Source organism: Emydura macquarii, unplaced genomic scaffold (assembly GCF_026122565.2).
Source record: "Emydura macquarii macquarii isolate MOO-44397 ecotype Brisbane River unplaced genomic scaffold, CSIRO-AGI_Emac_v2 contig_1790, whole genome shotgun sequence".
Taxonomy (NCBI): domain Eukaryota; kingdom Metazoa; phylum Chordata; order Testudines; family Chelidae; genus Emydura; species Emydura macquarii.
Genome location: NW_027131927.1, coordinates 20,441,913 through 20,586,091, shown reverse-complemented (window position 1 = coordinate 20,586,091; position 144,179 = coordinate 20,441,913). Strand labels below are relative to the sequence as shown.

Genomic DNA, 144,179 nt, shown 5'->3' with positions numbered 1-144,179 from the left:
GGATACTGAAATTGAGATATTCATTGCAGCAGGGAGAACACCTCCCACTATGTGTTGCATCCCGCTAAACATGCTGTGAGTGCTCAATAATTACTACTACTAATATATAATTTAGTGTATCTCTAAGAGGAAAAGTGAGGTCAAATTCAAATTGATCCAACTGCACGTCAACTGTATTAACTTATGCCAGCAGTGAATTTGGCCTACCCTGGGAAGCAGATATAGCGTGAGATTTCTACCCAAATTTAGCATGTCATGAAGCTCATGCACAAAACAGATTCCAAACAATCTCCCATTTTATATCAATCTGTCACATTCATGGAGCTGCTCTTTGCTTTAGAATCAAATCCTTGCTGGAGGGTGTAAAACACAGTCCTGGGCCTTGCTGGGCAGGTGCCATTCATCGGTGAGTGCACAAGCCCTTTATTTCAGAATTTAGCTTCAGGTCAAAATTTTTCTGCTGTGTTTCTCAATCCAACACCGCCTTTAACCTTTGGTTGTTTCTTCCTCACCCCCATTTTCTAGCTCTTTTCATTGTTCTCTAGACCTGTCGGGAATTTTACTCCCAAATTTGAAGGATTTAATTTGTTTTCACATTTAGTAGCTGAGGTCAGATGATACAGGCCTCATGTGCCAGTTCCAACTTCCTGAAAAATTGCTTTTCCACTTACCTAAAAGCTATGTCAACCACAGGCCTAGAGAGCTTTGTAGGAGATAGACTGTGAGGGGTAAAAAGGTAAATCAAAAAACAAAAAAAACACCCAGTTTTGCCCTTATTCCAAGTCCTTATTCGTTTCCCCACAGAAGTTTTTGAGTAACATAGTGTACCATAGAATAGGCAACGCCAGCAGCCACCTGAACTCCCTTCATCCTCAATGTGCTTAAAGTGCTCTAGCATCCATTTTTAGGCTTACAGGACTTAACATTCCCTCTGCAGGTCTCACATAGTACCTTTTACTTAATGGAGACTGGAAGTCAGAATTCCTGGCTTCTAACACCAGTTCTACCTTGGACTCCCTGTGTAATCTTGGGCGAGCCATCATGTTGCCAAGACCCAGCCAGAGGCTGACGGGAGATTTACAAGGTGTTGAAGGATGACTATGCCATTGAAGGCAGACTTAGATTTTGCCTCCCTCCTTGCTTCACCAAGTTTTTATCTCCTATTTTACTCTTCGCCTTTTTTTTTGTCTCTATCCCCGCTCACATCTTCCTTGCCTTGCCTCTGCCAGCAGGACAGTTACTTACTGCCAGTGCACCCTTCTCCCTCATTCACTCCAACCATCAGCTCTCCCCACTCTGCCAGAAAAGCATGGCCTGGATGAGAAGCCAACTTCTGATCAGAAGAGCACATATTGAGCAGAGAAGCGAGCTCTCCTTTGGCTATGTGTATCCGATCTAGGAGTGACTGAGGACTGACAGCCTTGGGGTCAGGGAATATGGTGTGCACCAGCATGCTAGGTCTGTTTTTCTAAAAGTACTTCCCCTTCTTTTCTGCTTTTTCTAACAGTTGGTAGCATGATTACTGTTCTGTTTGCTTTTCCCATTTCAGCATGTTCCAGGCTCCCTGGCCTGAGCCTTCTCACTTGCCCTTGTCACATCTTGCCTTCTTAACCTTGGTACCCTTTGCCCTTCTCTCTCTTCATCCTTCTTCATTGGCTCTTTTCCCCTTTTGTTGACACCAGGGGGCACATCAAGTGCAGCTATGGGAGGGGAAAGGAAAGTAGATAGTTGTGGAGAATGGAGCAGGTTCAGAAGAAAAGTCCTACTTCATTTCTTCTAAATAAGAATTTAATGAAAATAGTTTCTGCCTGAGACACTTGTTTTGCGATCCCAGAGAAAGGTTCCCAAGGACACGTCAGCCCTTTCATGATTATATTACAATGTAGTGGTAATAGGAGCTGGGAAAGCCACTTAAAGCATTCAGCGATCTGTACGGAAATATTTAATTTATCCTTACATTTTTTAACTTGACTATGCAATGCCATTGTTGATGTCAGGAAGATAGATAGATAAACCTAAACGCTAAGTCTTGAAAGATGGTGGTACAATCTAAAACAATTAATCTTTTTTAAGTGAATGTGCTCCAATTGCACACCATGGCACAGGCCATTCATCAAACCATATCTATCCATCATGCTGCACCAGACAAGGAGTTTGGCTGAGCTGCGACAATTGCTGGATGACAACGAGCCTCTGAATCTACATAAGGTAACTATCTAGGAAATCATTTATGTTTGTCCTAAAAGAGGGGAGCTAAAATGTTTCACAAATGCTAGTGATTTCTTAAGAAGACATCAAGGGGAGAATGTTTTTGTATTTGTCTTGTCTATTTTGATAAATAGGAGAGAAGCTTGTCTGCTGGTAGCTTGACTCCTCTTTTTAAACCCAAAGTGCTTGAAGAAGAGGTTAGACACACTGCAATGCTTTCAAAGAGCAAACATGTAGTGATCATTATGCCAACAACCTGGGGTCCTTTCCACCTCTGAAGGCAACAGTGGCTTCCATTGACTTCTTATGACTCATATGATTTTATTATTTGTTTGCGCCACCACCCTTTAGTGAAAGGTCTATGCTCTAAGAAGGTCATTTCCAAAAAGACAGATGAACAGACCTGTAAACATCGATGAATGGAAGAACAACAACAGATAGGAAGTGTTTGTGCAAGCCAACTAGATTAATTGCAGGCAGAAAAGCAGAAGTTGGCCTCTAAGAGTAATTTAAATAGGAGAGCTGGGCTCATTTTTCCAAAGAAAAAAAATCAGCCTTATGGTTATAGTTCAATAATACTTACTAGCAATGATATAATTTAATAATTGTATAGCATTTATTATCCATAGAGTTCTAAACTCAGTGAGTATTGTTGCATATTCTAATATTGCATATGAGAAAGATCAAGAACGTTCCAAGAAGTGAAGGGTGACTCAGAGCCCATTTGTAATGTGTGCACATGTTCTACAGATGCCAATGGGAGCTGCATGCACACAAGCAAAGGTAAAATTTGCCCCTTGGCATTGTATTCATCATTATTACTATTATTGTTGTAGTGGCAAGGCCCCCCTATGGCAGACGTGCAAATGCTTCAAGCAACTACCTCAGGGAGTTCTCATTCTAAGATGTATGACAAGACACAACAAGTGGAAAAAGAGGCAAGTGGTAAGGGCTCTGGTAACTGTAAAATACCTTGTGTTCTATATACTCCTGTAAAAGAAACTACATTAAATACATCATAAACTGTACAGAATTTTACTATTGGCTATATTACCCATCTACGCAGCATTTTGTGGAATAATTCCATTTTAATTGTAAATTGCTAGGAATCATTTTATTTCTTCAGAAGATGCCCTTGTAATCATGGCATTTGGTCTGTACATTTGGTCTACATATTTACGGACAATTTTCCAGCAGCGATTAAATTCATATTTTAAGAATGCATGTTAAAATTTTCATACATCAAACGATGCAAAGAACACCTTCAAAATGAGTAATTCATTCCACCATTACATTGTATTGGCTCTTTTAAGGGCCTATATTGAAATGATCAAAGACTTCTTTATTGTAAACTGTCAAAGGATGCAGTGCTGAAAATGTGTGTTCTTCCCATAAAGTACCACTGCATATAATACAAAAGAGCACAGAGTTGGAGCGTGCTGGTTACACTATTTTGTTATTAAAGGCACTACTTCAGAAGCAACCCTCTCCATGACAAATGGAAGTCAAACATCTTCTATCCTCTCCTATGAATTACCTTCAAAAGCTCTTTAATGTAATTTCTATACTGCATGTCCCATAAAACATTTTCTGTGCTTCAGCCACCCTCCCAAGGCATTTTACGCAACATGGGGTGATCCATCCCTTATTATGTTTATTACCTTTCTTCCTTGCTCCCTTCTTGTGGGCAAGACGGCAGAAGTGAATTTTCAGAAGGGATGTCAGTGAGGCAGCAAGTGGTTATCTCTAATGGTTGGGAAAGATGTGGGGCCAGACCCTCAACTAGTGTAAATCAGCATAGCGCCAATGAAATTAGTGGAGTTGTGCAGCTATGACAATTTATACCAGCCGAGAATCCGGCCCATAGTCTTATTCAAATAGCTTTAGAAAGACTTTGCTATGTTTCATGTCTTCTGGGCAGCATCAAAAAAATCCATTAGCCATATCTCATCCTTGGTTGGCATTTAACTGTTGAACCTTGGCCTAGAGAACCTCATGCATTTCTTCTGTTTGTTAAGAGAATGTGACCTTGGAAAAACTTTTCACCCTGTGGGGATAGAGGGTGTCTATTAAAGAAATCCCACTGTAGTTCCTAGGGCATGTCTATGAAACCATCTATCTATCATGGTACTTATTTTCCTTTAGAATATATACTATGGTATTTCTTTGTACACAGGAATATCACATAAATCGGAGTAAGTTTCCCTACATGTATCCCTACTGCCCAGTGGTTCCATTTTAAATGAACCATCAAAGATTGGGAGATGGAAGTTTAGGTCCTTTTCTACATAACAAGAATTTTCCGTAAATAAAAATGAAAGATGAGCTCAAACCATAACCGCAGTTCACATCACCCTCACATTTTTGAGAACCTGAGATCCAAATTCCAACTTTCCAGCTCAGACCTATGCCTATAAAAACCAAAACTATCTCACATCCAGAACTTTCTTCTTTTAAACTATGGTAAAAGACAGGGTAACAGTTCAAGTCCTCTCATTTCAAAGGGGGAGAGTTTAATTTTGGAACTCATTAAATTAATAAAAAGGAGTCTCTTTTGTGTTTTCCCTCATAAGTTTCCAATGGTTGGCATCCCGTCCATAGATATCCCAGAACCTTATATTCAGCTTTTAGATTTAATTTTTTTTAAATTGATTTCAAAACTTAGATAAGGGTCTTGAATCAGAGATAGAATTCTGTGTAGGTGAGCAGTTCTCACATACCTAGAGATAGTTCTACATGTTTTCCTCTGGCCAGAAAATAGAATACCCAGATGCTATGGTGATGATGATTTGGTTTTTTAGCAGTTTTGCAGCATCTGTCTGTTTGGCAGATTACACAGGAAGCTTTAGAAGTTGCCTAGACTACAGACCCTGCAAAGCAAGCTCCTGGAGTGTCTTCCTTTCTAGAGATTTTTAATTTTATTTTTTCCAACAACAAGGCAGATTATTTGCGGAATGTACAAATACACATTAACAGTCAGTTCCTAGCCTAACATTGCAATTGGTCTATTTGAATAAAAGTGAACTATAAGATAACCACCAAGCTAGGTAAACAAAATTTCATGAATGTGTTTAATTATATACAGAATAAACAAGAACAGGTGACAATAAAATTGTCATCTAAACTGAATTTGTAACTAAGATATAAAGGATATAATTAAACATGGACAATAAAAATAATGCTTTGCACTTACTGTTCCTCCATAGATCTCAAAAGGCTTTCCAAAAATAAGTATTATTAGCCCCATTTTATTCCCCGAGATCTCCCCCAGTTCACTAGACCTCATTTTAGACCAAATTCTCAGCTAATGAAACTTGCAGTAGTTCTACTGACTTTAACAGGGCTATACCAGTTTGCACCAATTGAGAATCTGGCCAGCTACCTTCCAGATACACAATGAACATCTAAATTGATCAAGTATGAAAACATGAGTTTGTAAAATGAGTGCTTCAAGGCAGATATCTTGACAATACTTAATACAAGAATTAAAGATTGAAAAATTAGATGACTTTTAGGTTCCTGCTAATTAATGTTACCTGTTTTCAAAAGGGTGTTTCCTTCTTTATATCTATTGGTCTGTTCTGGTAATCTGTGCTACTTTACACTTCTAGAATTCAGTTCTCTAACTAAAGCATATTTTTTAATTTGTCATTCTCTGTGTTTATGATGATCAGCATACACAGGAAAAAAGTAATACTGAAAAATATTAAATAATTCCATTATATAAATCAATGGCACATCCTTCTGTTCCTTGCAGAGGACTGAGGAGCGCGTTCCCCTCTGCCTCTTTATCTAAAATATGGCTGCTGTGTTGTCTGTCAGCACCTGCACCACCCTGCCTGTCAGGAATCGGAGGTACACCTTGCATGCTAGGCGAATGGCCCTCAGCTCCTTCACACTGATATGTAGGTGCCTCTCTTCCCTCGATCAGATCTCCTGTGTGCCTAGGTTGGCGCTGATGCGGGCCCCCCATCCTATGTCCAAAGTGTCGTAAATTAGGGTGACTGACAGGACTAGTTCCTCGAATGGAATGCCCTTCAGCAGTACCCAGGGAGTCCACCACCAGTCTAGGGAGGCTAGGACGGGCAGGGGAACTGTGACCACCCGGTCCAGTGGGTGTCTGCTTGGGACATATACTGAGGTTAGTCATGCCTGAAGCGGTCTGAGTCTCAGACAAGTGAGTCTCACCATGTTAAGTGTGGGCTGCCATGTGGCCTAACAGCTGAAGGCAATGCTGTTGTTGTGGGGCATCGGTGGACCTGGGAGATGATGGAGACCATCGCCTTGAAGCGTAACTGGGGCAGGAGGGCTCTGGCCTGGGAAGCGTCCAGGATAGCCCCAATGAGCTGTATGCGTTGCACTGGGGTTAATGTAGACTTCTGTTAGTTTATGACTAGCCCAGCCTGCGGTACATGGAGCAAGTGAGGGTCATGCTGTCCTGAACTTGGGATCCAGACCTGCCTCTGAGCAACCAATTGTCCAGGTAAGGAAAAATTTGCACACTCTTTCATCTCAGGTGGGCAGCCACTACCGTCATGCACTTGGTAAACACCCTTTGGGCCGAAGAGAGGCCAAAGAGCGAGGATGTGAACTGGTGGTGGGAGCCAGACACCATGAAGCGAAGAAAGCGCCTGTGGCTGGGGAGGATAGATATATGAAAGTATGTGCCCTCGAGGTCGAGGGCGGCATATCAGTCTCCTGGATCCAGGGAAGGGATTATGGAAGCTAGGGAGATCATGCGAAATTTGAGTCTTTTGAGATATTTGTTTAGACGATGCAGGTCTAATATGTGTCTCAGATCCCCCTTCGCTTTGGGGATAAGGAAGTACCTCGAATAGAACCTTTTCCCCCTTCTGCCTTGAGGGACCGTTTCCACCGCTCCCAGGCTGAGGAGGGTGTTCACCTCCGGTAAGAGGAGTTGCTCGTGAGAGGGGTCCCTCAAGAGAGATAGAAGGTGAAGGTTGTTGGGGGTGGGGGGGTAGATGTAAATTGCAGGGCATAGTCCCTCAAGACTACCCCCAGGACCTATCGGTCCAAAGTGATTTTGGCCCACTCGGGGTAGAAGCACCTTAGCCTGTTTAGGAAGGGGTGGGATGGACCATTTCCACCACCCCTATGTTGAGGAGGGTGTCCACCTCCTGCAAGAAGAGTTGCTCATGAGAGGGGTCCCTGAAGAGGGACGGAGGGGGAGTGTTGTTGGGGGGGGGTAGATGTAACCGTAGAGCATAGCCCCCTGAAACTATCCCAAGGACCCAACAGTCCTTGATCTTTACCCATTTTGGATAGAAGGGCCTTAACCTGTTCAGGAAGGGGCGGGGTGGATCCAGGAGAGCAGTCGGGGCACCACCCTCGAACACACCATCAAAAATGCCTCCTCTGGTTGCCCGACCTCCTGGGGGGCCCTTGTGGGGGGGCAGAGGACAAGTTAGGGGGCTGATTCCTTCTTCTAGACCCCCCATTTCTGTCCCTTTGCCTATAGGGCTGGAAAGGCCTGGGCTGAAACTTTGGCTGCTGCTGCGCCTGGGGACATGACTGACGCCTAGAATACTGAGGCATGTAAAGGCCCAGTGAGTGAAGCGTGGCCCTGGAGTCCTTCAGAGCATGCAACTTTGCATCAGTCTGGTCGAAAAACAAGGCCGACCCATCAAAGGGAAGGTCCTGAATGGACTGCTGAACCTTCTGGGACAGTCCGGAGGATTGGATCCACGAGCACCTTCGCATACAAATGGCGGAGGCTATAGCCCTGCCTGCCGAGTCAGCAGCATCCGAGGATGTCTGGAGCACTGCTCTAGCTACCACGGTACCCTCCTCCATGATAGTATTAAAATCCAAGGCCTGGTCCTGGGGTAGGGCCTCAGCAAAACGTCTAAGAGAGTCCCACAGGTTGAAATTATACTTGCCCAGGAGAGCCTGCTGGTTGGCAATCCTAAACTGAAGGCTTGCCATTGAATACATTTTTCTCCCAAACAAGTCCAGCTTCTTGTTATCTTTGCTCTTGGGAGTCGACCCCAGCTGCCCCGCCTATCCCGCTGGTTCGAAGTGTCTACTATCAGGATCCCAGGGGTGGGATGAGTAAACAAATACTCAAATCCCTTGACCAGGACATAATACTTCTTTTCAGCTGTCTTTGATGTCAGGGCAACCGAGGAAGAGGTTTGCCACAGGGCCTTCACAATTTTAAGGACCCCTTCGTGGACTGGGAGGGCCACTCGAGCTGGGGCAGCCACCGTCAGCACATTAAAGAGGCTATCTGCGGCCTCCTTTAGTTCCTCCACCTCCAGCAGCAAGTTGGAGGCAACCCTCTTGAGCAGCTCCTGGTGCGCCCTGAAGTCATCCGGTGATGCAGTGGTCCTGGGAGACTGCCTCGTCAGGTGAGAAGAAGGAAGATTGCAGGGGTGGCAGCCTGCGTGTGTGCCCTCTCCTGGCGAAATGCGGTACCCGCTGAGGTTCCCCCATGTGGGTCTGACTCCTCGTCCAAGGAGTGATGCCGGTGGGCCTTCTCTGGTACCAGAGGCACAGACTGCATCCCCGAAGATTTAATTTATTGGGGTCCCGGTCCCACCTGGAGACCCCATGGGGCCCAATAAGGTCATTGGGGTAGCCACTGTCCTTGGGGCCAGCCATGGACTAACTGCACTGGCGGCTCTGGCACCTTATGGGAACGTCACCTCGCCCAGCGACTAACCCCCTGGAACACCCTGAAGCAGCATCAGAGTCCGAGTCCCTGGTCCTGTGGTACTGTGTCAGGGGGGAGCAGTGTCCCAGGTCACGGGCTCTCCACCTTACCAGAGAAGGCCTCCGACCTGAAAGACGATAGGACTGCCTCCATCACCGCAAATGGTGCCAACGAGCAGGGTCGTGCTCCAAAGAATAGATGTACCACAGCATTGCCTCAGTACTGACAATTTCTGGCACCGCTTGCCCTGCAGCTCCGTAGCAACCTTCGGTGACCAAGGTCAGCACTGTCTCGAACTCCTCGGTACTGAGCCAGACTACGGCAACCGGGTTCTGTGCCGCCTCAACGTGGGTGATCTCCTCACTGCTGAGAAGTGGGAACGGAGGCTGCCTGAGCGTCATCAGGCAGACCTCGAACGGTGCCGCCTCCTGGTTTGAGCTGCCTCCAGTGCCGGGGATCGACGTCAGTGCCAAGAGGGAGACTCCACGTCCTGTGTTGGAGCAGGCTGGCTCAACGACACCAATCTGGAGCGACTGCTGGGGGAGTGGCTGTACTCTACCCTAGGTGACCATCTTGCGGGAGATCCTCCTTCCCGTACCAGGGATCTCCTCCGCTATTCAGGGGGACCCAACGCAGGTTTCCCCTGTGACACCAGCCCCTTCTCCCTCGGGGGGGGGGGGAGGAGAGAGGGGCGTAGGCAAGGCCAACAAGGCTCTTGCTTCCTGAAAAGCCTCTGGTGTCGACTGCGTCGGCAGGGGCACTCTCCCACTCCCAAGAGTTGGGGAAGGTTCCCTAACCAGAGATGCAGGCACCAGAGAAAAGGTCTCTACGGATTGAGCTCGGTGCATCTTGGTACTTGACCCCACCCGTACCGACGGTGTGGGGGAGTGTCTGCGTTCTGCGCGCTGCTGCTTCTTCGGCATCGGTGAAGCAGCGTGGTGCCGAGTCGCAGTCGGTGCCGAAGACACGCTCTGTAACGACCCCACACTCGCTACCGAGAGGGAGCAGGTCAGCTTGAAGGCCGGGCAAAGTGCTGCCTCCATAAGCAAGGCTTTCAGATGGATTTTTCTGTCCTTTTGAGTCCTTGGTTTGAAAGCTTTGAAGATCTTACACTTGTCCTCTACGGTGGGCTTCCCCCAAACACTGCAGGCAGCTATCATGGGGGTCACTGAGCAGGACGCACACAGGAAGCCCAGTGACCGGGGCATGCCCCGGCCACGCAAAGTCCCAGCAGGGACTGCCTTATCTCTAACTACTCTATTAACAACTACTTAACTAACTAAAACTAAACACAGAATAACAAGTCCAAACAAGGGGAATAGTACTTGCGATTGCAAACAAGGCTAGTTCCAGCAACTGTCACAGGCAGAAAGAAGGGACTGTGGGGGTGTAGGGCTGGCAGCGCCTCATATACCGCGGCATGTGCACGGGAGTCCAGGGGGCCCCGAAGCCAGTCCTACAGGGTCTGCTAAGGGGAAAAAGGTTCCAGGTAACCGTGGACGGAGGCGTGCACACACCTTTAGTGGAATGATTATGAGCAAGCACTCAAAGAAGAACACGTGGAGTTCACCTTGTATCTTATGGATGCTCAGGGAGGAAATGAAAAGTTTGCCGGATTTTACAGAATTTTTCAGTTTCCATTGCTAGAAAGAATGGGTTACATTTCAAGAATAGCCAATCTTGGCACACAATTTTCATTTTAATAGGTAGAAAGTTTAAAACCAACAAAAGGAAGCACTTCTTCACACAAAAAATAGTCAACCTGTGGAGCTCATTGCCAGGGGATATTGTGAAGGCCAAAACTATAACTGGATTCAAAAAAGAATTTGATAAGTTCATGGAGGATAGGTCCATTGACAGCTATTAGCCATGATGGACAGGGATGCAACCACATGCTCTGGGTGACCCTAAGCCTCTGACTGCCAGATGGTGGAACTGGACAACAGGAGATGGATCACTTTTTGATTGCCCTGTCCTGTTCATTCCCTTTGAAGCATGTAGTACCGGCCAGTGTCAGAATATGATATTGGGCTAGAGGGACCACTGATCTCACCCAGTATGGCTATGTTTCATGTGTTTCAGTCCTTAAATGCACTGGGACATGTCTTGTTTTTGGTTTGTACGCAGAGTTTCCTCAACAATGACTGGCGGTACACACATACATACACACACACACGGAAGGCTATGGATTTTATATAGTGTTATTTGCTGGAACAGGGCAATTTACACTCACTCTGTTTTGACTATAAGGTGTTTTTCTTGAACTATTTATGAAAAATAAAGTCAAACAATTGAGTATCATATAAAAGTTATGTCTGGGTTCAATTCAAATGGTGTATGAAGGTGTGTGTCTGTTCTTCCTTGATCACAATTAGCAACCTCATTCCTAACAGTTTCGTTATTTTCCCATGCTGAAACCAAATATATCACGTTTCCCCTGAGGACATTTTCTCCCAAAGTTCTAAGCAACTGAAAGTAGGGATTGCTAATGAAAGTACCATCTGAACCCTTAACTATGGCTCTGTGGTGATAACATATCACTACAATAAACATTGGCAGCTTTCCTGCATCCTTTCCATCCTGAACCTAATGGACAGTCAGTTTGCAAAATTTTCCAAGAGAACCTAAGTGAGCTGTTCCCTAGAGCATCCCTGAACAGAGCCTTGGATGAGTCAGCCCACATCCCAGTGACCAACCCTGCTGTGTTACGAAAATCCAGCCTAGCTAAGAGGAGCACTAGATGTAAAATGCCAGTGCATGTCTGTGATTTACAATATGTCTAATGAGCAAATCCGATGAAGAGGTTTGTTGTCTACCATAAAACCAGATGGATGTAAGCGGTGATTAGAAGCAATTAACTCCATGCAGCACTAAATAACTTTCTGTCATTAACGTGCATTTTTCTCCACCCCATTAGAGGTATGGAAGTGAGCATAAGGTAAGGAACACTATCTGAATTTCAGCTATGTATGTGATTTGGTGGGGTGAAGAAAAACCACAAATTTGCAGTAAAAACAAAATGCATATTAATACTGATATAGCAGTCCTAGCAGGTACTTTGAAGCCATCTTTGCAAATGTATTGTCTTCAGAAAATGAGAAAAATCACTCTTACTCATCCTAACACTACAATTCTTCAAAATGCCAACAATGCTTCCCCAACCCCAGACTGTGAATGAATCCAGCAGTGAGAAGTAGCTGATTATATTCTCCTTTGCACACTGACACTTGGGTAATCGACGGTGATGGGAAAGACAGTTAAGGAAGTGTTCAGAAGAGTGACAGTTCTTAATAAACTGACCGAGCCTGGGGAGGCAGGTGTTTGAGACAGTAGCTTCAAATGACTAAGATACACGAGCCACTCAAACAGGGACCTCAACTCTGTTTGTCGCTATGACACTTTTAGTCTTTTACCTTAACTGATTTAGGGTGTGCCTACACTGCAAATTAAGGTGTGACTGCAGCATGGGTCGGTACACCTGTGCTAGTTTTAATCTGGCTAGAGCAGATAACAGTAGAGAAGACTGAGCAGCACAGACCCCAGACGAACCCAAATCTGTCCCCAGAGTCCTTGTACTGGGGTAGTTACCCCATGCCACACTTGCACCTTCCCATCCTGAGTACCACTGTTACCCATGCCAGCTAGATTAAAGCTAGTACAGGTCTGCCTGCCCGTGCTGCAATCATATCCTAATCGGCCGTGTAGACATACCCTGTGTGTGACTGTGGCGTTACGTTAACAAATCCGGTCATCATAAAACATACTGCAATTGTCTGCAGTGTGAGAGAGTCCTGCATGATGTCACTAGTACCCTGAACTCTTGGAGTAACACTGACTGGCTGCTGTCCCGTAGGGCCCTCATGGATAGTAGATGCGGGTCTCAGAAACACGAGACCATCCCAAAGAACAACACTTTAAATGAATATAACACTGGATTTTTTTAAAGGCTTGGCTACAGCTCTTAAAACAAACTTCTTCCCAAAGTCACAAGGGACAACAGAAACCCAGAAAAAATATGGCTGGGATTTTATCTACATCTGGCAAATTTCTATACTTATCTTCTATTCAGCATTACATGGACTACTCCACTATGGGAATATAGGAATTGCCATACAATATAGTCCAGTGTCCCAGACAGTGGTCAGTACCAGATGATATGGAGGAAGCTGCAAGAAACCCCATAATGACCAGGTATAGAATATCCAGCCCATAGGAAAAGTTTCTTCCTAACCCCAAGCTGCTAGTATTTGATTTGTATCCATTCCTAAGCACTAATTTTTATGAGTGTGATTTTCAAAAGCACTCAGTGATGGCCTAACTCTGCTCTCTCTGAAGTTAGTACTAACAAACAATAATGCTTTGTATGTATATAGTGCTTTTTATTCATAATTCCCAACACACTTTGCAAAGGCTGACATGTATATTTTCCCCTTTTTCAAGAACTTTGGTGAAAAGACAAAAGGTTTCGTGCCTAATGTTAAGCTCCTTAATCCACATTTAGGCTCCTAAACCAGTTTGGCCTGATTTTTAAATGTTTAAGGTCATACCATTTTCCCTATTAAATCAGATCTTTTTGGTCCACTGAGTGTAGTGTCCTGCTGCTCGCAATGGCTGATAGTACAACGACCCCATGATACCCCTCACTAATTACGTAACGCTGCTCTAGGAGTGGTCAGAGGATTCCTTCAGGAATCAGAAGTCCTACAAGCAAGCAGTCCATTTGGTATCAGGAGAGATAGCAACACACACTGACCAAAAAGTAATGAAGTGTGTTATTTTTATAGACCTCAAACCCTGGTCTCATGCGGGGTGGGGGAGTCTGACAGAGTCTAACTTAATGAACAAGGAAAAGGGAAACTTCCTAAAGATCTCCCTGAGCTCATTTAAGCAATTGAATGCTGAAGCATAGAACGAAACACTGCAGCTTAAAATACTGTTGCCCCCGTATGTTAGAGCAGTAATGCAGTACTGCATTTATAAAAGGAAAAGAATCCACTGTCTGTCTGCAAAAGAGAAAGGCGTTTTAGTTCCTACACACAGCAATTGCCTACCCCAGCAAAGATAACTTCTTTGCTATCATGGAAGCTCACGAGCATGGGCAGTTTATATGGTTTCTTTTTAAAGAGAGCTTTGCTTGCTACGTGGATTTTTGCAAACTCCTACAATTCTCTGGATCTTCCTTCCCTGGCTTTTCTCCCTTTGAAAATAAGGACACTGAAGAGATGCGAGAGCGGTTTGAGGGGAGAGGGAGGAAGGTTGGCGTGTGGTGGTTTGAAACAAGCAAGATGTTAAGTAATTTTACTTTTAATCTTTCCTTTTACTGCGAAGTGAGCCATTCAGGCATCACATCTTCTGAATTTTCCTTGCCTCTTTCAGGAAAGCATATTGGAGCAGAGCTCGCCAGCTGTCTGCTTCCTTTGCCTTCTGCTACCATTATCCTAAGGCACCACCCAACCTTCTGGCCCTCCAGCTTGTGGTGGGGGGAGTGAGGGGAGGAGGAACTAGCTCATTCTTACATGCATATCACACAGGGGGAAAAATGGAGTGACTCCAGATAAATATCCATACAGATAGAACAAACACGTGACAGCAGTAGGCGGATAGATTAGTTTTGTCCATATACTGTATGTATTTGCATAGATCTATACATAAATATACAAGGAGAGACTGTAATATTACAGTGCAAGTGTAAACTCTAGCTTACCTTGCAAGCTTAATAAAATCTTTGCCATTAAACACTCCATTCAGAAATACAGACCTGCTCTCCCCAAGTCTCTGTAGGATTTTTGAAATGCAAAAGCTCAGCCAAATCAGTTGAGTCAGGTCTGGAATGACTGCAGTTTCACGGCTTTGTAAGCTCCAAGTACTTACAGTAACGCAGAAATCAAAGCCCTAATGCCTTGTACTGTATGGGGGTAGTTGTATGTGTTTGCAAAATATCCAGCATACAGAATGTGTGCATGTCAACAGCTATGCACGTGCAGATGGATTAAAGGGATGTGGAGCATGAATATTATATGCATTTCTCCTGTCTGCAAATTAAAAGGAGAAAGGACATTCAGTTAGAAGTTGAAAAGGAATGAACAATTAAAGGAACATTTCTATTTTATCGGATTTCTCCTCAAATATGCTTCTCCTATTTGGGGGTGGGAAGGTTAAATCTTTCCGCAGTGGCAGCTTTTTTTGGAATGAGATATATTCTGCTTTTTGTCTTAAGCTTCCCTCTCTGTAACCCCTTACTAGCCAGGAGGAGACACTGGCTAGTTTCTCACTGTTAACAACACTGGCACTATTAGCATATGTGCATTAAAAGGGCAGGGTTTGTTTTTTTTTATTTAATGAGCACCAGAAAAAGTCAATATCAAAGCACAAGTGAAAGATTAGGCTTCTTGCCAGAGCAGAACTCCAGGAGGCTATATGTACAATTTCCAGCTTTAGATATGTTACTTTTGTGGCTTCCCTAATTTCATTTGCTCATCTCCTTACTCTTGCCACTTCTAAATCATGGGCCTAATTCCTAGCTGGTGTAAAATGCATGCTACTCCATTGACTTTGCTCATTTATACCAGCAGAAAAATGGGCCTTTTTTCTTTAGCTGCTACTGGTATTCACACACCCTTCTAACTAGATTCTCTTTGGCCAACAGACCTGCCTTCCCCACATCCATCCTCATTGTTCCAGATGTCTTAGGTCTAAATCTTGCAAGGTGCTGAGCAGTCTGGCCCTGAATCAGGTCAGAGTTCTCAGCCCCTTGCAGGATTGAGCCCTGAGATGGTCACCAGATTTCCCATAACATACAGCCCAAATCTAATCCAAAATTCTTTGTGAAAAATATCAGCAACACAATCAGATGCGGGAAAGACATTCACTGGAAGTCAGAAACCGCAGCAATGAGTTATGGATGAGGAGGGGGTATAGATCAGCGGTTCCCAACCTTTTTGGCTCAAGGGCCACAGATATTATTTTTACAACCCTGAAGGGCCACCAGTCTTCACCAACAGCCCCCACCCCCTCCATCCCTCCGCCCTCCACTGCAGCGAGATGGAAGAAGTTCAGCAAGGAGGCTGCCTCCTCGCTGATCTCCCATCCCCCTGGCTGCAGCAGGGAAACCACTCATGTCCTGTAGCCCTGTGCGCGCCACCTGGGCCCCTAGGCAGTGGCTCTTTTCTGCAGCCAAGGGGACGGGAGATGAGTGCTCCCCTCCATCTGGCTCCAGCAGGGACCCCAGCACCTAGGGATCCAGGCAGAGCACTTTGCCCTGCTCCCTGCTACAGCCAGTGGGAGGGGAGAGCTGATCTCCTATCCCCTTGGCTGCAGCAAGGAGCCTGCACTGGTCTTGTAGTCCCACGGCAACATATGCTGCCTGGGTCCTTAGGCAGCAGCTCCCTTCTGCAGCCAGCGGGAGGGGAGCCGCAGGCCATTTTGAAAGACCTCACAGCCAAAAGTGGCCCACGAGCCATGGGTTGGGAACCACTGGAACAGACAGTGATATGAATTAAAACCTGAGGTTAAAATCAGAGAAGGCACCCCAAATGTAATATCCCAACTCTGAATCCCTTCCAATTTCAAACTAGAGGAGGGGGGAGAAGATCTGGGTTTGAGCCCCTAAAGGAGGTACAACAGAGACTATGTTTCCCAGCAAATGCTACATGAATAACCTGGGTGATGTTCTATTAAGTGTCTGGCTTATTCGGCACCACACTTGCCAGAGCACAGCCAAGTTTCCCAGCCCATATTCACAGTGACAGAATTAAGAAGGTCACTACTAAGTCTGCCTGTGATCATGGCTTTACAGCTTCCTGAAAGACATGACCTGCTACAAGGTCATGAAGAAAGACATGTTAGAAGATACTCAGAAGGTTTTTTCAGGCAAATCTACCAGCAATTTTGGATGTTGTGGGTAAGGTCTGAGCTGAGTACAGAAAGAAGTCTACTAATTCACTCTCATCACACCCTCAGCCTCTCCTCTGTGGGAACAGTTCCTAAGGAGTTAGACCAAATTCAGGAATTGGGAGTCAGTTATGGCATCGTGAGGCTGAATGCAGGATGGCGAATGAAACAAGCCAAATAGCAAAATCTGAACCTGGATGGATGCGATGCATTTAAACAAAGGGGTATCCATAGAATGCCACCCAGGCAAAGGTATTTCGCAAACTGTGTGCACAATAGTGTGTTTAGGAGGTCCTTCTATAGCAAGAGAGCCAGCATCCTTGGTAAAAACTCATCACACCCTTTGGCAGGTGTCACTGTCTCTCGGAGTGGTCAACCAAGGGGCCTCAGCTTCTCCAGACTGACCCTCCTTAGCCTGCTCTCAGGGTCTCAAACTGGCCTGACTCACCTTCAGTTAAACCTGTCAGGGCTTCACATCTTGGGCTTGCCATCTCTTTCAGCCTCCTCACCGTTTTCTCGGAGGCAGCCTGGTGCAGGTCTGTCACCACCTTGCTATCCCAGGCCTTTCTGCCTCCCTTTCCTTTTCTGCACTCTCCCCTTTACAGCAGGCCATTTCCTTTATTGGTTGCGGTGGGTGCCGGCCTCTATGACTGGCAGCTTTGGCAGCTGCGTAGGGTTCTGACAAAACTGATTGCTTGTAAACAGAAGAGACTTTCCTCCTCCCTCTGTCCATGTCCAGTATGGAGCTTGTAGGCCCCTTGACAGCAGTTTCTCTTTCTATTCTTGGCCTCTGAATACTTTAAATTAAAAAGTCCAAATTCCAGATGCCGGACAGGCTAGCTGCAATCATACCACTACAGGTAACTTCTTTGTCTCAACAGCAAATCACATTAACCATGGTGAAAGTTTGGGAGAAGTGTTACAGGTTCTAGGAAGCCGGACTAACCTCCAGTAAAGGAATTTTCCCTACCAAAAATCTCATTTTTGAGCCACAAGATAAGTGCAGCAAAGAGGCAAGAAAACTCAGACGAAGAAGTCAAGACAATCCAGGTGGGGATGTAAGCTGTGAAGCTGTGTACCAGGCCAGAAGGACCATCTGGACAGGATTGCATGAAGAAGGAACTTGGTTCCAAGGAAACTAAGGTGAGTCACTGAGGTTGGAAGTTATGAGAGTCAAACAATGAGCGAGAAGATCTATATTGCACAAAGCAACATAAAGACTTTAATAAAATGGCAAGCTCCTATGTATCACACAAAGCCAGAAAGAAAAGTGCCACCACAGCTAGAAATCAATGTAATCAACTGATATCAAAACGAAAAGAAGGGAGAGCTATATATATAAAATGAGGAGGGATATACAATACAGCATATCATCCTGACTAATCTACGCACTGCAGATAACTGATGCAATAACTATAGAAATCACTGACTCGCAGGGAGGTCTGAGCAAAATCTAGGTGGTTCCGCTCTGTAATGCAGGCGTCTGCTACTGAGCTGAAGAAAATCTCTCCTAGTGCGTAGTAGTAGTGTGTCCCTTCTCCTCTCTGTGGGCCAACCACTAGAGACATCACACACACTGAAAGTTGACATGTTACACTGTCCAGCTAGTCACTGGCTTTCAGTCTTCCTGGAATTAGAGAAAAGGGATGAAACACAAAGATACTGAAAATATCTGAAATAAATCATTGTGTACGTCAGTCCTGGGAACTATTCCAGAACTCTGTTTTCAATCATGTGAGCCCATGTATTGTAAGTGGATATTAATGAGAATGTTAATTGTTTCCATTTAGCTGTGATAGCTCTGCAAACTGCAGCCAGAAGTTCCAAATTTCTCACCTTATTTAAGACAACAAAGACGTAACATTTTCCCTTGTGGCTGATATTACATGGGTGGGAAGCCTCAGTCACAGCCTTGAGATTCATCCTGCTTTTTTGCATTTTTAACCTTTAGCCACCCAAAGATCTGTTTGATGGCTTCTGTTCTTCCAAATGAGGGAGGTAGTAGCTAGGATCCCATTCAGATTCCATTCATTTGATCTATCACTGGTAACAAAAACAAACCAACAAACAAACCCAAAGGCCCTGCTGATTATTGAACAACACGAGCAACTCCTTCCAGGGACTGAATGTTTGGCCTTTACAGTACTCCCAAATGCTTTCTTTTAACACATTTTAGGCTGATTTGTCCATTGGTAAGAACGACTCAGTGTGTTGGCCAAGATGGTCAATAGCCCTACCTTCACTTGGGAAACCAGAGATCAGCTCCCCAATGGGGAGCTCCCACTAATCTGACATCCACCATCTGGGCTGACACACCAGGGATTGAACCAGGGACCTCCACAACTAAAAGTATGAACTGCTACAGCTTGGAGACTGTAAACTCATATCCTCTGTGGATCAGCACAGAGGGGGATATGTAATACACACACACACACACACACACGCTCCTCCCCTGTGGGTGACATCAGCGTCTCCTGTTCATCCACTATAAAACTATCAGAGCAATGATATCCCTTCATTGTGATTTGTATGGTCTGTGGATCATTGGAAAAACATTCAAGGCAAACTGAATAGTGGGTTTGCAGGTTCTGGGTGTCCTTGAATAGGCAGAATAAATTATAAGAAATTTAAAATGTTATTTACATTGTTCAGGCTGTTCAAAGCAACTATAAATATACATTACCCGTCAACTTAAAATACAGTATCACAAATGAACTTTATGAACACTACCTAGTTGTTGCCTTAATGCATGATAACAGGAAAAATACCACAGCTAAGTATCTCCATATATTTACTGCTTCACCCCTTAATGTAGAATTATATTTGTTCCACAGCATTTCTTAAAATAACAGGCAGCAAAAAAGAGTCTTTAAAAAGAAGAATCACATTTTATGCATACATAAAACTAAAGTTCTGGAGTACAGCACAGATGCTCAGTGCCATAAATCCCAGGGTAGGGTAAATACCGACTGCATATAGCAAAGCATGTCTGAGAGATGAGCAATGAAAGGGAGGATAAGTGTGTATGCAGTGAGAAGGAGATCCTGTATGTAGCAACACCACTTGTTGGAAAAATGCAGGTCTGAATCATGGCATTCAAACCCATCCAAAATCTTCTCAAAAACATTGGGAACTATGAAAGGCTGTATATAATGAGGCTGTCCTGACGAGTGGCTGAGCTGTGCTTGGCAGAGCTAAACATAGAGGCATAAACCTTTTTGATACTGAACCCATCTGGGCAACAGGCTGGTCATGGGTATATGTCACAGCAACCTAAAGACTGCTCTAATATACACCAGTTGCAAAAAGCCCAATTAAAGCTGTTGGTTATCACTGGGACATAGACCAATACCCCGTGACCAAACAACTCAAATATCCCCCCACATCCTGAAGAAATCCTCCATTGTGGCTGGCTCCGTCAGCCTTAGGACTGTTTTGTGCCAGCACAGCAGCGCAAAGCAACCTCAACATACCACAGACATAGCGACCAGCAATGGGTCTAATATTTGTTTTTGAATTCTGTGCTTATAGGAACAAATCTGTGACTAATTAGATACAGACATTACCCTTGCCAGTTGAACAGAATACATGTGGCAGTGGAGATAGGATCTAGTATTTTCTGCTATAAGGACCTGACCGAAAGGCCATTGAAGTAAATGAAAAGGTTTCTATTAACTTCAATGAATGGGCTTTGCATCAGGTACTCAAATGTGCAGGTTTCTGTCACTTGAACTGAAGGAAAACCTCACAGCTACATGTAGTAGCATTAAGCTTTCTAGTAATGAGAGAGCAACATCATCACATGTGTGTGAGCATTCCACCCATGAGAGGACCCCTGTATATCCAGACATACAGCCATAGGTCAATAATTCAGAGCTGCATACACAAATATATGCATACATATGTGTAGGCATCCATTTTAGGTGTGTAAATACCTGTGCAAACCCAAAGATTTGCATCAAAGCATTTAGGCACCTATGTTGTGCTCTCAAAAATGTGTGCGCTCACCACTGACAATTTGGCCTTGTATTACGGAAGTGAGAGTCTAATTACCTAGGCAAGCAGAGGCTGATGCAGCACAAGTAAGTGTGTCAATAACTTTTTTGAGGCAACAACTAGATAAAGTTCTAGACTCTTCTAAAGATAGAGCTAGAACAAATGCGGTCACGGTGCACACTCAGAACACTTACTGTTAATAGGTATGACATGGTAAGTGACTGAAAGGGACAAGGTAAAAGAGATCATAATGCATTGGTGTTCATACACACACTCCTCCAAATTGCACAAACCTCCTGTTGGCAATTTAAAATCCTGTCATATGGCTCAGTATAGCTTTCCATACATCAGAAATAATCAACATCGGAGCTCATTGCCATCTGTAGCCCAGATTTTACCCCCTTTACTTATGTTAAGTAGTACCTTACTTTGTGGGCAGTACCGTGGAAAGGAATGGGACTATCTGCAGCATCAACTCATTGTAAATAAAGGCATCAGAATTGGACCCTATATGAGAAGAAAGCTGAAATAATGAAATTTTACATCATCATTTGTATTATGGTACACCTAGGAGCCGCAGTCATGGAACAAGACCCCATAATGCCAGGTGCTGCAGAAACACAGAATAAAAAGATAATCCTGGTTTTCAGAAATTCAATGCCTTGGTAACACTCTATTTAGCTATAGGGAAGGAGTACCAAGGAGGACAAAAACTCAGGGTAGAGAACATGAAGAATAAAAATAGAGAATAAAATCCTAATGTCTCTTGGAGAGCCAATGATATGTTAGGAAAATCTATCAGCATTGAGATTTACTGGTGCCATGGACTAAGACTGCACTGCCTGCTACATCTGCAGCTGATCATTTAGCAGAAAAAACACAGTAATAATAGATGCAAAAGACTACAGAACTGAAATGGAAATGCAGCAAACAAAGCATTCCCATATAGGCATCCTCATTAGAAATTGGATTATAATGATGTCTTTGGAATAATTGACAGTGATGACTGTCTGTAACTTTTAATTCATTGATATCAATCTGAAACTAAAAGACTTCAGGAAAAAGGTTTAAATGATTCCACTGCATGCATGTGTCGGGATGCTAATTATTCATCTACCTAACTGACAGACCACAAAGCACTGCACTCTTATTTGTGCATTGCTACTTGCTTTAGAAATCAGCTGTGAAAGAGATTCTGTAATTGCAAATAAGTTGTGCAGAATAAATAAGCCATTATTGTAATGAGGACATTTCTTACGGAGGATATTTTTAAGACACAAATTACAAACTGTTCCTTCATGCCAGCCCAACAACATGCGTCTGTCACCTGCTTTTAGATTTTGAGCTAGTTTGCATTCTGCATGACTTGTCTTATAAGCCATACTGTAAAAGTACAAGGCTCTTCCTGAAACTATAATGACATTAACTGATAACACACACATAATTGTGTGCAACTGAATACCAACATTTACTCTTAGTGCTCCAGGGCTGCCCCACTTCCTTTGGAGATTCAGGGTCAAATTATCTGCCGGCGTAAGTGGATGAAATTCCACTCAAGTCAATGGAATTGTACCCTTTTACATGAGCAGACAACTTGCACCTAACTGTGTACTACAGATTTTGAAAATTGCTGGCCTTGCTTTTACTATTTCATGTTTAAAATACTTCAGCTATAAACCATCCAGATTTTCTAGACTTAAAAATGAGTGCTGCGTATATAGCAGAATTTTCACTCATCACTTTCCTATTTCCATGCCTTTCTTCAGCTCTGTATCTTTTTAACCATCTGTTTCTTTCTGGCTACCTGTGAAAAGGAGGCAAGCAACTTTATCTGCATTAGTATGTATTTTGACATCTGGCATCTGAATTTGACCGCAGTATCTATTTCTGAGTTGTTCAAACACCAAATGATACGAGTTACACTCATGAGCCATATTCAGAACCACATCAGCAGTTTACCCTCAATTCTCATCCTATTCACACAGCCTAACCATCCGCATAAGTTTTTTCATTTTTATTCTTATCATGCCTCGAAGTCAAGGTCCCCATTGTGCTAGGCACTGTACAAACAAAACAAAAAGATGGTCCATGCTGCAAAGAGTTCACAGTATAAACATAAGACAAGAGACAACAGATGGCTTCACACAGACCAATGGGGAAGTGGAGAAAAAACAGTGAGATGATACTGGTGAGCATGATTAGCAGTGGTATCAGTGCACCAGAAATAATAACTGTTCTCAAGTTTTTTGTAACCATCACAGCAAAGGAGAGTTTTAAGCAGGAATTTGAAGGAGAATAATAAGGTGGCTTTGTGGATGTTATAGGGAGTTCCTCATGAAGACTGACATGGAAGAAAGCATGAAGGTGCTTGTTTGAAAATTTAAACAAGTGGACGATAGAGGCTGGCATCATAGGCCGATCCTAAACTAGTAAAACACTATTGCTATAACATCGGGCAAAGGAAGACTCATCTAGCTCCCAGGAAGACTAGGGTAAAAGCTGGAAAAGGACTGAAGTCTAGAAAGCAACAGCAATCCACAGCTTTGGGGGAAAAAACCCCAAATTCTGCAGATTTTCATTTTTCCCCTTGTGAGTATTACTGAATATTGTCATGTTTAAATTCCACAAGACAAATCTAGGAAGGGTCATAACACTGGAAGAACCTGGGAGGAGAGGGTGAGAGTAATACGGTCACATGGTTGCTCTATAAGGCCAAGACGTGTGCACAGGTTCCCCTTTATGCATGTGACTAGTCCCAATTCCACTCACATGCCTCATGCTAAGCACCTGCACAAGTCTTGGCAGGACAGAGGCCTTATTGAGTAACCATATGATCTTACCACATGAGCACATCTTGATGTTCTCTTCCCCCGTGGCCCCCCCCCCTTTTTTTTTTTAAACTCTTATGGTGCATTTTGTAGGGCAGTAAATCAACTGAAAGTTAGCAGTTAAACAGAGTGTATTAGAGAGAGAAAATACTTCCTCTTTCCTCATTATGCTCCGTAGGCTCCATTCCTACCCTCTTGCACTTCTCTCTTTTCCTTCATTTCTCCTCTTCTGCGCCCACTCCCATCCCTCCTTTTCTTCCATGTCCCCTTTTCACACATCTACCACCAACCTTTGTAAAACAGGAAACACCCTGCCGCTCTTCCCACTTGACCCGTGAGTGCTTTAATTTTTATTTGCCAAGAGAAGTAGTCTGGGAGAGGTTTCATCCACTTAACTGATGTTTGCAGATAAGAAATGATTGCTACAAAACGGCATGGTTATGAGTAAAGTGCTATGCAAAGCCTAAACCACGCTGATGCTAAAGGGTAATGAAAAGTATTGCCATTTATTTCCAGTCAAACTGATTACTCACTGTCTTATGGGACATTGCAAGATCTTTTCTGTACTGCTGCATAGTTAAGAAGAACTCTGTTGAGGTACAGCACCATCCTGAATTTTAGAATTCATATTTGGTGCAACTCCACTGAAATCAGTGGAGTCATACACAGAATAAATCTCTCCTGATACCTCTATTCACGAGTGAAAATTTGCCACACTGCCAAACTTCACCCATTTAAGATTTAAGATTGGAGACTGAGAGAAAAACGGTTGTTTAAACACCCTGTATGCACTGCAGCAAGGATCTTTACAGTGGCTCTGCTTAGACTAGTGCCAAAGGCCACAATTAGAGCTGGTCAAAAATGGATTTAGAAATGAATATTTTTTACTTTCATGTACATTTTGCCCCAATCTTTTATAGGTTTTTGAAAAATGAAAATAAAATTTACTGTAGATGAAAATTTGGAAAAAAGAAATTCTGAAATCAGAAATTTGAGAGAAAATATCCATGTTGCCAAAAAGCTATTTTTTGCCATATACACAAAAAAGGTTAAAATGAAAAATTATCAACCAGCTCTGACTACTATGGAGGCAAAACAGGGATGAGCTGGGGGAAGGATGGAGCAGCCCAACAACCTCCACTATTTGTGTGGAGGATCTGCCTATAGAGTAGAATAGCAATTGAGGGAGTGGGGGCCAGTCACAGCATCACCAGCTCCTCGCCTCAGGCTGATGGAAGCAGATTTCATCTCCCAAAACTCTCCTAACACCACACGCATAGAGCCCAAATAATCAGCCTTTGTGTAGGTGGGATGAATTTCATCCTGTTGTCCATAATAATCTCTCTTTAAAGCATTGCAACCAAAAACGTGCTTCTTTATCAATATTTCAGGAGTTGAGTATTTCAGATGGCTCCTGAAAACTGGTTGCTGGGCTGGTAGAATTAATTTAAAAAAAAAAAAAAAAAAACACTTTTTTTTTTTTTTTTTTTTTAAATAAAGGCCAAGAAATACAGCAGAACCTCAGAGTTACAAACACCTCGGGAATGGAGGTTGTTCGTAATTCTGAAGAAAACGTTTTGGTTGTTCTTCCAAAAGTTTACAGGTGAACATGGACTTAATGCAGCTTTGAAACTTTACGATGCAAAGAAAGATGCTGCTTTCCCTTTTTTTTTTTAGTAGTTTACGTTTAACACAATACTGTACTGTACTGCATTTGCTTTTTATTTGTCTCTGCTGCTGCCAAATTGTGTACTTCCAGTTCCAAATGAGGTCTGTGGTTGACCAGTCCATTCGTAACTCAGAGTTATGAACACCGGCGGTTCTACTGTACACCATTGTCAACTCATTCAAAAATAGGCACCCTAAATTGGGCTCCTGGTTGTCAAAACTGTTCAATGCCCCACAGCTCCCACTGAGGTCAAATGGGAGCTGTTCAGTGCTCAACACTTTCAAAAATCAAGCCACTTACTTATATGCCTATATAAGCATTCAGGACCTTCACTTTCAGCTTACATCTTCTAGTGCTTCAATCAGCCATATTTAAATACCTCCAGTGACCGGGCTTTCACCACTTCCGTTCATCAGCATAATAGATAGCCTCCCAAGGCCACATTTGAACATTTTATAAATGATTTCATTTAGTTTTAAAGGGATTCAACTGTACTGTTGTGCTAGCCTTCACTAGGAGTGCACACACAAATCATGTAATTGCATTCTGTTCCTAATTAGCATGTGCAATCACCTGACCCAAAAAACAATTCATGCAATTAAACCACAGAAATTACACACATATTTTTTCCACACTTACATTGGTAAAGATTTTCAAAAGTGGCTAGTGGTTTAGGTGCCCCATGTTTTGGGTAACCTACTTGACACATGTTAAAGGGGCCCAATTTTCAGAAGGCACGGGTGCTAAGCACTGTTCTAAAACTAGGTCTCTTGGAGATCTCTCTTTGGGAACTCAGAAACTGAGGCACCCAAAAATCACTAGTTGCTTCTGAAAATCTTCGCCATAAAGCCAAAACAATTCTTAATGTCCTTTATTGTGTTAGAAACACTCTGGAGAGAAGAACTAAGTATCAAATGTTTTAAGCCGTCTTAAAATGCTGGGTCATGTGCTTGAAATTGATATCTAACTGCAGTTTAATAACCAGTTCCAATACTAGACATCACAGAGGAATAAGCTGATCTTTTTAAAAGGCTGTCTCAGTAGTCAACACTGTCAGTAAACGTACTGTGACATGCAGTGCTCCATGAATTTCCCATTGCTAATACAAATGTTGTATGTTTTACACTTCAGGAATGATTGCTATGTTAAGCATTAAAAGAGGTAGGGCAAGGGGATAGAGGAAACCTACTATTCTAAAAGCCGCAGTCTTTTGATTTCTTATTTGTCTTGAGCAATATGAAATGTTGCACAGTTATCTTCTAATGTCTGTGAACTGAGTTATTAAATAAATGACTCCATGCAGGGCAGAAATGGGCCAAGACATGCCGCTATTTGCACTCACAATGCAAATTCAGCTGGATGGATGAAGCTGGCATAGTGCATCCTCATCAGGATATTTGTTAGCCTTGTGGGCTGCTCTCAGAGATCATCTTTGTTATTCAAGCCCAGCCTCATGCTAAACTCTGGAGCCACTGATGGAAAAAAAGACTAATGGGAAAATAGTGCAGAAAGTATACATTTCTAAACACAGTTTCATTTCTACAATGTGTGTGTTGCCATCAGGGAGAGAAGGGTAGAGATAATAAAACAGGGTTAGGTGATTGATTTGGTGCAATTAAAAACACTGACGTGTTTCACTGTTAACATTTGGAGCTCAAAATTGTCCTGTTATTGTTACAGTTTCACTGAGGCCCTGACCAAGACCAGTTTATATTGACAGGACAGACTATGGAGGCGGGAGAAAAGAAATATTGTTATCTCTACTGTACTGATGGGGAACTGAAGCACAAAGAAACTAAATGGCCTGCTCAAAGTCAGCCACAAAATTTGGGGCAGATCTGGGAACTGAAGACAGATCTCTTCAATCTTAGTCTAGTTCCCTAACCTCAAAACCATCCCAGAACAGCATAACAGGAGAAGCATGGGAACATGGTAAACCACTTCAGTCACCCTGGACAAGCTTGCACTTTAGGAATTCTTTCCAAGACTATGAGTGGTGGGAAGTTGGCTCTTCTCTTACGAGTCTGGTTCTTTGCATTCCCAAAAGAGTTCAGGTTTGCCTGATTTTGCCATGAGGAGACAAGCCCAGATTTCTTAGAGTTCACTCACCATTACTGCAATGTGCTGGAATTCTGCAGAGTGTGTTGGATTCTGAATACTTCAGCCTGGGCTTAAGCAGCTGTTGAATTACAAGTAAAAAGGGCTATATTTTCCACTACCTCTCTCTTGGTAATCCAGTCCTCACATGATAACTTCTTGTAATTTTACCAAGAATGTGCAGACCTAACACACACACACACACACACTTGTAGAAGACAAAAGAACTATGGCACAACACAGAAAGGTGGTTGTCAACAAAAGCAGATGGTCAAAGAATTGGACAAACACTACTAGTTTCATAAACAAAGTTTTTGCTTTCATTATAAATGCCACACTTAGTTAACCAGCTTCCAAACAAGATGATAGAAGTAGCCAGTTGAAAACAAGCTTTCTGCTAGGCTTCTGTGTTTTTATGACAAAACTAAAAGTCTACAGATGGAACAACTCAAAGCTCATTCTTAAACAGGTTGGTCCCCCCTTCTCCTCCAACAACATATTGCATTAAATAGAAGCAACAACTAGAAACAACAGGGGTGTAATTTTATTGCTATAGTTTCAATGTGAGTACATCTGGATTTTTTCCAAGGATGGCCTTCCCTTCCCTCCAGCATTCAACTTGTTCCTCAACATGCTTCATCTGAAGCCTTGCAGAGAGTTACACTCAGCCATTTCAATCATTCTTCTCATTCTTTTGTGAAATCCTGGCTCCATTGAAGTCAATAGCAAAACTTTGACTGAAATCAATAGGGACAAGATTTCAAGCAGTGTCTGCGGGCCCACTCTTCTCCCCTCAGTGGCTGGCGTGCCTCTTTACTCTCCAACAGACCTGATACGACAAAGATGAGGAGAAATGCTGTTTGTCAGAAAGATGCTTTGTCTGCAGCACATTAGGTTTGTTGCTGTTCTCCTGATGAGAGAGCTGCACATTCCTTTTAGGTGGCCAACTACACATTTGTGAAAACCAATATTATAGTATCAAAGGTGGAGAAGAGGGATGGCAAACAAGGCATTATGTAATAATAATTATGATCATTAAATCCTCATTTGAATTGTAGCTGCATCTTTATTGGAACCATAACGTGTAAGCAGCATGTGAAAATTTCTCCTGGTTTCCATTCAAAGGAAAATTTCTCCTGGTTTCCATTCAAAGGAAAATTTCTCCTGGTTTCCATTCAAAGGAGGCTGCGTATTGAGGTGACGCCTGTAAAGTAAACTAACAAAGCATTTAAACACCAAATAGTCTTCTGAAGTGTCATTGTTTCTGTTGCAAGTTTACAGCTCTGATATTAAACACACAACTCACTGGAGCTTGCAGGCCAAAATTTTCAAAAGTGACATGATTTTGGGTGTCCAACTTGAAACATTTGAAAAGGACCCGATTTTCAGAGAAAGCCGAGATCCACCACTTGCAAAATCAAACCCTTTAATGTGTCCCAAATGGGCACCCAAAAGTGCTAGTCACTTTAAAAAATGAGGGTTGCAGTCACCTTAAACAGTTAACATTTAACAATGGGACCCACACTGTGGCACCTTTTTTCAGAAAGGGGGGATGAAAAATAAAATGTTCATGATTTTCAAACATGGAAACAAAATTCTTTGTTTGAAATTGAACAAAAAATTTAATTTTGTTTCCTCAAAGGATAGACAAAAATGTAAAGGAAATTCACTTTCACGAAAGTTCCCATTTCCTACTAAAAACCTTCCTCTGGTTTAAAAAAGAAAACCTCATTGGCTATTAAAAACATATTGAAGTGTCACCAAGGGAGAGATCTGGTGTAAAATCAGCATAGCGCCATTGGAGCTGGTCCTTGATGTCTGGTTTCAAATACTATTAATATTACTATAATATTACAGTCAGCTTCCATTGTTAAAATAAATCCATTTAATGCAGAAGCATTTATTTTAACAAGAGAAAAACATCATTTATTTGCAGCTTAAAAGTGGCAGTACAAGCAACATTTACATCAACTGTGGAATGGATTTAGACCAAGACTTACTCCACTTCCCATAGCTCCCTATAAATAGAGCAATCCCTACTCAATATACACAGCAAGATGTGACATAAAATACTAGGTTTCTACTTGCCTTTTATAGGTCATTATTGTCAGGCTGCAATTAAAACCAGTGACTCTGAAGTGCTTCATACCTAGTGCTATAAGCGTGTTTAACAAACCTAATCAAATACCGTAAAGCCTGCAGAATTTTTCACCTGGGAATGTCAATTTCCAGGAAGGAAAAGAATTGCCTCATTATTGGCGATCTCCCCTTCTACTATTGATGGATTTTTTATTTTTTTTGACTGCTTTTACATTTTTGTCATAAAATATATTCTGGGACATTCAAAGCGACTTACCCAAACATAGCTGTAGCCAATTCAGGTGTAATCCTTCATACCTCACACACACAAAACTTCCACTGGAGTGAGTCTTATGAAATGCAGGATCAGTGATTGCGATGGAGAATTACTTGCCAGTGTACACTGGTTTTTTATTGGGTGATCTGTAGGGCAGGAGCTGTATATTCCTTTATGTGTGAACAACACCCATAAGGGGTGCTGGCATAATACACAGTTATATTATTATTTACCCACTGGATGAGTTTTGATATACAATACATTTTTATATAAGTATTAGAGCCAAATTATTACAAGCATTTAGGCACCTAACGTCCATTGAAATCAACAGCAGTAAGGCACACAAGTGCCTTTAAAACTATGACCCTTAGTGCCTATCAAACTTTTAGCACTGCATACATCAATTAACAAAAAGAGTATTACTCCTGATTACGCAAGTGTTACTGAGTCTAGTCCCATTAGTCAAGGCTTCCAATGAGATTGTGCACAGAGCATAATGTTAAGTATATATATAAATCTTTGCAGAACTGGGCAGAGGTGCTTGAACAATTTGTATAGTGGGGGTGTTGAGAGCCATTGAACCAAACTGTAAACCCTGGATATAATGGAAACCACTTCAAGCCAGGGGGCGCAGCAGCACCGCCCACACCAGTAGTTCCAGCACCGATAGAACTGGGCCTGAACAGACAAAGGGTAGAAAAAAGAAATTGTTGTCATTCTCTTTTTACAGATGGGAATAGAAAAACTTAATGACTTACCCAAAGTCACACAAGATGGCTATTGTAGGGCAAGGAAATGAACCCAGATTGCTTGAGTCCCAAGTCACTGCTTAACCACAAGGCCATCTTCCCACCAATAATAATCTCTCTCTCTGCTCCACCACCAGATCATCCACTTTTAAATCACTCCATTCCTGGGAGAGTTTTCATTGAGAATTGACAAGTTCGATTGGGTTGGAGCTTTATTTGGGTTTTTTAAGCTACAAAATGCAAATGTGTAGAGACAAAATTTATTTCACCACGGACAGTAACTGCAGAACAAATTCAGTTTGAGTAGCTTTTCTTTGCATAAAGCATCTATTACGATGCTGAGTAAAGTGCTCATTAGCCATCATGAATACTATAAATGGCGGAGGTTAGTTCACTGAAAGCCTGACCTTTCTGAATATCGTGCCTCTAAAAAAGCTTCTCCCCATGATCTGCAGTGTTTGAAATTCTGGTTAATTGGGAGCTAGTCTCTCTCTCTCTCTCTTTTCTCTTTTATAAACTTTGTCCAATGCAGAACTGTGCTGACAGTAAATGTCACTGTAAATTGTAACTGACATTAACTCAGTGGACATGTTGAATTTCCCATTGGTCTGCAACAAACTGAGCCATTGTCATCACACTATCCTTGTTAATGGGCATCTCCAAAGTTCAACAGTTGTTAATGGTAAATTGAGGAACACTCATTTAGACATGCGCTCTTACCCTTTGGCCCCAGCAGCAGGTTAATTATTTACCATGATACATAATGGAGATGCTAAACAAATTAGCCATGGAACACACAAAGCAAATAAGTTTACATTGTAGTTGTAATTTATGACCAATACCGTACTATAGCATTCTGATGAATTCAGATTAAAACTCGGGATGAGCCAGGTCAGCGTTCACAGTTTATACTTTCCTCTAGCCAAATGTGCTAAAGCTGAAACTGATCCACAAACCCTGAAATTTTGGAAAGGTCAGATTCATGATTGTTCAGATATAGGCAAACAAAGGCAATGCGTTTTGGGGGGAGGGGGTGGGGAGAGGGAGGAGATGCGGGGTCACATGCACCCCCAGATTTGCTATTTGGCTTGTACGGAGCATGCTCAATAACACTGTGGAAGCTGGCTGTCCTCACTCTGCTCCCTCACTATCTCTAGGCATGGGTTGTCTCCATGCCGAGAGCAGAAATTCAGATCTGGATCCATGGTTTGGATCTGGAATTTTGTTGCTGGGTCATCTCTGGTAAAAACACATGCCCGCAGTGAGCAGCTGGGACCCAAGGAAACCTTTTCCAGTTTAAAAAGCTTCATGTTCTGGGAACACTTGTTATTCTGCTCAATTATACCTTGGATGTTAGTTTTAGAATTAAATTCACCTCCTAGACACACAAACTTGGTATTTACTTATTGTTTATTCTTGTAACACAGGAATTTTAAAAGTAATTAAAAATAAATCCAAAATGAAATTGCAAGATGGCAATTCTTGCAAGATTGCAAGAAATTTCAAATATCTCATTCATTTATTATATCTGCTTTCTACTTATTCATTTCCACTCTGTTTCATTACTAGTTTTCTTCCATCCATTTGTGACATTTCCATATGATCTTGCACGATTCAACCTTTAAATTTCCTGTAATTTGAATATATATGCACACACACAACATAAGAAATTAATTTCTTCATTAGTAGATTATTAATTAGTATTAAGAACATATTTATATTGATGTAAACATGTGGTGCTTCATGAGAAGGGGCCTGATCCTCAGACATAGCTCTTCATCTTGAAAAGGACAGAAAGGAATCCCTAATTATCACCAAAAAAAAGGGGCACTTTAAAATTGAATTAAAACTGAATTTTTGTGATGTTAACTAAAAAGAAAATGAGAGTTTAACATATACTGAGTGAAGCGCTTCTGTAATATTTATCGCATCCTATTTGAGATCTTGTTTTGCTTCTTTTCTTTTGCATGCATGGCACAAATTACTATTGTTATTATACCTTCTTCTTCTTTTTTTAAACACAGCATCAGAGCTATGGTTAACACTTTACAGGCAAAAGATGTATCGAGGCCTCTCCTAAGGAGCATATACTCTCAAGTAGACATTACAGAGTGAGGGATGACATACTATGGGCAGAGGAAGTGCTTTATTATTACTGTGGCAGTGTCTAGAAGATCCAGTTCAGGGACTGGGACCGCACTAGACTAGTCACAGTCTGCACATAGCAAAAACACGGTCTTTCCCCTAAAAACCTTACAACCAAAGTATAAAGCCTGACAAAATGTGGATACAACAAACAGAGAAGGGAGCACAAAGTAACAATGAGACTATTCTGATAAGCATAATAAGCAGCACTCATGGCACACCACATGGCAGGAGCGAGAAGTTAAGAGGATGATGAGGGTTACAGTTCAGAATATAAGTGCAGATAGGTTTCTGGTTTTTCTATTTTATTTCTCACTTCACTATAACAATAAAATATAATTTTCAAAAAAAAAAGAACGGCAGCAGTCTTGAAAATGAGCTCATAGAAACCTCTATATCAGGGGTCCGCAAACTACGGCCCGCACGCCACATCCAGCCCGCGGACACATTTTGACCTGCCTGCTGAGTCCACTCCCACCTCCTGGCCCCGCCCACCCCTTCCCCCACCCCCCTCCCATGTGACATGGGCCCAGCGCCCTGGCGTGGAGGAGCTGCTCTGGCCCACCATAAGAGCAAGACTGAGTTATGTAGCCCTGGCAGCTGAAAGTTTGGGGACCCCTGCTCTGTGTATTAAAGGAACAAACCCTGGATTGTTTAAAGCTCCCACTGCTACCTGCTCTGGTTTGTGCCATATAGGCTCACATTAAAGATGCTTTAAGAGCAATACCACCCAAGAAGGAGCTTGGGGACGGACTGTGCAAGGGGAAATCTCCTTTCATTCTTTCCTCACACACTGCCACTACCCCAGTGCCTCATATGCACACATGCTAGGGCCAGACACAATCTGGCCTTGCATACATTTCCTGCCGTATGCACAATTGAAGTCAGTGGGCACTTATGTATAATTAGGCTTGGAAGAATTAGATTTGTATTGATAAATGTCAGTCAACATCAATTTCACCCTACAAACACAAACCAAGGAGAAATACTTCTATCCATGATAACAGAAATTTACAGCTAGGCAAAGTAAGAAAAATGCTGCTTGAGAACTAATCAGAGTTTGATTTAAGGATATTGACTTTGTAGATTTTGACATGTGATGTTGGTAATTTGTGTCTTAATGGTTTTAAAGCTCAAAAACAATAAAGTTTTTAATCTCATCTCCTACTCTTGTTAAAATAATTATTGTTTGATTCCTCTCTAGTCTAACCAGCCCTCATTTTCCTGCAACTGTGAAAATGTAAATACATACAAATATAAATGGATGCTTAAAATAAACACTGATATTATCAGCCAAATTATACAACAACAAAAACTGAATTCTGCCAAGCCTATGTATAATGAGCCATGGCCACCTACATACAGGCACTGTGATTGGCACTGAGGATCAAATGCAAGACTTTCAGCAGCAGTGACTGGGTCCTATTGACTTTAATGGTGCAGGATCAGGTGCCAAAAGCATAAATTTCTATTTGAGCGAAGGAATAAATCCAGGATTATGGTAAATATCAGCATCTTATCCTCCATAGAGTCAACCACTAGTGAAAGAATTCATTCCAAGCAACAAGGAAAAACTCCCATTGACTTCAATGGGCTTTTGATCAAGACCTAAAAGCGTGTTTCACACATACAGGTAGACAGAATAGATTACTGCAGTCCTTTTTATGCCCTGTGAATCTCTGACCACAAGTTTTGCTATATAGATTGTATTTGTTTCAGCCACCACTATGAAATGCAGCTGTTTCTGATGTGGAATGGGAAATCACAGCTCACAGTCACCCTACAAAAGAGCTGCAGGACAAAAAGAAATGCAATAGTCAGGGAAATCTGTAGGGAGGATTTGAGGGAACCAGACTGGGATTCATTTCATTCATCACTAACTTTCAGTCAAAAGCTCTTCATAATCTTCTAGGCCAAGGAAAAACCTGGAGTCAAATAGATCAGTGTGACACAGCTCAAGTGTCCTGTTCAGATTTGCTGCTGGCTTTGAAGATGTTAACCTGATTTACCAATACAATTGGCATGCCCATATGTGGTGGGAACAGCGATGTCCCACATGCCCACAGGAGAAAAAAAACTGTATTTGTTTTAAGGACACTAAGCAAAGCAGAAAGGAAATACACACAAATCAGAAAGAAAGCTTTTGGAGTTATCTATGAAGTGCACAAGTTTCATCAGTACAGGTCTGAATAAGGATTCATGCTTTCAACAGGCCTTCTTTGGACCTGTCACAGGTATTCTTTTCCTTAGCTTCCAGCAGAATGCACAAGCTGGCTCTTTTATTATTCACCCACATCCTTTGATGGACAATACAGAAAGTCAGCATTGCACGTCAATGCAGAGAGCTTGCCCAGAGTCCCTCTGCCTTCAAGCACTTGAAGATCTTTGCCAGAGGATTTTTTTCTATTTTTGGAGAAAAAGAACACACACCTACAACAGACTTAAAAGAAAGAATATATATTATATATATATATATATGGGTAGATCCAATTCTGCTCAGCATTTAGGACATGGTGTGGCAATGAATAAAACACTAGGAAAATGAACAGCGCTTCTGCCCTATCATTCCGGATGGAGGCAGCTACCAGTCAATTCTGGATGCGTACTGTAGAGTTCTGCCATTTTGATGCTGCCTCAGCTTCATGTTGCACAGACAGCCTGATCCAGCGTCCACTGGAGTCAATCTGATCAAGTCCTGAGTTTGGTGGTATGCCAGAGCTGCATTTGGTGAGATGGGTTCAATTGCATCATTGAAGAAAAGGCAAACATTTTTTCTTGTGTCAGAGACTGTGTTGCTGGCCTGCAGGTGGTGTGTTCTTTTATTTATTTGGTGATCTTTCTGTTTAAGGTCTTAATGTATGGAGCCCAAACTCGCTAACTGGCTGTAGAACACAACTCTGCAAGATAAAGAATTTCGCCGTAGCCAGGCAAGAAGAAGATTCCATATCCTGACCCCAGACACTCAGACTATGCCAAGGTAATAGATCTGGGCTTATCCCCCGAAACATTCCCTTTCCTCTCCACACGTCTTTCTTCATCTCTTGTCCTAGAACAAAGCTATTTCTTTTAGCGTGAACCGAATTTCTACAGGAGCTCTCCAGAGTCAAGCAACTTTATTAATCTCAGAGAAGATTAAAAGCAGAGAGCAAAGGAAGAGGAGAGGGGACAGTACTTTCAGATCAGCACCACAAGGTCAGAGTCTAATATACTATGAAACTGTTAACAAAGAAACTTAAAATTTAACATGCCCCTTGGGGGAAATAATGTACTTTCTCTTCCATCTTGTCTGTCTCCTTTCCCTGCGTCTCCCCTCTCATCTCCGTAGTGAATCCTGACAGGGACGCTGCAGACAATATAAATGGAGGCAAAACTTGGCCTCAAGTAAATATTTACACTTATTCAAGCTCTTTGGGTAGGAACTACGTATTCCTGTATGCATGGACAAAGTCTGGCACATTGTAGGTGCTCACAGTAAGTCTCAGAAGTCACAGAGGCCACAGGCAGGCTGATGGCTACCTGTGACTACTGAGACCACTGTGACTATTAATTTATCTACTAAGGCCCAATTCAGCAAAGCACCTAAACACATGCTTAAGTTCATCTTTGAATAAGGATCTATGGATAAAATTTTCAAAAGCACCTAAAGTGACATGAGCTTAAATCTCGTATTCAAAAGTGACACAGGCACTTGGGGTGGGGTGTGTTCCAAAAACTAAGTGTCTAAATACCATTGTCTTTCAGTGCGAATTAAGGGCTGAATCTCCTGAGACCCTTTAAAAATCTCACCATTAGACTTAGGCTCCTAAATACCTATATGACTTTTCAAAATAAGTCTTTGGCCCCTTAATCACTTAAGAGCCTTTGGAAAATGTTACCCTAAGTCTTTACTGATACCTTGTGTTCTCCTTCACCCCCACCTTCATCCCACTGCATGCTGTCTAAAATGCAAGTGGTTTCATGCAGAGGCCAATTTTGTGTTATTTCCTTCTACAGAGTTCAGTCCAATGGGGTCCTTCCCGATCCCTGACTGGAGCGCTAGACACCACAACTACACATTAGTTTTGCTTGTGCAACTTACATTCCATTCTTTGGAAACAAGACCCTTTACATCACACTACACTAGAGATTTGAAACAGATAAATACCTTTATGTGAATCAGTATCTGCTTTATGCATGATTAATCTTCTTACATCAGGAACACCCTGCAAAGAGACTATAAAGGGGAAGCACCCTATTCTTTATATTCAGATGACAGTGTCATAATAAAATGTCACCTTCTACCTAAGATTTTATAATTTGTTGACACAAAGGACTGAACAAACTTGATGCCTGCCCTGAAAAGTACCAAATGAACTCAGATAGGGTAAAACGAAAACGCTCAGGTCCATTAAGCAAGGCCATTTAAACGGTTCATAAGCCCATGTCTATGGAAGCATATTAGTTGATTATTTCAATCCTGTGACCATTTGGAAGAAAGTATACCTGAGCACAAATGGAGTATTCCATGTTCTAAATATGCTCTTGTTTCCCTCTAACACATCAGCATGTCAGCATTGCATTCTACACAGACTCCATATATTTGATTTGGATGTATTTTGATTAAGCAATAAGACATGATTGACAGATTTATCCTCATTAAAAAACAATATCACTCCAAAACCTGAAAATCACACGGGGCCAGACTGCGATTACTGTCAAAGGACAACTCATGTGAGTAACTGATCAGCAACGGGAGTAAAAGAGTCACACGTGAATCATTCCACTTACGTTACTTACACGAGTAACTGCCCACCACTGGCAGTAAGGGATTCACAATCTGATTATTCTCAGGTATTAAAGTGACATTTTCCCTGACTCTTTCCAAAGCAACAAGCACCATAATTCTGGCTATTATGACTTCTCTTAGAACGTACCTTTCTAAATAAAATCAGTTGCTCCTCTAGATCACATGGATGGCATATTATACAAGAAGGGCTTTCTCATGAGCGGAAAAGAGCTCTCCAGAGGTCAAAAAAATGGATCAGGTTAGCTTCCTTCAAAGGTCAATGTTTCTTGAAAGCAGACCTCTAAACAGAGCTTGCCAGCTAGTCTACATAGCTAAATCATCAGGCTGGGGTTTCCTTCCTTCCCTCCTTAGTACAGTAAAAACAAGATAAGCAGTAGCCTGATCCAGGCAGATGCTGAGTGCTCGCAGCTCCCACTGAAGTCAACGGAAATTGAGGGTGTTCAGCATCTCTAAGGTTTATGCCCCTGAATCAACTGTGTACAGCAGTGAGCATTTCTGCATGAAAAATAAATTCATGTTCACAATTACCTGCTGCTTGCATTTACACATTTGCAATTACCCATTATTTAGGCACAAATATGCATTTTGCCAGCATCTCTTATGAGCTAACTTTTGCAAATGTAGCCCAACTTGAGGATCTGTTCAAACGTCTCCTTTTCTTTTCAGGATCCATCCCCTTTTGTCCCATCAAAGGAGATTTAATCAGGACTTTGTCTCTGGGAAGGGAAGGGCCTTTCACCACATTGTGCATTAGCTGTTGTAACAAACTGTTAAAATGGCTGTCTTAACACACACACACACACACACACACACACAATGTGATTTAAGTTTAAATTATAAATTGGAGGTGGCATGATCTTGTGGATGAGCACCAGCCTGGAAGGCAGAATAACTAGGTTCAATTCCTGCGCCTCTGCCACTGCTCTGTTGTGTGACCTCAGATGGGTCATTTCACCTCTCTCTGTCTCTTTTCCCCCTTCCAACCCTTTATCGACATGTCTTCTCCATTTAGACTGTAGGCTTTTCACTGTAGGACTGCCTCTCATTATGTGTTAGTTGTATAAACACAATGGGGCGCTGAGCTTGGTTTGTGGGGTCTCTAAGCCCTATCTTAATATAAATAATGAGATTCGTTCCACATGGATTGAGTCTCCCATTTTCATCAAAAGGTTCATAATAATCTTTATCATCATCATCAGTACTAGAACTTTGCTGCTATATCATGCAAAGTCTTTAGTCTCAATGCTGCAGCCTTATAGAGAGAAGTCCTATGTTTGATGTTCATATCTACAAAGCATGTTTACAGAGACATTACTTGTTTATTTGATGTCTTGTTGGCTTTCAATTCATTTTGCCTGAGGCCAAGATCAGGTCAAGTGGACAAATCCTAGAGAGAAATGAGGCATCTTTTAGCTAAGTGCAGGCTTAAGGAAGGAAGGAAGGAAGGAAGGAAAGGAAAGGAAAGGAAAGGAAAAAGAAAAAAGCTCTCTAATGAGAACTTTTTCTTCCAGCTCTTTGATTAAATACAGCAGCCAGAATGGCAAAAAGGATAAAAATGTCCACCATGGATCTTAAATGCAGCCTGCATAGTAAGGCAAAACAATTTTGGCTGATTGAATATGTGAACATGCATTACATTTTATATGAATAAGGAAAAAGAGAGAAAGAGAATTCAGAACGGGCAGGAGTAATGCTGCCATGCTGTTGCTGATTTTTTACAGCAGTTACCGCTGAAAAAGCTGTATGCACAGTCTATTGAGCATTTTGGCCAGAACTCCCAGCTTCAAGGTCTCTATGTCACAGATGGTTTATCTGGAGAAAAATGATAATGGCGGCAAACTGCATGGGTTATCGCTGTTAATGGGAGCAAGGAAAGGAAGGAAAGGATACACTGAGAATAATGAAAACATCACTCTCGTTGTTCTAGTGCAAATTCCAAATAAAATGAAGTGCTTACTGAATACTGAGATCATTACCATATAATTAACTGTTATGAGTTTTAGGACCTGGTACAAATGGCTCCAACTGAAAAAAGTTGTTGTGCAGTCTCCGAGATCCCACAAAACGCATGTCTTTTTATATGAGAATTGCAGCTAATGTTCTCCAAAAAAAGAAAAGGATAGGTGTTGGTGGGTTCCCTGGCGCTCCTAGAACGACTTTTAATCCTCTTTTCAGTGCCACTGGAGACACAACACACTCTTTGAAAAATAGCACTCAGCATGGTATGTTGGATGGTCCAGATGCCACTTTGTAAAATAATGATGATCTTACTTTTTAAATGTCTATCACTAGAGTCTTACGTACACATGGAGATGCATCACATGCATTAGTGCACCTGGAAATGCATGTATTATGAATGTGACATTCTTCCTCCCCATCTACACACACAATTATAAGGAAAAGAGTTATGTATTTTCATTGATTCCTTTGAGAGATTTGAATTTTAGATTTAGTCTGAAAAGTGTTAATTTGTACCGAAGGCACTAAACATTTTATATCAGTCAATGAGCTAAACTCCTCACTGGGTTGGCTTAACTTGTGCAACACCACTGACTTTGGCAGGGTTATATAGTTTGGATTATGATCTGTAAGCCAGGAAAGAATTTAGCCCACTATTGGGTAGAAGAGTCAGCATGGTCCAGCAGATAGGGCAATAGACAGGGACTCAGGAAACCAATATTCCCTTCCCTGCTCTGCTACTGATCTGCTGTGTGACCTTCAGCAAGTCATTTCCCCTCTCTGTGCTTCTGTTTTCCCTCCCACTGTTTGTCAGTCCTATCTATTTAGACAGTGAACTCTTTGTGGGGGCAGGGAGTTACTCTCAATACATGTATGTACAGCACCTAGTACAATGGGGCACCACTTTCAGCTGAGGATAATAAAAGCATATTAATAATATACTCTATTACTAATGTATTAAACTAAGAGTGCATTTATAAATACTTCACTAATAATATGAGCCAAATCTGCTTTCAGATCCACAGACTGGACTTGTCAATGGTGGAAGTAACAACCTGCTATACCAAGTTCCATCAGCAGAAACCTGTTTGTTTTAAACAAACATAAAACAATTTTCAGTTTTTAGATTTCATGCAGTCTGTTGCTTCAACTGCCTGTGCTTTACTGTTGTGTATGTGTGTGTGTAATATATATATATAGGTGGAGTTAAATATTGGCAGTGATGCTAGAATGTAATTCAGAGATCAGGAATATGGAATGAGATTGTTTTGGAAGGGAAACGTGAACAGGAATGGAACAAATAAGAACCCACTGAGGCTTTGCTTAGTTTGGAAGGTACTGACATGTTGATATAACATTTCCCCATGTTGTTTTTCATTCTCACATCACAGGCCCCTGCACCTCTGCATTTAAGCGGAGTCTGGAATAGAGCTGGATGGAAAAATTGTGATGCAATGGGTTTTCATTGGAAAATGATGATTTGGCAAAACTGAAACATGTCAGAACGAAGCAGAATAAGGAACTTGGAGCTGGGTCTCCCACATCCCAGCTGAGTGCCTTAGCCACCAGAATATTGACTATTCTCCATCTTTGGTTTTTCCTGAAAAATTTTAAAAAATCTCAGCTTCATCCTGATGCAGAAGAGGAAAAAAATTTTGAAATCTCAAAAAGTTTCACAGGATGGCAAAACTATTTCCCGCCCAGCTCTAATCTGTAACTTGGAAGTGTCAAAACATTACTACAAAGGCTACAGCCACAGTATTTTGAAACAAAATGGAAGCAGAAAGTACCAGAAAACTCACAAGCAAGCCTGTTCATACAAGATTTCCAACCTATTTTTACATACTTGAGGAGTCTGGATCAAGTAAGCATCGAAATTCTGGGGTGCTTATTCTATGAAACCCAAACTCCAAACCTTCACCCAGCACAAAATTTAAGTGATATCGCATATTAAGAATATATCTAGCCTTATGATGTCCTTCCTTTGGGGCTGAGCTACTTTGCAATATGGAAATCACTGAAATCAGAGGAAAGACTTCCATTTGTTTCAGCAGGTGTTGGATTGGGCCATGCATCCATAATAGTGGCACCCAGAATGTCCTGTGAACATGCACCATTCTCTCTTGTAGCATTCAATTTTACCTCGTGACCCATTTTACTTTGTGACACCAGCAGCTTGTATGAGAACAGTAGTTAGAGATAGAAAAGACCTAAAAAGCTATTCAGCCACACGGACAATCAAAGGGTTAAGTTAGATCTTGTACCTTCAAAAAAAACTTGGCAATAAGATTTCAATGCCTGTGTGCTGTCAGCTAGGATAAATTTTTGAGTCACATACTGCTGTTTGCAATATATAATCGAAAAAATGATTTTGGATAGACATTAAAATGCTTCAGTGACATTTCTTTCACTTGACCAACATCTATAAGACATTACTTTTTAAAGACTTGTTGCCAAGGATTTCCTTCCCTGCCTCCCAAGTTCATTTCCTTGGTTGAACAGAATTTGAATTATGTTTGCTTTCTCCATAAAGAAAAAAAAGTTACTACTGAACAATTAAAGGCAAATCGACAGCAAACTTCTTTAATATTGCCCCGAATTGAGTGGATAAAGGGTATATTTCAGCTATTTCTTCTGCTGTCTGAGAGGAAGGCACGAGGTGGCCATTATGAAATTATCATACAGATTGCTTGCATAGTGACTAATGTGATTTCTCCTTATTTAGAAGTCGACAGATGTTTAATATTGTCTCTTCTGTTTCGCCTGATTTGTGTCATGCTTGAGGCATCAAAGCTGAGAAGGTAGCCACAGGAACAGCTGATGCTGCTCATCCCAACCCAGGCCAGTTGTATTTATTCTATAGGATACTAAGGTACTAGAGAGAAAGGAAGCTCTGGAATCCCAGCAATTCTGTGTATTGCTACATTTCAGCATGTGGGTTATTGGAGGAACAAAGCCACCAATCTGCCCATCTGATGCAGGGCCTGTGGGGAATAAAGGGCAGTTGCGGTGGGGAGGGGGGGAAGAGGAAACAAAATTCTGTATTAAACTACCACAAGATCATTGCTACTAGCTGTTGATTGGTTAATGTTTGTAAAGTACCCTGAAGAATCAACAAAATCAAAGCAAGACTAATTCAAATTAGAAATAAAGCACAATTTTTTAACAATGAGGGTGGTTAACCACGGAATCAAATTCCCAATGTCTTCAGGAAGATGTACTTTAACCAAATACAAGTCAATGGACTCAATTCAGGGGTAACTGAGTGAAACTCTCTGCCTGTGATATACAGGAGGTCAGACAAGGTGATCTAATGATCCCTTCTGGCCTTAAAACCTGAATCTAAGATTTAAAGTAACTATGCAATTGCTAAAAACTATTATTGGGTCAAATAATGAAGCCCTTTCTCAGACTGGATTCAGGCAAACCTCTCACGATGTGGCAAATTACTATTAATCAGCTGCATTAGTATCATCTTTATCACAACATCTCAAGGAGATTTAAACTAAAAGCTCCAGCAGCATAAACTCACTTTCCACACCTCCTGAAGAAAAGCTCTGTGTATTTTGAAAGCATGTCTCTTTCACAAACGGAGGCTGGTCTAATAAAAAAAATATTATCGCACCTCACTTGTCTCTCTCTCTCTCTTCATTCACTATGTCAGTCTGGAGTGAAAACCGGGAAAAACATGGTGTTTTGGGACAAATTTTGCTTTGAGTTCCCCAAAACTCAAAGCAAAACTCAAGTGGACAAATTCTTTTGTCATTACCTTGGCGTAACCCCACTGAGCTGAAATTCAGCACGAGTTACTTTCATTCAGCACTAGCCATGATTTTCATTTGGCTGTATTAGAGGTCATTTGTGAAGGTTACCTGATAATAAGGGGTAACAGCTAAGGGGTTCCTCTAATTAAATGTTACCTTTACCCAGTACAAACAGTTCTTTCACACACGCTGTGCCTGCATCTGTATTTGGAGAAATTGCACGCTGGCTGGTCATATTCCACCCCTGCACACTGGTCTTCCAAATCATTGCCTCTACACTTCCCAACCAATCTCATCATGGCCCAAGGGACAGAACCCAGTGGAGGCACAGGTGTAGCAGAAAGGTCACTCCTGAGGTCAGATCCTCCATTCTGGTAGAGGTCTGCACCTAGCTAGCATCAAGTGAGGAGCTCTGTTCTGGAAGGGATTATGGTTAGGGCAGCAAAGGGTTGTGATAATTCAGTGTTCCCCTAAGGCAGCCTTGAGCCCCTATGGAACATCTGCCAGAGATGGTAGCTGATCAACCTTTGCAGAAACCGCAAAGGAAAGCAAACTGCATCATTCTCCTTAGGAGAATCCTCCTCGGGATGCAGCCAGCAAATGAGGCAGCTGCAGGGAGGCCCAATTCATTCTCTCTTTTTTCCAGGTGGGAAGAGTTTGTCCCTTTATAGCAGAGCAGCAACCACGGGTGTGCTTGTTCTTCTATGAGCATGGCACTGTATAGATTTGATCTTTTCCAGCGTATGATTGGACCACAGCTCATGTCTCAAAGAAGGAGCTGGTGAAAGCAAGCAATGGAAGTGAGAAATGTTTTCTTACATTGTTTTCATTGCCTCATTTTTTACTCCAAGCCTCCGCGTGAGCAAGTTGTCCATGGCTCCTGAACAAAATAGCAGGTCCCAGCACTTAAGCAAACAAAAGCCAGTTTGCATCAGCAGGACAGACCCCATAATGTGGCCTCAATTCAGAATAGCATCCCCATTCAGGGAAGCACTTAAGCATGGCTTAATTTTACACATGCATTTATCTTTAATGGGACTTCAGCGAGAATTAATCACATGCTTAAAATTAAGCCCGAGCTTAAGTGCTTTCCTGAATCGTGGCCCATGTTTGCATGTCTCATCAAGGTGCCTTGTTCTCCAGTACAGCTGCTGACCGGATTTAAACTTCATAATGATCATGTATCGAGATGGGACTTGAGTGAGCTGCTGCAACCTTGTTGACTGAATTCTTGGCATAAAAAGAGTTTTTCTAGCATCAGCTAAGGCTCCTCTGTCTTTCGGTCTGCTACAGCTGAACAAAAGTTATTTATAGTCTCTTTGAGCTATTTGGTTTAAGCCTCTCCAACTCAAGTCTGACACTTTCTGGGATACTGTATGAGGTTTCTTATGGCACTCTGACTGGCAATCACATCTGTACCTGAGCCTCGAGGGAATCTCTTGGCTGAGCTGCCCACCTTGGTCTATAGCCGAGGGCTCTGAAATATCTCAATTGAAACATTTGAAAGTTAATGAACCCTTGTAATACAAGGCTCCCACCGCTCACACATTCTTTTTTATTAGTCCTGCAATGGCAGATGTAATAGGAAATGCAGAGGTGGAAATTCTTTACTTTCTTCTTTGAAAGCCTGACTTCCTTTGGGCCTGACTTTTCAAAATATTTTAAGACAATGGGCCTGATTCTTAGGTGGTGTAAATCAGCTTTGAATTCAACAGAGCTACGCCAAACTGACACCAGCTGAGAATCCGGCCCATTTCATTTATTTTAAGAAAAGACCTTCCCAAGAACCGGATTCATCACTATTCAGATTTAGATCACTTTTCATCAGCCGTGGATGTTTCCGAATTCCAATCTATTTGGGCTTTGATTCTAAAAAAAAAAAAAAAAAAAGCATGTTGGCTTTCTTGTCTTTGACCAGATGGATTAGAACTCAGAACCTTAATGCTGCAGGTTTTACTTCTCATCTTCAAAAGCAGACCTTTTGGTAACAAGGTAAAGTCTCAGCCAGGGGATTTAACATGTTACCATTATTATTTAACATTTAGATCATGGTAGCACCTAGACACCAGCCAGGCACTTTGGTGCAGATTCAGAGCTTGGCCTCTCCACTGAAAAGGCCAACATGCATGCCTTTTGTGATACAAACATCTGTTCACTACACGGGTGCCTCCATCTCCTTTCACATAGGCCACTGTTCGGCTGTCAGATGGTAATTCCTCTCAGCCACCATGAATATGGCAAGATTCAAACCTGTGACTTAGAGAAGAAAGGCTGTTTATGTCATTATCAACTTCCTCAGAGTAAAACAGTATGCATTTCGTGCAAGTTACATTTGTAAAAAATATCCCGTGTGCAGGCTGGATATTTTACATACAGGATAGCTCATTCATGGATGGATTTTCATTCTTTGGAGGGAAAGAGGAACCAGGCACCATCCTACTGATTGCTCATTGGAAAATGCAGAGTGGAACTAAAGTAATCTGTGAGAGAGATAGTGTAAGGGAAAATATCACGGTTGGGTTTAAAGCAACTCCATGATGCTGCTTCTTGTCAGATTTTTGACAGGCTCAAAAAGAAAATATATTCTTACATTAGAAACTGCAGACCCGACTGTGGCCCCCTACTCCAGCCTCTCTACGCTGCTTCAGTGGCATGATAGGAAGACATAGAGCTTGGTGCTACAGAGATTGTAAACTGTAGAGCCACCCGTTGAAGGATTCCGTAAATTACAGCAGTCCTGGGGGATGCTCTAACTTATGACAGGGGCCATTTCACTACGCAGCACCCAGAATCCTGGCTGCACAAAGAAAGCATAGAGCCATGTTTGCCTCCCCTTCTCCTGGGCTGTGTGTTTGAGTGGCACCTCTCAAGAGAGGCAACACAGACTCTACCCCAGTAGCAGGAGCCATACTCACATCTATTGCAAAAAGGGAGTGAATATGGGTCTCAGGTGCATACGGTGGGAGGTTTGCTCCATGTTTCTTACTCACCTTCTCTGCACAGCCAATTGACTCTGGTTTTATGTTTTCCCCACTGTTTTGTGTCACTTTATAACATCACCAGGCCTGGGTAATCCAGAGTGAATTTAGGTTGGGTGAATCAGCTGATAAAACTGCAGTCAGTGGCAGCTACTGCCACTGCTCTGTGGCTACATATTGAGGTCCCTGTTCTTTAACTGAAAGGGTTATTTTAAAAGTCATTCCAACTGTGTGTGTGTGTGAGTGTGAGAGTGAGCGTGAGCGTGTGTGTGTCTCTTGAACATCTGTGCTTTTCACCTACCCACCTGAATAAAAATTTATACAGCTAATAGTAAAAATATAGCCTAAATAAATAGCAGATGTGTGTACTGGGATTCATAAATTATTTGAACAAGAGAATAAAGGAGTGTATGAATTAGAATGTGTCAGGCAGTGGATATATGGGTGCATTAATGGGTGATATACAGGACCCGATCAGTAGCAATGACAAAACTTGTAGTTTCAGAGGCTAAGAGGAAAAACATGTGGGGAGAAAGATGGGGAGCATAGATATAGGAGCCTCATTACATTTAACATAGACAGAAAAAAAATCCAAAAACGGTCTCTATCTGGAAGGGGAAATGGATGGCATGTCTAGAGGAAAGTAATATAGCCAAAAAGTTACAAGTACTTCTAATGGAGTCATCCTTGCAATTAAAAATAAAGCATTAAAAGCTTCAAAAGTGGCTACGTGGACTTGTTTCTCAGAAAGAATTATTACCAAAGGGCAGCTGAAATTTGATTGTCCTGTGAGAATCTGCAACATCCTGGTGCCATGATCTAAGACGTCTTAAAATTGCAGCATTGTAGGTGCTGAGGGGGTCAACTATGTCAACGTGGAGAAAGTAGTTGCTTTAAGTACAAAGGAGTCTCATTCTCAGCTATACAAAAGGTTTCTCCACATAGCACAGCCCTCACTGGATTCACCCTGGTTAAGACACTGTTCTCAAGAGACAACTAGAGCAGAAAATGCAGAGGATTGCAGGGTGGGAGTGAAAGGTGTTATCAGAGCTGGGCGGTGGATCTTGGCCAGCTCCTGCCACAATATCCTTAGCTCAAGTCTACGCTACTCACAATCACACAGAACACTGTAAATTATTGTACTTATGCCCAGACACTTTATATTGGGGTGGGGAAGGGTATACATTGCAAATTAAATGAAAATAAGCAAGCATTGGAAAACAGACATACTTTCATGAAACAATCATGGTCTGGTAAGGAATGGATTAGATGCACTAACCAGTCTTTTTCTAGCTATGGTACTTATATGGCCCCTATACCCTCAGCATCTTTAATTTAATTGACCTCAAAACAGGAAGAACTATCGCTCTTTTCCAGATGGGGAATTGAGGCATAGAGTGAATAAGTGACTTGATGAAGGTCACACAAAACAGGGAATTGAAACCATGTCTCTTGGGTCATAAGCTAGCACCTGAATCACTGGACCATCCTTGCTGTTTGATTTGCTCCTCTTCCTTTCTACTCTGATTACCCAACATTAACAAAAGACAAAGAAAAAAAAAAAACGACAGAAGACTTAACAGTGACGAAATATAAAAGATAAGGAGGGCCTCAAGGTCGTGCATGGATTACTCCCACTTTCATTTGAAGAGAATCTGTCCCGCAGTAAAGCTGATTGTACAATCCATTATTTAAAATATCTGTTATGATTTTAGCTACGTTTATTGGTTAGGAAATTATTCAGTTTTAGGTACTTACATGGCCCTGATCACCATACCATCTGTACATCTCCCAACTAGTCTCACAATACCTCTCCGAGTTAAGGAAGTATTGTTATTCCCTCTTTGTAGATGGGAAACTGAGGCATGAAAATTAAATTACTTGTCCAAGGTTACATAGGTTGTCTATGGCGGAACAGGAATTGAACCAACGTTCCTTTGTAAAATAGGGATTTATGAAATGCTTGGAGATTTATAATTCAAAAGTATTTAGTATCTTTGTGGCTATTCTTTATCAGGCTGTGAGAACGAAAAAAGACTCCCATCAAGTTATCTTATTTCTCAGCATTATTAATACAACCCGCTTGCATGTCCCACTCATTTCAATTAATGATTGCTTATTCAACACTGCACAAAGTTTTTAAGTGAGTCCTCAGTCCTTGGAGGACAATATTCCATCATATTAGGGTACTAGAATATTTTCAATTTAGAAAACTGCCCTTCCTTCTCATACAGGGGCACATGAGAGCAAAGTACGCAGAGAAGCTCCTGCTGCAACAACCGCCACCATCTTTTCTTTAGTTTTTTGGAGAAATATTTTCTAAGCCTGCATGTGGGGTTGAGAGTGGGGAATGGGGGAGGGGAACAGAATCTGGTAAACAGCTGGGACCCATCACTTTTCATTGCAGGTCTTGGAGAGATGTGGTTGACAGAGTGATGCACAGAGGCTGTCCCAGTTAATGACTTCACCATTCTCCATCATTATCCCCATCATTAGGAAATTAGGAGGACAGAAGGTATTTACTGTAAACCTGCCACCTCCCAAGGAGAGATAAATAGAAACTGATAAATGGGATCTTCTGGCGCTGTTCGTCTATTAACCTTCTGCTTCCCAGTTTAGGCATATGCATGCTATCCTCCCATTAATATCCAGTAATTGGCATTGCAGTGGGCAATGCAATCATGCCTTTAATATGTGCTTCTTTCATGTCACATGCATGTGCAAGTGTACAAACTAGGTTTATAATGAAGCTTTGCCAAACAGTTCAATGGAAAGATATAAGGCAGGTGTTTACAGACCATAGGCTGATTCTCCCATAGTTAACCAGTCCTTAACCTTTGCAGAGTGATACAGGTCTACACATGTGCACACAGATACACACACGCTTCCTAGTAGCTGCAATTTTCACTCATGCCCAGATCAGTTTCCCTGAGAGAAATAAACATTTGCCCTTAGCCAAGATTCACCAACTGTATTTGATCAGGCAGGGAAAAATGAATGGAGGGTTCAGGGAGAAGGACCAAGTCTTTCTGAGCGTCCTGATGTGAAACCACACTGAGGCCATCAGACCAAGTCTGAGTCAGATTCTGTAGCAGCTTGGCTCCAACAGCCAAAGAGAGATGTTGCGTAGCATGCCCAGGTGAAAGAGTGAGACACACTTTGCATTGTCATTCACTTTCTCTGAGGAGCAAAACATTTTCCTAATTACTTAGAAGCACACTATGGAAAAGAGTGACAGGCAAATCTGAACTGTCTAAGAGGTTTGACTTCCAGAGTCTGGATCCAAGTAGTATCCAGCATTTTTAAATCTTATTTTATCTATTTACTTTTCTATGGTGCTCATCATCATATGAGCACATTGCATATGTTAAATGGCTTTAACCTCACAACACCCATGCAAGGTAGGGAAAGTGATCTTACAATGGGGAAACTGAGGCACGGCAGCACACAAGAAATAAGTCCATAACTCCTGAGTCCCTAATATAGTGCCTTAAACAAACAAGATTTCACCCCAGAATTTCCTTCCTTTCCTACACACATACAAAACTCCAGATCCTTTTCTCTACAGAAATCATCCCTTTACTATTAAAGATCTACCTGTTGCTCAGATAGCAGGGTCTTTGAAGTCTTCTCACCTGGCTTCCTTTGGCTTTCAATGGCACTTAGACCTTGAAAATGTTACCCGATAACTTCTTGTCTCTGGTATTGAAATTTCACTATTTTTTTCAGACCCTCCTCACCATCTACTTAAAGTTTCTTCTCAACCTGCATCCCATCCTTCACAAGGGTAATACAGGAGATGAGCCAGGTAACTGGAAATCAAATATAGCTGCACACACACATTCAGTACACGCATTTGTAGCTGCATTTCTGAGTATGAAAGTGCCAAGTAAAAGTTTCTGATACAAAGCACTAGTCAGTGGAAAGACACCCAGGTCAGGATGTTACTTTCTGGGAGTAAGATGGATTTTCTTGAAATTCAGAAAAAATGCAAGGCCTGTTCCTGAAGTGTTTGCTGGAGCAGGGCTTTACTTTGAATAGCTGTTCTTTACCAGAGTAAAATACTCTGAGTAAGATACTACTTAATCAGAGTAAGGGTGGCAGAGCTTATGTTTTTCTTACAGCTTGAACAATGCAAACAAAAGTATTAACTTTATTACAAAGAATATTTTTCTTTACAGCAAACTTTTTAAAACAGTAATAAAGTACGACCACTACTCAACTCCTATTTATGAAAACAACATGTTTAATGATAGAGAGGTATATATTATAATCTACCTGGTTAGCTATAATTAAAGTTGAATTTCAAGATCCATTTTAACCCCCTTTCCATTTGGATTCACCCAAGGACTGTTTGTTTCTTTATTGTGACTTCTGAGCAAAATCAATTGAACGGTTTTTGATTCATCCAAGCATGAAAAAACAATTTTTTTCTCTCAGTTGATCCCATCTCAAAATGTTTGCTGACCTAACCGAAAAAATGGATGATGACTACGTTTTCAGGGCTGGGTCATTCCAGAAGCACAGCAGGCAGTGCTGACAGCTCTCACTACCTTATCACTAGTTTCGTATTATTTGATGGTCTTCTTAAAGCCCCAGCTCTGGGAGTCATCAGAATATCAGCATTTATTTATTTATTTTTGAAGTCAGCTGCCAACCCTTGTGGTTGCACAGAAAAGTTGGAAAGCCCAACCCAACTATAATCTAAAGGCTCAAAACCCAGAAATATAACAGGCTCAAAGAACCCCCAAATTTTTTAAAATCCCATTATTTGTTAAACTAATCTCAGGTCTGAGTGACACATGAATTTTTAATGCTGGAGGCTAGCACTATTGCACTGGAGACAGTGTGGGCGAACAAGTACAGCCACTATCTTTGCTTTACCTGTTCAGTGGAGAGACAGAGAAATTCTAGTGCTAACAGTTGGCTACTTTCATAAGCAGGGTATTCACTGATACTAAAAAAAAAAAAAAAGAGAGACAGAGAGAGAGCGTGACCATCATCAGACTATACTTCAGGAGTAGGTGAGGACTGAAATCTAATACTAACCATCAGAAACTCCTCTCTGCACTTGTGGAGCAAGAATAGACATTTTGCTGTGAAAAAAAGTTAATTCTCCACTTCTCTTGTTTACACTACTGTAAATCTAGAGTGACTCCACTGACTCAACATAACCAAGACAAGTATTTGGCCCACTGCAATTAAGGACAAGAAAGTATAGGCATCACAGATATTAAAAAAGAATTATAGTTCCAATAAGCTGGTTTGTTGAAGTCACAGCTAAACACTCAGCAATCAGACTCCAAATTAACGAGGCTTTCCTAGCAATATTTTCTCTCTTTCATGCATGTATAAACCTTCAGTGCAAATTGTAACTACTTCTCTGTTATCCCATATTCATCCCCATTTATACAAAACCTAATGAAGTGTAGGCTGGGAGAGTGAAATTCACCCCACTTGCACAGCATTTGAGTCTCCAGGGTCCAGGCAGGTTGAACATAGAAGGATTGGGGAGACGAAAACCACCCTATCCCCACCTAGGGCAGGTGAATATGGATGTTGTGCAGTACCTCCTCCCCTTCCCATAAGCACACCCAAAGCTACTACCCCAGCCTAGGTGCTAGGACGACCGGATGCATGTAAATGTAGTTCTAGCAACCCCTTTCCGTGGCCCACAGCTTTTGTGGCAGCTTACTGAGGACTGGCATGGACAGTCTTTCTGTGTCAGGGAGGGCATGCGCATCCACTCTATCCTTAGTGTCCCCACCCAGCCCCATGCAGGCCGGAAGTGGGACTGGTTCTCTACACCAAAGGTAAATGCCATGTGTACTGTTTCTATATATGCTGATGTGAGTGTATAATTGATTTTTAGGATACAAATGAAAATGTGATGACTTCTAGCAACGGTAACGTAAGTATTAATTTCCATCTGTCTAAGCAACTGGTAGCGTCCATCAATAGCCGACTAACAGTTGCAGCTGCAAAAAAGCAGACTGAGTGTTTCAGCCCCTGTCATTCACCTGAAATTTTACAGTTGTAATTAGCAAGCTGAGGAAGCTGTCAACAGTCAACAGCAGCAGATCTGCCAACAACACAGGCAGTATTGTCTGCCAGAAATTCTGTTCTAATTGTCCCCAGATTTTTTGTTGGTTGGTTGATTTCCCCACCCCACATTATAATTCTAACTTCAAACCTTCCTAATGCGCTTGTCATCTTCACCAGCCATTGGTATGATTTTGTCAAGACAAAAAGAAAGACTGTTTCCTTCTTTTCTTCCTCATATTCCATTCAAAGAGTGGGTTTTTTCTTAGCTTTCCTGTGCCTATTTTCTCATCTGTAAAATGGGAATAATGATATACCTCTACCTCCTAGAGGTGATGTGAGCCCCATCTCAGCAATATTTGCATATCAATAAGCCCTCTGATGCACGTATGCAACCACAGGCACGGGAGACGGAAGGGCCAAATGGCAGTTTCCTGCTCACAACTTAAACATGAAGGCCCAGAACCCCACACACACACATTTTTGAGAACTTCACCAGAGCAAGGTGAGGTAACGGCATCCCCCTTCCCTGCTGGCATGACGGAGGGGCAGATGGGCCAAATTTGTGTGAGTGGTGTTGCAACCTGGCGCACAGCACTACTCAGATTTGGCCCATTTTGGTTGCTTGCTCTCCCACTACCACTTTTTTGCAGTCCTTACAGCACCCTCATGTTTATTCAGATGGCCATTTAATTCTCAAAGTTAATAGCTGAATAGATGGTACCAAGCTCTTCGAAATATGCACCTGTTGTGTTTATTTGGAGCAGGAAATCCTGTGAGGGCAAGCATCTCTCATGAGATTTCCTGCACTTCTGTTTCCTGTTGCAAAATTCCGTGAACCCTCTTTCTTGCAATATTTTGGTATTTCTGCTCACGGAAACCCAAAGCTCAGGAACATGCAAAAATTGAGTGCAATACTGGAAGGCACATTTTTCTGTGTCAGACGCTTAAAGAAGTGATTGTCAAAAAATTAAACTTCAATGGGAACAGAGTAAGGCAATTTTTGAAAATTTCACATGTACTTTTTAAGTGATGTATCCTTCTTTGAAAATAGCACCAGCGCATAAATGATTTCAGTTAATACACTGGTCATTCCCTTTAAGTGACAACTTGCGATAGCTCTAAAAGATACTGAATAAGTTCAGCACTGTTCACCTGTGCTCATTGCAGTTCATATATTCATTTATAATAGATTAAACTATGCAATTCATGCTATAACGGTACATGTCTGGCAGTAAGCGAAATGGTCTAACTTCCTTGCATGGAATCCCCAACTCAAGTAATTAAAAGTTAATTGAAATCATTTGACATGGATGATGAATTTTCCTTCATTTTTGGAGTGAGGCTCTGGGGTCATGTGTCAGATGCTATGGCCAAAGAGATCAGTGAAGCCAGCACAGTCACATGGCTCAGTGGATAAGATGTTAAATACAAATCACAGCTTTGAAATCCAGCTACAATAGTCCATTGCCACACACATACAGTGCTACCAATCTCTGTTTAATGATTCAACTATCAGTTCAAGGAGCAGAATAGAGGGGCTAGGATGGAGCAGGAGATGAGAGCTAACAAGCTCAACAGTCTTTAAATCCACCAACGTACGAGGAATAAACAAGTCCCAATTTCTTGCCTCCAGGGACTACTATAGCCAGGAACTCACATCCATCTTTTTACATACAGATTTATAAACCTGGTGGAGTTCATTTAGGATTTATGAATCACTATATGCCAAACTGGAGTCATAATACAACCCTGACATTGGAAAGGTATGTAGGACAGTGCTGCTATTCTCTCCTTAGAGTCTTAACACACACACACACACGATTTTTAAACTGGAAAACAATGGTAATAAGAGAAAATTCTTCTTATTAAAGTAGAATATTTGAAGAACAGGTCTGGAGAATAGTCGGTGGGCCAGCTTCTTTGTTGCCTTGGACCTTGTTATTTATACTGATGCAAAGTGAATGTGAAATGTAGAAAGCTACTCTATTAGAATGGTATTCCTTTAATGACACCTCATACTGGTGCGAGGGGCTACATAAGGTGCAGGGCAGCAGAGCATAGCAACTGAATTACCTGTAGTTTTACAACAGGTGTGCGGCTTAGCCAGGAATCGTGTCCAGATCCCTTGAATCCGAGTCCTGTGCTTTAACCACTCTGCAGTGTTTCCTCTCTTTTAAACATAGGTGCAGGCAGGACAATTATTTGTAATCAGGTATCACTAGTATACCATTCCCAGGCTCTTAAACACAGCAATGCCCTGAGCCTATGAGACTAGTATGGGACATAATTAACCCTTTAGTTACTGTACTAAACTATATCACTGTGCAGAACACACATCCAATACCCTTTACCCTTCATATTGGGTCACTGATCGTTCCCAGCACCTTTGCACTTTGCTGACATGGAGTTCCTTGCATCCATACCTGATAGCTCAAACATCAGGGTGGGGCATAATCCCCCTCACCCCACAGAAGGAATTTAACCCTTTGTTCCCAAACAATTGGATATATTCACCCCAGCACAGCATAGTTGAGCATGACGCTGCTTGGAAACTGATCCCTCCCCCGCCCCCAAATGTAGGAACAAAGTGCCAGGATGCCAACAAACGTATGAAAAAGGAAAAAGAGCGCCGCTGAGAAGATGCAGCTTTGATGTCTGTTAACCCTAAAGCCTGTGGATATGGGTTGGTTTGTTTTGCACAGGGTGTTAATAAGCCCAGTCTAGTTTGGATCCTCTGGACCCCTAGCAATTTACACTTCGAGACTTGCAATGGCAGCAACCATGTCCCTTCACTCCACAGTCCAAATGATGAATCCACATGACACCTTTTCACAAGCTAAAAGATGTTGCTTAACTTTTTCTCCGTATTTTCCTTGTCACACAGCTCTATGCCTCCAGGTGGCAGCCAGCATGGCACATGGATGTTCTGAAATAACACGTGAGGCTGTTTTCCTAGTTCTCTCAGCCTGGTCAGAGGCAGGAGGTATCAGAAACCTCACCAGAAAGCCTCTACCAGCTTGACTTACAAAGGTTCAGATACGCCTCTGAACTTCAGGCTGCTTACCCCAAGTGCAGCACTGCGAGCCTGATTTTCAGAGCTTCCATTGACTTCATTTCGAGTAGTGTATACGCATCACCTCTGAACATCAAGCCTGGAACATCTACAGGGTTAACCCTCACTAGCCTCTGCTTCTTTAATACCCACTCAGAGAATGATGACAAACATCACGGTCAAAAATCTGATGCATTTTCTGGAATGATTATGGTAGAAGCTTTAGATATGCACTGCAGACAAGACCTCAGCTGGTCATTGTCTTGAGCAAAGCATTAGGTATGTTATTCTCTAGCCTGCACTAAGTCTTCAGAGAGCTGTGAACTTGAATTTTCCCCCAAATGTTCATACACCCAAGTTCAAGGTCTGCAGTTCTTATACCAATAAGTCATTTTCTGCTTTTCTAGGGTGAACTTCATCATAACTCTTATGCACCACTTAAATCTCACTTTAGCCCTCAATATAGCACTTCAGGGAACTTAAATAGTGCAGACAATGGGTGCTAGATCTCTGCACATGGATGAATTTCACCCCAAGTGACAACAAACAACAGATGCCAAAGAACTCATGCTTATATTTTGCCAGTTTATAAATCATGGGCTGAGATTTTCAAGTCACCTAAGAGATTTGCATGCTGATTTGCCATTAAAATGAAAGGGAATCAGGCATCTACACCACACAGGTCGCTTTGCAAATCTCAGCCCATGATTTTCATCCAGCAATGTGGTCTCTTTGCTTATAAATCAGGATCCATCTAATCAAGATTTCTGTTTTCACAGACATACCTGTGAGCTGTCAATTTTAATTCCTTACTGGTCCCACGTACAGGTGCCAGGGAGAGCAAGGAGATGAGATGGCATAATACATACATACTTGGGTCACATGTGTATCATTTAATTACCACTGAGCCAGCTTGTTGTTAGGTCACACAGCTAATATGCTGCTGCAGCTCTCATTCTGGAAACATTAATAAAAAAATCCCCCACTCTCAGGGGGAAATAGGAAGGAGAGTTTAGACCCTGTAAAGGAAGAGGTGCCAGAGATTCCATGAAGCCCACAAGGGACTTTGCCACTGCTATTGGTTTCACATGGTAGGCGCTCAGACACTACAGTGATGGGCAGCAGCATAAAACTCTCCCCTGCATCAGAGGGCAGAACTGGAGGGCTGCCACGCTTACGTTACTCCTTCAAAGATGAGGCTCGTATAAGTGTGTTAAACCAAGCACTGACCTTGCTGAAGTTCAAAAATCCTGGTCCTCCAGGCAGATGTCGCCACGCACACCTTTCTGAGCCTCCCAGCAAACACAAACTGTTCTCAGGCGTCCCGCCCTCTTCTTAAAGGGGCAACTCATTTCTATGCTTACAAAACACACCTAGTAACAAAAATAGAAACCCAACAATAAACAAATATCTAAATAACATTCAGTATAATGTGTTACAATACAGTTACAATATACAATATACAGCCGGTTCCGTAACTGTGTTTGTTCTCTAAGTCCAAAGTGAGGGGGAAAAATCCCAAATAGACATTACCAATTTGGGAATATGTCTGACTATTCATAATTCAATCATCATCATAATACATCATGATCTGCTTTTATAAAGAAACTGCATATTTGAAACGCGATTTAGAAAGCAAAACATTTTTAAAGTGGTATCATTATATTTAGTATTAGAAAGAGAACTGTCCCATCTAGATCTGGAATCTAGTCACTACACAGCCACGGTGTGTGGGACGGGAGGGGTGGGAGAGTATAACACTTTTCATGTCCATATTTGTATTAAGATCCTATTAGCCCCATGCAATACATCATAAGAACAACGGGCATCATTATGGAACATCACGTCAAAGATCTGTGCTGCCGCGGATGCCCTGAGGTGTGTCAAGGATGGGTTGAAGATGAGCTGAGGTGCGCCAAGCTTCATTGCACTTCAGCGCACCTCCAACGATCAGGCCTGGATTGAAACAGAGAGGACTTGGGAGCCTTTTTCTAACTGTCTCATTGCCAGTTTTAGGCGACAGTTACAAAAACAACTGGGAATTAATGCAGCAAGCTAAGGGCTCGATCCTGCACCAATGAAGTGAATGGGCATTTCACATTCAGAGGATCAGGATCAGACTCTACATTAAATCATCCCTGAGCAAAGCTATTCAGACTGTGTCACCGACACACAGACAACCCCCTGTCCCTTCTGCCCAAGTGTCACAACGCATGTGATATGTAACATGGCACACAATAACTTGGCATGCTAAGAAGGGCGCAGGATAGAATTTCAGCTCTTACACGCAGCTCACTTGGCTTTCTTTGGTTTTAGGAAATGATGTTTATATTATGATAATAATGTGCAGGAGGGGAAATTGCATCAATGTTCCAGTTCAGCAAGATGGTTAGTCATGTACCTAATTTTTTAGGTATGTAAATAGTCCCATTGAAATCAATAGAAGATAAACATTAGGCACATGTTTAAGAACCTGGCTTAACTGGGGTCTATGAGAAAGAAATTACAAACAAAATTGAGATTTGGCCAGGAAAAAATGCATCTGGAGAAAATGGGGGGGGGGGGGGGAGTGTGGGCCAGGAGGCGGGGTAGTGTTGCTGAAAAGGGCAAACTAGGAGACAACCAATTAGAATAGGAGTTTACAGCAAAAAATCCCAGTGAAATTTGGTGCTGCACCAAGTCACAAAGCAAGTGGTTGATACAGGAGTCTCCTTCTATGAAAGTGTGGTTCAGACATCACGGGGAAATTCTGTCCATTTCGGGGTACCTCACCAGGGCCTGATCCTGGCTCACTGAAGTGAATGGGAGTGTCGCATTCCTAAAGATAGATGTTGATAAACTGATGGAATTCCCAGAAGAGTGACAACAGAATGATTGGGTGGTTGGGGGCTGACTGATGGGGAAAAATTAAAATGCCCCAATTTTCAGAAGTGGCCAGTGATTTTAGCTGCTTCCATTTTTGGGTGCCCAATTTGAGACAAAATGAAAGTATTTCTAGAGGGCTGGTGGTGCTCTGCACTATCTGAAAATCAGGACCCTTTACGTTACCTCAGGGTGAGCACCCTAAAACCGAAGCACCCAAAACGAGTGAATATTTGGACCTAGATGTCTCGGTAAAGCAATGACAGAGGGGACATGAGAACAGTCTACAAGTGTTTGAAGCCCAAGAGCTGGAGAGGAATTATTTAGAGTGGTATGAGGGAATTAACTAAAAGTAATGGTGTGAAATCAAGAAAAGTAAAATTCAGGATGAGGAATATCATGAAAAACTACTGGAAAGTGAATCTCTTGAAGTATGGAATAGTGTCCTATGGGGAAGTGGTACAAACCAATTGTTTTGTCATTTAAAATCAGTCTGGACAAAATACTAGAGAATATTCTTCTAGAGAACAGGCCTTCAGTGGCAGAGAGATGGATCTGGACTAGATGACCAACTAAGTCTTTTCTATCTCTAGTTCTATGAGGCTTCTGACCTAATGATCATCTTTAGGGTCACTGGTTCATATACAACTCAGCTTGCTATTTATTGGAAGCCATTACTATCTAATAGCTGTTTGGCGGCCTGTGTATAATGAGATGGTGGCCTTCATCCAATTCCTAGTGGACAAGCATCCATATCACAAAGCCACCAGCATAATGGCAATAACTGGCACCTTTGCCTGGAGACTCGGCCGTAAAACAGCTGAATGCACATAGCAAATGAACTACTCCCTCACCTCGAGACAATTCTTCTAGTTCAGAGTGCAGCCCCACTAGCAGGCCACTAGCATGGGGAAGTTTGTACTTCTGCTCCCCGCACTCTATGTTAGCTTGGAGAACGTCAGAGTTGTCAGGTCAACCTGTTGCTCCACAAATGATGGTCAATCTCTTCAGCGAGCAATGTGCATTATCTAGGGCTCTCTGCTCAGTGCCTTCCTCTAGCACCCTGTTCTTGAACCTTTGATTCCACTCCTGTACCTCTACTTCTATTTTTTTTTTCTGTGCCCTGTTCATTTTTCCCCAGTTCCTCTGTGACCCTCTCCACTGAGTGAAGGTGGAGGCTACTGGTGTCCCACAGGGTGGAACCTCCTCTTGGGATCCTTTCCTTCTCAACTGGAGGTTAAGCATGTGGCACCCCTCACCAGCACTAAACTCACCTTAACAATGTTTTTAATATTACTAATGATGATGTGTACCGTGTGTACAGTATCTGTAATAAAGGCATTTTCAGAAAGAGCTGGGATTGGTGGACCCTTCCAGAGGCATCGCTTGGTGACATGGGGTTAAAACATTTCCTCTGCATTATTTCTTCCTGGAATAACACACAGGCTCTGGTGCGCTGGAGCAGAATGCTATCAGAAGTTCACATGGATCCAAAAGTTTTCAGCTGAGCAGATGAAGGAGGTCAAAATGTGACTCAGCTGTCCAGGCTCTCTGGTGCAAGCCAAGCTGTCTCATTGGCTGCAGGGCTACAGAGCCATCTTGCCTTTCTGGCAGCCAGGAGGCACTTCCAGTTTTGATGTAAAATACAGAGACATAAGTGTGGGAAGGGAAAATAAAAGACAATACGAAGTATTGATATGTGAAACTGGGGGGAGATGCTGGATAATCAAATGCTGCACATTAGGCAGAATGTTTCCTTTTATCTGCCAACGCTTCCGGTGTGTATTTTGGAGCTTGACACACCGAGCTGAAACTGACTAGAGTTGTTCTTTTATTTTTTTAATTTATGGCTGATCTTTTCCAAAAATAAAATGTTTAAACTGAAGCCATCATCACCTCCATTTCTTTAGGATCTGCTCCACATTGGGTCACTGTTTTCCTTATTTAGCTGCCTTTGCCTCACATTTAAGTAAAAGGCTGTGAATTACGATGAGGGTATATTCCCACACCAAATGAATTTAGACTCTCTCGTGGAAATGACACTATTATGAACAAAAAGCCAAAGGGCCCACTTAGCCCCTGAACATCCACAGATGTGAGAGGAATGGAAACCTTCCTGAAAGCTACTAGGTGAGGGTTCACTGTTTATATTTGGGAAGTCAAGTTATGCATTTATTTGTTGCATGCTGTTAAGAAGCAGTCTGAAATTCAATGTATTGTATCATCTCTCTACTATCAAAAAAAGCTAACAGTTTTCCTTATGTCCAGTGGAATAGAGGAAAATTGGAAAAAAGGGATGCTTAAAAGGATGCATTTTATACTGTTCATGGGCCTCCCTGAATTTTGTTTTTCCTTACCTATTATAACATGAATGTTGTGCACTGCTGTAGCTTTCGCATTTCTCCGCAGCCAGTGGCACAGCCAGCGGGTCAGTAAGGACTCTGCAGTGTGTGCCATTTGTGGATAAATTAAACATTAAGGCACGCTCTACAGAGTAGCAAAATGCTTAAGCAAAAACATAACCTTATGAAAAAGGTCTTACAGAATTGAATAGAAAATGGGAAGCTTTGTTTAGTGTGTTTTGAAACCATCATGGAAAATGTAATTTAATAAAAATCATATTCCTGCTCTAGAAATCTATAGGATGGATCCAAAATCCTATAGAAGAGATTTCATTTTCTATTAAATTCTGTTCATGTTTAAGGTGTTTTCTACAGTAACCATTTAAATTACTATAAGACCCTATTGATTCCATCCATATAAGTTCTCTAGGATTTTTTTATTAGGGTAGAAGCACCTGAAGACTCTTCTCCTATTGAAGTCAATATCCATATCAGATGGCCTCCTCAGTGTAATAAGGACAAGTAGGGACAGTTAAGAGCCCAGTTGTGTAAGCCTCTAGAAATGTGAGAAAGGAAAGTTTCCAGTTTTACAAGGAGGAAATGGGGGAATAATGTTATATTGGAACAACAATTTGTCCTGTACTATTACTAATAGAAGCACACCAAAATAGTGTATGTGCAGCACTAAAATTTTGAAATTCTCTGATTCACTTGATTTATGTGGAAAAGAATGGAGTAAGGACTGCTCACTTGAGTAAGGATTTGTAGGACTAGGAATTTATTCTATGAAATTAGGGAATACCATATTCTCAACAGGGCAATTTTCAAAAACACCTAAGGGTTTAGGTGCATAAGTCCTCCTTGAAAGTCAGCAAAACTTGAGCTTCTATCTAGGAGTGGAATGCTATGTTTTAATACTCATTTAAAAGACATCCTGTTTCATTAATATGACCTCCTGCTCACAAACAGGGAAGTTTGGTAGGGGAAGTAGAAGTGGGTGACAACCTAGGGAGCAGTGACCATGAGATGGTCGAGTTCAGGATCGTGACAAAAGGAAGAAAGGAGAACAGCAGGATATAGACCATGGACTTCAGAAAACCAGAATAACTCTCACAGGGAGCTGATGGGCAGGATCCCCTGGGAGACTAATATGAGGGGGAAAGGAATCCAAGAGACCTGGCTGCATTTTAAAGAAACCTTATTGAGGGTGCAGGAACAAACCACCCCAATGTGCAGAAAGAATAGCAAATCTGGTAAGTGCCCAGCTTGGCTTAACAAAGAAGTCTTTGGTGAGCTTAAACACAAAAAAGAAGCTTACAAGAAGTGGAAGCTTGGTCAGATGACTAGGGAGGATTATAAAAATATACTGCTCGAAAATGCAGGAATGAAATCAGGAAGGCCAAAGCACAATTGAAGTTGCAGCTAGCAAGGGACGTGAAAGGGAACAAGAAGGGTTTCTACAGGTATGTTACCAACAAGAGGAAGATTAGGGAAAGTGTGGGCCCTTTACAGAATGGGGGAGGCAACCTAGTGACAGAGGATGTGGAGAAAGCCGAGGTACTCAATGCCTTTTTTGCTTGTCTTCACAGACAAGGTCAGCTCCCAGACTACTGCACTGGGCAGCACAGAATGGGGAGGAGGTGAACATCCCGCAGTGCTGAAGGAACAGTTGCTGAAAGTTCAGGACTGTTTAGAAAGATTGGACACACACAAGTCCATGGGGCCAGATGCAATGTATCCGAGGGTGCTGAGGGAGTTGGCTGATGTGATTTCAGAGCCATTGGCTATTATCTTTGAAAGCTGATGGCAATTGGGGAAGGTCCCTGATGATTGGAAAAAGGCAAATATAGTGCCTATCTTCAAGAAAGGGAAGAAAGAGAATCCAGGAAAGTACAGGCCAGTCAGCCTCACCTCAGTCCCTGGAAATACCATAGAGCAGGTCCTCAAGGAATCCATTTTAAGGCACTTGGAAGAGAGGAAGGTGATCAGGAACAGTCAACATGGATTCACCAAGGACAAGTCATGCCTGACCAACCTGATTGCCTTCTATGAAGGAGGTGACTGGCTCTGCGGATGGGGGGAAAGCGGTGGACATGATATACCTTGACTTTAGCAAAGCTTTTGTTACAGTCTCCCACAGTATTCTTATCAGCAAGTTAAGGTAGTATGGGTGGATGAATGGACTATAAAATGGATGGAGAGCTGGCTAGATCATCGGGCTCAACAGGTAGTGATCAATGGCTCCATGTCTAGCTGGCAGCCGGTCACAAACGGAGTGCCCCAGGGGTCAGTCCTGGGGCCGGTTTTGTTCAACAAGTTCATTAATGATCTGGAGGATGGAATAGATTGCACCCTCAGCAAGTTTGCAGATGACACTAAGCTGGGGGAGTGATAGATACCCTGGAAGGTAGGGATAGGATACAGAGGGACCTAGACAAATTGGAGGATTGGGCCACAGGAAATCTGATGAGGTTCAACAAGGACAAATGCAGACTCCTGTACTTAGGATGGAAGAATCCCATACACAGCTACAGGCTGGGGACTGATGAGCTAGGCAGCAATTCTACAGAAAAGGACTTGGGGATTACAATGGATAAGAAGCTGGATATGAGTCAGCAGTGTGCCCTGATTTCCAAGAAGGCTAATGGCATATTGAGCTACATTAGTAGGAGCATTGCCAGCAGATCACGGGAAGTGATTATTCCCCTCTATTTGGCACGGGTGAGGCCACATTTGGAGTATTGTGTCCTGTTTTGGGTCCCCCATTATGAAAAGGACGTGGAGAAGTTGGAGAGAGTCCAGCAGGAGGGCAACAAAAATGATTAGGGGGCTGGAGCACAAGACTTATGAGGAGAGGCTGAAGGAACTAGGCTTGTTCAGTCTACAGAAGAGAAGAATGAGGGGGAATTTGATAGCAGCCTTTAACTACCTGAAAGGGGGTTCCAGGGAGGATGGAGCTAGGCTGTTCTCAATGGTAGTAGATGACAGAACAAGGAGCAATGGTCTCAAGTTGCAATGGGGGAGGTCTTGGTTGGACATTAGGAAAAAGTTTTTCACTAGGAGGGTGGTGAAGCACTGGAATGGGTTACCTAGGGAGGTGATGGAATCTCCATCTTTAGAGGTTTTTAGCTGTGGCTTGACAAATCCCTGGCTGGGATGATTTAGCTGAGGTTAGTCCTGCTTTGAGCAGGGGGTTGGACTAGATGACCTCCTGAGGTCCCTTCCAACTCTAATCTTCTATGATTCTAATATACAGAGGAATGTAGGGGAGCACTTAGATTCTCTCCTCCTTGCTAATTAACAATGTGGCTAACAGGCTTATTTCAATTTTTATTCCAGAACTTTAATTAAAAATTTAAAAATTAAAAAAAAAACTAAAAAACCTCCATGCTATGAGCCAAATCTCTGGTCCCATTGAAGAGAATGACAGAACCCTGCTGACTTCATGAAGATCAGGATTTGGCCCTAAGCATACATAAAAAGCCTTTTCACCAATTAGACACTAATTGGGTCTGTCCATACTGAGAGAATTCTTAGCTGAGCTTCTTAATTCCCCAGCACCTCTTCCCCTATAGTCAGCCAAGACTCCAGATGAGACTTCAGCTTGGGTTCACTCACCCTCACACACACACAGAAAGTAAAAAAGACCTCTTCATAGCTGGACCAGACAATCACTTTAAGGCTTCTCTGACAACAAGTTTCCTTGTAAGGCAAAAAGCTGAGAAACAAGAATGCTGTCAAGATGCTACCAAGTGAGGTTTACCTCAGGAGAAGTGGCTGAATTTTCCACTCAAGTAGCAGTTCCACGAACAGATCCTTGGACAGAAATGCAGTGTTGTCTACACTTGGTGCATGGCTATTCCATGATAAATATAATGGTGTGCAAGGTGGGAGTCCTGTATGCTTTCAAGGTGGTGTTACAGGTAAGACTGTTAGTAAGGAGACTGGTCTCTCATGTCATGACAACTGAAACAAACACGCATGTTCCAGAAGGCCTGGATCTGGAAAACCAGCTTCAATTAGAGTCAAAGGGAATTACGCCCACATATGGAGGAGAGTTTACATCTCCCAGACCCCAGGTAGAGCACCCAGGTAGACAGAGATGATCATAGTGGCTTTGAAGGAATTATTACAGGTTACTGGGATATTAATACGCAGGCTGAAAAAATAGTTCTGAATTGAAATTTGTTGGAGTTTTCATTCCACAGGAAATTTCATTCCAATTCAGCATGAAAACAAATTTCCAAAAAAAATCAGAATTTCCCACAGAACAGAAATTCCATGTTCTGACCCCAGCTGTAGATATTAATCTGTAAGTAAAGGTGGAATTTTATCCAATAAATCACTGCAGGCCAGATCTTCAGCTGGTTTAAATCAGGCCTGCTTCACTGAAGTCAATGGAGCGAGGCTGATTTACACCAGTACAGGAGCTGGCCCAGAGGTTCCCTCACATTCATAGGTGGGAATAATAAGCAAACTCAGACTTAGACCTAGTTTTGTCATAATGAAACTCCACTTCCCATCTCTTATTAAAAAAATTTTAAAAAAATAAATCACACAATGAAATTTAACCCCTTGCAAACTTCATGCCTCTCCGCCACCCACCCCCTGCAATCAAGCTCTATTTGTGCCCTGAACCTTCACATCACAGACACCGATGGGATTTTTTGCTGTGCAGCATTCAGACAATAGCCCGTCCACAACTGCACTGGCTTACCTTCAGATTTGTCACACCCAGAACAAACAGGATTGAAGGCCCCAAACTCCTGTTTTTTATGGAGATGATAGAAAACAAAAACACCCGTCTCAGCATTGCCTCCTGGATATTAAGGGTTTGGAGAAAATGAAGCTGAGATTCCAGGGATGAAGTATGCTCCCATGGTCAGGGTACTAAGCTGGGACTCAGAGATGCAGTTTCAATTCTCTGCTCTACCCTACGCTCTCTGTGTGGCCTTGTCACTTCGTCTCTCTGCTTCCGTCATGACATGAGGATGTTAGTATTTCCCCCTCACAGGGGTGTGGTGAGGAGACAAATTCAATGTTATGAGGCATTTAGATGCAAAGGTAATGGGGGGCCATGTGGCTATTTTACATAAATAAATCCCCATCATCTCTGCCTTCATTTTTGGTTCTGAAGGACAAATAGTTCACTGAGGTTTTGCACAACCCCCACTGTCCACCTCTAGCATTCAGAGCAGGCCTGGAGAGCCCTTTCCCCTCACCCACAAGTGGGTTTTGAGAATGAGAATGCTCCTTTTGGAAGCAAATTCTAAACAGGTGGAGAAGGAAGCAGGAAGGCAACAGCAGGTGCAGAGAGCAGCAGGGGAGACTCACCACTTGCAATACCAAGTGACATTAATCACACACATTGGGATTTGTCACCATTTCATGGCAGTGTATGTTCAATTCAGGGCCATGTTTGCCCTCAGCTCTGGAATTGCAGTCAGACTATTTTATAAATAATATTGAAGTGGGGGGCGCACACACTTCATAATTTGTGTTGGCCAAGCTCTTTGCACGAGTCAGGGACTCCTTGTATCCCTTCATTCCCTACCCGCACATACCCCGTGTGCTACCCTCCCACCTCCTTCTGTTTCAGGGAATCTGCAACTCCCCTCTTCTTCACACCATGGCCTGTGTGTGCCCCCATCCCCTCCTCCCCTCATACCAGAGTCCCCCATTTTCCCCCCGCTCCAGGAGCTCTGTGCACCCCCATGGACCCTCTCTGACCCATATTCTCCTTTCCCTCTCTGTCATCTCTTCCCCTGATTTTCCCATTCCATCCCATATTGAGAAACAGATATGAGTAGTAAAGTGATTTGATCACTAACAGGCAAAAATGTATGGCAAACACAGACAGGGAAGGATAAGGTCTCCATTGCTTTCAGTAAAAAACAAGGTTACGTACCAGTAACTGATGTTCTTCGAGATGTGTTGCTTGTGTCCATTCCACTATAGGTGTGTGCACACCTCCGTGCACGGTTACCCGGAACTTTTTTCCCCTTAGCAGATCCCGTAGGGCCGTCTCCGGCACCCCCTGGAGCCACGCGCATGTCGTGGTATATGAGACGCTGCCGGCCCTATGCCCCCTCAGTCCCTTCTTTCTGCCAACTCCGGCAGCAGGGACAGGGGGTGGGTTATGGAATGGACATGAGCAACACATCTCGAAGAACAGCAGTTACTGGTAAGTAACTTTGTTTTCTTCTTCGAGTGCTTGCTCATATCCATTCCACTATAGATGACTAACAAGCAATACCTTGGAGGTGGATCGGAGTTAGCGGAGAGCTGCCCTCAGCACCACTCTGCCAAATCCCACGTCCTCTCTCGCCTGCTAGACGATGGTGTAGTGGGACGTGAAGGTATACACTGACGACCAGGTGGCGGCTTTGCAGATGTCCTGCGGGGGCACTCTCTCCAGGAAGGCTGTAGACGAGGCTTGAGCTCTGGTTGAGTGTGTTGTGATTGTTCCTGGAAGCGGCACCATCGCCTGCTCGTAGCAGAGCTTGCTGCATGATGTAATCCACGAGGAGATGCGCTGGGTGGAAACAGGTGAACCTTTCATCTAGTCGGCCACTGCGACGAAGAGCTGCATTGATTTCCGGAACAGCTTTGTACGCTCGATGTAGAAGGCCAGGGCTCATCTCATGTCCAGTGAATGCCATCTCCTCTCCTCTGAACCGTGAGGTTCGGGGGAAAAACACAGGCAGAAAAATATCTTGATTACAATGAAATTGGGAAACCACCTTGGGCAGAAAGGCCGGATGCAGCCTCAACTGAACCTTGTCCTTATAGAACATTGTATAAGGGGGCTCCGAGATCAGTGTCCTAATCTCAAAGACCCTCCTAGCTGAGGTAATGGCCACCAGGAAGGCTACCTTCCATGAAAGCAAGAGCAGAGGGCATGAAGCCATGGGTTCGAAGGGGGGCCCCGTGAGTCTCAAGAGGACCCAGATGAGATCCCAGGGAGGCAACAGGTCATGGACCTGTGGATAAAGTCTCTCCACCCCCTTGAGGAACCTGACCAACATGGGATGGGAGAACAGTGATCTCCCCTCTAGCGGCTGATGGAAGGCCGAAAAGGCCGCCAGGTGAACCTTCAATGAGGCCAGCGCCAGACCCTGGAGTTTTAGCTGGAACAGGTACTCCAGGATCACCTGTATAGGCAAGAGGCTGGGCGGGATACCCCGGGACTCCACCCAACAGGTAAACCGTCGCTACTTAGCCCAATACACGACCTCTGTAGAAGGCTTCCTGCTGCCAAGCAGGACTTGTTGGACCTGCACCGAGCAGGCTCTCTCTCCCTCCGTCAGCCACAGAGCCTCCACACCAAGAGATGCAGGGAGTCCAGGTCTGGGTGCAACAGGCGCCCATGGTCCTGGGATGGAAGGTCGTGCTGCCTCGGGAACTCCAGGGGTGGGGCGATCGAAAGGTCCAGCAGCATGCTGAACCAGTGCTGCCTCGGCCAGGCTGAAGCAATCAGTATAACATCTCCTCTGTCCCTCTATTTTCAGCAGGACCCTGAGTGGGAGCGGAATGGGCGGGAACATGTACATGAGGTTCTCCGTCCAGTCAATGAGGAACGCGTCGGAAATCGACCCGGTCTCTCAACCCAGGGGAGAGCAGAACCTTGGACACTTCTTGTTCCAGGCCATCTTGAACAGGTCCACTTGGGGAACACCCCACTTCCAGAAGATCATAGATGCTACCTCTGGGTGTAGCGACCAGTCATGGTGGGGTAGAAACAACCTGCTGACGTGACCTACCTCGTCGTTCCTCACTCCTGGAAGGTGAGAGGCCATCAATTGGAAATCGTGCCTCACGGCAAAGTCCCACAGACAGATAGCTCTCTGCAAGGAAGCTGAGGAGCATGCTCCCCCCTGCCTGTTTATGTAAAACATGGCTGCGGGTCTGTCAGCACCTGCACCACCCTGCCTGTCAGGAACCAGAAGAACACCTTGCATGCTAGGCGAATGGCTCTCTGCTCCTTCACACTGATGTGTAGGTGCCTCTCCTCCCTCGACCAGATCTCCTGAGTGCCTAGGTTGGCGCTGATGTGGGCCCCCCAACCTACATCTGAAGCGTTGGAAATTAGGGTGACCGACGGGACCAATTTCTTTAATGGAACGCCCTTCTGCACTGCCCGGGGAGTCTGCCACCAGTTTAGGGATGCTAAGATGGGTGGGGGAACTGTGACCACCCAGTCCAATTGGTGTCTGCTCGGAACATATACCAAGGCTAACCATGCCTGAAGCGGACTGAGTCTCACTACGTACGTGCAGGCTGCCATTCGGGGTAGAAGGGCCTTAGTCTGTTGAGGAAGGGGCGGCATGGATCCAGGAGAGCAGTCAGGGCGCCACCCTTGGGCACACCATCAAAATTGTCTCCTTTGGTTGCCCGACCTCCTGGGGGGCCCTTGCTGGGGAGCTGAGGACAAGCTAGGGGGCTGATTCCTTCTTCTAAACCTCCCATTTCTGTCCCGTTGTCTTTAGGACTGGAAAGGTCTGGGCTGAAGTCTTGGCTGCTGCTGCGCCTTGGGGCATGACTGACGCCTAGAAAACTGGGGCGTGTAAAGGCCCAGGGCACGAAGTGTGACCCTGGAGTCCTTCAGAGCATGCAACTTCACATCAGTCTGGTCCAAAAACAAGGCCAACCTATCAAAGGGGAGATCCTGGATGGACTGATGCACCTCCTGGGACAGCCCCGAGGATTGGAGCCACGAGCATCTTCGCATAGAAATGGCAGAGGTTATAACACTGCCCGCTGAGTCAGCAGCATCCGAGGATGTCTGGAGTGCTGCTCTAGCTACCGCGGTTCCATCCTCCATGATAGCGTTAAAGTCTGTGGCCTAGTCCTGGGGCAAGGCCTCAGCAAACCATCTGAGAGAGTCCCACAGGTTGACATTATACCTGCCCAGGAGAGCCTGCTGGCTGGCAATTCTAAACTGAAGGCTTGCCACTGAATAAATCTTTCTCCCAAACAAGTCTAGCTTCTCATTGTCCTTGTTCTTGGAGTCTACCCTGGCTGACCCTCCCTGTCCTGCTGGTTCGCAGCGTCTACTATAAGGGTTCCCGGAGCAGGGTGCGTGAACAAATACCCAAACCCCTTGGCCAGGACGTAATATTTCTTCTCAGCCAACTTTGATGTCGGGGCAACTGAGGAAGGGGTTTGCCACAGGGCCATCATAATCTTAAGGACCCCTTTGTGGACTAGGAGGGCCACTCGCGCTGGGGCAGCCGTTGCCAGTACATTAAAGAGGCTATCTGTGGCCTCTTTTAGTTCCTCCACCTGCAGCCCCAAGTTGGAGGCAACCCTCTTGAGCAGCTCCTGATTGTGCTGAAATCATCCAATGGTGCACAGTGGTCCTGGGAGACTGCCTCATCAGGTGAGGAGGAGGAGGATTGCAGTATTACAGCCTGTGGGGGTGGCCCCTGCTGGCGGAAAGTTGTACCCACTGAGGTTCCCTTCTGGGGGTCTGACTTCTCATCCAAGGATTGAGGCCGATGTTCCTTTTCCGGCACCGGAGGCACGGAATGCACCCCCGACGATTTAATGGATTGGGACCCAAGTCCCACCTGGATATCCCATGGGGCCCAATAAGGCCATTGGGGCGGCCACTGTCCTTGGGAGCAGCCAGGGGCTAACTGTGCCATGGGCTCTGGCACCTTAGGGGGTGTCGACTCACCGGACGACTGCCCCCCGGGAGACCCCGAAGCAGCATCGGAGTCAGAGGCCCTGGACCTGCGGTACCATGTCTGTCCCAGGTCACGGGCATCCCTCCATGCCGAGGAACGCACCCTCGACACCTCTGACCTGGAGGACGACTAGCGCTGCCTCTGCCACCACAAGCGGTGCCAACGAGCGGGGTCGTGCTCCGAAGAGCTAGAAGTACCGGAGTGTCACCTCAGTGCCAACGATTTCCAGCACCGCTTGCCTTGTGGCTCTGCAGAAGCCTTCGGTGACTGAGGTAGGTGCCATCCCGAACTCCTCGGTACCAAGCCAGACTGCAGAGACCGGGTTCTGCACCACCTCCACGCAGGTGAAGTCTGCGGTGCTGGATCTTCCTCCAATGATCGAGGTCTGCGCTGCCTGGATGCAGGTGATCTCCTTGGTGCCAGAGAGCGGGAACGGGAGCTGTCCAGCGCCGGCTGGCAGACCTCGAGCGGTGCCGCCTCCTGACTTGCACTGCCTCCGGTGACAGGGATTGACGTTGGCGCCGTGTCGGTGCAGGTCAGCTCGATGACGCCGACTTGGAGCGACTACTAGGGGAGTGGCTCTGTTCTACCTTCAGAGACCATCCAGCGAGAGATCTTCCTCCCTGTACTGGGGATCTCCTCCGCCCTTCAGGGGGACCCAACACAGGTTTCCCCTGTGACACCGGCCCCTTCTCCCTCAGCATAGGTGGCGGAGGCAAGGCCAACAAGGCTCTTGCCACCTGAAAAGCCTCCGGTGTCGATGGCGTTGGCAGGGGCACTCTCCCACTCCCAGGAGCTGAAGGAGGCTCCCTGACAGAGATGCAGGTACCAGAGAAAGGGTCTTGACGGGCCAAGTTTGGTGCATCTCAGTACTTGACCCCACCCATACTGACGGTTGGGGAGTGTCCACGCTCCGTGCGCTGCTTCCTCTTCTTCTTCGGTATCAGTGAAGCTGCATGGTTTTGAGTTGTGGATGGTGCCGACAGCGCGCTCTCTACCAATGCCACACTCGGTACCGAGGTGGAGTGGGTTGGCTTAGACACCAGGCGGAGCGCTGCCTCCATCAGCAGGGCTTTCAGCCAGATTTCTCTGTCTTTTTGAATCCTCGGTTTGAAAGCCTTGCAGATTCTGCACTTATCTTTTCTGTGGGCTTCCCCCAGGCACTTAAGATAGGTGTCGTGGGGGTCGCTGAGTGGGAAGGCCTTCCCACAGGAGGCACACGGCTTGAAGCCCGGCAACAAGGGCATGCCCCGGCCATGCAAAGTCCCAGATGGGACTGCCTTATCTCTAACCACACTTAACTAACTAAAACTAAACAACGATTACAAACAAGTCCAAACAAGGGGAATAGTATTTGCTGTGAGCAAGGCTAGTTCCAACTACTGTCACTGGCAGAAAGAAGGGACTGAGGAGGTGTAGGGCTGGCAGTGCCTCATATACCATGGCATGTGTGTGGGGCTCCTGAGGGCGCCGGAGCCAGCCCTACAGGATCTGCTAAGGGGAAAAAAATTCTGGGTAACCATGCACCGAGGCGTGCACACACCTATAGTGGAATGAACATGAGCAAGCACTCGAAGAACCAAGCTTTCTGTGTGTTAAAACATTATGGAAAATCAATTTAAACACTTGTACAGAATCTAGTCAACTTAGAGGGGCTGATCCTGCAACGAGGGAGTCTGTGCCGGAGTCCCCCAGGAACCGTGCTCTGGAACCACTCGGGATGCATCCAGTCAGGACTCTGGTGCTTTGGAGTCTGCCCCCTCCGGTCTCCACACACCAGTGCAGCTGCCTCCTGACTCAGGCCTCGCAGCATTCAGCACCCCTCCTCTGCCCAAGCTCCCCCAATGAATCCCCTCTGGCTGGGACTCTGGAGAGCCCTACACACCCCCAAAGGGGCCATGCACCCGCCTTGCAATCAGAAGCGATTCACAGCCAGCATGGAAGTCAAAGGGGTTTATTAGTTCTCAGGTTCACAGCATAGAAAGACTTTGCTTCCTATCAGCCTTAACTAGGAGTTAGAGCAGCAATCACCTGGAGAAAATCCCTTTCTCGGGCCCTACTTCCCTATCCTCCCCCCCGGCAACCTCTCCTGGGGGACTGGCCTCTTCCAGACAGCCACCCCTCCCCAGACCCATCCCCTACCCCCTCCCCAGTCCTTTGTCTCCTTCCCAGTCTAGGTGGCTACTCCTCCTGGTCTCCACGTGCCACAACCTGTTGCAGCTGGCTGACTCAGGAGGACAAAGGGGTCTGGTCAGTGGACGTGTGGCTGTGGAAGGACCTTCTGCCCTCCAGTGGCCTTTGCAAGGATCACACACCCTGGGTCCCATCACCGAAATACATGAGTAACATATGGGAGAAACTGAGTCATGCGCACACAGCACTCAGAGAAAACCCAAAAAATACCTCCACTTCATCAGAGTCCCACCCACACTTCGGGGAGTACTCACAGGAATGGAGAATTCTGACTTGGTAGCATTCTCCACCCACTTTGCAGAGATGCGAGTGACCACACAAGGCAGTGAATAAAAAGGGTCAGATTTGTAAAGGTATATAGGTACCAGAAGATGTAAGTTGGCACCTAATAGGTTTTAGAAAAGTGCCTAAGCAGGTTGATTTCAATGGGAGTTAGGCACCTAGCACTTTTGATAAATGCCAGTAAGTGCCAGTCTGCATCTTTCAGTGTCTAAATACTTTTAAAAATCTGAGTTCACAGCTCAGCCACTGACTTCCAGTGTGACTTTGGGCAAATTACTTCATTTGCCCTGTGCCTCTCTAAAATTGGGATTGTACTTCTTTACCCCACCTTCCTTAGCTCGACATTTGAATGACTGTGAGCAGCTCAGATACTACAGTGTGCTGGGCATACAAGTAGACAGGGCCCAGCGATGGAGCGTCAGGCCCCAAGCACACTTGTGAGAATACCGCTTCCAAAGAGGAAGATTAACAGGAGAACAAGCTACCTGCATTTCACATTCCCTGAGAACCAGTGGTACGCCGGCTGTGTATGCAATGAAAGCACCGCATGCCCTAGGACTGGCTGCGCCCATTGGACCATCCTATCCGGTCCCTGGAGGCACATGGAGGAAGCTATTTTATAGAACAAAATGGTATCCTCCACACACGTACATGTCAGGTCATGCCGCATGGAGGCCACCATTTTGCATGCAAATGTAGTATTGCACGCTGAACTAAAAATGTCACAGCACGCCACTGCTGCAAACTTTGGTCAGAGCAGCTTTGAAGTCCGGCTTTAAGGCTTTGTAGATCCTTCCAGATAGAAGTGAAACGTTAGCTGGTTGTGTTTTTCTACAATGAATGAATCCTTGCAGAGCAAACGGGACACGAGCAATTCATAAAAGAGCAATGCTGACTACTGCAAAACTAATGGCAGGTGGGTTATAACTTCCTTATTAGCAAGTGATTGTGAACTAGGCAGAGATCAGAATTCTGATTAAGAGTTTAAAATTCATGAAAATAAGCACAATGAATATTTAATAAGAAAAAGGAAACCTGTACTTAAGCATTTTAAAACAAAATCAAAAGAGAATAAAGTGAAGAGGAAAATAAGGTTACTTATCACCCTGCCCTCCCAAATGGCCTTGATTTTGATGGAGGTCACTCATTTTCGTTCCCGACCTTTCACTCAAATTTGGTGCCCCCTCGGTTTTATTGTTGAAAGTGGTTTATGTCAAGAACAAAGAATCAGGTTATAGAAAGAGTTATTTGTAATATTTAGTGCTTTCATCTGACAGCACGGGAAGTTTCTTGCCTTAGCAGTGTTTTCATGCATCACTTTTCTGGCCCCACATTTGGGCTTTGGCAGATTGAGAGATACATTTAAGGGTCCCTCAGCTGTCAAGGCAGAGAACCTTTCTTGGGCATGACACAGCTGGCCATCTAGTGGGGAAGAAGGAAAACGACTGGGCAGTTTGAGGCATTTTCTTTCCTTTTTAAACTACTTGCCAAAGTCCGAGTAAAAGAAAACCAAAGCTAGAATGATCTGACACTAAGATAAGAACTGTGTTATTCTCTTCCAACCTGACCAGAAGCTGAAGTGGGGAACACAGTGATTAGAGATGCCTCAGAAAATACACAATAAAGAACTGTAAAGATGTGTTTATTTTGAACTCAAGTTGAAAATATCATTATTGATATTAATTTGTATTGCATTACTGCCCACAGGCCCCATTGTGCTAGGTACTGTAGAAACATAAAGAGACAGTCCCTACACCAATTTAAATAGAAAAGACAGACAAAGGCAGGGAGAAGAAAGAGAGGCACAGGAAGATGAACTGATTTGCCCAAGGCCACACAGTAGGTCAGTGGCAGAGCTGGGGATATACCCCAGGTCCATCCCAGTGCCCTATCCAGGATCCTAACGTCCATTGATTTCAATGGACGTTAGGAGCCTAAATATCTTTGTAGATCTGGTCCTAACTGTCTATATATAAATTAAATGGCATCTATTACTTTTATCTTTATCCATGTATGGGGTTGATTCTCTTTTCACATACAACTATGTTACACTGCTGTAATTCCATTGACTTCACTGGAGCATCTCTGGATTTACACAGGTGTAACAGAGCAGATTCTGGCTGCATATATTTATTCACCTATAGCTTTCCTGTACATACCATGCTGTATCTATACCTCTGTGCCATGGGGGGAGAGGAAGGGTAGAAAAAACAAATGAAGACAAAGTCTTGACTCTAGGCTTGTAAATTCTGGTTAAAACCTGGGGTGGGGTGGGGTGGGGGGCAGGAATTTATCAGTCCTAGAGGAATCAGACCATTTGGTAATATTTTAAAAAGCAAATAAAATAGCGAGCCAGAGTCTCCACCCTGTTAAGTCTGTTTGGCCTTTCTCGGTGACACAAAGCAGATTCAAATCTCACATAAGTGGCCAGCTGAGAGATCCCCTTCTGTAGGGCAATTCTCCAGAGGAACAGAGCCCCTCCACCACCCTTCCTTGCACCAATAGCAGCCCTCAGCAGAGTAGGCACAGCTGGATGGCTGCTGTTCTCAGGTGATCTCCCAGGACTGCTGAGAAGGCCCATATCTGGCTTTTGTCCTGGGCCTGTCCAAATACGGTTACACCTCAGAGCAGTCCATTGGGAAAGATCGGAGAGCTCTGCTACATCACATACAGGCCAAGTGTCTGCAATTGGAATATTCCTAGCAGAAGCCATCCCATTTCCCAATGGTGGCCCCACCATGGCAGATGCCCAGACATACTTTTCACTCAGGTAAAGCTGCTCCAGAACTTTTCAGATCACTGCAGGCTGCAGTATGCCTTTTCCAGCTGTGGGATTAAGCGATTTCATCGCATGATGTGGACCAGTGATCAACTATGTGAGCAGGGTCACTCGGTCCACTTTAGCAGTATGCCACACTGCCCGTTACCTTATGAACAAACTGGACTGAATCTAAGAAAATCATCTAGCCAGCCCTACTCTCTCTTTCTTCAAGTGGTGGTGTCATCATGCCAAGATGGTATAGGCACAGTGCATGACAGCAAGTGTCTCCATGTTCCTTGTTTGCACATTGACTCTCTTAATTGCGAAGGAGTTCATGAAAAGCAGAGGCTGTAGACAGTAGGCTCATCGCAGCCTGTAATATCTGCAGCAGCTGGATCTACTGAGCCAGGCATCTCCTCAAGCCAGAGGCACAACCTGACATATCTCCTGCTTCAGAGATGGTGTGGAAGGTGGTGAGTTGGTATACTACAAACAAGCCAGTGCTGGCATCTGCAAGGCAGCCGATCATGAGAGTTCATGTGCCATCTTACAGCTTTCTCAGGATGCAGGCAAGATAGCAAGCTGTAATCAGCCAAGTCACACTACACATCTACCTGTTGTAGGGGGACCTTTTCAGTAGGAACAAATAGATGAGGAGGTGTCATATCCTTGGCAGACAGGCATATAGCAGATGCTGCAGAGTCACACATGCACCTTTGAAATAAGCAAGCACACCTGACATCCTGTCCTCGTGACCAAAGAGTTTTCAGGAGCGACAGTGTCTGAGAAATTCCTCCACAAAAGGGATCAGAGATGGGGAACAGCAGAGCCCCTGACCTTCCCTGCTAGAAGGCAATACCTGGGAAAGTGGAAGGGGGGGTTATGCATGAGCAAAAGGACAAGAGTTTTGGTGGAGTCTGCCATAGGCTTGGATAGTTAAGTTAAGTGTCCAAATCCTTTAGAAACTCCCACATCACTACATTTGACTATGCAGAGGCAGCTGGTTTGTTTTGTTCTTTCACAGGTAATTTGGCAATGTTAACATTGGGATTTGCATTTTTTTTTTAATCATTTCCTTTGTGCAGGTCAATAGTGTCAGTAACGTTCAGAGGGTGGGGAAACAGCCTGGCTTATCTGCTGCCACCTCAGAGAAACAACCATTATGCCCTCAGATTTAATTTTGCTCTGGCTGCCCTCCTCCTCCCACTCCCAACAGTACAGGGTTCCTCATCTTCTTTTCACCACTCACATATATTTCTTCTCTCCCTGAATATTTTCTTTACCTGGAGGAAAACATGTGGCTATTATCTTATCTCCCTTGGCCTCTAGCCTGTCCTTCAATTTACCTTCCAAGAAATAAAAGTCAAGGAGAGATACCACATTGTCGTCCTTGTTTCATCATAATATTTCAGAGAAAGACCTGAGATCTATTTCAAACCATACACCAGCTGACGCTTGACATTCTAGTTGTTGTAACACCTATGGCATCTCAGAAGGAGCAATGTGAATGGATAGAGTTCGGCGACTGGTAAATCTCCTCAGAGCATAGCATTTGCAATCTGGACAAAATACAAAGTAAAGAGACTTTGCATTGTTAATGATAGCCAAGCTTGCTGGCATCAAGCCCCACCAATGGACTTGATGACATATGAACAAAGTCTATGATATATCTGGAATAATGACGTTATTTGAATGACAACACCCATGGTGGAACCACTGATGTAAATTAATACAAATGCATCTCACAGAAACATTAGGAAACCAGAGATGATATCTTTACAGTCAACAGTAAACAGTTGACTCTGGGAACTTGTAGTGTTAAGTAAAATGACTAGGTCATGTCTACATTTGTTATGTTTCTTGTGCAATAAGAGCAGTACCCAGATGAACAGCAATGCTGACAATTGGCTTGAACTGATTTTGTAAAAAAAACCCTCACACTGATATATTTTCAATATTTTTGCAACTTTTAGGCTGGGGGCGGGGTGAGTTGCTAAGTAAAAATGTCATGCACCCCAGCTTGGCAAATATATTAGATGAGGTTAATGCAAAACAAGATTTGCTTTTTTTATTTTAGTTACTCACCCAAACAGTGCCATCAAAGCCAATAAGATGACACGGGTGAATAACAATTCTCCAACACAAGTAGAGTGTTTACTGTAATCTGGCCCATAATTATTACTGAAAGCCAACCAAGCAGACCAATAATCTGATCCAGTAGGTGAAATTTGACAAACAAAATCAGATAATAGATGGATACATTAGCTTCTTTGAACCCTTGCTAGAAGCACCAAAGCTGCTCAAAGAAAGTTTGATACAGTAAGGCTTTTGCTTGATTAAATATACATTTCAAAAAGCTCAGAAAGCATCAGGTCTCTCCTGGCTAGAGAGAATAAGAGTGATTCCTTTTAATGAGATGGTTGTGATTTCTTGCAGGGAAAGACGGACACAGGCCTGGCAGTTCATAAAAGTAATATTTGGACTGACTAGCTCTCTTCACAGTCTCCCATTTGTTTTCCACTGCAAAATCTGATGTGGCAGCTTGTTTAAAACTTGTTTATTGAGAAGAGGTCAGAAACTGGGCAGATCCCAGAAGAGACCATAGTTCTGATTAGAAGTTTTAGATTAATATTAAATTTTTCAGTTTATTAGAGTCAAAAGCATGTAACTTTTTAACTTAACAAATTTTGCAATTCATCAGCTTCCTGTAAAGAGAGCAAATGACAAAGGAATTCCTGATTTAAGAAATATTTAATATTATATTTATTATTATTATTCATTACAACAGGATGTAGATGCCCCTTCTGGGATCAGGTCCCATTGTGCTGGGAGCTGTACAAATACATAGGAAGGGACAGTCCCTGTCTTCAAGAGCTTCAAGAGTGAAAGAGAGACATGACAAACCAAGGAAACATGATCATCTCCACTCTGCAAATGGGGAAGTGAGAGACAAAAAAAGTGAATAACTTGTCCAAGCTCACAGAGGGAGTCTGTGACCAATGTCACCAAGCATCTGAGCACCTCACAATCATGAATGGATTTTAGCTTTAGCACCACCTTGTGTCAGATCCCCATTTTACAGATGGAGCACTGAGAAACAGATTAAGTGATTTCCCTAAATGTATATAGTAAGTCTGTGATTAAGCCAGGAATTGAACCCCGATATCCTGAAACCTTCTAGGGCCTTATTCACCAGGCCAGCCTTTCTATCCTTACTAAGCCTACTTTAAGGCCCCGATGCTGATCACTTGCTAGTGTAAATCAGAGCAAACTCCACTGAAGTCAATGGATTTGCATACATCTAAACCCAGCCTTCACTGATACTAGAATTCGAACCAGGGGCCAAATCCTCATCTGGTGTAAATCAGCATAGTTCCAGTGATTTCAATGGCGGTACAGTGATTTACATCAGCTAAGGAGCCGGTCTTGGAAGTGTAACCACATTTTCAAATGAAAGAAAGGATGGTCTGTGACTCTCCCATACAAACAAGACACTAGAGTTGTGAACTCTATTCTCAGCCCTGCCCTGGCCTTCCTGCATGACTTTTAGCAAATCTCTTCCCAGCCTCAGTTTCCCTAGCTGCAAGATCAAACAAATGCTATAATATAAGTACTTACCTCCCAAGGGCGTTGTGAGGCTTCATTGACTATGGCTCTAAAGTGTTTGGAGATCTTCGCATGGAAGATGCTATAGCAATGCAAACTTATTATACAAAATTGACACTAACCTCTCATTGTCAGGCCGGATTTTCTACAGGCCAGATTTCCAAAAAGAGCTCAGCACCCCACAGCTCCCATTTCGGTACCTAAACAAGAAGCCAGCTTTTTGTAAGAGCTCAGCCCTCCTTTTGGTACCTACCTGAAGTGGCTAGATATTCTCAGAGGGAACGGCTGGGTGCTGAGTATGTTTGAAAACCTGGTCCGAGTGGTGGGTGCTGCTGAGCATATTTGCAAATCAGACCTTACCATGCATTCAGTGTCCGGAGGAAGAGAGGCTTCGTCCCTGAGCAGCTGACTGGAGCAACGCACACCCAATTTTCACCATGAAATAATTATTGCCTCTGCAAAGAGCCTGCCGGAGCCACGACCCTTCATTTGTCAAGCTTCTCTTACTCATTAGAGCATTAAGCTCCTCTAACCCACCACATGCCAAATCAATCTCAAAATCCATTAATTCCAGGTGGGTCTCTGCTAAGATTTTCATGAAGCACAAGAGGTCTGTTTATCCCAGTTAATTCTCCCTGCATTTACATACGACTGGTCCTTGCTATCCCAGACTGGTCCTTTTGTGTTATCCCATCATTACTTTGTAGTCTCGTACAATGGTTAGAACACAGAACTGAAAACAAGGTCTCCTGAGCACTACTCCCTGACTTAATATGCCACATTGGGTAAATCACCTACCTTCCCTATGCCTCAGTTTATCTATCCATAAAATGGGCATAATGATACCTACTTATCTCATAGGTATGTTATGAGATTTAATTATTTTTGTAAAGCCATTTAAAAATCATCAGGTAACAGATTTATTATTTTTAACATGCCAAAGAGCCACTAAAAACCACAGAGGAGCAATGAGGACGCTCCTGATGTATGAGGCAGAGCTGGAGGTTTGCTTTTGCCCCAGGTCTCATCTGCAAGAGTAAAAAGGTTGCAGAAAAGTACACAGCATTCTCTGCAGATTGGGATCTCAACAGTGTTTTGTGTTCCACTTGAGGAGACAGACTCAGTCCGGATTTGCATCCCATGCAAGTCCATTCCAGGGGCAGAATCTGGCCTGAGCAGTGAACAGGGAATTAAGGTTACAAATCAGGGTCACCCTTTTAACAGAGTCCATTATAAAAGAGTAAGCACCATACTGCAGTGTTGTAGGAGGGATGAGGGATAAGCTCCTCTCCTTTGTTTCCTTCTATGCTGAGAGGTATTTGATTGTCTTCTAACCAGGTTCTCTCTCTCTTGCACTCACAAACACACAGGCCCCCCCTCCCCCCACCACTGCACTCTCTGGCAAATTGTCACAGGAAGGGAAAAGTGACAAGCTTATAAGAAAATGAAGATCTCATTCTGTTTGAATATTACATTAACCCCCAAGCACCGCTGCTTCATTTGTCAGCTTTTCCAGAGCTCTCCCTCTCCCCAGCACCCCTGACCTGGTTGGTCTGATTATGAATGATCAATGTGCACATTTGCAGCGGAACTCTTTGCACATATCTAGACCCTCGGCCTTTAGTCACTCATGCAGATAATAACGGCAGTTCAAGTCACTTGCCCATAACTCCAAGCTTCATTAAACAGAGGGGATGTCACCAAAAGTCCCTTTAACTGTCTTTCACTTCTCCACAAGGGAAAAACTGACAGTGCTGAGAAATGGGATTTGGGATATAAATAAAATAATGATTTTGATATTCCACTGAATGCTTGCAATTGGCCTGTGCCTCTGTGCTGGAATCTACTCATTTAGCGAAGGTTGGGGGAGAGGCAAGCCGTGCTTAGCATCATCTGATGGAGAGTTTGCACAAAAGCATGCCTGAGGTCAGTTTCAGCTTCAAAGAAATATTTCCATGGAATTGATCAGGCATTAGATAAGGAATGGTGTCTTGCCAGTCTCAGTCATTTGTTATGTACAGTTTATTGTCAGAATTCTGTACTGGAGGTTAGTTACCTGGGTATAAGATAGCCGTCCGTTTGCAAGCCCTGCAGTGCATTTCACAGCGCTGAAGACTCAGCTAGAAACTCATTTACACTCAGAATAATGTGAGGCTTTTGAGATTTTTTCCTGCTGCTTTCCAGACTAAATATTAACTTGTTACACTGTCATTCCAGATGGTGGCTGGGTAGAAGTAACTAGCGCTACCCACAGGGAGATGAAATTACAGAAGCAGACTAAGCTTTCCAAGGGCTTGTCTTCACTTACCTCGGCGATTCGGCAGCAGTCGACCGAAGTTACACAACTTGCGTAACTCCCGTCAACTTCTCTGCTTCTTTCTGTGCGCTGTCTTCACTGCACTGAGCCACTTGAGAAGGTGGTCTTAATACATCGATTTCTGAATCAACTGAGCGGGTCTTCACTGACCGCTCAGTCAATCCAGAGAAGTCGATTTGACGGCGGCGAATTTGCTGCCGTCAGTGAAGACATAGCCCAAAGTGTTCCAGCTGACTGTGGTGGAGCAGAACACACACATGCATTTAGGACTCAGTTTTGATCTTAGATGCAACCCAAATCTGTCCAGTGCCCTCCATCTGCACATAACTCTTACTGATATTATTCACGCCCCTCAGAATGCTCCCCCACCCCGCCACAGGTAATATATAGATGCCTCAGTTTGGACAGCTTCTGTATACGGATTGTAAGGCGCCCCTGGTGAGAACTGGCACACCTGAAATACTGAATTCAATTCTGGTGCCTCATAACCAGAAAGAATGTTGAGGAGTGAAGGGAACTGAGAGAAGAGCAACAAAAATGATCAGGTAGCAACAGGAACAGGCATGAAGAAATATATTTTAATTTATTTTATATTGCAGTCGTGACTAGAGAACCCAAATGAGATGTGTGCTAGGCACTGAACAGAGAGTAAGTGACAGTTCCTGCCTCAGCAAGCTTACAATCTAAGGAAACAAGACAGACAGCAGAGGTATCATTATCCCCATTTTACAGACAGCAAACTGAGGCACAAAGAAATTAAGTGACTTGTCTAAAGTCATACCGGAAACCTGGAGCAGAGGAAGAGACTGAACCTGAGTTCCAGTCCAGCATTTTAGCCCCCAGACCAGCACTCTCTCAAATTGCTAAAACAATGACTAACTGAGGATACCGTAACTGTCTACAAATGTTTGAGGGATGTGCACACCAATGAGGAGGAGGAATTATTTGGAATGGGATGCGGGAGTATGGTTAGGAATAACAGGCTGAAACTAACAAAAGAGAATTCTGGACTGACTAGGAAGGAAAACTTCTGGACAGTAAAACAAATTCGGTTAAGTGGTGGAAGCCCCAGCTCTTGGGATATTTAAAATTGATTACTAGGAACAACCTTGCATTGTCTCAGGATGGTCCAGATGACCTAATGGGCCTCATACCATTATCTCCTATTGTTCAGTGAGCTGCCTGCTGCTCACCCAGTTCTCCCTCCTGCAGCTTCCATCTACATGACCCCACAGCCAGACACACTGTGGTCTTGCATCAGCAACAGCAATCAGCTGACCTGTGCACTGGTACCTGGGGCTGCAAACTGACGCATCTGGAGACTTCCTCCAGCAGGAGATCCAGATACTGATGTTCTGTGGATCATTGCTTAATCTGTTGGGTTAGATGCGGGTTTGAAATTGACTAGCACAATGAACTGAGGGTGAAATTTACGTAACCCTTTAGGGGCCATGGAAGATCCCCGTTGGGCATATCAGTGATGTGTACCAACCAACATACAAGACTGGACAGCAGGTGCATGAGGAGGCTTCACACACGCACAGAGCTGTAGTTTTTGCCAATTCTCCGCAGAGGAGGGGGTTTGAGGAAGGCCAGAGAAGGATAGTGTCGGTGATATGACACTGGCTGGATTAGGGGGACCATTTATGATATTGAACAGCAATATGTCAAAATTACAATAATTCATATGAGATATGCTATGTCAAGTACAGTTAGAAAGGTTATAATTTGCTAAGTATGATTATATTGTTTGTGTGTTTACACCCCAGACAGGGGCTTATTGGGAACCAGAGACTGAAATGCAGTAAAGGGGGCTGTGTATATTTTGTTTTAGCTTCTTGATAACCAGTGTGCAGAATCAGAAGCATTGTTTGTGGCTGGTTGGGAAGTCTGACTTCAGCATCACCCATCAGTGCTGAGAGAACCTGCTCTCCTTTTGCAGCCTGCCCTGACCTTGGCATTTTCAGGTGGTCTACCCTAGGCAGGCACAGGTGGGTCCTTGATTACACACATCCCCAGTGGTCACAGGCCCCTGTGTAAGGGGATTACAGTCTCTGTCCCAGCCAACAGGCTGGAGTAGCAGATGCCCCATGGCATCTCTGTTGTATCCTACCCACCCTTCTCTGTCTATTTCCCCCACATAAAGACTGCTTAATGAATATCACTATGAATGCATCACTGTATCTGAGGGGTACATAATTTGCTTGAGTCTGTGCTGCACATTGATGTTCCAGTACCGATTTATTGTAGGATACAGAGCTCCTCCTAATGGTGACTCCCTAGCTATAGCAAGTTAGAGGATGCTTTTCCTTGTGTGCGGTCCTTCCCATTTGTTGTGAAAAGAAGTTGTTAAGACTAGTGCTCTGTGTGCGCACCCACAGGCATGCTTCGTATGGCAGCAGCTCCCCAAGAAAGCCTAAAGGTACCACTTCTGATGGAGGAATTATTAATAATTAATATTAATAATGTAAACAAACAGGAATTATTTTTGGTGACGTTCTCTGGCCTGTGTTATACAGGAGGCTGGACTAGATAATCACAGCGGCCCTTTCTGGCCTTGGAATCTATGAATATGCAAAAAAATTACCCCCCAAAATTCGGTTTTGATATAAATTGCCCTGAGAATGGAGATCAGAGCGTTACAAAACACTCAAGGGGTGATGGCGTGTCTTTGATCCAGGGCAGCAGTTCCCAACCTGTGCTCCGTGGACCCCTGGTGGTCTGCAAGGCTACTAGAGGGGGTCTGCAGAAAAGAAAAACAACATTGCAGGGAAGTACGATGGGGGCTGGGATTCGCACATGTGCAGAGGTCCAGGGGAGAGCCCCACTGGCTGTGCCAGTTGGGCAGGCAGCAGAGTGAGTGAGCCAGGAGGCAGCGGCTGAGGTGCATCCGGGTGAAGGGTCTGGGGGGATCAGGTGGGCACAGGGAGCGTCACCAGTCCTGGGGCAGGGCCAGCAGTGCAGCGGGGGGCAGATGGGCTCAGGGGGTGGGCAGGGTGCAGAGGTGCTTTATTGCTGTGGGCCCCACATGCCTGGGACGAAGACTGGGAACCAGGGCAGAGGCAGCTCCTTGCTCCAGTCGGCGCAGCCAAGACCTTGTCCCCTCCTGTCCCCAGCACCAGACTAAGCCCATCCCAGCCGCTGGAGCATGGCCCAGACAGGGCAGACACACACACCCTCCTCCCGTGTGTGTCTTGCTGTGCTGGCTGAGTAGCTCCTCCACTCCCCGACACAGCCGGCTTCCCCCAGGGGAGAGCTCCAGGACAGAGAAGCAGCAGCCGCAGCCAGGCACCTTGGGGACCCCCACGCACTCCCCCACTCACCTGGGTGGTGCAGCCACCGCAGAGCATGCTCCCCCCGGCACTGCACCCCAGGCCAGCGCCACTCATTGGGGAAGCACACAGCATACTGAGTGCATATTATTTCTTTGTTATTAAATTAGATTTCCATAAAAAAATGGAGTGTAAAAAACACATGCGGGTGGTCCGTAAATTGTTTGGAGGTTGAAAAGTGGTCCACACACTCGAAAAGGTGGGAACTGCTGATCTAGGATTTAAAGAGAAAGTAGCCCTGAGACAGCTGAGGTAAACAAAAGGTTTGGGCAGCGAATGTTGCCTTCATTTGAATATGGTGAGAGTTTTGGTTGTGCAGGAGTAAATCCTAAACCTATATTTTCCCTAATATCATTTCAAAGGAGTAAATGTGCTGCAGGAAGGTGCGCAAGCACCAAACCATCAAGTTTCAGCAATGTAACTGGTCAAAGGCTTTTGTTTGGAAAAAGAATGACTTGCACAAAAATGGAAATTTCTGCAGAAAATGTCCATTTCCAATGACATTTTCCAGGTTTTCTTTCAGAAACCAAGATTCCTCTCCTCTCCCCTCCCCTTGAAAACAAAACCTTTTTTTGTTTTCACTGAAGTTTTCCCACAGGAATAAACAATCTTTCTCAACCAGCTCTATTCACCAGTTTAAAAAGGCAAGAACTGGATATTTTTAAAAACAGACAGGTTCACCGGTTAAAGTTAAAACTGTTTTTATGTCTCCTGACCTACGTGAACTCCACTGTCTACAAGACAAAGCTAAAGTTACTTTATCACTTATGTAACAATTCTGAATGTTTCCTCTAGGCATAAAGGCCACATTCTGCATTCAGTCTCATCGGTGTAAATGCAGAGTAAATTATTATCTTCACTAGGGATGAGAGGCATTTGTCCTTTTAGGGCCTGATCGAAACATCATTAATGTTTATGGAAAGATTCCTATTGATTTCAATGGGCTTGACTCAGGCCCTTAAGGTCCCTGCATTGGTGGACATACCCAAAGAGATGACCCAACTCTGAGTATCCTTGACCAGGAACTCCCATCCAAGTCAGAGAGTGCTCCATAAAAGGAATGCCTGAAGCGCTGGGCCCATAATGTAATTTAGACCCCATGTTAAAATGATGGGGTCTAAATTAGCTCTTCCCATTCAAGACAGAGACTTTGGAGTCATTGTGGACAGTTCTCCGAAAACATCCACTCAATGTGCAGCAGCAGTCAAAAAACTAACAGAATGGTGGGAATCATTAGGAAAGGGATAGATAATAAAGACAGAAAATAAATAAATATAAATAAATGCATAAATCCATGGTATGCCCACATCTTGAATACTGCATGCAGATCTGGTCACCTCATGTCAAAAAAAGATATATTGAAATTGGAAAAGGTACAGAAAAGGGGTATGGAAAAGCTTCCATATCAGGAGAGATTAAGAAAACTGGGTCTTTTCAGCTTGGAAAAGAGACGGGGGGGGGGGGGGGGAATGATAGGTCTTTAAAATCATGACTGGTGTGGAAAAGTAAATAAGGAAGTGTTATTTACTCCTTCTCATAACACAAAGACTAGGGGGATCACCAAATGAAATTAATAGGCAGCAGGTTTAAAACGAACAAAAGTAAGTATTTCTTCAAACAGCGCATGGTCAACCTGTGGAACTCCTTGCCAGAGGATGCTGTGAAGGTCAAGACTATAACGGGGTTCAAAAAAGAACTAGATAACTTCATGGAGGATAAGTCCATCAATGGCTATTAGCCAGGATAGGCAGGGATTGCTGTCTGCCAGAGGCTGGGAATGGCCAACGAGCTGGATCACTTGATGATTATCTGTTCTGTTCATTCCCTCTGAAGCACCTGGCATTGGCCAATGTCAGAAGACAGGATACTGGGCTAGATGGACCATTGGGCTGACCCCGTTTGGCCGTTCTTATGTTCAGTCCAAACAAAAGCAATGTCCATTTGAGAGTTCCCTTCCCTGGGATTTTCCCGATGGAACTGGAACTGGCCCTCACACATATTCTCTTTCACAGCATATGATAAGGGCAACTGTCTTTAAAACAATCAGGCAAATACTGAGTTCCTCACCCAGGCTAGACTCCGATATTCTTATTCACATGGATTAGTTAGTACCTTAGGCCTAGATCCTCAAAAGGTATTTCAGGGCCTAACTCCCACTGAAGTCAAGCAGAGTTTTCAGTGGGACCACTTGAAGAATGAGGCACTACTTCACGTGAGCAAGGGTATCGGAGTCCAGCCTTCAATCTTACTTGGGCAGAACTCCCATTAATTTCAATATGCATTTTGCCTGGATAAAGACAGAGCAAGGACTTCAGGTGGCAGCCCAACAGATTTAACAATGAATGCATAAAAAGTACATGTCAACGATTCTCATTCATTCCATCTAATCTGTCTTGTCTGTCCTGTATTTGAGCCCCATTCCCGCCTGCTTTCCTTGAGTGCATCCAACCCCATATCAGCCACTGTGTCTTGGTAAAGTTATTAACTTTGTTTCTTTCCCCTTTTTGTGACATACAGCGTAACTGAGTCTGCAGGAGCAGTTCAGCTGAGATTCTCAGGGTAGGCTTTCTGGTTTCATACATTGCTTGCCTGGGTGATAGAAAGCATAGCCTCTGGATGACAGAGCAACTCTACTAGCTCAGCGTATTTATTCCTCCTACTCTTTTTTCTGTGATCTCTGAAGGTACGTCTACACTGCAAAAAAACAAACCCCAAACCAACCCACAGCAGCGATTCTCAAAGCCCGGGTCAGCTGTGTCAGGCTCATACCGCAGGGCTAAAAATAAATGTAGATATTCCTGCTCAGAGGCGCCCAGGCTCTGAGACCCACCCACTTCGCAGGACGTCAGCAGTTCCAGACAGGCTTCACTTTATGCCTATGCAGGAAAGCACTTAAGAACATGCTTAAAGTTAAATATGTGCTGAAGACCAATTGACTTCAATGCACGTAAGCACATGTGTAAGAGCATTCCTGAATCATGGCATACAATGTTTCACAAACATTAACCAGCTAACTCAGTGACCCTCTGGTGTCCCAGGACCCAGTTCTTAAAAGACAGAAAGTCGATAACATTAAAACGATCTCTCATTGGAGCCAGACATGCCTTTCCCCTGACTTTATTATTTGTCTACATCTTAATACTCCACATGTTGGGCCAGTTTCAGCCAGGGTTTATGCCCTCTTCTGCCAACATAAACCCAGGCGCAGGGTTCCTGGGGCAAAAAGTCTGTTGGGAGGAAGTGATGGTAGGAGATGATGTCCCTAACTCCCCTCTGCTGGGTTAGGGAACATAAAGAGTGAGATCAGCCCCAAGAGGGGGCATTCATTGCCGGCCAGGCCAGGCCACAAACAGATGCAACATCAGTACACCCTGTCAGTGGGTCCCGCTGCCTTGTTCCTATAAAACTTCAGCCAACATTTAGAATTCCCTCCCACTTCCACAGAACACACTGAGCGGCAGCAGCAGCAAGATGTACATTAGTTCTTCTCCAGCCACCTCTGGTGACTAGGAGTGGTTTGTTTCTCTGCTTCTCCTCTGCACGGGAGTGCTCATTGGATGAACATTCAGATGCCGGCTTGAGACGATCATTTCATTATTGGGTTCTTTTTAATTCCAATTTTTTTTAAAAATAGTTTGAGCTACGGCAGAAAGCAACTTTCAGCGCTCCAGCGAAAGGCTGCAACAGCGAGGTACAGACTGCCTGAACCAGAGGCTCCCTGAAGCTGTGCTTGCATTTGCCCCTTCTCCCAAAAAAAAAAAGACTGAGTATATCTCCAAGGCCGGATTCTCCCTTGCTCTGCACCTTGTGCTGTCCTTTCCACCCACGCAAAGGGCGTGCAAATCCTTCCCATTCTGATTTAGCAGCATTTTACCTCCCTTTCCCATGGTTGAAATGGTGCAGAGCAATGGAGAATCAGATTCCCAGAGTCTAACATCCCCAACCACCAAACACTAACATTCCTTGGTTAAACGACTAGAGTCCTGTGGCACTTTAAAGACTAACAAATTTATTTGGGCATAAGCTTTCGTGGGCAGAACCCCACTTTGTCAGATGCATTCTGGAATTCCTTGGTTAGATATTTAGGGCCAGTTCAAGGGCGCTACACGGATTTCCACGAGTTGAGGATCTAGCCCTATACAGTTCACAATCTGAAGAAGGGTGATGAGAGATCAGAATCAGATCCCTTAAGCTTACTAATCTACCTTATCGTTCTTTCTTATATTGACAGCCAAATGCTCATCTGGTGTAAATTATCAGAGCTCCACTGACTTCACCAGAGCCACTCTGATTTACAAAAGGATCTAGCCCACAAATTACAATAATGTCACTGATCAATTTTCAGCAGTATCTGCACATATGTTCAGGCTGTGCTTTTATTGTAACAAAAACTCAGTGTCAGATCCTCTGCTGGTGTCAATTAACATAATTCTATTGAAGTCAATGATGCTACACTGTGCTACCCCACCTGAGGATCCAGCTGTCAATATAAAAAAGATGATAAAGTAGATCGCGAATTCTTGACCTTGCCAATCATTTTTCATTGCAGTAAATTAGAAGAAAATCCACTTGCATCCAAGTTACACTGGTGTAAAAATCAGTGTGCTATCAGAAACAGGTGCATGTTCTTTGTAGCCTCAACACAATTTTTCTTCCTTCTGTACTGAAGAAACAGCTCTGCTGACCAACAAGAAAGAAACTGAGGCTCTCCCTCTGGTACATACTGTATCGTATCCACCAAGAGATTTAAAGGGACATATTAGAGTTTGGAAATATGAATTCAGCCATGTGATTTAGAAAAAGACCTGTCCAAGTTGCCCTCAAGGCCAATAAACTTTTATTGAAGAGAGGAAAAAAAATAATCTTGGGAAAGGGGAGCAATAAATACAATGTGCTCTTGTTCTTTAAGGGAATGTGATCTGAACATCTGGTGCCGGGGGAAGTGCGGACGGAACCCCAACACCTGCTGGACCTAATGGACTCTGAAATGTTGTTTCAGAATGAATCAAGTCATTTAAAATCATAGCTGTAATCTCTATTCACTACTCCTGTGTGCATAAATGTGCTGATCCCGATACTAATCCATGTCGGGTGACTTGAGCAATAGATCACTATAATTGCTGTGTTAGGGCTGCACATTGGAGCTAAAGTAACCAGATGCAAAGGAGATGGCCATATCATGCTCTCAAGGCGGATCTTCGAAGTTCAAGGAGAGTTCAAGCATGGAAGAGGCAATAGAAGGAGGTCAAGTGTAAGGAGACTGTTCATGTTCAAGAGGAATTAACTTTACAAATATATTGTTTCTGAGGTGGTAATTGTCCCATCTTACAGCTAATCGTACCTCATCTAATCTTTGCATTCCTCTCAGCCATTGGAGTGACTCTCCCTCATTGGAATACATTTGATTTTGACAAGATATTCTGTTTTAAAACTGCAGCTAATTTTCCCAAGATTTTTTGGGGGGGCTTTCAATAGTTTATTTTAAACAGACACACAGTCCAAATTCAGATCTCTGATCTTCCCTGACAACACCCTCAGTTTAAACCACACCCCCAAGTCAGCAGTCGCATAAGTGAACTGAAATACTTCCTTTCTGAAATCAGTCAAGTAGAAAGTCAAACTGACGAAAGACAAGGTAGTAAATACAGTGTCCAGAGGAACAGAACAGAGAGCTGTCACTGGAGTTAATAGAAGGCTGTTCTCTAGTTCAAAACACTGCTTAGCACCTTGTGGGCCAAATTCCCTCCTGGAGTATATTAGCATAGCTCCATTGATTTCAATGGACTTTCACCAGATGACACTAGTGAAGAGTTTGTCCCTACATCCTCAGAGTAGTGTGCAAACATTACCAAATTAAGCCCTTCCATGGTTAGTGAAGTATCTTTATTCTGGCTTTACAGATGGTAAACTGAGGCATGGGGAGGTCACATGATTTACCCAAGGCCCCAGAGCAAGTCAGCGGCACATATGGGATTACCCTCTCACCACCATTAGCAGGGGACACTCTCAGAGCCCAGGCTCCAGCCTGGTCTGAACATCCACACTACAATTGTACAGCCCTGCAGTCCAAGCCCCGCAATCCCAAATCAGCTCTGAGACTCGGTGCCAGGGTTGTTTTTTAATCACAATGTAGACATAGCCTCCCTCCCCTGATAGGCAGATTAAAAGCTGTGCCACGGATAGGCATTGTGGGTCTGCCTGACTGCCTGTCTTTAAGGATCAGGAAGGAATTTTTCCCATTGGGCCAAACTGGCATGTGGGCGGGTGGGTTTTTCACCTTCGTCGCACCTTCTTACAGGCTCAGCTGGGTTGGAAACAATAGGATTCAAGATTCATATAATGCTGCTGTGATTACTGACTTGTCACGCCTTGCAGCCAGCATCCAACACGGGTAAAGGCTAAAAGGGCCAGCAAGATTGAACAGTTGGACCTTGCACTCATGGCGTGGAAGGACCTGAAATCTTTGCAGACTGAGGTTCCCCCACTACCCTCTCACACTGCACCTCCGTAATTTCACACACCCCCTTACAGAAGAGGTTTCACAACAGAGCAGAGCCTGTGTAGACCCCACATTATTGTTTGGTTTGTGGTTAAAGCCCTGTAAGCTGCACTGGAACCCATTAATTAGCTGGTATGAGAGGGTGGGGGCTGAGCACTGTACAGCCCCTCCCCAGGGTATAATTAATTAAAGTTGCAGGCTGCCATTTAAACCCATCCCATGTGTCTGCCAGTCATTTATCTGCTTGTTCAGGTCAATAGAATTCAGGAGCCTGCTGGCTTCCAGGGATACGTTGTGTCCAAACCAGCCCCATGCTGTGCCCAATCCATGAGGCCATATTTCCTGCTGCCTAGCTCACCTGCTAGAGTATTTGCCTTGTGAATCAAAACACACACACTCTCATTGCCCAGAAAGACCAGTAAACCTCATAAGCCTCATGTTGGATAATCAACCAAGACCCCAGGGGCCAAATCCTAAGCTGCGCCCTGAACCGGCAAAGCAGTTAAACAGGTGCACACCTTTGAATGGGACTATTCACCTGTTTAAACCAATAGGACAGCTCACATGCTCAAAGGCAGGCACAGATGTAAGTGGTTGCTAGACTGGGGCCCTCAGGATATTGACATCACTTCACCCCACCTGAGAAGAAACCTGGCTCCAGATGCCTAAACAAGCTTTTGGAGTCAGCAAAACTGGGTGGAAAATCTTGTGAGAACTGAGTCTTTCATGACATTTCCAGCTCTTCCTGCTTCCATTCTGGGTGGGAAAAACCCAGGAATAAGCTCTCTCACAGAGCATCATGACTGCATTCCTAAACAGCTACCCCAACTTTTTTTTTTTTTTTTTTTTTAAATGTTGCTTTGTTTTGGTGTTTTATTTTCCCTCAAGCCACTTGACCCACTTAGGGCCTAATCCAAATTCCTTTGAAGTCAATGGAAGTCTTTCCATGGACTTTGGATCAGAGCCTTTGGGCCAGATCACACAATGGGAAATCCTGGTGCCACCGAAGTCAATGGTAAAACTTCCATGCTACCCTTACAGCGAGCAGGGTTTGGGGGAAAAAAAAAAAAAATCCCTGTCTGTGCCAGTTTTTGCTGTGTGTTTGTTGAAAGTGGAAATCCTACTCAACAGCAAACCCTGGCATGATCATCAGGTTGGAGACAGGAACTCACACATCTATGACAAAAGACTCCCTTATAAAAATCACTGGTCTGAGCCTTGTTAAAGAAGAGCTCCACAGACTTCTTTGGGAAAGTTCCAGGCCTGACCTTAAAGCACCACACAAAGTCCCCACCAACAGCAGAGAAACCTTATCCAAATTTTAATGGGAGCAGGGATAGTGATTTGAATTGCCATAAGCAGGCCAGGAGAGCTAAAAAGTGAGGTTGCTGTGAAAATAATCCTCTGATTTTGTGAGCCTCATACTACCAAATGAGTCAGACAGAGTAACATAGTGGGTGAGGAAGTGTCTTTTATTGTACCAACTTCTGTTGGGGAGAGAGACAGAAGTTAGTCCAGTAAGAGATATTACCTCACCTACCTGGTCTCTCTAATATCCTGGGACCCACACAGCTACAACACCACTGCAAACAGAAAGAGTCAAACAATCCTACCTGCACTACACCTATGTTAGAAAATAGTAGCTAGAATGCACCTCAGAAAGACTTATAAAAGACAAGAGCTAAACAGCACTGAAAAGGAAGACACTTTGTTAAGACACAGAGCAAGTCCAGCAGGAAGTTTTCAGCTCCTCATCAGTGCTGATTTCAGTAATTTCCTTATCTGATGTGCGCCTCTTCTAAGTATTCAAATGAGCCCATGAATCATATCTCCCCCATCCCTGCTTCAAACTACATCATTAAAGTATGATTTCAGCTTATTGTTAAGACTAAATCCAGACCTAAGCATTACTACTGGCATATAAGTAGTCATTACATACCCTCAAAAGAGAAACCACACACACCTTTGTTTCTACATGGCTGTGTCCTAACAGAGACCATGTTACAAGTCTGCAATTTAAACTTGTTCTCATTACAATTCACACGGCCAAAGGGCCAGCTCCTCAGCTGATGTCAATCAGCATAGCTTCACTGAAGTCAAGAGAACTTTGCTAATTTGCACCAGCTGAGGCTCCAGGGAGACTTTTGGGTCCCAACAATGGTATCAGGGAGAGTTGTGTGTGTTGTGAGATAGAGCTTTACAAGATTTGTATATAACTGGCCACCATGCAAACTTACAGAGAACCAGCAGAGGCAGAAGTTTATTATTACTGATGATAATTAATGGGATAAAAATATTTGTTAACAACTTGTAGGGGGCATACATCAGACCTGACTCTGATCTTGCTTACAATGACATAAAACCAAGAATAATGTATTTGAATCAGTGGAGCTGCAGCCAGCCGGGTAAAACTGATTAGAGATCAGAATCAGGCCCTGAATCAGGTAATTATTCAACACCATATCCCAAACTTTTCATTTATTACAGATGGGACAGTAGTGCCTCTCTTTATTAAAGTTGCTCAACATTTCCCACTATAAGACTCTGTTTTCAGTTACTTATAGTTTTGCCAGACTATAACTGTTAGGGCTGAAATTTTCCATGCTGAGTGTCTGACTCAAGCTGAATTTTTTTTTTATTATTATTTTAGCCAAAACATTTCAGCTATTTCCAATGAGACAAGGAAAAATACGTTGTTTTGCACATATTTAAAAAATTCTGGTGACCTCTTCTTTGAGCAGCTCTGTGCTCTTTGCTTTGGAAACTTGAAATTTGGCAGGAGGGCCTCTGTATCAGGGATGTGCCTTTTCCATCCCTGTGAAATCCATCCAAATCTGGCCAAGTTATAATAAGCCTTTGAAAAAAACCAAAGTTTGCACATGCTCCATAGAGACTTCTTCGATGTTAGTAGCTAAAATCCCAACTTAACTGAGCATGCTCAAGGCAACCCTAATTCTGGCATTTTCCTTTTGAGTAGTTGATTTTGCAACCTCAATAATGGTCTTTTAACATGGGGGGGGTTGTGCGTAGTTTATGTAGAGCGCTCGATTTTCAAAGGAACTCAATTTCACAGTTAGGCCCTAAAATAAGAGGTGAGAATTTCAAATTTCCTTTCAGAAGTCTGGTCATAATTGTCCCCATAAGAGGAGCTGCTGGGTGCCAGCTCTTTTGAAAATCTGCAGGTGCTGATCTGGCTGATAGGAAACTGATTTACCACCATTTTACTCCAATTTGTAACTCGCTAGACAGGGATAAAACTAGAGTAAGGAAAGGGTGAATCAAACCCCTAGACTTACAAACACCCACATATTACACACACATATATATAAAACGACAGTCAACTAATGAGGGTCCCAGCTTGAACATGCACATTTCACTCTTGACACAAACCAGGGCCCTGAAATCCCTTGGGCTGAACAAACGCTCTGCATCTTTGCTTTCACCATAGCCTGCTTCTAAAAAACAATCATCTGCAAACTGTCATTTTTTCCCCACCTTTCATAAATATCAGCAAAAGCGCAGCTTTCTCCCTCTCTCTTTTCCTTATTCAGGATATCAGGCAGATAGGAGTTATCAGTAAAGGTCATCCTCAATTTCTGTACAGAAATGATCTGTCTCCGGTATGTAATAAACATTTATCCATGCCTTTATTAGCTATATTGGATCTGACAGTTCTGTTAAACCATTTTCTTTCATTTTGCTAGGTCATGACGGTTAATGCTGCTAAAAAATCTCATCATTGCTTTTGATCACTGTATTGTCTTCCCTGTATTATCAGGATTTTGTAAAGGTAAGCACTGGCTGGAATGACCTATTAAAGTTACAGCCCACTGAGTTCCTGTTTTTTTTTCTCACCACAATAAAAAAGCGAAGGAGTGCAAAGCATAAATTCTACTTTCGGGGTTATATTTAGTTGGGCCGTTGACATTTAGTAGAGCAGTCCCTTTAAGCCCACTTTGCATTGGTTTCACTCCATCTTTTTTCACATCCTTAAGCTCACACCATAGAAAATGAGCCCAATTAATGGGACCATGCACCCACTATTGAGGCACCATTTAACCCTTTCCATGCTGGTAGTGGTTTATGCATCTGCTCAGAATTTTTAAACTACTTCCTGGCATTTACACCACACTTTCCATCCGAGGATCAACAGGCATTGTACATGCATCAATTCTCACAACACTCCTGTGGGATAGCCAAGATTATTATTCCCGTATTACCAATGGAGAAACTGAGGCACTGATTCCGGAACCTCCCTCTATTCAGCAAAGCACTTAAGCACATACTTAAATTGTATTGCCCACCCCCACCCCCATTTCTGTGCTGTAAGCTCTAGACCCGACTTCCTCTCAGCTTAAAATTGTAATGCACTCCAGACATATCTGCACAGTGCTGTCTCCTGAATCTTTGCCTGATTAGGTGCTTATGCCATGCTAATCACCCTGGTGTCCGAGTGCATGAAACATTTTAATATGCTATTTCGATTGTTATTTCAGAACATAAAATGGAAAATGCACCACTGGGCCAAGAGTTCCCATTGCTTTCTACAAGTCAGACCCAGTTCCCATTGAAGTCAGTGATCAAATTCCCATTAACTTCAACGGTGCAGGATCAAGCCTTTAGTGCTTTAACCTTACAGGCCAAATCCTGCCCTGATTTACACCTTGTGCAATGTTAATGCAGCCACTGAGTGAGTGGAAGTCAGGGTAGGGCTGGGCCTTGTGTCCTGGTGGTACACTCCAGCTTGAACAACTTGGAGCTGGTGTTTGTGATAGGCCATCATTCCCATGGGCCTTTGCTACTTACTTAAAATAAGTATGTAGCATGTTTTGTTGTGGAGTAAAGAGGAATTGTCAGGGCCTGGATCACTGAAGAAGTAGCTTAAAAGTGGACATCTGTGTGGACAACAGACAAAAGATGGGAGTAAATTCTCTACATATCTGGGTTTCTTATTCAGTTACATGATTTCAACAGAATGCAGGTGCGTCAAAGAAGAGTTACCCAACCCTTCCCTTACTATTCATATCAACAGTAGGGCCTAGAGCCCTCAACTGAGATTGGAGACCCATTGTGAGGAGAGAGACAGAGTATGCAGACACACAGTGAGAGACAGTCCCTGCCCCAAATAGCTCCCAGTCTAAAGTGACAGGGCAGACAAACTTGGGAGAGAAAGCAGTTGGGAAGCGACTTGCCCTAGATCATACAACTGGCTACTGACAGACCGAGGTCTCATGGTTCCCACACTGGTGCTCTATCCACAAGATCACACTGCCTCTTGCCTCAGAGGGGCTATGCCCTATGGATCGACTGTTTCCCAAACTCCTCTCACTGGCTGCCCACGCTCCCAGAGATCCAGAATTTTTCTATCACTTGCAAGGGCTTCCACCATTTCAGGGGCAGGGTGGCACTTCCACAGTTTCCACTCTCCTCAGAATGGATCTCGCCAACCTAATTCCCACTGGCTCCCCTTTGTACCACATATTGAAGAAAAGCACTTCGGGCTCAGAGAGCCCGTCTAGTCGATCCATGGGTTTCAAACCACAGACACTCATGCAAGTCATGAAAGTGACCTTAAAAATCAATCCAAAACATGACAGGGAACCAGGGCAAGTCCCTTGAGAGCAGAGTGAAATATGCACGTCAGCTTTCATTAAAATTCTGGCCGCAGAAAATTGGCAGACGTTGGAGACCTACAGTTTTCCCAGGAAAGCCACAAAGGTATTGCAGAAGGCTACATTGAGGTTAGAAAACCATGTGCATCAGGGTGACAGTGATGGCAGGCCAGGTCCCACTAGTTTCCCATGAGCTCTTGTACTACATAAAGTGAAGTCAGATTAAATGAAAGAGCCATGCTGATTTTGGAGGAAGACCTGGAATCTCTTCTGATGGGAACTAAATAGTAGTGGCCACTGCTAGTTCTGACATCTGAGATAGCGTTGGTTGAGGGCTGCCCTTGTCAAACATGCAGGTAGTAAAAGGCAGTCCTCAAGACTGATAAGATGTTAAAGAACAAGAATCCAAGGCACCTGCAGAGTTTGCCACATAAATACAGGCAAACATCAAATTATCCAGCAAACTTCATTCCTGATGTAAGTCCTTTGGTTTCAATGGGATGACATCAGGATTAAATTTAGCCCGTGTATACAATACAGGAATGTAGGAATTGCCATACTGGATCAGAACAGTGATCGGCCTAGTTACCGTCACCAACAGTGGCAGAATGAACTGTTTCAGAAGGCACAAGTAACCACATAATGGCTGCCAACAGGGGAAGTTTCTTCCTGAATTCAAGCAGTTAGCCGTTGGGTTATGCTCAGATGCATGAAAGTTTATATCCCTGTCAGGCTGTTGGCTTGTTCCCCAATTCACAGGGACTTGCTGCCACAACCAAGAGTCTTTCAAGGCACCGTTTTATTCTTCAACGTAAAATTTAGGCAAAACATCAAACCAACAAGCAGTTCTGTCCACCCTGGGCTAGTTCCCAAAGGCTTTTCTGAAAGCTGAAAGGAGGACGCGCCCTACCCTTGAATCTCCCTGCTTCTGGTGAAGCCTACTGCAGGAGCCATCTTCCACCTCACCCCTTCTCTTACCTGAGCTCTCACAGCCTTTATAGGGTTCACCTGACCCCTTCTCAGCTGAGTCTGATACACTGAACAGGGCTGGCTGGCCGCAGGCCTCTTAGTCCATAAGAGGAACAAGCCACCCTGTTAAGATAAAATATTTATATTTATAAAATAAATTGTTGATAAATGATGAATACATAGTATGGTATAGTGACTTCAATGGAGTTTATGACAATTTACACCAGATGAGAATCTGCTGCCAAGGCCTAATCATTTTCTGAATCCTCTTAAGTGCTTGATCTCAATAATATAATGTGGCAATGTTTTCCACAGGCTAATGATGCCTTGTATAAAACAAAACATTTCCTTTTTTCAGTAATAAATTTGCCACCTTTTCATTTCAACGTGTCTTCATGTTCTTGGATTATAGGCCAAGCTCTCCTCACACTTACCTCAGTTTTGATCTGCTATGGCACCACTGACTTCAGAAGAAATAATCTTAATTCACACTGGCATATCTGAGGGGAAAACCCAGACCCCAGTTTCTCTCTCTCATACAGTCTGCAGAAGCCTACAGCAAAAATTAGCTGTCTCCCCAATGACATATATGTTGAAAAAGTTAATCTTTTTGTGTGCCTCTTCATGTGCTCTGTTTGTATGTGTTTACAGTGATCTGTGATACATGCACACAGAACTAGTAGAGGCCCTCTTTTCTGCATAATAGAATTATATCCTTAAACTGAACTGAAAGGCCACACACACACACACACACACACACACACACACTTACTTGTGCCTCTGCTTCAGGCACGTCAGTAAGCCCCAGTGAAATGCAGATGCTCCTCCGCTGATTTTGGATGAGGTCTGCTTTGTGAATGCTGAAAATCCCACCACTTTCAACAAAGGAAGATCAAGGGTGTTAACCTTGATGCCCCAGCTAACTTAACCCAAACATCACTCCATATACCCACATTTGGAAAAAAGGGGCCTCCTTTCCTGGCTCCAAATGGCCACCCAGCATAAATATCTCTCCATAATAATTCATGATCAGACTTCAAATGGTTCAGTTGGAGGTGGAGGTTGGCTCAGACACGATTATCCCTTTCACCAGCCTAAGTTACAAATGCAGACAATAGATGCACAGACCAATAGATGCACTCTGACCTTGATGTTTCAGACCACCAGGCTGTTTAACAAGAGTCAGGACCCCTGTGGTCATGGGAATCTCTGGTTTGTGCTCAAAACCGTAAGAGACTCTGTTTTTTAGTGAATGTCGCCTAAGAAATCTTAAAATTTTCTCAGGTGTGTGGTATGTACCTAAGTGACTGTGTCTATACAGATACAGCAAAGATATGTCTTAATCAGAGACACTAATGTCCAGTGATTAAAAGAACTCCCTTCTGCTGTGGCCCACATGTTATCCCTACCCCTGGATTCAGCTGATAGAAGTATCAGTCAGCAGATCTTCCTCCAATAATATAAATGGCTAAATCTTACTTCCATTGAAGTCTAGGTAGCCAGTTTTGCCAGATTTGGCTCAATTTATCATCATCTCTCTGTGCATAGTTTTCGATTCACACATCAAAACTGGGTTAAAAAAAGAATACAATATAAATGAATTCTGAAGGATGAGTCCACCAGGAAGGCATAGGATTCCTATGGCACAATGCGTGCTAGCCTATTGTGACAAAAAGATAAGGATGGCCATTAAAATCCAATAAATGACTGATTTGCCAAGTTTGTTTACTGTACCTTTAAAAATGATATATTCTAACACTCCCTGATGTACACTGGCCTGCATTTTAGATGTGGAAGGGAAATATAGCAGGGAAATCATACAGACCATGTAACGAGTAGTGAATGGTTGCAACATGCAGCAAATCAGATATATCTAGTCTATATTGTTCTGCGGATCTGCAGAGGAAGAAAAACTATTGATCTACTAACAAGTTTGTGGCAACCTTGAAATAAAATTCTACTCAAACGCTGGAAGCCTAACTCAGTTTAATAGTTAAATCATTTACTCCCAGGCAAAACAAAAAATCCTGCCCTGAAGCCATTATCAGCATGATCCTCTATTTGAAGTCTTGCAGAATGTTCAAGAAACAGCCCTTGTGGTTTGGCCAAAGGGAAACACTGCACTCAGTGGCTCTATACAGACCCAGGAAAGTGGAGACTCCTAGTATGAGAATATTAAATTATTATGGCTTTTGCAACAGGGGGCACAATTGTTAGTGGCCCCCTCCTACTTATTGCCAAGCTCTGCTCTTCCCTGCAGTGAGCATTCATTGTCATCCCTAATATTTGCATGCTTTGATAATAATATGATTGTCAAGATAATAGCAGGGAAGTTTCAGTAGAAACTCAATTTTCAAAAGCCAGCTGTGCACAGCCCTGATTGCTCTTCCTAAGAAGGTGCCTTCAAAAAGCAAAATTAAACCCTGCTCATAAGAAAAAAGTAATTACTCCAAAAAGGAAGGGGTTGAAAACAATTTCCCGGATACATTATTTTCATGTAAGTTTAAAACTTTTCTTTTTTGCCTCAAGCATTTTAGTGAGTGCAAGCAAACAACACACACAGAGGTCTTAAATCAGAGAATAATTACCTTTGTGATGTTTATTGATTGCATCGATCTAGTTGAGACAGTTTGGGTGTCTCCCTGGCCCCCTCCCCCTCCCGTCTCTCTCTTTGCATGATATAACCATTCAATAGCTCAAATGAGGTGGGATATAATGTGATTTTTGGAAAGAATAGAAGCATTGTCGAAGTCTTCAAAATCTCTGTTTCTTAGGGGTTTGGAAACTTGCTCTTTTGTCCACACAAAATAACAGCATTTTTTTTTTTTTTTTAACCCTTCTCTCTCTCTCTCTCTGTCAGACATTCTCACCCCTTCCTTTTGCTCGCCCTCCCCCCGTGCTTTCTTGAACTGGCAGCTGAACAAGAATCTGCAGGGGCAGACATATTGGCCCAGATCCTCAGCTGGTGTGAAGCAGGGTATCTCCACTGAAGTCAGTGGAGCTACAACAATTCATAGCAGCTGAGGATCTGGCCTATTGTTCCTGCATTGGTGTGTGCTTCCTTCTGTTCCGTGCGTGAGCTGGAGTGCATAGTCTTTCTCTGCTTAAACCACAAGAGACAAAGTATATCCTCAGTCCAGTACCACATACAGTTCACTTCCCATCACTCGAGACCTGGGAGTAGTTAGAAATTTACTCTTGTAATCAATAAGTAACTTTCCACTTGTGTATTATATTGACGGAGGTTAGTTAATGACCCTTGCCCTGAAGATGGTTTTCTCTTACCCTTCCCTAAAAGAAAAGGAGAATTGATTCTAACATTTACTGTGACCTAAATCTAGAACAGATTGCTAGGGCCTGATCCTGATATCACTTACCCCAGTTTTAGACTCGTGTATACCATTGTCGTCAATGAAATTACTCCTGATTTCCAGTGGTGTGAGATCAGACTCTAGACCCATGGCCTGAATTTATGAGCTTGAATGATCAAAAATGCCATAGATAAAGCAAAGCAACCACCGTCTTGATATCACGTGATTTTGCTGAGGTTTACTAACTACTGCCTCCACCATTTACAGTAGGTGCACCACACACTGACTGCAGCTGGAGCATATAGAAATAATTGCCACTGGCTATTGCCATCTGCAGGAGAACACAATTGCACCGGCAGCCTTAACTCTGCATTTTCTGATTTTCAGAAGTTGGAGCTTTGCTCAGCTCAATGTTCTGCAAAGGGGTGCAACATCACCAAGCAATTACTCTGCATTAACATGGGGTTTTTGCCATTGAATTAGTTTCATACAGAGCAGCTGACAGACCACAATGAGTTCACAGAATTCTTCCAATGTAGTTCTAGGTCATGTCATTCAAATCAAGGTGGAGCATTGTATTCTGGGATCTGTAGTCTCCACAAGCTGAACCTTTATATTAAGGACAAGGGGGCCACATTTTACTTTCAATTACATAGGTATAAATCCACCCCATGAAGTTTCTCTAGATTTTCAGCAACACAATAGAGGACAGAATTTGCCCCAAGGCTGTTTATAATATACTCCATTTTATGCAAATTGGTGCAGCCCTCAAGCTACTGATAGGATCACATTGGCAACCTACAGCCCACCTGGGTAAATATGTCACTGTTTCTAGTAGACAGTTTTGTTGTTTCACTGCTTTTTGTTTGTTTTTAAATACATGGCAGTGAAGTTTATTCTGTCTGGGACTGTGACTTACAGCTGTTTCCAAGTTCAAAGCAGACACTATCCCAGATGACAAGCTGCCTTAATTAATAAATTATCTGCATTTCCTTTCCATTTTTATATTTTCCTCAGTTTTAGGATTTCTGCTTCACTTTGTTCAAAATTAAACTGAGTCAATCACAGAAATAAATCCAAGCACCAATGAAAACCATACAACGTGTTGCACATGTTCCCGGCATTGCTAAAAACCTAACCACTCTCCTAGCAGGTAACTGTGGCCAGATGCTCAGCCGGTGGAAATCAGCATAGCTCCAGGCAGTCATTTTATAGCACCTGAGGCTCTAGCCATAGTTTTTAGCAGCGCTATTTCTTACACTAATTCTTATATTTTCATGCTATATCAGTCCTTTTAACTTCTGTTACTAATTTTGCTATTAGACTTTGATCCCATCCTACCCATAACCCCATCCACCAGCCCATACAACTTTTTTTATATTGAATCATTCCCATTGATGTTGATTTCAATTGTAGTGGAGAGGACACAACACATCTCCATCTCTGTAGTTCTGACTCATTTCTGAACCACTCACTCATGGATTGTGATGGTCACAGAATGAGTAGGTCACCAGTCCTGAGTCCGTCCACAAAATGCAACCACTCCTGGGGTGGGAAGAGGCACCCAGCCAATAAATCTTAGCTAAAGACTATGGAGCAAACACTCATAAAAAGCACCACAGAGCTTGAATCTTCATTCAAAAGGTCTCCATAGAGTATATTTCATGGTTTTGTAAAGGGAAACATACCCTACTTACAGTGCTGCAGGCTAGGAATGTGCTGCTTTATTTTCCTACACAGCAAACAGAATGGTGGCAAATACACATCAAGTTCACAGGAAGTAAAGGAGAGGGTGGAGCATGGCTCCAACCCATAATAGCTTGAGTAATGGAGTTAACCCCTTGATGACCACTTTATTACACTTAGGGCTCGTTGACTCTCTTTTTCACATTGGTGACCAGTGTGACACCACTTAAGAGAATGGAGTGATACTGATGTAAGTGAGATGAGGATCAGGCCCACTGATTCTACCTTGGAAAGATAAAAGGCTCAGGGAGTCCAGTCGCAATCTGAACGTGCTGTTCTAGGATGTGCAGAAATCAAAATCTGTGATTTAACCCTTACAGCGCTAGCAGGGGAATTGCAATGCCTCTGACATCAACCATACTGGAATTTTCCAAGAGGTGTCCATGACCCTTGCTGTTGATTATGCAGTAAGTAGCAATAACATTGAAAATGGTTTAATCAACTGAGGCCAAGTTTTCAAAGAACCAGGCCAGACTTTCAGCAGTGGCACTCCATTGAAGCCAATTGATCTACACTAACTGAGGACCTGTCCTATGGCTTCTTGATTTGTTCATGAACAACTTTGCATTTACAAATACAATTGTTGCACTCTCACACAACCCAATCCTATTTTTGTCTCCAAACTGAGAGCAAATGAGGAGAGCTAGAGTTTACACAGGCAAAAACTACCATTTGTGCATGTAGATAGATCATGATGGACAAAAAAAGCCTGAGCAAGCCTTGCCCTCTATGTAGTAATTTATAAAGCAAAGACGAAGTGAGCATAAATCATTCCTTGTTCAGATATACTGGTGAGAGCATTTTTCACTCACTTTGCACTGGTGCAAATACCTACACAAGGTGCAAGAAAGCAGAGGGTCAAAGCTGCGGGCAGAGTTGCGAGGTGCAGCTGGAGCATGAATTACAACCTTTTGAAAAAATGTTTCCCTTAAGGTCTAGATTCTCCACAGTATCTGGACACCTCTCCAATGAACTGATTACTACCACTGAAACAGCAGCTGAGGACAAGCAGCAGAGAAATTGGCTAATTTAATAAAGATCAAATAAATAAATAAATATCAGGATGAGAAATGATGTTTCAGGTAGAGCTGGAAGTAATTTTTCAACCAAAACTTTTTTTCTGCAAAAATACAGCTTCAGCCTCACCAAAACATTTTGCAAATCCATGTTGATTTCACTGAATTGTTTGTTTTGAAGAAAACCCTCAAAATTCTGAAAAATGAAAACATTTTGTTTTGCCAGTTTCAGAATGAAAGGTTTTGATTTTTTTTTTAATTTTAAATGACTTTGTTGAGATTTCCTTTAAATTGTTTTTATTTTAAAACATTCAAAAATGCTCAAAACCAAAAGGTTGCATTTGACCTGAAACAATTTTATCTTTTAATTTGCACAAGTATTCCCCCCAAAAGTTTTGGTTCAGCCTGAAATGCTTTTCCCCTCAATTTTTTGTAATTGCCAGAAAACTGAAAAATCCATTATTTGCCCACCAAAAAAATCTAATAAAAAAGTCAGCTAGTATTGCCATCTTCATGGAGATTTAAAGACGAACTTACAGCCCAAATTGCTCATCAGCTCCCCCTGCTGGCTGATCCTCATAGTAGTACCAGAGAGTCATATTTATTCTCTGCATCTGAGGAAGTGGGCTAAAAGCCCATGAAAGCTTATGCCTGCTGAAATTAAATTTGTTAGTCTTTAAAGTGCTACAGAACTCTCGTTGTTTTTGCTGTATACAGACTAACATGGCTACCCCTACTGAATGTATTTATTATTTGTATTGTCAGTCATGCCTTCCAGCCCCAATCCTGGAGCAGAACCCTATTGTGCAAGGCACTGTACAAACACAGAAAAGACAAAGAACATGCAAAAGAAAAGAGAGGTAAAAAAGATGTTTTTCCATGCTCATCCAAATATACCTTGCAATACTATAAAGGAGGGGCTTTTTAATAGAAATGCTGTCAGTGGAATAAAACCACCAATGTACAATAAGGTAAATGTAATAGAAAATTAACCCATTGGTGGCACAGTAGGGACTCATCACTGTGTTACTTCTCCAGCTGTATGCTTGGGTAACTCCAATAATTTAAATGGGATTCAACCAGTGTAATATATAATGGAGAATCAGGCCCTGGCTGTTCATCAGAGTTAAAACCTGTGTCTTAAAACAAGGAATCTACTTAAAGGAATATGTTAACCAAACAAAGCTTGTGCCTGCACTGATTTCTGTGTAGGTGAAAAAGCACTTTTTCGTTGTCTTGAAAGAGGGGCCTAAAAACATCTTCAATCAGCTAGAACCAGTAGCTTTTCAAAACAGGTAATGGTGAAAGTCATGTGTTTTTTAGCACAGTTAACACTGATTCTCATCTGAAGTCAATGGAGCACTATGCGAATTTACACAAGCTGAGAAATGGGTTATAAATATAGCTATAGATGTACATTCACACACATAGTATCTCTCTGTTTCTGGGCTCTCTGATTTGAGTTTTGAATCTTTGATGCACCATTCATTGTCCTTTAGAAGTTGAAAGCTAAGAGCATTGTACCTTGCAGAAGGATGTAGGAAATCTGTTACTGGAGAATTAAGAGGTGAGTATAAGATTCCGCTGATGTGGCACAAAAAATCCACTTATAGCCATAAAAATAGTGTGTATTGAAGGGAATTTTACTAGTAATTTTTTCTCAAGCAAACAAGCGTGCACATTGCTAGATGCAGTGCAATCTGAAAGGCCAACACTAGGACTCTCTCTCACAGACACAAGTTTATCCTGAAGCTAGCAGAGTTGTTTCTCAGAGAGGTGCAGTATGGGACAGAGAAGGAGGGGGGGGAAAAAACCCTTTCTTTATACTTGTGCTGCTCTGAATGTGGACCATCTGTGCCCCCAGCTGGAGTGCTGGAGATGGTCTGGCACTTGAACCACACCATATTTACAGATCTAAACACAAATGGCTACTGCCTGATTGTTTCATGATTCATTAGTCAGACAAGCTCTCCTCTCCCGCCAGCACAGCTGTTACAGAGTAAACCTTTGTCACTTAATAGGCCTGATTATTACTTTCCATCAAAGGTATTGATCTGTGTCAGCTCTACTTAAGGGAAAGGGGGAGAAGAAAAGGGGGAACCAAAATGTGTCAGGAAGACAAGAAAGTGGGGGGGGGGAGGGACACAATGACATTTGTTGTGACTAGCAACACCGGCCAAAACTCAATCTCTCCTGGATGTACTGTACTCATTTACCAGAGCGACTGTGTTACTCATGGAGATGAAACGTCTCGCATGATGTGGCATTCCTTGCATCACCCCAGACTGCTGCAGTCACACCATATAGCTATGTACATAATTGGTGGGCAAAATACGCTATGAATTAACAAATGGTATGTAAAAAAAAAATAGAAATCAATTAATGAACTCAACCACCAGAAGGGAAAAATAGAGAATCAACTCTCTCTGTCTCTCTCTCAAACCCTTTGGGCTGGATCCTCAGCTGATGTAACTAGCTCACCAAACCTCCATCAACTGAAGTCAACGGAGCTATGCCAATCTACACCAGCTGAAGAACTGGCCCTTTTAGTTTAGCAAATGAACTCAGGATACGACTCAGTCTGCCACATAATTGTGATGCAGAGTATATTTACCACAGCTTGAGCGCTTCTAGTTGCTCCAGTAGAAGCCTGACAAGCTGCCATGAAAAAGATTGCAGTGTGATTGTAAATTCCCAGGCTCTGTTCACAGAATGATGTTTTAATGTTCAGACTGGTGCTTTCATTGTTTCTTTTCCTGCTTGATTTTTTGCCCCACTGGTTATGCTATCCAGGGCGCACCCTGCTGTGGGAAGTAGCTAGTTAGACAATTACAGAGGGTGGCTGCCAGTGCTACTAGATCGAACGAAGAAATGGGTAGGGAGATCTCAGAAAAGGTAGGCTTTATCCATTACAGTTGCATTGTTCTTCAGTATAAATCAGACAGCTAACCCGCCAGAGATGATGCTGTGGTCAGACTGCACTCCTTGTTCAGTTCTCACTCAGACAAAACCACCATAGAAGACAAGGGCAGTTTAGCCTGGCTAAGGAGGAGTAAGCAAAAGGTGCAAGGATTGGGCTTGGTTAGTACCATCAAATCGCCCTGTGCCTCCGTTCTCCATTCATAAAATGGAGATCGTGATTATTTACTGGCTCCCACCTTTTGTCTGTGTTGCCATAAAGTCGGTCTTGTAAGCTCCACAGAGCAGGGACTACCTCTCATTGTTTGCTTTTCCAGTGCCTTATACAATGGAGGCCTATTTGCAACTGGAACCTCTAGGCCATCGACTTTTTGCCTGGGGTTTGCGCCCCCAGATGCGGTCACAACCAGGCGTCAGGGGGTCACAACCAACCTGTCCTTTCCTTATTGCTAAATGGGAAGAGGGTCCTGGCTAGATGGGAAGGGACCCTCATGGTGGAGCCAACATGGCAAAGGGGATCCTGCTGTGGAGAAGGTTAAGAAACCCAGCTCTAGATGCTATTCTAATACTAACAGTAGCAAGTGACGTTACCCAACAAAGAAGAGACCGTGTCATGATAGAATCCCACACAGATGATGGCATAAGTTGTTTCTCTCTTTGCTGGCTCACAATATCCAGTGAATCATTGCTCCCCTCTGGCAGACCAATGACACATCGCTAAGGACATCACCGTGACTTTTTCTCATAACCAAAGCCCTCTCTCTAACCACTGAATCAAGAGGGAGCCACCAATAACGCTGCATGCTTCCCTGCCCTGCCCCACCCCAGCAGTGTCATCACTGCCACGCTGGGGAGGGTGAATGTATTTCAGTCTTCATGCCCATTCCATCCTTGGCCAGCCCTGATGATGTTCTTTATCAAGGGGGTCACTTATCTAAGGAAGTTAGGCACCTAACTCCCTTTGATTTCAGTGGCAGGTAAAGCCTAACCTGCTTAAGTACTTTGGAAACAGAGATTTTTAGGCATGTTTATGAAAAAAAATTAGGATCTAGAGAGGTTGTTTGGACCTCTTTCCCCCCCCTTCCCATTCCTACCTATGGATAAGGGGGGCTGGGCCCCCTGATCCCCCTTCGTTGTGCCCCTGACTCCCACCTGCACACAGAGAAAAAGGGAGGAGCAGCACTAGGAAAGCTGACCTACTATGCCACCTTGGGCCTTAATTACTTTGGCCAGTCCCAGGCCTGGACATCCTTCCGGGATGATCTTCCCCGTTCTCTCTCCTCTGTCACATTCCCTCTCTCCTCTACTGCCGCCACCTCTTCCCGCCCCTCCAGCATCTCCTCCCCCAACAGACTGCTCAGCGAGGCAAGCTGCAATGATTATCAGTAATGATTGCTGAATTCACCTCACTAGCTGTAGCCCATGTGTTTGCACTTCAATTGTCCCATGTGGATCCTCCTGGTGCTCTGTAGGTACCTAGGGCACATTGATGTAGTCCAGGAAGATCCACATGGGGCAGCTGGAGCGCAACACTCAGCCTGTGGCTTGAGCCGTGAACCCAGCAGGGCCCCCAACCCATTCAAAATTGCCCTGGCTTGCCTATCAGACCTCACTGCACAGCCTGTGTTCATTACACAGGGCAGCGGAGAAGAACCGACCTGCGGATGCAGTGTTACTTGCTGTGTTTGGTGACTCCAAGTGGTAGTGAATGACACACACACATGCACACACACACACACACGATATACATATCGAATTTTGCAGGCACACACATGTATATATATGGTGAATGTGCACGTTTGCTTGCAACATTTTTAGATTTAAATGAGTAATTTCGTAATATAATGTAAAAATCAGGAGGATTAGGGATAATTAGGGAGGGTTGGCATCTCTGCATGACAAGGCATCTGCCTGCCACTTTAGGCACCTAAATACCTTTGTAAATCTGGCCAGAACCCATTATGTACGAGATTGAGAATACCAACATATTTCACATACAGCAGTCATCAGATTTTAACGATGTGCTATCACAACCAAACTGGCCTGATTTCAACCAGTGTGCTAGCAATAAAGGGCACTGCGTCCCATTTCCTGGCCTCTGAGTCATCCAAATCCTCAACCTCACGAATCTTACCTTTGGATTAAACCAGTAATGAAGCCCTAAGTATGTGCTTAAAAGTCAATCAAGAAGAGTAAAACGTGAATTTTGCTACTGCAGGGTTCAGACCTCGAGGAGCAACTAAAGATATTGCAAACTGATTATTTTTGAGGATGTTCTTTCTGTGAGAATCCCCCTACCCACACTCTGAACATCCTAAGGTCATTGCAGAAAGACAACCGTTTAGACCTTCCTGCAATTAAGGGCCTAAGGACAACATTGTTTAAAGAATGGTTCTCATACACCAAACCATGCCATAGTTTACACAGGTGCAAATCAGTGCACAACAGATCTAGAGTACATGCCATGTTACATCTGGAATCCAAGTCAAGAGTGAGGTTCAAAACCAAGTGATAATATGGGACATGTTTCCAGTACATGGACAGAAAGGCTTAAAAATCTGTAAGTCAATAGTAAATATTTAACAAGGGAAACTCCCCTTCCTTTCTGCACTCCTCACACATACAGCACATTAGGCTGATTGCCCCATTTTAAAACAAAAATGCATTCCCATATTACTTTCCTTCCTCCTCCCCCTCTTCCTCCCACCCTTCCCCACACAGCTCAAGATTGGTCTGTAAATGCAAGAAACTTTTCTTCAAATGGTATCAGCTATCAACAGGGAGAAGCAGTTTAGAAGCAGCATAGGAGACTGGTGTTCATTAAAGGCAAAGCAACGTTGAAAGAAGGGTGGAGATAGAAGAACTTTAATTTTAACCCAAATCAGAAACATTTCTCTAAACATATGAAAGAGAAAAGGGGGGAGAGATTCAAGGGGCCAGATCATCAGCTGGTATGAATCAACCCATGGAGCTCTGCCAATTTATACTAGCTGAGTGAGGATCTGGAGAATGTGTCGAGGGATATACGGCAAGAAATTAAAGTTGTTAAGGCCGGAGACTTGTTGACAGATATGTCATAAGATTTTCCATAACAATCCAACTCCTGCCCAGAGCCCTGGGGAAAACAGCATCTATCTATGTGCATTGGCTAATCAGATTGGGTCCGTGCCTGTCTTTAGACATGTACCATCCATCTACCCTGGCATCTGAAACATGCCAAACCGTGGCCCACACACTTTTGCTACGAAAGAGAACATGGCAATATGAGACACCAAACAACAGTTGTGGCACGCAAGATATATTGGAAAGTGTCGCTTGGCAATACTTCATGTGCTCGGCCTCTTGCTGAGGAATGGGAATTGCTCTGATGCCAGAAAATTAGGCATTCAGCAAGGAGGCGATGCAGCAGAAGCAGCAGCCACAGAAGGCACAGGAGCAGAAGGGCTCCGTCAAACCCAAGAGATGTGCTTGTTCTCTTCCCCCATGCACCACACTGAATGTGATAAGGGGAAGGAATATAGATGCTGAGGACACAGAGGAGGTTCTGCATCAGCAGGAAATGGCATGGATGGGTGAAATAAGTTTTAGTTGAATTAATTTATATTTGTTACATTGACTCCAATAGGAGATCAAGAGTAGAGAAGAATTGTTTAGGGTGGTTCAAGCGGATATAACTGGGAATAAAGGGCAATATTATTTTTTAAAAAAGGGGAGGGGAGGGGGACAGGGGTACATTTCCACTGAACACCAGGGGAAATCTTCTCTACAGTGAGATCCAGTAGTCTCACAAGGGAAGAGGGGTCAATTAAAAGTGGACTGGAGAAAACATGAGTGAATGCAGTGCTAGGAACAAGCCTTCAATGGCAGGTAGAATAGCATGATGATCTGCTAGGTCTTTGCCATCTCTGATTCCTCTGATTCTATGCTATGATTCCATGTTTGATTTTGTTACTTGGAAGGAATAAAGCAGGATCAAGCAAAGAGAGGACAGAGAGAGGGTTACCTTGATACAGAGCCTTCCTTCTATTTATCTCTTTGGCTGAAAGCTCCAATGGACCATTTTACTATAGTTTGGTGTTTCATGCTTTACACACACACACACACACACACACACACGCACCCCTCCCCCCCCACTACTTAAAAACAAAACTGTAGCCTTCCAAAATGCCCTGTTCAAGGATTTGTGGACAGGATGGTTTTATTAATGATCCCTGGGAACAGGTTATCCTTTGAGCTATTGCAACTGCTGCTAATCAGCTTCTTTATGTCATTTGAAGAAGGTGCTGTTGAAACACCATATCTGAGCTTTCTTCCCATTTAGACTGGTATAAATCAGGAGCAATTTCATTTAAACCAATGTAGGGACACCTGTGTGAGACCCGAATCAGGCCAACAGTGAGGTAAATGTTATCCCTGTCAAGCCCCAGGATGTACAGCATTACCAATTATAAGAGAGGCCAATTTTCAAGCTTTAGGACATATGGTGATCACCAGCTAAGGTCAGGTAGGAAACCTACATAATTCTGTATCACAGCAGAAGCAGGCACAATATGGGTGAATTCCAACTTCATTTCTGCATTACCTGGTATTGGTGATTGCTGGAGACGGATACCAGATTGGATGTACTTTGTCTATTCCAGCACTGGAGTTCCTCCATTCTTCTGTTTCTCCTTTTAAAACGTACTCCTACGTCAGTCTGAATGCATACAATACATCCAGTGCACCACTGACCAAAAGCATCTTTGGTTATAAACATGGCTCTGCATATCCCCAGACAAAGTTACACAGCCGGCCTGGTTCTTCCCTCACCACACCACTTTTATACTGGTTTAGGAATGGAGTTGATGTGACTTCTGATTTACACCAAGGTGAGTGAGAGGAGAATCAGGCTTAATGGGACAGATTCTCAGCTAATATAAATCAATAAAGCTGCACGGAAATCAATAGACCTATTCCAGTTTACACCAGGTGTGGAATCTGGCTTAAAGTATTCAACCCCATCCCAGTCATAACTTTTCCCTCTTCGCCTGCCACTTCACAGGCGTATCTGTAATGTTTACCATGACTGCTTGTAAAAAACACCTTCTGTCGCCATGTGAAACATTTCTCTAGTGCCCGTCTAGCTGGACGGCGTGACAGCTCTGTGCATGTAAGGAGGAACTAGAACATGCATGAAGCACTGCAATATTGATTCTGAGCCTTCATTATTAATGAAGGCAAAACATCAAATGAGAAAATGAACATATTCATAGTGACACAACAGGCCTCTCCCGATCTGACCCCACGCAGTGCAACCTAAGCTGGGCACTGACTTGGCCCAAAGTAGCACTTAAGAGTGGCCATCTACAGTTTCCACGCTCCTCTTGGAAAGCTCAGACCGATCCCCTGGAGAGTTGTTCGTATAACCAGTGTTCTCTTTGCCAGGTTGTGCTAATAAGCAGGGGGTGGGGCTACCTCTCTCACAGGCAGGCGGCCGCCTAAGGCAGCGAAAATGTTTCATGACTTTTGGCTGCGTGAATGGCTGCGGCCTGCAAAGGGGGCCAATAGTTCCCAGTTTGCCTAAGGCAGCGAACACCCTGGAGCCAGCTCTGAAAAGACTTCTAACAGTGAGAGATGCAAGGGAGAGGGAAAACAAAGAGCTTTCCTATCTCTCCCAACCCAAGGCGAGGAAGAGTGATGATGAGGCTGCAGCTGTACCCAATGTACTTCCTCTGGACAGGTTTTCCATCTATTTTGCAGCAGGTATAAATCGCTGAGGTCCTGTGTCAGGTTCCTTCTGTGTGCCGTGTGAAGTGCTGCTCTTTGCAAATGAACTGTGTCGTTGGCTAAGACATCTTCCCTGCAAGGGAAAAAGAAAGGAAAGCTTCAGGTCAAACGATTGATTACGGTTTTGAATTACAGGGGGCTATTGATTTTTCATTAAACACCATGTACTGCTGCAAAGGGAAAAAAAAGTAATTCATTGATCAGAGCTGCGGGCCATGTTCACTTATTGGCTTCCTGCCACATCCCATTATTCCCAGTTCTAAATGTATACTGAAGTCAGTTTATTCTAATCATTGCCTCCTGTCACCAGAAATGTCTCTCAGTAACTATTAGTTTAATCATCCCTTTCTTACAATGGTAATGAGTGATAATATCCAACGTTATAGCAGATTCATGAATATTATTCATTGTATTACAGTGCTGCATTGCACAATGCTATAGTTAAGGGTCTGGCAGCATCTCCATTATAAACCCCCAGACCTAGGGAGGTTTATAAATCACTTGCAAAAATTGGGTCATGGCAGAAATAAGGCACAGAGGGTATCTCTGTCCAGTAGAGAGTTTTTTAAACTGCTTTCTAAAAAATCATTTTGGCCATTATTTAGTTGGAGTCAATGAATAGGGGAGAGAGGAGAATGGGAGAATGGAAAAAAAAAAAAGATGACTTTTGCCAGTTCAAGCTGCTTTTTCCACTACATTACAGCGTGCTCACATCAAAACAGTATGATCTTGCAGTTAAGATTCTGGACTGGGGTTCAGGAGATCTGAGTTCAGTTATTAGCTTTGGCACAGACTTCCTGTGTGACCTTGGGCAAATCATTTAATCGCTCTGTGCCTCAGTTTCCCCATCTGTAAAACAGGGATTGTGATACTGCCCTCCTTTGTAAACCCCTTTGATATCTACAGGTGAAATGTAATATACGAGTTGGGTAATAATGACGTGTACTGTTTTAGGGGGATATATTTTCAAAATACCTGTGATGACTCTGCCTTCCTGATTAAATCGTTTCAAGGAATTTCCAATAATCATGAAGCAAAACGGGAATAATAAATAATCCTTCCTTTCCCCCATCTGTCTGTCTTATCTATTTAGATTGCAAGCTTGTCAGGTCTGGGGTACGGTCTCTTACTATGTATTTGTACAGTGACTAGCAAAAGGGAGCCTCAATCCTGGTTGTGTGCAGAGATTTGTTCTTACATCATATAGAGCCACATTATGAGGTCCTTGATTTTTAGTCAAAGATATATTATATCACACTGCACAGATTTTTTTAGTTAAGTAACCTGTCTCACACTACAATGAAGCCGATGGATGAAACCTAGATAAACAGGATATGTATGATCCAGAGCTGCGTACTGGAGATGTAAATCAACAAGGCCAGACACTCATTCCCAATTCCTTGCAGGAGAGATTAGCAGAGGGTGACTGTGCTGTATGATATACTTGCATCATATAAATACTTGTATTAAGAAATCCAACAAATACTTTTAAAAGTCAGTAACATTCCTCTGACAGTGACTTGAAAAGAGTCAAACAAAAAAGAAGCTGACAAAATAAAAGAGAACTCCTACAAATGAAGATATATCAAAATAAATTTTGAAAATAATCCAAACAATAGTTTCTAGGTTATTTTCTTGACTCACCATGATCATCAGCTTTGTCGTGAGGGCCTGTATGCACCCCAGTAGTAAGTCTCATTGACAGGTTTTTTTGGGGTGGTTTTTGTTGCTGTTCTGGACTATCGCCGACCCCCTTTTTGGTTATCTACATGCTGGCAGCATACATTTCCCTGATTCATCCATTCCTGTAAATTAACATATTCTGTAGGCAGACCAAAATAGGTACAAGTACAAACAACATCACACACAGGGCAATAAATATAAGACAGATTTATTTACACCAGTATATGAAAACATTAAGAAAAGAACAGACCCATTAGAGAAGAAAACATGGAAACAAAACAGATGAGCACTAAACTCAAAAGTGAACCCTAAAGCTAATTAGTCAGACTGAAGTGAATTAAACCCTCTCCTTTCACCAATGCTCACATATTGCTAGCCCCTAAATAACTTTGGGGGAATCCACGGCTCAGCTCCTCACTGTTAGAACTCCAAGGCAGGGGCCCGCTCCTCCTCCCATTCAAGCCGACGGCAAAACTTGCTGTGACCTCATTAGCTGCAGAGGCCCTGGGCTTTTCCAGAGTAACTCCTGCCCCAGTAGAACTCTTGGAGAACTCAGACAGAACAGTCATTTCAACTTCGTGCACAAGAGTCCACTCTGAGAAGCAGGCAAAACTTCAGCTGACTCTGACTAAAAGCAAATCCTCACGCTGCCTGCCTCAGCAGCTTTTCCTAATAGGGCTGCCAATGCCCATCCTTCCCTCACTGTTTGGGTATTATTAGAAAGAAAGAAAGAAAAGAAAGAAAAAGAAAATACAGAAAAGATACAAATCATTAGAATGAAACACTTACAATATGTTGCCAAGGAGAAGATGGAGCTTGTTATTTTCTGCTTTTGGGCCCATCACTGCATGTACTTTGGAGGTGAATCAGGTTGCAGAGTCACCATCTGGTAGGAAAAGAAGCGGCAAATTTCAGCCCCAAACTGGTTGTTCAGTGGCTGTGGAGCTATAAAGAAGGTTCCTGCAAATAGCACCTACAGGAGGTGGTGGATGAAGCCTGCATTCTGGTGTTGTCTTGGACTTCAGGCCATTGCCCACTGGGAATGAATTTTATTTTGTCCAGGAAAAAGTGAAGGAGGGGAAATCAGCCACAAGAGATGTTCAGGAGACTGGGGACTCCAAGGGAGGTGGAACTGTGCAAAAGACAGTGACAAAAATGATACCAAGAGAAACCATAACTGAGAGGATTCCCTTGCTAATACTGTCAAGATAAATGGCATCTGTCAGTCTTTGACACATGCAGAAGCAGCTGCCTACCTATGTCAGGTACTTCTCTGGCCCCCAATACTGTAGTATCTGAGTGCCTCACAACCTTCAATGTATTTATCCTCACCACATCCCTGTGAAATAGGGCAGTGCTACTGTCTCTATTTACAGATGGGAAATGGAGGCACAGAGAGACTAATTGACCTATTCAATATCAGACAGAAAGTTTAAAGCAGAGCAGGGACTTTAACCCAGATCTCCCAAGTCTCAGACTAGTTCCCCAACCATAGGACTACTCCTGATCTCATTTACACAAGAGAACTATGCTCAAGTATTAAGACGTGCTTGGTTTGCCAGGATTTCTCTATCTCATCCATAGAGAACAGGGCTGTTGAGCTAATACTTTTCATTAGCACTAGATTTACTTAACATTTTAAAAAGTTATAAAGGAATCAAAGTTTTTTCTGCTATTTTGGCGTGTTTGCCTCCCAAATAAGTTTCTATTTACATCACCTGGAGTCATTTGAAACTGGACTGGACAAAGCAGTAGAAACAGTGCCACAGGGAAAAATCCTGTACGGGTAAGGTCTTTTCTCTCTCTAATGTCTATACTTCATGCCAAGTAAACAATGCTGATTTCACATCATTTATAAGGGACAGAAATTCTTTGTGAATCTGCAAACAAACAAACAATGCCCCTCCAAAACATCCGAGGGTAACGAGGGCTCTTTTTCTACGATAATTTTTTAAAATGTCACCTGACAAAACACAATGATGTCTGCTTGTTGATCTTGGGTCAGATTCTCAGCTGGTGTAAACTGATTTAGTTCCATGGATTTCAGCAATTTACACCAGCTGCGGTTCTGGCAGGTCCCTTATCTTTTTGCCTCACTGTCATTATTAACACAATTCCTTCCCTACTGTCTTTGTTATGACCAAAACATGTTATTGTTCAATCATGCTGAGCTCGAGTGGCACTGTAGCTCCATAAATATGCATGCGCTTGTTAGGAGCACAACTACTTAAATAGTTAAAGTGCTGTAAATATAAATTCAACAGCTGCTGTAATTTACAGTTCAAGGTAAAAAAGAATAGCTGATGTAAATTGTATCAGTGCACTATCAACATAAACCAACGGGGCACAATATATTACTGGGTGACCTGAGCACTTCACATATATCTTGATACCATCACCATTTTGACACCAATCAGTTCAAAAGATAAAATACAGTTTGTAAGGGAATAATTTTAACGCAGCATAAAACGGCTCATTCCCACAGGAAACACTCATCCTCTGTGCAGTCAGGACTGAATAATACAACCAAGCACAAAGCAAATGTTGTTCTTTTCTACAGGAAAATGTCTGTAAGGATAGGTCCCAATACAGCAAAGCATTTAAGCATGAGTGTAACTTTAAGCACATGTGAAGTGCCTTTGATTTCAATACAATTACTCATGTGCTTTAAGTTTTGCATGTATGTCAGTGCTTTATTTTACATGCCTCAGTCCAGCATGATGCAGCAGTCCCTTACTCATATGAATAGTCCTTACTCGCATTAGTAGTCTATTGGTTTCAATGATATTACTTATTTGAGTACAGGTTTGGGTCCATACTTGATTCAGCCCCAAACTTCATCCCAGATACTACATCTTCACTCAAATTAAACAGACGTAAAACAGCAACCTCTACCAGACCGCTCAGTAGCTAATCCTCACTGACAGCTCTTCCTGTTACCATTTTGTTTTTCCTAGTCTAACTGTATGTTACCCTAGTGTATCTGTGATTCTCTGTGCACTTCATCCTGGTCCCATTTGCAGAAGGCTGTTTACTTTGCTTGTTTTGGATCAATAAAACCTTTATATTATGTATTTAAGCAAACAAATATCTCTCCAGCCACAGAGATTTATACTCCACTCAAGGGAAGGGGGCAGCAGTGTATGAGAGGAAATTTGGCACTGAATATTATGCAATAATACATTGCACAATCACAAGGATGTTTGTGATTTTGGTTCCTTGAAGGAAAAATGCCTGTCCCTTGTTACCTCAGTATTCCCTGGAAAGGAAATGTTTCCATCTGGTCTCTGCTTCCAGGAAAATGGGTTACTACCAAAGCCTTTCTATTCCTTGACTTGCTTGCATAGCTTTAGCGCTAAAGAAACACCTTGCCCCTAAACTGTTTCTCACTTTAAACCCAACTTTATCCCTGCCACCGCTAAGGCCCCAATCCAGCAAAGTGCTTAACTTTAAATTACTGAAGCCAATCAGACAATTGCATGTGCTTAAGAGCTTTACTTGATCAAGACCTAAGTCACTGCACAGTATACTACCGGGGGTGATTTAGACGTCAGATCAGTAGAGCACTTAAACACATGCCTGGCTTTAAGCACTGGAATAGTTGCATTCAAGTTAGGTGTGTGCTTAAGAACCTGGCTGAATCAGGGCCTTAGATCAGAAGTGCTGACACATGAAATTGAGTCCCTGTTGGGGCTGGGATTATACTCCTATCCACATTCATTCTCTAATGTTATCTGTATGCTCTAGTCACTGTTACAAGGGTGGGTGATAATAGATGCTGGGTTACATGAGCCCGTGGAGACCAGGCATCACCAGCATTCTGGAAAGTGGGGTTAGCTTCTTCCATGTTTGAGCCAGCAGCACAGCTAGAATTTTGCTAAGTAGGCGGTCCAGGTGACCTGCCCTCTCTCCCTAAATTTGAGTGGTGATGCAACCTGGCACACAGAATTGAATGCCACTCAGATTTGGCCGGACCACCCCTCCATCATGCCATGCCATGCCAATTTGGTGACTTCACACCCTCCCTGGGTCTCCAAGACGCTCTAGGGGCTTCACACCTTAAGCCCTGAGCAGAGGTCTTCCAGGGGGGTACATCCACTCATCTAGATATTTGCCTGGTTTTAGCACAGCTACATAAAAAGCACTAATAAAGTCAGTACAAACTAAAAGTTCACACAGACAAACTGAGAAAGTAAGCAATTTTTCAGCAAGTGTGCTGTGACACTTTTGTGTTTTTATGTCTAATTTTGTAAGCCAGTAGTTTTTAAGTGAGGTGAAACTTGGGGTATGCAAGACAAATCAGACTCCTGAAAAGGGTACAGAAGTCTGGAAAGGTTGAGTGAGAGCCATTGCTGTAGAGAATAATGCCCATAAAAATTAATACACATTCAATACAATAGAAGTACTTCTGAAGAGTATCACATACAAGGCAACACTTTATTGTTTTACACTAATGTTATGTGCGTTTTTTTAAATCCTGGAGGAAGAGATCCCAAATAACTACAATGGCCTTATCATCAATTATTCTGCAAAAATTAAATACTGGGGGCCAAAATTTTGCTTCCACTGTAAATCCTGAGAAACTCAATTCACCTCACTGGAATTATTCCAGATTTATACTTATGTAACTGAGAGCAGAATATCTGCTTGAGGTGGTACCTTGTAATCTAAAGTATTTTTTTAAAGGGCTTCCCTGTGTACTCTCAATTTAACCTTCCTGGATTTGTGTGTCTTATTTGTATTATCCCTGATCTGCACATACAGGGCCAAATTCTCTGCTGGTGTAATTCCACAAAGTTACTGTAGTGGAGGATTTGACCCTCATTTTGCATTGCGTTTATTCACTCCTGGGAAGATTGGTTTGCTTTTTGTATTACGATCTTAAAATAATAATATTATGCAAGAGAGGCTATTCAATGTTTTAGAGCCGTTCTGCCACATACAATATGCAATGTTGTTATGTTCCAGAATATTAGAGAGACAAGATGGGTGAGGTAATATCTTGTCTCTCTCACCAACAGATGTTGGTCCAATAAAAGATATTACCTCAGCCACCTTTTGCCAAATACAAAGCATCCTGAAAACAGGGCAGCTAACACTGCAAGATGTGATCAGAACATCAGTAAAAAATTAAAGAGGCTAAGCACGTTCAATCATGATTAAAATCTGTTGTTCAGTTGATCATATATATTCAGGTATTAAATGCAATTTTCCAAGCACGTCTGTCACTTTTAGACACAACGGGTTAGCCTGTAATCAGGAGGTATTTGACCTCATCAGACTTAATTGGGGGAATATCTACCTCTGATCCATTTCCCAAATAATAAAAGGCAGCCTGCATTAAAGAAGATGTTCAAAATGTCAGCTGGTAGAATGCCCACAATACCTGTCATAATGGCAATCAATCCATCATCAGGACTTTGTCAATGGCTTGTTCATCAAGTTGCTTGTGTACAAACGCAGGGACAGATATCAAATTATAGCAAACACCATCTATCATAGTGGTGGGAAGAACATAAAATGCAAAATCAGACCTCCTGTGAGTGGCTACAATATGAGTAGACCTGCACCTGCTTACTCCAGGTCTGAATTTGACCCATCATTGTATAGGTAGATACTTGCAAGTTAACACACGACAAAACAAATAATATGAAAAAAACAACCCAAAGAAAATACAAAGAAAAGCTGCTTTTATTTGGCGATAACCCAGAAACAAATTTGAAAGGGAGGTAGACATCCATTTTCCCAAACAAAACCAAGCAACACTTAAGCCCATTCTTGCTTAAGAACTACTTCTGAACCCTTTATGAACTAATGGAACAAGTACTCTATGACAATGGTGCATCTCCATTGAATCCACTGACAGTGCACCTAACTGAGAGCCAAATTTGGCCTAATGTCTATATCATGCCCTGACTTGGGCACTGAAGTTCAGTGAGTGCACTAAGTAGATGTGCTGTAAATATGGCTATTGCTGATAAGTTTCAGCCATAGACCTCAGTCCCACAAAGGGATCCATGCAAGTGAACTGTACACCCACATGGAGTCCTGCCGAGACTTTCAAACCAGCACAGAGGAAGATGGAATTTTAATGGACTATAAATGGCTAAATTCCCTGCACTGCTTTGAACATCTCTACCCTCGAGAGTCCATTCTTGTGGAAACTTTTCCAGGATTGAGTAGATAGTATGGATGGGACCTAAACAGGGTTAAATAGGTAGCAGGTCAAATGAAATAGTTACCATCTTATACAGCAAAAAAATCCGTGCTATTTGCTAAATATCTCTATATCTCTGATTTCTGGTAGAGATTATGAGAAAAGATGTATTTCTTTCGGGACAGATGATCATCCTAGTTTTGTCCACTTGAATCTTTGGAAGTCAGCTGATGATCTATTGGATAGTCCAGTCTCTACAGTCTACCATGCCAATTGGATTGGGGCTGTAAAGTTTGTTTCTATGATCCTAATGTCCCACTTTGGAAAAATGCCCCTTTTAAAAATTCTCTGTTACTCCAGGTAGTTTGATCCACTATACTACATGCTTCATCCATCAGAGGTGGGAATAAACCGGTACCAGCAGCAACATGCAGGATATAAAAGGCCTGTGTAGAAAGCTATAGAAATCTGTATTTCGTTAGTGGTAATAAAGTGTGTGGTTCCAGGACTGATCTGTTGACCAAATTACCAATGTCTAGTAACAGAAGAAAATATGAATGTAAGGGATGGGGTGAATGATGTTCACTATGGATCCATAGCACAATCATCCCCATATATTATTCTTATATGAGTAAGCTCTGTTTGTATAAACCCCAATTTTTTGAATTTCAGACTATCCTAATTTCAGCTTTGTCAGTTCAGCAGTGAACTTCATATAGAAAATTAATTCTGATAATCCAAAAATTGAGGCTGTCTGTATTTTCTGGATGTCACCGAGGCCATTACGAAAGTGGAGCGTCTGGGGAGATATAGATATAACAGATAGTGGACAATAGCTGTAATGCAAAATAGTGCCCAAAGTTATGAAGAATTCCTGAAATTGTAGCAACTGTCAAAAGGCTGAAGGACAATACACATGTATCTTTATTTAAGGGCATTCCCCCCGACCCCCACTTTTTAAAATTACCCTGAAATTTATTATTTATTTATTATTTATATTGAGGGAGCACCCAGGAGACTCAGTCCTATGCACTGTATAAACTCATAACATGGAGATGAAGAGCTTGCAATCTAAGTATTATATAAGAGACAACAGTTGGAATCAACTGAAGCAGGGGCATGCGCAGGAATTTAAATTTGACCGCTTTTGGAGGGGCATGTTAAACACACACATATTATACACATTAAACCATATCAGCACATGCACGTACATTGTATGCATAGAAATCAGAAGTCAGCATTCTCCAGTGGGAAACTGTTCTGTTAGTAAATTTTTGACCAGCTCTAGAAAAAAAGGGTTCTTTATCAAGATGTTCAGAGGAAGTGGCTAGCATGCTGACCAGCGTCTTCAAAGAAAGAGCAACAGCAAAAATCTAATTTGCTCATGTGCCAAACCCTGAACCAGTGTGGTTTAAAAAATTCCAAGTGTGGATATGTCTGTAATATATATATCTGTGTGTGTGTGAGATGCACACAGATGCACAAATTACTTCAATTGTTTCAAACTGAATGATGTTCCAAGCAATATTGGGCAACAGTTTACATATAGAATATAGCCTTAAATTGTACAATATATAAACGGTTACGCAGTCGTGCTGTGTTCTGCTGAAGAGCCGGCACGTTCCGACCCCAGTGCTGATAGCATTTCAGTGATGGGAAATGCAGGATAGATTAGAAATATAGGCAGATAACATGTAGCTCACTTTGGCACCCTTCGGTGTGAAAAGCACTATATATAAATGTGCTGCTAATGTAGCGTACTTTTATACTTAGGCTACTTAGGGTGAAAACTTAACCCTAAAAACCCAAATGCAAGATGTAAGTTATACAGTAAAAATGGCATGCTATGCTCAGTACAGTTCAAATTTGTGTTGGGCATCTTCAAAGGGACTGAGATCTCTATAAGCTGAACGCCAGCCAAAACATTTTCAGTCATAGAACCAGCAGGAGAGCAAATACGTCCATTTTCCTTTTACACAGCTGTCCCTGACTGCCTTAGTGATTCCACAGATTCAGCTAAATCAGAGCTAGATTAGACAGATCTTTTAAACATCCCATTTTCCCCAGTTGGGCTACTCTACCTTTAACTTTTCACGAGCACACTGCAGTACACTGCATAGACACCCGACGACCTAATCCAAAATCCACTGCAGTCAGTGGAAGTTCATACATTGACTTTAATGGGCTTTGGTTCAAGTCCTAAAAAACAAGGGCCAGATCCTCCACTGGTGTAAATGACAGTTCCACTGACTATAATTTACACCAACTGAGGATCTTCCTTGGCAAACAGAATGAACACTTTTCAGATGCTGGTCAATTTCAGTCATTTTATCTTTGGTTGAAAATGTTAAATCCCAAATGTAAATATTCAGGAACTTGAGTCTTTTGTCCTGCCTAGATTGGATAACAGTACATGATGCATGGCATGTCAGTAGGAACAGTATTTCATGTAGTTGCCCAGGGTAAGGGTAGGACAGGGTTAATAGTACCTTTACATATTGATGGCTATTCAAGAAGAAGTGAGCATTGCAGAAACAATTCATGGGTTTGGTCAAAAGCCAAAGGCTCCTGAAAAATAGAGAAAACAAAAAAGAAGTTGGGTTAATCAAGTTTTCAATCATTTTAATAATGAAGTTTGTTTTCTGTTCACATGTAGGAAAAATCAGTTGACCATTGAGTTTATAGGCTAATTTGGCTTCTGCTCAATTCTGCATGAAAAAGCGCCTACAGTACATTTAACTTTAGTGTTGTTTCTTAAAAAATAATCATCAAACAGGACATGCTCCCATATTTGCACTAATAGAGAAATATGCAGTACATCCCAGTAGTGGTGAACTCAGGCAAAATGACCATGTTAGTTCACAGGGAAACAGAATGAAAGTGTGCAATTATTAAATAAGTTACAATGTGCAAATTGCTGTTCCAGTGACCGTGAACCTCTGCTTCATAATGAAGTTGTTCTGTGGAAATGAAGTGACTGCATCTCCACTGCACTTCACATTGTTTATGCTGTGTGGAACCCGCATAGCGGCTTTATATTTGGTGGATGACATATTTCAGATGGGCAGCAGGGAACATAAGCAAAGCAGATATGTGGGGAGCCAAAAACTCAAACATAATGAACTACATTGGGCAGGTGTTAACAAAGAGCAAAGCAACATGGCTGTGGAATCAAATTTCTCTGTCAGCATTGTTCTTTAGCCTTAACTCAACCTGAATCTCCTGAGAGCTGGCCAAAGCTTGTTTCCCTGTAGGCTGTAGCAAAGCACCTGCCTCAGTTCATTGGCTCTGCAGCAGATCAGTTCCATCCTTCATGCCTATCTTGGTATAACAAATCTGGCATCTCCATTTGGCTGCTGAGGTTCCAATCTATTTCTTTCTGCCCTCCGCACAGCTCTATCTCTCCATGGCAGCCCAACTCCTTATAATAGAGGGGCTCTGCCCACAGCATTCACCGTCTGGGTCCTGACTAGTTCACACTGCCAGCAACAGATTGGTCCTTTCCAGATCCTTCCTGGTCCCATTTGGCTTCTACTTCAGAGAACTGGAAGCTTGGGATGAGCTCAGGACACATGTCAGGATCCTTTACTGATCCTCCTTGGTTCTTTCCCAAAGACAAAATGGAGGGGGAGGAGCGAGTAGGTTGCTACAATATGCTAGATTTCTATTCAGAGTATAATCAGGACACTGACCCCACCCTCCAGTCAGAGCATTAGGGACGTATCCAGGCCAATGGGAGAGAGATGTGCTGACTACAGTTTTCAGCAGAGGTAAAATATGATTACCAATGCAAGCTGAGCAGCTTCTAATAAAAAGGACTGTTAAAAGCCACCCAGCGTTTGGTAGATGAGATTGATGAGACAAATAAAAAAGCAGAGCAGAGGTACAGTAGGTGGCTTATTACACTATTTGCGTAACAAAAAGGAGGTGGGCAAGAGGCCTTGGGGACCTCCAAAACAATTAAACCTCTCTCTGTGTTCATAAACAAGTAGGCCTGGCTGCTGTGAGAGCTGTGTGCAAGCCTGCAGGCATGGCAAGCTCCTCTCTGCAACCTGGCACAGCTCTTCTTCCAAGGCGTTACATGCAAGAGCTGCAAAATGTGCAAGCAAAACACAGAGCTATTTTAAACCAAAGGGAAAACAAATGTGCAGTGTGCGCAAGGAAGGAGCTGAGCCTAGCGTTGCTCCGGCACATGGCTAAAGACTGGAAGAGTACATCGTTTCTTTAAACTCATCTTGCATTCAGCCAGCTGCATATAAATTTTCCTCTATCTCATCAAGCTCTCACTGTTTGGCCTCCTCTGACTGATATTGGCTCATCATACTTAATCTAGGGTGAAATTTCCTCGTCTGAGCTAAATTACTCGCAGCCATCAAGGGAAGCGATATTTATTTTTCGTGGGGCTAATGACCTGTCCCCCGGACCCACCCACTGATGGTTATTTACTAGGGCCCAGATGCTTGAGCTCAAAATGAGTGCTAATGTCAGCAGGTGCCATCCCTCATTCAGCTCTCTGATTGAATTGGAGCGATCCCATTGACATTGACTCGGTGACTTTTAAGGCCATTACCCACAGCAAGAGATGAACCTCTTATCATTGCTCCGACACTGACAGCTGATTAGCAACAAATTACAAGCCGGAAGAACCTAAGACTTTGGGGGGTATAGGTGGGGGCAGAGGGAGGAAGGAGCATGAGAAGGTGGGGTAACAGGGAATACGAGAGGAGTGGGAAGGGAGAGAAATAATGAGAAAAGGACGCATCTCTTTGTGGCCTGTATTGCTCTATATATGCTTTAACCAAATACATGAAAAGGACCTGATCCAAAGCCCATCAAGGTCAATGGAAGACTCTCATTGATTTCAGTGGGCTTCAAATCAGATCCAGTGTTATCATTCTTTAACACAGACTAGTTGACAGAAAAAAGGAGAATCCTTCCCTTTTGCTGGGTCAGTGTGAAACAGACACTAGTGAGAGAGCCTCAGCTGGTGTCAATTGTCATAGGACTAGACATAAGACCAGCTGATGCTCTACCCGAAGGCGTTCAGCAACAGAGATTACCCTTTAAACTAGTGTTTATTCATAGACTCTACCTGATGGGACAAAGACTGGGGAGGGAGTAGAAGCTAGATGAGAGGGAGAGGCCACTGTGCTGAATCAGGAGCCCCTTGGGTTAATCCTGGCTCAGCCACTGACTCATGCTGTGTAGCTTTGAACAAGTCACTTCACCTCCCTGCCTCAGTTTCACCCATAGGTAGTGTGATATGCAATTCTGGTACTGTTATTTGAGCTGAAGACATACAGAGACCACTATTACAATTGACCCAATTGCTGTCACACATCTATGTCTGAAACACAAAACTTATTTCTTAAGGAGAGGTGAAACTGTGGTGTCTCGGATTTTTCACTGTGTCATAACTGTTGGCAAGTATTGACCGTTTTAGTGATGTCCCCTGCGTTTTCCATGTACTTAGTTAATGTAGGAAAGGCAATAAATAATAATATATAATAATACACACTTCTGGTCAGAGACCATCTTTTCTTGCTGTATGTCGTTCAGTGCCTAGAACTCATAAAGGCTCTATTATTAATTATTTTCATACCAAATTTAAGAAAAACTTTTAAAAGGTTTCAAATCAAACCTGCAATTTTCCTTAGACAGTTTGGTTTCTAAGGCGTGGCTTGACATTAGATGGAAAACCTATTAATCTCAGCCATTTTTTGAATAATATTATATTTCAGCTCAACAGATCCCAAATGTGCACGTGCATGTACACACACAGACACAGACTCACAAATGTAATCAAGTCATCTGTCACAGAAATGCAGCGGCTGTTCAACAACGCACAGCCACACTGCATACCGGTTTACATCAGGAATTGAGGAATACATATTAAATTAAAACTGTTGGAGATAATTATGCTCATTAAAGTTTTACCCATTGTAGTATTAATTGTACATAACTTCATTATAAGGTATATTGTGTCCCCATAAGTAAAAGGAAATGTTATTGACTATAATTATTTTGTATAAATGAAGCCAGCAGAAAGACTTTGCACCGTGTAGACACTTGTGGCTTAGCATTTCTTTATGAGTGGGCTCTATGATGTTAGGAACCTCACAAGCCATTGAGCTCCTCACATATTTGAATGCATATTTAAAAGAAGAGTCACTGTGAAAAAAAATAAACGAGACACATATTTGAGAAGCTGAAAAGCACAGTGGTCTAGTGTCTTTTCTTTTACTGCTAGCAACATGGGCTAAAATCTTGATTAGGTTACATGACAATAAATGGGGTGTGTCACTCTAGACCCTCATGAACTTTTGTTCACATCACAAACCCACTCTGCAATCTAGAAGACCAGATTCTGATCTCAGTTACTCTGTCACATACTCAGGTAACCCCATAAAAATCAATGGTAACACTAGTGTAACGGAGATCCAGATCTGGCCTGCAGTCTCTGCTCAGGATGGCCTAGGAATAAACAGAAGTGTTGCAGATAGGATGTGGACGTGTTGGCAAAACTGCATGGCAAAATCTCATACAGCATCGGCTTCCCACTAACTAATCCTTCACTTCTGTGCTCATCATAGCAAAGTAAGGGTCTATCACTTTTCCTGATCCATACCATTCTTCATGATGACAATCCCTGTACTGAGCTCCTGAGTTCAAGTCAGCAGAGTGCTGCAGAATGAAATGGCTTAACTTTTGGCGAGATTGCAATAAACAATGTAACAAGCAACTGAAGTGCCTTTCTGCTTAAATACTGAACACTACAGATTTACTTCAACATGCTCCAGTGATTAAAGAGTTTGAAAGTCACTTAGACTGGTGCAATTCAGGAGTTGCTCCATTTCTTAAATTGAGTTTTACTAGTATAAAACAGGTGTAGTTGAGATCAAACACAGGGCCCACTGATATGCACTTCTATATAACAACCAACCGAATTTGTCAAACCTGTTTGGTTTTTTTTAAGCTCTGTGGCCTTGATTCTGCCTTCAGTTACAAAGGTGTGACTTCAACAGGAGGGGAACTACACCCATATAATTGAGTGCAGAATGGAGTCCTGCTAGCATGACAATCTCTTATACTGAGACAGGTTTTAGTTCCCCTCCTCTGCTCATATTCCCAATCTTGACCCAAAAGGAAGAAATATGAAGGAAAGAAAAAAATTCCAACCTGAAATAGGTAGTGTTGTGGCTAGATAAGTAAAGTACTCTAACCTGGAGAAAGAGAGAAGATTATACCAAAGAATAATCTGAAAATTATGGGGGCTAAAGGGGAGGCATCAGTAATATTTAGGGTCATAGTAGTTATTGGTACATAGTTATTGCCATACTGGATTAGACCAGCGGTATCTCTAGACCAATGCCCTGTTCCCAAAAGCAGACAGTGATCAACCAGCTGCTTCAGAGGAAACTGCAAGAAACCCTGCAATAGGCAGTTATGGGATAACCTGCGCATCCCCTCCTAACTCCCAACAGTTATAAGTCATCTTAAACCCTGAAGCACAAGGTTTTAGATCCTTTCCAAAACATTTTTTTTTTCAAATCAACATTTACTATTATGACTCTGGATAATCTTGTTATCCATATAAAGTTAGGGACACCCATCCCCACGTGTGCAAGATTGTTCCCTAAAGTATATTTCATGGTGTTTTGTCCAGTCTAAAAGTTTGAAGTAATGGAGCTTCCCCTGAAGGATCACTCTACAGTCTCCTGCTGATAGCAAGATTTTCCTGATACTGAAGGAGAATTTCAAAAGCCTTGAAGCGTCATAGAAGCACAAGTCCCCTCCTTCATCCAACCCAAATTTTCCCTTTCTTAATTTCATTCCATTGCTACTAACTATGCCAACATTTATCACTGTAAATCATTCTTCACGCTGCTTCCTGTTTATACTTTTCAAATATTTATAGGCTTATCGCATCCTCCCTTAGTTGTGACTAGAGCTTGTTGAAAGTTTTCCAACAGAAAATGTCGTTTCAGTGAAATGAAAAAATTTCACTGACATGTCAATTTTGACAAAATTTTGTTTTGCAAAAACAACACACACCAAAACCAGACCTGTTCCAATGGGTCACAACATTCCATTTCAAGCTTTTCTGAATGAAACATTTCATCTTTTCATTTAAAAATGGGTTTTCATTTCAATTATTTTCTTATATAATAAATAAAAATGATAATTGCACTGAAGCATTTTGATCAATCTGAAACTACATTTTTTAGGATTTCATTTGATGGGAATTTTTTTGGCTTTGTTTCATGTCAGAATGCAAAAAAAAAAAAAAAAAAAAAAAACCTCTCAAAATCATGGAATTGTCCATGAAATGGAAAATCTGGTTCCCATAAAGCTCTATTTATAACTGTGCCAAACAAAACCCATTCCACTTAGTACAGTAATAATATAAATGCTTAGCAGTTAGATTACACTTTACAGTATCCAAATAGAGCATACAAATATCCTGTATCTCCCCTTCTTAAAAAAAAACTTCCAATATGCCTGGTCTGCAAAACAGGCTGGCCTTTGAGATGCCTCAGATAAGCTGACAGCTCAGTAAAACAGCCTCTGATCTCAGGCTGCTAAGCAGCAGCAGGAAAGAAGGAATGATTGAGTGTTTGATTGACTCCAGGAACTCCGAGCACAGTTGCCGGGGTGGGCTTGTAAGAATAAGCATCTAAACAGGCTAATGTTCCCATATCATCCTGATTGGTCAATTTGGATGACATATTTTGGGCATCTCTGCTTACTCAGTGACTGCAACTTGTTCGCCATCCACAAATCCCCATCTGCATCTACAGATGGTCCACTTTTTTTTCTTTTCTTCACTGAGTGTAACAGCTCTTTGGGGGTGCAGAGAGAAGAGACAGAGATGTAGTTTCACAGCGTACAGCTACAGAAGCCAGGTAGGCATTAAAATCTATTGAAAAAGGTACATGCTGTATATAATGCCATGTTTATTCTACACTGGCAAGTTTGACCTCACACATGCATCACAAGTGAACTGCAGCATTTAAACCTTGACATACAATAGGTCTGGGAAGAAAAAAAAAAGGCTGCTAAAATTTAAATTGCATCATTTTTGTTTTTAATTCTGTTGCTTATGTATAAACCTCTGTATCCAGTAAAATGTTCCCTTTGTTCTGCGCTAGGTATCCCACTTATCCACAACAACACAGTAATGTCTGGTTCTTGAGGCACTATAGGGGTTTACCCAATGCTGAGCACATTCCTCAGGATCCTGTGGATCTATGAGTGTCACAGGAGAACCAAGCATGAGTTTTATTTGAGCTGCAGCATACCTGTATGTTTTTATGCATTCTCTGCTCTGATTTGCCAAACTTTCACCCTCTCTGCATTCAGATCCCTATTCACATTGTCTGTGATATCTACTAGCAATGAGACAAACAGCGTGTGTGTGTGTGTGAGAGAGAGAGAGAGGGCCTGATTCAGCACCATCTACACCAATTTTATGCCGGTGCAGCTCCACTGAAATTAATGGAGTTACCCTTCGGTAAAAATGGTGTAATGCAGTAGTGAATCTGGTCCCAAAACAGAGAAGAGAGGATGAACTGGGAAATCCCAGAAGAATTTTCCAGATAGGACTGAAAATTGCAGACCTGATCATGTCTGGTTATTGAGGATGCCACCGCACTTTTCATTAGAGTAGGGGAATTGGTGACCTGGCGACATTCCACCTCAGTAGGTAATAACATTCCACCAATATAATTTCACTTGCGGTTTCATTTGCAGACAGTATTTTTCACGTCTAGTCCTAACAAGTTGTAGAGCAGTACAGTGTACTGATAAACGGCTGCCTGTTTTCACCCCAGAGATGGTTAAATTTCAGTGGAAGATGAAACTAACTCTGCGTCTAATTTTTACGGCAGATTACATTTTAATGCACTTCGGGATGCAAGTTGCTATTACATATAAAATAATATACTACTATTGTCCTGCTCTACTCCGTTTCTCCATGTCTTGGCCTAAAATTTTCAAAAGTGACTGCGATTTTGGTGGCCCAACTTGAGATAACTTGATGAGACCTAATTTTCAGGAACAACTGACTATCCCCCCTCTGAAAAGCAGGCCCCTTGAAGGCGTTTCCAGTTGGACCCAAAAAATAAGGCACTCAAAATCATGGGTTCATTTCTGAAAACGTAGGCCTTTGTATTTTAAACTGTGCACTTTTATTTTGAGTAGTGTGTATCTGATTGTTGGGATTCATTGAGTTTTGCAACCTGCCACTTTCTCTTGATGCAAGTTTTAATGTGTTGGCAATCTCTATTCCCTGAAATGTGAAGAACGCCCCAGACGTGAAGAAGATGAAGGATGAACATTCCGCTTCTAAGGGTCTATGACAATGGAATAGCCAATTGTGTCATCTTCATCATTTTGCTTCAAACTTCTTGCATAATTATTTTCAGAACATTCAAACATTTTTACTCTTTCAATGATTAAAAAAAATAATTTCTCAAATTTGCAGAGAGATTTTCATCACCTTTTTTTTCCCCCCCTGAAGAATGATGTGCTGGAGGGAAATGCTGTTACAGGACTTGCTTTTAAACAGGCAATGTGTACCAAAGGTTTTCACACTGTATAACGCGCAGTCTTTCACAGGGTGAAAGCTATCGATAAATGCTGATTTTTTTAACAGTCACTGCTATACTAGTTGAATTGCTGGAAGATCTGCGTTGCACCTAGTTACAGCACAGATTCTGCCCAAGATTTCTAAAAATGGAGGTGAAACCCTGCTACCATTGAATTCAATAACAAAACTCCCCTTGATTTCAATGGGGCAAGATTTCATGCTGGGTGTCCTGGCTCCTGGCTTCTTATTTAGGCACCTACATGAGTGATCTGATTTTCGAAAGTTCTAAGCAATCAGCAGCTTCCAATGATTTTTAAAAATTAGATCACTTATTTAAGTGGGTGAATATGGATTTAGTAGGCTATCTTTGGATGCTCCGATTTGACAATGTAGGGCAATGCTTTATACCTCTGAGTGCACATCACAGTACACTGTATTTCCTTCATCTTTCAAAGATTTAAGCGTTTGCTTTTTCTCTATTCCAGCAAAGCTGCACGGTATCATTGCCAGTGATGGCAGTGAGAATTGTGCATGTTAAAAATATGCGGATGTCCTACTGCTTCTGAGTGCCTTCCTGATCCCTTTGAGCATCAAAGCAACTACCAGAGAACTTTACCATATAAATCTAAGTTATACCAAGGAGAACAGGGTACTGAACACTCACTAGTTAGCTTTGTTTTATGTGAAAATACTTTGCCTTTTATCTTAGTTGAATTTTAAAAATGAATCAGAACACATTCTTACTTTTTGTTTCTTTTGTTAACCATTTTAAAATCAATTCCTGTTTCTATTTTCATTCAGTCCCACCAAGAACACTACAAATAAAGAACATTTACAGTAACTATATTAATGGCCCAGATCCGCAGCTGGTGTAAACATGCAAAGCTATATACTGACATAAATGGAGCTACACTGATTTATAGTAGCTGAAGATCCGGCCCACTATATTTTAAATACAAGTTCTCAAGAGGAAAATCAGCAACAAAATCTATTGGTTTTTTTAAAAAAATCTGATAAGAATGATGTAAAAAATATTAGTTTGAACGCTAAATTCATAGTACTGATCCATCTGCTATAAACAAATGCAGATTAGCCAAAGACATATTTCCTTATAATTAGATTCATACATATTATAAGTATATGAAAAGGGAAAGGAGTGTGTTTGCAATGCCCTACATGGAGCTATATGAATAATGTGCCTGTGCTAACTGTTACCTATTAGGACACAGACTAAAAATCCTGCTATCCCAAACTGGCTGCCTTCTCTTGATAGATCTAATGCTAGAAAACACAACCGTAACAACTTCTGAGCTAGTTACAAAGAAGCCTGTTCTTATTGTAACATTGCATTATTCAAAATACATAATGAAATCCCAGGAAACATCAGATGCAGCAGGTACATGAAGATAATTTTGTTTTTATAACCAATTTCAGGCAGATAAATACTAGAATCCTTTCCAATTTTCCCCCCATGAAACTGAAGTGTCACTGAGATTTACAGCACCCTCAAGTTCCCTTTTCAGAGGAACATTCATTTACATAAACAGATAATCCCAGATAAAATTTTCCATTAGACAAAGGTGAAATGGATCAATTTTCTCTGCCAAGACAAATCTTAAATCTTGAACAGATAGGGTCATTATTACACCAGGCCCATTTCAGAAATAATGTATTTAAAAAAAATCAGCCGATAGCAGCCATTTCCAGCTTTCCAATTATCCTTAAGAAAAGCTTATTCTGTGGACAATAAAGCACATTACTGCACAATATGATACAGTCCATAAAGATCACAATGTTTTATGAAAGGTTAAAGAAAGCTCAGCACATTTAGGGGAATGTCATAACCCACAAAGACTTTCAAGACTTAACTGAATCCATGTGCATGCTGTGCAAATATTGTGCTTTGGAATGCAGTGTTCCCTTTTCAGTATCAAAACAGTGCACTAGGAAACATATGCTACACTGGCTCTGGCATGAAATCAGGTACTCACATGAGATAAAAGGAAAGGGAACGAAGGCACCAGGAGATTTTCTTCCTTCTCCAGGGAAGGAGCTAATTCACCCATACCTGTTTTATGTGCTGGGGAGAAAGAGACGGTTTCTCATGAATACCCACCAATCCATGTCAGTCCACTTGCCCTCATCATCAAGATCAGATTGCTACCCCAACAATTTATGCATACAGCTGTGCTAACATGTACTAGGAGCAATGGGAAATACAGGGAAGCCTCTTCTTGTCTATTTCCCTTTGTACTTTCCCAGTTGCTGGCCCACTAGTTCACATGGCAGGATAGAAAGTGGATTGCCCAACCCAGGATTGTGCTGCATTGTTTTAGCACAGACTGCATTATACCATGACAAGACCAAACCAGATTATACGGTTCTGCCCTGTCAATGCAGAAGGGCCGGCTGACAGGAGCAGAACTGTAGAGAAATACACTCCTGACTCATCAAAAACACATCATTCTAAAGTACAGCAAAGATTCCCAGAGCCCTTGGGAACAGAGTTTATGATGGGTGACAGCAATATGAGGATTGAGTTGGAAATCACTAATAGATGCAACCATCAAGGCAAAAACAAGCAGCAACATAGTTGACTCATGTTTTCTTTGTAGAGGAAACATTTCTTTGTCAGTTAACTGCTACTTATAAATATCACCTTAGAAACAGTTGAGTGCATGCATAAAACTGGATTGAGTAAAACCATGCCAGTTGTAAAAAGCATTGCTCAGATAGCAATAGATAACATATTTGATTTGTTTAAGAACTGAGTATATACAACACCTCACAAGATCAGGGCCCTTAGAGATCATTATGCATTAGGTTTGAGATGGGTAGTCACGCACAAAAAGCTGAGAATCCGTGTCTGAAAACTAGCTTTATTAAAATAAGGAAAACTGAAATTACATGAAAAGAGATAGAAATCCATGAACAACTACTGTTAACTTATTCCAATCATTCTTTTGCTGTTGTACTGCAGACTATAGCATAATGCAAGCCAGTTCAGTCTGGGGCGAAATTCGCCCCGTTTCAAAGGGCAGCAGAAGATCTGTGCAACACCAAAGACTGACCTAAAACCTACTGACCCGGAGTGAATTTATTTTGTTACCCTGTCTTCCTCAATCCTCCACCCCCATCTGCTTGTTTGCCTCATTCAGCTGGTACATCATGTCTTTTAGACAGTACACTTCTAGGTATAACCATCGTCATGGTGAAGAAGAGGAGCTGCATCTGAAGGCTCAAAGACAAACAAGGGGCTAAAACAAATGTTGCATAAATGTCTGTCAATCCTTATGGGGAACAGGCCCAGTGCACACACATCTTCCCCTTTCCAGATGCCCCCCCTTTTGTCCCACCCCTCCTCAAATGGACTTCTGGGCAAATGGAGTTCCACAGAGTACATGTGGTACGGTATGGAAGGGGGCCGGAGAAGCTTTTCTCCTCTGTGCCATTCCCTTGCAAAGTCTGGGGACTTTGGCACAGTACACCAGATGGGAAACAATACAACTCAAACATGTATTAACTCTCTCTGGGCAGCCTTGACGCAGTCACAGGGCAGGAGTCATGTTGCTATGGGGAGGCAGGCAGAGGAGCAGCAACCACCCCTGCAGCATGCCTGAGATCTTTCTGCCTCCAGATCATCCAGATTTGAGGTTGGGGAGGGCATGGTATCCAAAATATGCAACCCCTCCAACCACAGAGGATGGTTCAAGGAAACCCCACTGACTCTTTCACTGTCCTAAACTCAGCCTCAGTTCTTCAATGGATCAGTCCATTAGGAAGTTGATTAAGATCCACAGATTCATTTCACATAAGACTCTAAACAGCCATCAAATTGGAACAATTTACAGTCACTACTGACCTGGTCTGAATTTGAGCCTGGAGCCTAAAGATGAAAAGCTCTCCTTTATTTTTATACAACTAGGGTTAGGTTCTCTTCTCACTTCTACAGTAAATGCAGAATAACTCCATTGACATCAGTGGAATTATTCCAGATTTACATCATAACTGAAACCAAAATCTGATCTATGTATGTAGTTAGCTGACAGCTAGGTCAGATTTAGCTTTTAGTTCAACTTATCCTGAATGATAAGCTACCTCTTAGAAATAATCAAACAGGTTGTCCCGGGGGTGGATTGGGGAGACAGAACCCTTTATTGCCTGCTCGTTCCACCTCGACGCCGAGAGTGAGCAACGAGGGGGTTACTTTACAATTCTTTTATCCATAACAGTATGTAAATGTATACATTTTCAGCAACTCCTCATAGACCCTTATTTGGTTACACTGACACCTATAAAATGAATATGAACAACTACATAATGCATATAATTATACCCACCCGTTTGCTGTTTACAGGATTACCATACAGAGGTCAGGCACATCACCTTAAAACCTATACATTTACACCAACATTCTTTGAAGTAAAGGCATGCCAGGGAGAGAAGGAAGATAATGCTTTCTTTCCACCAAAAAGCCTTGCACAGAAATAGCGATAGACTCATCTCCTGAGCAGATGGCCAGGAAGGGAGGAGAAGAAGAGAGATAACAGACTCTAACTAAAATTCACACCAATTAACAGAAACAAGGTTTGCCCTTGCCTTGACCCCGTTCCCTGTAATTAGGCCTGACCACTTGTCCAGCGTTTAATTCTTTACTCTCCTACATTATTTCTAACACTACCCTGAATGAAACTTTGTCACCTTGCAAAAGGATAACACGTGTGAAATTAGAGCTGCTCAAAGGAAAAATATTTGCCTTGAAAAACTGTTGACTTTTTCTAATTTTTTTCAGGTTTCAAAACTTTGTGACTTTTTAATAAAAATTAACAGCAAATTTTTTACCCAAATATTTGGTTTACCAAAAAGCTGGTTTTCAGTAAATTAAAAATTTGATTATTTAAAAAATTGAAAAGGAGAAAAGAAAATCGGTCCATTTTGATCCCTGCAATTTAAAAATTTCAAATTTTTCTTTTGCAATTTTTTCATTTTTCAACTAGATCAATTAGAAACATTCTTCTTCAAAATCTCTGTGAGTGAAACCCACACACTGAGGGGGACATTACAACTGGGAAAACCACCAGCAAAAGGGTGTGAGAAAGTGGAAGATAAAGCAGGATCTCGCTTTTGTCTTACAACTTCCTGTTGGCTTCTTTCCCTGCAGTAAGCCCATCCTTCCTTCTCTCTCATCAGCACCTACCCCCACACTCATTTATTTTGACTTAGTAACATGTAAAGGATAGGCTGGGGCAATTCTACCAACACACTGCCAGTCAAGATCAGTAGCACAGAGAACGTATTTATCCTCACAACACCCTTGTGGTGAGAAGTATTGTTATCCTCATTGTACAGACAAGGAACTGAGACACAGAGAGATTAAGGCCCAGATTGCCTATGATATTTAGGCTCGTAACTTTCACTGATTTCACTGGAAGTTAGAAGCCTAAATTCCCTGGAGGATCTGGGTTTAACTGACTTGCCCACAGTCACACAGGAGCAGGAATTGGAACCCAGGTGTCCCAGAGACTATGCTTGCGCCCTAACCATTGGAATATTCTTCCTCTCTGAATGTATCCCCTCTAAACTCAGTCACTGATTCCTATTGGCTTACTTTATTGATCTCCCCCCCCCCCCCAAAAAATCAAGTTTTTACTATTAAAACCATATAGCCAAATGTAGCTACAGAAAAGTGAGCTGGATTCTATTCTCCCACATCAATACAAAATTTCAGCTGAGTTTGGATTGCAGGGTCTTTGTGACTAAGAATGCAAAAGTCACACAAAAAAAGACCAGCTTGATTTTCAAGTCCCCAGACTGCGTGGGCAGAGCTGGCAGGTACAAAAATCATCTTTTGATGTGTAAGCTAAGCACATTTGATCTGAAACTCACTGAGGGATGGCAAATATGGGAGAAAAACAGACACTTTTCAGCATAGAAAGACACAACTGTAATTTGAAACTTTTGTGTGTGTGTAAAGTTATTATGTCAGTAGCTAGAATATCAGTCATAACATCTAACGATGTGGAGATTGTTGCCTTATAAAATTCACAGCTGGGTAGCTACATGGCTCAAGGCAAAGCCTATTTTAAAACCCAGTGTTTTAGGAGGGGGGATGTTTATTAAAACATTCTGTCTATTAAAAATATATGATGCATCATTGGTCATTCCATGTGATGCGATGCCAGCCCTTTTTTTCAGGCAGTCCACTTGGGATGATGTCTGTAAGCCTGTTTGACAAATCCACATTCTAATAATTTACTAGTCCATCAAAAAAAGAAATAAATAAATTCCAAAACCAGAAAGTAAATCACCAGTGCCCCTCCCACAGTGTGCCCATAAACTTGTGTCCATGTACAGTAGCCACACTTGGTCTCTCTGCCACTGTCAAAGGTTGACATTCAGAAAGGTGATAATTGCTTGATCTCCTCATGTCAGAAGTTATATGAAATAATAATGCAGTCCTGGATTTTTCTAGATGTGGTGCAGAGGAAAACAATTATAAATAATTCTTTTACTCATTCCACCGGTATTTTGCATCTACTTACAGGATACAGGGCACAGTTTGGGGAATGTAAGAGGTAAAACTGTACGGCCAAACACAAATCAAAATCACAACTCATCCATCTATCCCATGCCCACCATGTGACATCTGGGCATCTCCCATTGGCAAACTGTATTAAACAAATATACAACAGTAATGGTGATCCAAACCACTGTGGCCCATTTTGCACCTCTCTTACTCACACTGGTGGGCAAATACACGTGTGTAATCCCTCTGGAGTCAGTGGACTAACCCATGGGAATAACTGCTCATCAATATAAGGGTGTACGCAACCTAGCCCTGCTGTGGTAACATTGTTTTAAGCCTCAGTGCTTAGGATCATTGCTTTAGAAAACTAAATCTTTTTTATATATATATAGATAAGGGATGCACAATAGAAGTCATCTTTCCTGATATGGCCCTGCACGTATAAGAATTGTCTGCTCCCATCTAAAGATGTTGCCACTCTCACTACTCAGAGGCCACCTGTTGAAAGCAGCAGTGAACCACAGTTTAGTAGAAGCAACGAAAATGCAAGGATACCGCATGGTGGGAAAGAACTCAAGATACAGTGCTGCCATTTAAAGAGCTGGCTGGGCTGCAGTCCACTAGTGATCACAGCCCTGCTTCAGTGTCTCTAGTATTGCAGCTGCAGGGAGCCTCTCAGGCTGGGTTCTGGGACATGCAGGGAGTGCTTGCAGTATATGCTTTTGGTCTTGTTTTAAGCAGCATCTCATATTCTTTTGCACCTCCCTTGCAAATTTTTGCACTTATTCAAAATGGCCAGCATCTCTCACTACTTTGAGTGGGACTGAAGTCACAGGCTGCCCTGAATTAAGATGGTCACCATTTTCCTATACTCATTGCCTATGAAAATGAGGATGCCCTTAGTGATGGTGGCCACCATCTCCTATTGTTTTCAAGGGTACTGAAGCCAAGATGCCTTCTGGGAGGATGGATGACCTGTGGATTCTGTAAGCTAGGAAACTGGACTGGAATCTGTGAGGAGGAAGGGAAATGTGAAGAGCAGGCGAGACAGACTGAGGGCATACTGAAAGAGGGGGAGAAGAAGGCCAGATATATTCTCCTCGGGAAGTGCAGCCATTGCTTCCTGCTAGCAGTTTGTCAGCATTAGCCCCCCAAAATGGAACACGGTGTTGATGGGGCCATGGCTTTGTCCCCCTGCACCTCCACAACTTAAAGCAGTACCAGTCAGGTACATAATGGAGAACACACATACTAAACCAGTTAACATGGTGACAGAGTCGATGCAAATGAGTTTCCCAGGAGTTCCAGAAATAACTCTAGCTGTGTCCACTAGAATATCTCCTGGGGCACCCACTACAGCACAGTCCCTCAAGTGAGTTTCTGGCTGCAAAAGCCTGATCTAACCCAGCCACTGAATAATTTCCCAGGAAATTATTTTTTTCCTCAAAAGAACACTAAGTAATACTTCAGCATTAATGACTTCAGTGTAATGTTCAGCAAAATAAATCTGACTCCATTGTAATCCCAGTATACAACCACATGATGAAGCATGGATATTATTCATATTAATACAGGCCAAATGTTCCCAAAATGTCATCCTTTCATAATTCTTTTAGAATGATTTAAAATTAAAGTGCAATTCTGGGCAGAAAATCTACTCTCTGATAGAGAGACCATGCTACTGCTCAGAGCTGTTCCCTATTTGTCTTCCAAGTTCTACATATTTACTTAGCTTATGTACAAAAACAATTTTTTTAACTACTGTCAGCACGGCAGAGTCAATACAGCAGCAACAAAGCAAGCTGTTCTGCCTCATGCCTCATCAGCATTTCTCACATTCTGTATCAAAACACAGAACATTAGCAAATTCAGCTGCCCTTCAAAATTTCAGCTCTGTTCAGGACAAAGCATCTGTGCCTCTTCAGCTCCTTGAGGCTGACGCAGGAAAAGAGTTTGGTTTGCCAGGGATGCCCATATAGTCAAATCGAACTGCTCTCTATGGCTTATGGCTGCAGAGCTGACAGCGAGGTGTTGAGCTCTGTTCTCTTTTCGTCATTCCACAATATCCACTCCTCATTCCAGCTACCCACTCTCTCAAAATCCACGGCAGCACAGCTCTAAGCAGTTAAGTCCTAGCTCTAGGGTGCACTAATTCACTTGTATCACTTGTGTATGAGAATCAAAGATGTTAGAAATGGAAAAGACACACCTGAATTGTTTATAGTATTGCTTCTGGAATGTCAATAAGAAGCAAGTCAATAAATAATAATAATAGTAAAACAGCGAGAGTCTTGTGGCACCTTAAAGACTAACAAATTTATTTGGACACAAGCTTTCATGAGCCGAAACCCACTTCATCGGATGCGTAAATTGGTTAGTCTTTAAAATGCCACAGGACTCTCACTGTTTCGCTAAAAACAGACTAACACAGCTACCCCTCTGGAAATAACAATAGGGATTCCTTCCTCTGGGCTTCCCAGTGCATTATATTTGCACTATACCTTATATCTTACTTAGTCTGCAAATTCTTCAAGGCAGGGCAAGCCTGTATTTTGTGTTTTGAATCGCCCAAACATATTATTGGCACTTAAAGAATACATTAATGATAAATTAATAACCAAAACAACTTCTAAATATGCCCACCCCAACAGATCACAAGATTAGAGAACATAAAATAAAATGTACTAATTGTCCAAATGACCAACCTACATTTAAAATGCACAGATACCAAAATGAAAAATTTCTGCATACATACTTGTCTCTATTAGAAGTTCAAGATCAAAGGAACTAAAAAGTTTAACATAAGACTCCATCACTACTACTTCACACAACAATCTTAGAGTAAATCAGAAGTGTTCATAAATTAATAAACAATTTCAGGGTAATTCACAAATTAATAATTCATGGTTATTCATCAGCAGCGCAAACACTTTCCCTATGGTCTAAGTGTAAGGAAGGTTTAAAAATGGGTCCATTTATAAAGTTAAGTTTTGGAACAAGATTTCCCCACAGATCAAGGGAGGGGTTAAATTTTGGCTCAGCATTTTATATAAAGACCAGCCACAAAGTTCAAAACTAGATCCACATCTGGAACTGAATCTTCAGTCTGGAGTTATTACATCCAGAGACATTTGGGTTCAGGCCCATCTCTAGAATCTCTTGGATGAACTGCTAAAGTATGGATGAGCACTCTATTCTCTATAATCCTTTGGGATAAAAGGCAGCAAATAATTGCAGAATATATTATTAGTTATCATTCAACATCAATTAGCATTTGTCAGGTTCTCAGATCTAAGAAGTCCAGAACTGTAAAATGCAAGAGTCCATTAAAAAGGTACACAATTTAGATGGGGAAAGGGTTTCTTTCTCTGTACCGTTAACTTCCTCCATTACCTGAAAATTGATAGACATGCTGCATTAAAATGGCACACCTGTTTCAGTACACTTTTGCAAACAACTACTGCAGGGCTTTACCTCTTGGATGTTATCTCCAGCATATCATGGCTTGCTCTTAGAAGAGTCGTGTCAGTGTATTTCATATCTAAAGAGACACAGCAAATGGAATTAAAGAAACAAGACCTGTTGGATACTCAAGGCCATCTCCCTTTAAGTGTGGGATCCTCTGATAAAGGACATATTGGAAATTAAATAGGTCAAGCTTGAAGAAGTCAGCATGAAATGAATACAAATGCCAGCTAATCAGGGCTTAAATCAGAATCTCGCAGACTAGAGTTAAGGGCCTATGCTGCAAATGAAAAATAGTTAGGGTGGAATTTTCAGCAGTATAAATGAGTTAGGCACCCAACTCCCCTTGAATGTCAAGGAGAATAAGGCACCCAGAGCTAGATTCACAAAGGTATTTAGATACCTAAAGATGCAGAGAAGCACCTAGCTCTGAAAGAGGTTAGGCACTATGTAAACCCCACTAGGCACCTATCTGCATCTATTTGCACCTTTGAAAATCCTGCCCTCATTTCTCTGATTGCTCCATTGAAAATCCCAGCCTGACTTGTTGTGTAGAGAAAGGCTGGATTTTTGACAAGGTAGTTTTGCACAGTTATGAGGTCTTAGTAACACAGATCCTCACGACAGCACTTTGCTATTAAACTTTGGACTGAGTGAAGAGAGATGGGTTTTTTGCAAGAACGATTGGGTTTGCACGTTAGGGAACTGAGAAATTTGACTACACCTAGCACCAAAATTATTCTATCAACTAAAGCAAAATACCGGGTCATCCTCAAGCCCTACAGTTTCATCTTCACTGTAAATAACTAAACGAAAGCCACTAAACTGAAGACGTTAATTCTTTATAGCCAAAACATTTTATGTAGTAATGCTTCCTATGGCGTTATGATGTCCAGCTGTTATGTTTTTATATACAAAAGGCTTTTAAATATGAAAAACACCACACTACCAGAATTCCAGACATCACAGAAAACACCTAGACAAAATACTTCTGATCCTGTTCCCATTTAATTCACAAGGATTGTTGGTGTTGACTTCAGTGGGAGCAGGAGCACACCCACCATTTGGTTCCAAAATGTGCTTCTCTTTAGCACTAAGCAGATTTCCAAACTGTCCTTTTGTCAGAAAGTATCTGTTTAACATAAATAATGCAACTCCTTTATTTTTGCACACAGCACCTATCTAGTCCATCCTTGTCAATAAATTCCAGTCCTTTTAGTGTTAGATTCCACTATGTGCATATCTAACAGCTTAGTATGGATGGAAAAGATGCTGCTCGGTTGGTGGAAAATAGTAAACTGTGCAGAAAAGGTGCCTTTCTATCATGTGTGCAGTGCATTTTTGCTGACTGTATTCTCCCACACAATAGGAAAGAGTCAAAATTGCATCCTTACTCTTGCTATTAGCAGCTGTCCTCTTATCACCAAAGAGAATTTATCGCACCACTGACAGATGCTGAGATTCAGAAGCTTGAGCTGAAAGAGATTCAGTGTGTCAAAGAAAGACATCTCAGAGGAAGCAAGTGACTCCCACAACATAAAGGTTTCAAAAATCCCAAGTCCTTCTTAACACAAGAAAATTGTGTTAAACTCACACATTAACAGAAACAGGACACATGGTTTCAAAGGGTTTACCAGAATTTGCAGGTGTGGGTGAAACATACAATGTTCCAAGGATTTCTATTATTTTTCTACCCTTAAGCCTCTCCCCTCTTGCAAGCCTTTGAATCTTAGTTTCATATATAAAACTACGTTACATCCTGGCATAACCAAATGCCAAGGAGGACATTAAATAAGTTCAGACAATAAGTGTTTGGCTAATCAAGAGAGTGGATGTCAGAGGACATAATCCTGTTTCAGATAACTTAGTTTCAGACAGTCAAGGCTGCACTGCATGTATTTTACACAATCATATTCACTTGCACATCTTCTTTCCACTCATATTATACATATATACAGAACACACACACGTATCCTATGCATGTGAACAAATAAAGGATACACTTATACATCAAATACATTCTATGTACAAGCATCAACTCAATACATGTGGGCATGATCTTTGTACATACACATGCATTAATTCCCTGCAAGAAGTTGCATGCATTTATATACAGGCAAACAGAACACAATGTGACAAAGATAGCTCATTTCTGTAACCATTCAGATCTAGAAAACCAAAGATCCCTGATATTTTCAACCAAATTGCCATATTTATATTCACAAACAAGGATGGCCCAACTACAGATTTCACTCCTGTGCACTGAAGGGCTCTTATATGAACCTTGAAGCAAAGAGGAAATCTCCATCCATACTAAGAAGATTCCATCAATGGATAAAAACAAGCCAACAGCTTTTGCCTCACACACCCATACAATTTACTGTCTAAGAGCCTGACCCTGCACCCATTAAAATCAACAAGGGTTTTGCCATTAACTCCAAGGGGAATAGGATAAAGCATCACATCAAGTCTATTGTGTATCTAGGAGAATTTGTATAGAACCTTTTCTTTTTAAACATGCTGGGCCAGATCTCAACAGAGCTTATGAGTAAGACAAAAAAATGTTTAGCCTGATTCTACAGTGACAGAGTGACATCTGCAGGAAGATTTTGGAAGGAGCTGTTATATGGATCCTCATGTACACCCGTCATACGCTTGAGTTTTCCACACAAGTAACATATATTAAACAATTATCTTGGACTTCAGCAATTATCTTTTGCAATAAGCTTCCTGTTTCACAACTCCTGTAGCCAGAAAATCAGAATGCAGTTAAAAACTCATTCCTGCATTGTGCTGGGATAGGATGCAATGTAAAGAAATAAAATGAAAAATATTATAATTATGATTCTAGTAATTAGATTATTAAAAGTGGGGGAAGAATTGTGAAAATTTTAGTCATTTTCATTCCACAGATTTCAAAAGCAAATGATTTTTTATTTATTCAAAATTTTCCATGAACAGTTTAAAGAAATATTTCCTCTTGGTATTTGTCCTTTTTCTTCACTGCTTTTTCCATTTTACTACATAAAATGGGTGCAAAAGACAAGTTATAAAACATACAATGGTTAAATTATTTAATTAACCAGATAGCTCTGACTAAGCTCCTCATTGTTTTGTGGATCTGTTCCTTAAGTCTCGAGAATTATTATAAATGTATTAGCTTTATTAGCCAAAATAGCACAAAACAGATAGAAATTACAGAAAATAAAATAAAGATTGTTAGATGATGTTTACAATACCAAAACTGAACTAAGAATGGGAAATTATCATTCTCAAGAGACAATAAATCAGTTCAATTAATTCAAGGTCTTATCACAATCTTGTTACAAAGCCA

The 144,179-nt window shown here is 42.7% G+C and overlaps 2 long non-coding RNA genes across 3 annotated transcripts; one reads left to right on the top strand and one right to left on the bottom strand.

Moving 5' to 3' along the window:
• Window positions 1-27,687: 27,687 nt before the first annotated feature.
• Window positions 27,688-102,746, bottom strand: LOC137159187 (uncharacterized). Of its 2 annotated transcripts, none has more exons than XR_010921573.1 (4): window positions 102,674-102,746; window positions 97,675-97,788; window positions 56,429-56,571; window positions 27,688-28,193 (listed from the first exon to the last, which is right to left on the bottom strand). It is a non-coding gene; the product is annotated as an uncharacterized lncRNA (long non-coding RNA). The 2 variants fall into 2 exon arrangements; XR_010921574.1 differs by having other exon boundaries at window positions 102,665-102,707.
• LOC137159186 (uncharacterized) lies at window positions 93,440-94,877 on the top strand. Its single transcript, XR_010921572.1, has 3 exons — window positions 93,440-93,528; window positions 94,636-94,704; window positions 94,789-94,877. It is a non-coding gene; the product is annotated as an uncharacterized lncRNA (long non-coding RNA).
• Window positions 102,747-144,179: the final 41,433 nt, after the last annotated feature.